This window comes from Pipra filicauda, unplaced genomic scaffold, assembly GCF_003945595.2.
Source record: "Pipra filicauda isolate LSUMZ 115617 unplaced genomic scaffold, ASM394559v2 scaffold281_size1565311_pilon, whole genome shotgun sequence".
Lineage (NCBI taxonomy): Eukaryota > Metazoa > Chordata > Aves > Passeriformes > Pipridae > Pipra > Pipra filicauda.
In genome coordinates, this window is record NW_024104400.1 from 1216702 (window position 1) to 1332788 (window position 116087).

The window sequence follows — 116087 nt, forward strand, 5'->3', positions numbered from 1 at the left end:
CCGTTTGTCTGGAAGCTCCTCTTCCTCACAGTCACCAACTTCCAGCTCTGCCACCTCCCAGTTCCTTCCCAGTGCATACTTCACTGTGGGGATGCAGGGTATGGGAATGCAGCTTTTCCTGACTGCAGTAATTTAGTGCTGTATCATCTCCAAACCACGGTGCACATCTGTAACTGCCTTCAACAGGCTGCTCCTTGCACCCATCTCTGCCAGCCCAGCACAGAGTAAGAGCTTCTTAGAGCAAGAACTACAAGGCCAATAATGGGACAAGGTTAGACCAGAGAGAGGAAAAACCCAAGAGATAAGAACCGAGAACTGGATTTTTGTGAGGAGCTGTCGCTGCACTTCAACTTCAGGCATAGAGAGGTGCAAAGCTGGTGCTGTGGGTTATGTGAAATCATGTCGAGCACTCATCAAGAACAGACCCAGGTTTGTGGGTCAACATCTTGGGGCAAAAACGCTGTGGTAGAGCCTGTCACACACCTGCACAGCCCTCATTTAGCAAGTGGGCCTCAGGATATCAAAGCATATAAATAACCAGCCCTGAAAGCAGCAGGCCTGTCCCTCTGCTCTGCGGGTCACGTTCCTTCTGTACCCTAAGTGAGGCAATGAGAAAATAATGACATGCAATGTAGTTAAAAGTGAATGCCTTCATCCTTTTGTTGTTTATCAGTTAACAAAATGACATTATAGAGATGCTTTATGTATTTATTGAAAGGGTAGAAACATCTATCAAAGCTCATTTCAGCTATTGTTAATGCCACCAGACTTGTTCTCTTCTGCCATGAGCTGGAACAGGACTGTCAGCGAGAGATGACTGATATAGGCAAATGATTTTGCATCATTTGAGATACATCCAGAAATATAATCATACCCAAGGTCAAACATTAGAGAAAGGTTGGGCATTTGGGGCAATGAAAGCAATGCTGTCAGATATTGAAATCTCAGCAGGAGATTCAGCTCCATTAAAACTGAATACACAATTACTTTCAGCTTGCTACTTCCCATGCATGTATAACTAGTTTGTTCAGCTTGGTGCCCCCTGTGTTAGTCAGAAAAGGTAGGATTTGAATATTTTGAGGAATGGGGATGATGCTCCTTTCACAGGAGTCTACAGAAGTGATAAAATGACTGTATAATATACATGCAACTGGTGCATCACTTCAACAATTAATCTGCCTTGAAGAACAGACCTAAGAGATACAAGGGACTGGCTCTGCCCAGGGATCTCGGAATCCTCTGCAAGCATTTGGGTGACTTCACGTGAGTGGCCTTCCAGAAGATGCTCCAGGAGAAGGAAAACTGGGTGTGCCTGCCAAGCAGTGCCACTGGAGGAGCAGGAGGAAAAAGAGAACCAAAAGAAAGAAATGGGGAGAGAAAGTAATGCAGATCGTTTGGAAGATGAAATGGCAAAGGAGAAAGATGATGGGAAGGGCTTCCCTCAGGATGGGGATTGCACAGGGAGAACAGAGAGAAACTGCTGGGCTCACTGGTGTGTGGGAATTTGGCTGTTTTTTGAAGCCTCACTAGTTATCCATAAATTAATTGTACAGGTATGAAGGAAAGTCCATTTGCACTTGGCTACTTGTGCCACTCTCTACCTGTTAATGTGTCCCTGGTGAGACAATTCCAATCTCAGAGATGCCCCACCAGCTGCAAACAACAAATATTTATTTAAAAAAATCCTCCTCTTAAGGGATGTTCCCTCCAAACCTGACCTTTTATCCAAGAAAGCACCAGCTCAACTTATCATTCAGGCATTTCAGACTCTCAGATCAGTGACAGACCAGTATTTTGTGATCTCAGGATCAAGCTAAAGAGATAAATCTCCTGATCTTGCCTGAGAAACTAAATAATTCTTGTAATATTGGGAAGATTTTGAATTTTTATGTGCTGTTTTTATTTCTGAGATGTCAGTACTGGGCCTCAAAAAGTATATTAATATTAAATTCCAAATTTGCCAGAAAAACCAACCCCCCAGTAATTTTCAACTTACATTTCCACATTATTAATGTTAAGAAATTGCAGATAAGATTGAATTATACAGTTATAAAGTTTCTTGTATTGATGGTAGCCACCAAAAATCTCCAGTTTATCTTCTCTATGTACTACATACAATCATTTCCTGATCCATTTAGACTTACAGTACCCGTGGAATATATAATGTCAGGAACATATAAATAATTGCGTTTACTGTGTGACTTTGACACATTACCATGCAGGTTTAGGCAAATTAATTTCTGATGTTACACCCTGATTTTTTAATTCACACAGAATTTTTCAAGAAGTAAACATTATTAATAAATAATATGGATTAATATTAAATAGTTTTGTTATTTATTGATGTTACCATCAATAACAACTACCCATATCGTGCCCTTAAACTCTTCCAGTGTCATGAGTGGTAAGAATACTTGTTTACATTCACTCCAAAAGCCAAAGAATTGTTGGGAACATCATTTCCCATTCCCTGATAATGCATTTGTTCTCCACTCCAAAGACTGAGTGAGGCACTGACTGAACACAAAAACATTAAAAATTTGGGACAAATGGGTAACACTGTTTCTATTTTACAAATTTCTACCCATGGTGACTTTTACTCCCTCTCAGTTACCTGGACCCACAGACCCACTGCAGCCAGATTCACCCCTGGCAGACAGGGAATGTGTCACTGATCCATTCACTCCCAAATTCCCCAACCCCTTCACGTGCAGTTCTTCCACTCAGATGTATTTAAACTTAAGAAACAACATAAAAAAAAGTTTAAGGGTTTTTTTGAAGTGAACTGTGTCCCTCTTATTGCTTTCCCCTGCAAACAACACCATCCTCCCCAGCCAACATACCCCACTTCATATCCTGGTAGCAAAAAATACACCAATTATAGGAATGTTCTAAAGACATGAAGAACCTACACGTGCCCAAGCACCTGGTTTTCTGTTGCAGTTGGTCTAACACAAGTTGTCTCTTTTCTGCTTCTCCCCACCCTCCTCCCCCCTCCCGTGGTACCCAAGCAGACCAGAACCTTTCCTGTTCCCTCATGCTTTAGGAGAAATAAAATGAAAAGTTACTGCCTGTCACAGCTCTGTGGTTCACCCCACCTTTCACATCAGCCTTGGGAGCATCTCTGGGGTCATGGAGCACCAAACATCATCTGTCCCAGGTGGGAACCTGCATCATTTTCCCTGTGGACCACAGTGTGAGGGCTGAGCTTCCCTTACACCCCTCTGCAAACCCTGCTCACACTGACCCACTATTTCTTCTTGCAACATCTGTAATATGTTGTTGTGCATGTTGTGCCTAAAACATGTTATTTTTTAGGCACAAAAATAATCCTGATGCGCAGTTCTGCCTCTTTAAAGGCAAAAATATAATTCTGAGCAACATCTGAAAGACCAAACCAGCTTGGCCATGTCACCCAGCAGCAGCCTAAGAGGTGCTGGTACACATTCATCTCCCTTAACTCCAGGCTGTGTCTCCTGGTGCAGCTCATCCCCTTCTTTCTCTGGGAAGCCTCTCGAGCCAAAATGAGACAGCCATGAAAATATTTAATTCTTCAAGTTGGCCAAACCTTGCTGATTTATGGCAGCTGCTTCCTCTTCTCTTCCCTGGGCACTCAGGTCACGTGTAAGCGCGTGCACGTGTACATGTGTGTGCACATACGTGTGAAGGAGCAAGATCACCCAAAGCACTGGTAGAGCAGCCTCTTTCTATTTTTAATTTCATTTTTCACTGCTCCACATGTCCATGGTGTCTCACACATCTCAGTGGTCTTTGAAGTTCCCATGCTTTCAAGGTCTCACATCTGCCACACTATCAGTACCCTGCCACACATGAAAAGAATATAATTATGGATTTAGTGTAATCATTGATTTCTGGGCTCCAAACCATTCAAAGAAAGGTCACGAGTCCACATGGCTGCCCCTTAGGAACAGGATTTGCATACGACTATTTTATTTAGCTGAAGACACCCCCAATTAAATGTAGACTCTTCTCTTTGGGCTCTGCACCTGAGGCAGCTCGAGGAAGATGGGTCAGTCTTCCCTGTGCCAACTGTGCCTCGTTTGCACCGAGCTGAGGCTGCTCCCACCTGTTAGAGGAGTTTTTCACTCCCCAGCCCCTTTCATTCCCGAGGCAGCAGCTCCCCTTGGAGCAGTGCCACGGCAGGACGTGGAGGACGTGCATCCGAGGAGCTGCACTTTTGGGAAGGTGGCAGGGAGCCAGCAGATTGTGCCTGGAGCAGGGGAGCCGCTGTCACCCCTCCCTGCCTGTAACTCGCTGCAGCTCCCCGAGAGCCGCGGTGCAGATGTAAAGACATCACTTTGCCCACAGTGTTTGGATTAGCAGTAAATCTACTAATCCAACACAATATCCAAGGGGGCATGGCCAGATCTGTGGGTTCATAAATTCACACCACTCCTTTTATTATTCTGGGCCCCAGATGGTTTCCAATGGGCACGGGCATAATGAGATCTTGGAAGACATTATTATATTCTTAGGTCAAAATTCTCAGTCCAATCTCTTTTATCAGGCTCAGAGCCTTTGTGTCCCTGAAGTGCTAATACTTTATGCTGATTGACTATGCAGGCAGCCGTGGGAGTTCACATTATTTTTGATACAATTATTATTGGCAGCAAAAACTGCCCCCCCCCCAAAAAAAAAAAAGAAAAATCCCATTTTATATTACTTATGGTACCGTCTGGAATATACAATGCCCGGGACCTTCATTATGGTTCTGTTTTCATAACAAAACATATGAGAGGGGAAAAAAGAGGGCAGGATAAAAGTATTATTTTAGTAACGGGAAGACAAAGTATGAGCTTGATCATAAAGACTGGTGAGCTTTATAAATGCATCTTTGAACTGAGAGAGGCTTTTTTTTTTTTTTTAAATAAATGGTTCTTTGAACCTGGCAGTTGTAAGGAAGTGAAACAGAGCAAACTTTGAAAAGTGTGCTTGTCTGAGTCTCCTTCCACTGTATCTGGCTGAGAGTACAGGTGGCCAAGCACAGAAAGTTCCTGCCAATTTCTAAAGTTACACTTTTATCCACTAAACAAGCATCCTGATCCGGGTTACCAAACAGGGCACTCAACAGGAGCCTCAAAGTGCCTGGATTAAATATCACTTATTCCACAGCCTGGGCCATCCAGCCTAGTAAAGCTTGATCTAATACCATTTCACCCTTTTCCTGTGCTCGCTGGATTTTGGGTAATGGACCTTCCCAGGAGACTCCTCTCAGAAAGTATCTTCTTGTAGAAGGGTTGATGCACATGCTTCTATTTTAAAAAGCACATGTTCAGCACATTTCACTTTTGTGAAATGGAATATGGTTTAAGTTTGTTTCAATAAAAAAAAAAAAAAGGATTCTGCTGGAAGGACTTATGTCAAAGTGCAAAAGGTTTTGTACACAATGAACAGATTTTTTTTTTTTCTTGAGGGCCAAAGAGGAGACACTAAAATGAAATCTCTCTGCCACAAAAGCAGTTGCTGTTTTACACACAGGGAATCTACAAGGAGGCCTGTTATGAATTCTCCATCTTTGTATTTATTTTGGATTAGCCTGATTTAATCTAAGAGTCACATCAAGAAAGCCAGACCTCATCTTTAATGAGAAACTTAATATGTATTCACAGTAAACACTTTAAATGTCAAAGTTTAATGGACAGTATTCAAAGGCCATTATTATGGTAACTGTGCTTTTATATCAGCATGGCTGATGAGGAGTAATTCTTTTAAAGACATTCTTCAAAAAAAATCAATATAAACTTTAAATAATAACAACAAAAATTCCCTACAGTGCATCTTAATTCAGAGACAGGACAGTAACAAAACCCTACATAAACAGGAGATCCAAACTCAAGCCTTGGCAATGACTATGAGACTGAGGAAAAGCATGAGTTGTACAACTGCAGTGCCCAGTGAGTTCTGTGAGCAGAGCAAATTTATATTCAGCCTCCTTGTCCCCTGAGTTCAAGTCTAAACCCACGTCAGCATCAGCCTCCCTGAGCTCAGCTCTTCCCTCCTCTGCTTTCTTCCTCCGGGTCCTTCTCACCCAGAGACATCCCCACGCTCATCCAGGATATAGAAACACGCACCCCCCCAGGAGTCACTCCTTAGTACAGCATTTAAAAATTCTACAGAGCAAAACTTCAGAGAGGAACCTTATTCTTTGTATAAACATGCCTAGAGTCTCTCATCTGATTAACAGGAGCCTCTTTCCTAGGTTTTCCAACACACTTTCTCCAACTCTCTTCCCTGGCAGCGTGGGGGGTGTTGGGATGGAGAGCTCGACCCAGCAGGCACAGAGTGCTGGCATCATTTTTGCTTGATTTTACTCATCAAAAAAGTCAAATTCTGCTTCCCCCCCCCCCAATTCCCTGCACAATTTGATGCATCCTTTGCCCAAACACATAAAAAGCATCCTGTGTTTCCATACAATGTATGTGCCCATGGACACAAACATTTTCTCAGGAGTGTTTCATAAAGATCCTTACACATATTCCAGCATGATCCTTGTCCACTGAAACAGAAGGTGGAAAAGCTCCTGAGTGAAAATCTGTCTTGATCTAAAGGAGCTGCTTCCTACACCAGTCCCAAAATCTGTGACATCATGATGTTTATCAGAGGGGAAAAAAGCCTATTTAAGCAGCTTCATTTTCATTTGCAGCCATGGATATGTTTACCAATTTATAGATAATTTTCTTTAATTGCATTTAGAATCAATTAAAGCAGTTCATTTATATGGAATGATGTAGCAACCAAAAGCTGCTGTTTACTCATTCCCTCCACTGAGAAACTTTCCCTTCGGCGACGGGGTTGAACTTTCAAAGGAAATGATAATAGTTACATTCATGCAAACTCAGAAAGGCACCAAAATAATTCCTTTTCAAACAGATTCAGAGAGATCAAAAACTCTGGTTTATGTGGATTCAGCCTCTGTAACCAACAAATATGATGTTATTTTATCTGAACATGCAGAAAATACAGAAACGGGGAAGAGAATTTCTTTATCCAAGTCTTCCAATATGGAGTCACTTAAGGAAAACGAGTAATTATTGCATATTTATTTAATCTGCTGACTAATGATTGTGTATTTGCTGCTTCACTGTGGCTACAGCTCTGCTCCACTCTCAGCTACCTATGGTTGACAAGGGAGAAAACACCAGAGATATCCTGCAATCCTGGGTTTTCCAGAACGATCCTTAAGCGATTCTTGGAGGACAGCACACGGTGCAAATGTTAATTGGTTCTGCCTTACTTTACTCCACAGAATGCATCCCTCTTGTGCTGTTGCCAGCCGATAATAAGAGGATATAATCCCTTGGCAGTGAGTAGTGGCAGCACTGGAACAGTGGGAAACCCTCGTTGGAGAGGCAGGACCTGGTTCTCTGCTAATTCCACTCACACCTGGTTCTGCTGGACCCACAGAGTTTGCCCTGATGCGTCTGAAAGGAGCAAACTCTTCCTCTGAAGCAGCCAATGTGTTAAAAAAAAAATGCAAAATAGAAAAGAGAAAGGATAATGACCCTTCAATGAGGCCCATTTTTGCCACCTTGTGTTTGTGGAGTCCTTGAGTCTTCCTACGAAACACTCACCAGCCAAAGGCTGACAATACCCAGACACAGTCAGGATCAGCCTCCTAAAACTTATTACCCTCTTTTTTCCTTTGGAAAGAACATGGGGCTACTACTTTGAAAGGAATTAAAAAAGCATTGATTGATTATAAAGGAGAAACGTGTGAAATCCACAAAAAAATGCAAAAGCAAACAAACCCATAAAAGTTACTGCTGCATTTTAGTATCTGGATTCAAATAAAAAGAGTGCACTTGATGCCACAGCACATGTAAGGATGCTAAGAAGAGATACAGTAGCATCTTCAATATTAAATAGCATATTAAATAAATGCAAGCAAAAATTCTCCAAATAACCTTAAAATATTTCTTAGCAGTTATCTTCCCAAATTACAAACTTGTGTTTTTCTAATTGGCTTTAATTGCCTTGATTGAGCAAAAATAATCCAGGAGTGATTGTCCTTCACCCCTCCCTTTTATTTTTATTCTCAGCAGAAGCCAAATGCCCTTTGGACATCTTGGAGCTGCAGGAACATGCCAGAAGCCTGAAGAGCCCTCGCACCGTCTTGTAATTAGGGAGCAGCCAAAGGGGCATCCCTGGAGCCAAAAGTGGGAAAGGGGAATTCAGTACCTTTTCTTGAACCCCCTTCCTGGGCTTTTTGGGATTCCTGAGTTTCAGTTATTCAGTTTAATAGAGTTAAAAACATGATGAGATAGATCCACATCTTCCGTGTCTGCTTTCCGGGCAGTCAGAAATGAAAGCAACAGGAATGTGGTTTTGTATTTGATATGTTATACCACGTCCTCAGGTTGGTTTTAGATCACGGAGATTACAGGATTATCCCTCTCCAAAACTTTGAATCATCTTCTCACATGTGATATTGTTAAAAATTGCTTTCTGGCCTCTTTTCAAATGGTGGTTGCTGAATGATCTGATCTGAATGCTAAACAAAGTAAAACTTTAAATATCCTGTGCTCTGTTCTGGTAACACTGAGCCTCAGAATGTGCTAATTCTACATTCTCAGAAGACGATAAACTCCTTTTAATTAAGTAGATGAATCAACAATGCTATTGTAAACTTTAAAAAGTTGCTGATGTATAAGAAGGAGCTTTTCTGGGTGCTCCAAACACTGAAGGAATCACATAAACAGAAGGTGTGATAAAGGGGAGCACAAGAAATTGGGCCTTTTTTTGTTTCTAGGATTTACTGTTATGTGGCAAAAGAAATGGATGGAAACCTGTCAACTCAAACACTGAGACTGTGCAAAGCTGACTGATGCACCTGGAAGTAAAATGTACAATGGCCAAAAGGAAAGTTCTGGAAAACAGATTTTCCGATAAAGAAGATGACTAAAAAAATTGGTAATTGAAATCAATCTGAATCTGGATTTTCTCATGAGAATTCCCACTCAGCCCATGGCACTGAAGATGGGTGAACAGCACTAAGGGCTTTTTGTGGCTGGTTGGGTTCTGTTTGTATGTTGGTTGGTTGGTTTCTGGTTTTTTAAGGGTTTTTTTTGCCTAGGATTCCAGCAGAGATGATTGACATCTTCCTTAAAAAAATAGTATTTTTTTCATGATTTCACATTTCAGTTGTTCTTCCTTTAGTCCCAAACTGCTCACGCAAGAAAAGTAGCTCAGAAACAGTTTTCAGTTTGAACAACTAAAAATAACCCAACCTTATTCAGCAAACCCTGAAGTTCTGAGATACTCTAATTTAGGGAACTATTCCCTTGCACAGCCAAAGAGCACCAGGTCACAGCTATAGCAGAGTTCCTGTCCCAGGATTTTGCCTGGGCACTGAGGCAGTTTAGGGATCTTCATCTGGCCAAATTTTGTCCATAAACCTCAGGCTGCCACACCTTCCAAATAACCTGCATTGCCAAAATCAGAGCAAATTCTGATTTCACTGCTGTTTGTCAGGAGGACAACAAAGCAGTAAAGCACTTTTTAATGCACACAGACATTGGGAAACGTGCCCTGCACAATATTCCAGTGTGGGAGATGCTGCAGCCAAACCTGACAAATTAAGCATTTCACCGTTTCATTTTACTGTAAGACATCCAGGTTTTCAAATCCAGCTCATTTAGTGCTCCAAGCCCAAGGAAGTAGATCCTACTTGACTCCCCAAAGCGAATTCCCACTCCAGACATCCTGGATTTGCTTAGAGAGGTTCACATACGGATGATTCAGCCATTATATGCATTTTTTTCTGCTTTGCCTCCAAAATGAATAATACAACTTAAAGTTTGCAGTGACAAGAACCTGCAGTTGTGCCCTGAAACTAAAGACCTGATCATTCAGCTACAGCTGTTCATGTGTCTTCATTTATTCCTGGTGTGTGTGTGTATATGACTTGTAAAATTTACTAAATGTGATTTATTTGTTTATAAAGAACATCATTTTATCTGGAAAGTTCCCTACAAGAGCATCATTGCTTTAGAAGCATTTTTATTCCTTGTTTTTGGTTTTTTTTTTTTTACTTGCTAAAAGACTAAGCATTATCTACTAATAACATGAAGATGCAGAAAAGAAAAGGTCAATTTAATTGGAACTACTATTTCCTGGGGTTTAAAAGGAAAATGTTGAAGCTAAGATGACATTGACAAATTGCTACTATTTATTTAAATTGTGTAATGCAATCTACCAGTAGTTCTATAATCTGCATGTTTGAAGCAGTTGACCCGTCCAACTAATGCAAACAAATTAGCCTCCCGGGTACTCACTCTATCCTATAAGCCATTAAATATCCTAATCTAACATCATTTAATACACAAACTCTCTTAGTTAAAGTGTTACAGTGGATATGTGTTATAAAAATTACAATAGGCGAGGTCCGGAGCAGAGCCCGTGTCAGTAAATTTGTGTTTTCTGTCACTTGGCCCAAAAAAACCACCGTGGGGACACATTTTGGGTTCCCCTGTGCCCTCCCCCCCCCCATGTGCCCAGCAAAAAAATCTTCATTGCCACATAATTAAATTGCCTCCAAAGTCCAGCACCGGTTTAAGTGCTTTAAGTTCGATGGTTCCCACCACTAATACATTGGACAAATTTCTTTCCAATAAGTAAATTGGTCTCGGGGAAGTGTTTGCATTCTAAATGTTTCCAGGAAAATTAAGGCTCTATTATGCCTGTTATACACAGGGTGGGAACAACTCTGGTTTTCTCCCTGATTTATAGAAATGCCAATCCAGAGATTTCACAATTCATGCAAATCAACTCACCTGAAGGGAATGGGATTGTTTGTCTCAATAAAAAATGAATAAAACCTGGTGTAATTAGCAAAGCAATAATTCCCCCAGGGACTCAATCCTGGTGTTGTGTGAAGAGGGAAAATTGCCTGTTCTCCATTATGACAAATACACCAATAAGAAACACATAATTATTATTTTATCATACTGAGAGGTCTGTTCTGGAATTTATCCAGGAGTAAAGTCCACCTCAGGCAGCAGCAAAACCAAGAGACTTCTGGGGGCTCCCATGTCTTCCCCTTGGTTTCTCTTGCCCTTGGATCAGTCTTTTAAGGATCAGGTAGTCAATCGAGTTTCATAAGAGCAAGGAGATAGATAAAGGCAGCATGGAATGATTAAATCAATCAGGAAAGTAACAATCCTATAACCAAAGGAAAGTCAATAGGTTATATATCACTGGCAGGCTATAAAGTCATTACAGGAGCTTATGGGACTGAGTCACACAATTAATTGCTGAAGAAAAATCTCGAGGTTGCAGTAAAAAAATATATTTTGAACATATTGATACAAGGCTGGTACTTTTGATGAACTTTTCCTGGAAGATAACTAAGCAACAACAAAAATAATCCCGCAAAACTGAATCCCCTCAAATTACCAAACCATGTGGAAGAAGCTTTTTCCAAGCTGTTACTGAAACTTCCTTCTTCCAATATTTATTTTAGGGGGGGAAAAAAAAAAGACCTTATGAATTTATGAATTCTATAAGGACCAAGCTGAACCTGGTTTTCACAACGAAAAGAAATGGGTGGAATCAAGAACCCCCTATAGAAACTGCAAAAATGAGGAGAAAAAGCAAGATTCTGCAGAAATTTGGGCAATCTTGCTGCCAGAGTACAGATATTAATAGTTTCACGTGCCTGGTTGTGAAAAGCACAATGGGTTTGAAGAGCTCTCTGAAGAGATTTCAATTCAATGAACGTAAGGGTGAGAAGGAGCTGAGCAAAGGGCTCTGATTCAGAGCCTCTGACCCCTCTCAGGAGAGTCATCAGCGACTGCTCCAGGTCTTATACACAGAAATATAGAAAAGAAACCCCCTCTCAGTTTAAAACCTTGCTCAATCGATCCCAAAACCAAAGAGATTAAAGCAAATCCAACCACGAGACCCCACCTCTGCCTCCCGCTGCAGGGGTGAGGATTTTGCCTCATCCGAGGGGGTTGTTTTTTCCACTACAAAAATTCTCACGTATTTTCCTTTCTCTGAGAAGTGATTAAGTGACTCATGGATGAGCTCTAGAAAATTGATAGTTGTCAGAGGTAAAAACAATGATCAATGCAAAAGGTAAGTTTACCATAGAATTGGGATTTTAGTCTTTTTTCATGTTCCTTGCCTAGTTTGGAACTGTTCTGGTTCATAACAATCAGCTATTGTCAGCTGCTAATTATTAATTTCTCTTGGTTTAACATCTTCTAAGCTGAAATGACATTGAAAGGTGGTTTGAAAAGTAAAGTCATCCAACCTTTTCTGAATTCTGGTTAAAAACATGCTCTTTAGTAGGACTAATGGTTGAATTTCCCTCTCTAAATTGTATTGCAATACTTTGGCCCTCAAGAAATCCAGATTATTTTGCAGGTTAGTTCAACTTTTAAGTTCAGATTTCCAGAGAAACATTTACAGAGAAACAAATCTGCATTAACATGAATGATAACATACGAGGTATTTTAAATGAATAGTAATTAAAATTTAGTAGGATGATAATACGCTAATTAAATATCAATTGTTTGCTCAGGACCACTTATTGAGTTTAATAAGTATGTAAAAGATATTAATCTAGTTGTCATGCAATTACCTCATTGAGGGGGAGTGGGAATATGTGCGTGTGTGTGGGAAGAGCAAATCATGAAATGCAAACTCCGGTTTGAAATCTGCGTTAAGGTTGTGACAGAACTAAAGAAAAAAATTAATAAATTGCTCTTTCTTTCCTCCCTTGGAGCTACTGGGATGTTCAGAGGGGTGAGCTGTGGGTATTAAAAGGGCTGAGGAAGGGATGTGCACGGAGGTGGCAGAATTGTAGGACCATGGAATGGTTTGGGTCGGAAGGGACCTTGAAGCCCATCTCATTCCAACCCCTACCATGGGCAGGGACACCTTCCACTAGACCAGGTTTCTCCAATCCCCATCCAGCCTGGCCAACCACAATAAACCAAGGCAAACACAGCAGTCTAAAGGTTTAATTTTACAATTAATGCACAGATGCTCTTTTAAGACCTCCACATCTTCAGATGTCGACCATCCCTAAAGCCCCTCACTGAGCACTCTAAAGAATTATTTACATTTTTGCTTGCCATGGGCTGCTGTTGCATTAAGTGCCCCATACACAAAAAGGAAATCTTTGGCCATTTCTCTGGGATTTACACATTAATGAAGTTTTCTGTAAGGTTGTTGTGACAATTGTACATGGACTTATCAACTTCACCCCCCTAAATAAAAATAGGCACTTTTTTACCCCCTGGATCATAATTTCAACCTGATGGGTTTTGAAAACAGGAGATGGGATGCTCCCCACATTTTTCTTATAAATTATCCATCCTTTCTGCAGCAACTTGGAAAGCAGTGCCAATTTTTTTATAGCTCAGAGCAGTTATAAAATATTAACCATATCAGACTTTATTTTTCCACAGCCCTGTGTGGAAAAAGGCAAGATTTTTCTGCTCCCATATTTACACAGGCATTAGAAACAGAGAAAAGTGGTAGGAAATTTGAGTTTATTTTCCTGCTAACCAAGGGGAAGGAGTTCACCTACATTATTTCCAGCAGCACTTTGACAAACCTGTTGACAAAAACTCACTGAGGAGAGAAGCCCTCCTTCCTAACAGGGCTGTCTTCATGTTTAACCACCCTTTTTATCCAAACTCTTTGCTGCAAAGGAAGCTAATTCCTTCTTTTCCTAAACTCAACAGAGAGAAAGAGATATTGACTTTTCTGCCAGCAAATCCAGCTCGTTCAGCCCTGTCTCCAACCCACTGTTTCTGAATCTTTCATCAGTTTTGGTCCTTTTCAGGGCTCTGATTCCTGCACAGCATCCTTAAAGATCCCTGTTTAAGCAAGGATGCTGCAGCACCCAGAGCCTGCCCTGCCCCCAGGCTTCAGAAAAACAGCACAGGCAGCTTGGAAAAAATGTTTGAAGCACAAACAGAAACGAATATGAAGAAAAGCTTCAAGATAAATTACAGGGGACAGTGTTTTTTCCACCCCCTCCCAGCACTGCTTTGTGAAGACCCCCAGTTTTAGGAGCAGAGGGCAGAGAATGGGCAGCAGAAAAGTGTTTTTCTCCTTTTAGACACAAACCACTAGATTATCAAAAAGCTTAATATGAAGAGGGAAGGAAAGAAAAGATGAGAGAGGTAAGAATTGGAGTTTGGAGAAGCTCTGTGCAGAAAATTCAACCAAGTGGGTGTGAAGACTGGGATCCCACCAGTGGGGTCAGGGCAGCTCCAGGGAACCTCCCAAGGGAGATTCTCTCAGCCTGGGGTTTTTTTTCTCCCAGTTGTCCCTGCAGCCACACTTCAGCACATCCATGTTCTGAGCCTCTCTAATTAATTAAAAGGAGAGCATAATTAATGCAGCAACTCTTATTCTGGTTTAGGCCATCAGAGGGAGGGTGGGAGGGGAAGCAGGGGGCAGATGCACCTGAAACGGAGCTTTTTGGTGATACAAAACTGCTGCAAACCCAACGAAGAAGTAACTCCAAACAATTCTAATATTGCTCTGCATCCTCACAGGCAGCTGCAGGACATGGGGGAGTCCAACCCAGAGAAAAAACAGAGGTGGAAGCCCTTCTAGCAGAGAAAATACTCCCCCTAAACATCAGCAGCTTCTGCAATAGCAAAGGCTCAAATATGTTGCTGGGTCACCTCACTTTCACAGCTCACCCCACAGATATTTGGAAGCTTTGCTGTGCCATATGTGCATCCTTATTCTCTTTCAAAACCATCAGTTTTCAAGAGATAAAAATCCAGAGTTGTGTTTGGGGGAGAAAAAGCAGCACACACTGAGGCTCCAAAGCAGGGCTGGCGTTTGAAGTGTCACTTTTGGTTTTGATCACCATTTTATCAGCACTAAGGGAAAGTGCTGTGCTGCACCCAGAGAGCTGCCTCAGCCAATAACCCGTTAGGAGCAGCCTCTTTAGTGTGGGGATAGAAGCAAACACGGGGAGAGATGGAGGCAGATGATTAAATGGGCTGAAAATCCAGGCTGACACCCCGGGACCGATGGAACAAAACTGGGGTGGGGGGAAGGGACAAGAGCACGAACAAGAGCTTAAATTATCCAGCTGAAATTCCCACCTTCTACAACACACCACTGGCTGATGGCAGTGGAGCACCTTGAGTTCATGTCTGGCTTGTGCAGATCGGGCAAAACCTCCCAATTACAGGCCTGCAGTTGAGTGTTTCCACAATGACAGGATTATTCAGCAGCACATCACCACAGGGCTATAAAAGTGTGTTGTTGACTCAGCCCACTGGGCCAATCCTCTGAAACGATTTCTTAGGAGATGTTGCTCTCCAATATCTCTAAACCTACTTCCAGATTTTTTTTTTCTTCATTTGAAGATCACTGACCTGGTGCAAGAAAATATTTTCCCTCCGTAGGAGGCAGACCTCTTCCCTTCCTGTGACTTTCAAACCACCAGAACTTTGAAGAATTTACTGTACATCTCTTCCCACTCTCTAGAGCACCCAGTTCCTTACCCAGGCAGACCTCCTGATGTTTTCCAAACATAAATAAACACTATACGCATTCAAATTCTCCATTTGCATTTATACCTGTGTGTGCTTTACGGATTTCTCTCCCAGCCCACTAAACCCATTTATTTTTGCCAACCTTTATAAGCAACAATCTTTTAATTCACAGGATTAAAATGGCCAGAAATATTTTTATCCTTCTGCTGTTCCTTTAATACTGGATCTGTGTGAAGTTCCCACACACTTTTAGCAAATAAAGGCTCATTTCTATATTTGTCACAGAATAGCAGGAAGTTGGAATTTCCAACTGCTCTGACCTGGACTTAGGAATGGCTTTTACATCATTATATAGATATTTAGGACTGTAGTTACATAGAGCTGGGTGGTCCAGGTAAGTCTGGTTATGGTAAAAGGCTGGTGGAGAACTAGAGCTCTACTAGACTGGCTGTTTTGGTGTCAAGGATTTGGGAATTCCATAAAATTCAGGACTGAAGAGGGACTGTGAAGGGGTGAATTCCAAAGTTTAAAGAGCAAATTTTCACTGGACTTGAAATCCAAGTGGTCGAATCAAGTCATGGATGTGGCACATCCAAAAGAACCAGACTTCAGTCAAGCATCCAAGCTGTGGAATACAAAAACCAGCTGGAAAGACCAGCCCTTGTCAAGGCATCACCACCTTTCAACTTGGAAATGTCCTTCCCTTCTGTGGGAATTTCCATGTATAATAATGAAGGGGAAAAAAAAAATCTTTAAAAAAGAGCTGCCAGGAAAACAAATTCGAACTTTGTGGTCATTTTCTATTCTAGTGCCTCTCCCTCCCTCGGGCTCTGCCCACACAGCTTTTTATATAAAATATAACTGTGGGGACACTCTGAGATGGTCATTTCAGCTTCCTGTTGGGTCGTAACAAAAACATTCCTAGAAATAAAGGCTGAGGCTCACAGCATCCCCTGGGTGGACATTGTTGGAACATGGGCTGATGAGGGTCCTCCCTCAGCTGGAGGGGTGGGTCAGGGCTCCAAGGAGCTGCCGTGGAGGGATGGGATCCATGTGACTCCTCCAGCTATTCCCAGCTGGCACAGCCCCTTCTACTCCTGCTCAAGATGGAAGCTAAAACCTGCTCACAGACCAGATTATTCTTTCTTTCACTCACATTTAAAAAATATATAATAAATGTTCTCCAAAATTCCAAAAGGGGCTGATCCTGCTTCATTAATAGCAGTGCCTAAAGCAGCAGATGGACTGTGGCTGCAGCGCTTCAATATATTCATTATTTAGGCCATTAATTTCCTTTGCACCGAAAACATCTGGCTTCTGATGCTCAGGGGGGAAAAACAACATGATCCCAAACTAGTTTTAACTACAGGTTCATCTTCTACGAGGGCAGGGTAAATTCACAACCAAGGAGGAAAAAAAAAGCAAGAAGTTTATTCGCCGTTGGAGAGGACAGAACAAGGTATAAATTTTAAGGGATTTTTGTGTAAGGGGAACTCACTGGATATGATTTTTTAATTGCTGCCTGCAAAACCCACGGGAAGAGCTGCTTCTTTGCCTTTCCTCGGGTGTTTAGCACAGGCAGAGCTGTACAAGTAACTAACGCTGTGGAGAATCCCAGGCTGGGGGCTCAGAGCATCCCTGCTCCCCGACGAGCCTCTCCCTGAAAGATTCCAGCCCTGGCAGGGACTCCCACACGTTCCTGCTTCCCTTGGACCCTTTCCCCACGACACCGAATGTGTTTCTTATAAAACCAGCAAAGCCTGCACCGATGTAGGTTTTTAAAACCAGACTTTTGTCAAGATTACTGTCTTAGGCAGAGATATTTCACACATCAGGGAAGGCAAATCCCACCTAGTGGCACAATAGCCTTGAAATTAAGCAGGATTTTCCTGCAAATAATCTCAAATGGAATGTTATTAAAACACAGCAAAACCAACTATTTTTTCAGGCTCCTCCACAAGGCAATGAACTGCCCCATGGAAACAGAACTAAGGTTTGGTTGTTTAATATACCAACAACCCCAGGGAGGAACTATTAACCCGTTTCCAGATTGTTATCATTTCTTAGACTCTCCAAGTTGCATGATCTCAAGCAGGAAAGACAGGAAAGAGTAATCCAGTGGAATTAAAGAGAACAGGCCTATTGCCTCCTGCTCCTCATCTCCTTCCCTTGCCCAGCTGGCCAGAAGCTTGTTATCAAGTTTTTCTGCTCTCTCATATCAAGATGAGCTTGCTAAACCTTACCTTTTTTACTTTTTACCTCTCAAATGACAGAGGTTGCACAAAAAAAATTGAATTTCAGAGCCAGTGTGTGCTTTTTCCACACACATTCCTAGTTTGTGAGGTAGAAACAAGCCTTTGAAGAGAGGTGACATCTCCAGCCACACACTCTGTGTCAGGGACCCCACAGACTTACTAATAAACCACCTTCCTAAGGACCCACCAGGTTTGGAGAGAAGGGTTCTCAAAGTTTGACCAAAAAAAAAAAAAAAAGAATCACTTCTTTAGATCCCTGGTTTTTTACCTTTTTCATAATTTTTTATGAAATTGCTGTTCATTAAACAACAAGAAAAAAATCCAGATGAAAAAAATTGTGCTTTCAACCCATCGTTTTGCAATGATGGATTTTGCTCTTTCCACATCTGAAAGGTTCCAAACATGGAATGTGAAAAGGTCCTTGAGTGTTTGTGGTTACAGATGAGCTTATTTTTAAGCTGCTCACAAAATGAGAGAACTCCACTAGCCTGTAAAATAATTATTGCTGCAATGAGGTGGATTATGGCTAAGAAATATTTTGAAGGTTAGATTTGACTCCTCCTTAGGAAATACTGCTTTAAATCTGAAGCTGTTCTTCAGCTGCAGCATTGCCCAAACTTTGGTGCTGGCCTAAACAAGAACAGATAATTCTAACAATTTCCTGCCCAAAATGTTTTACCTTTGAATTACCTGAAATTAAATTCATAATGAGAACCTGGGAGAACATGAAATGGAGGATGATGTCCTGAGGGAGAACTTTGAGAGCTCCTCACTTCTGCAGTGGGTAGCCTTTAAAATCTCTTGTAAAGGATTTATTACTGAAGAAACACCAGATGCCAACTTGGTTACTCCTCACATGACGTTAGAATTCAGCTGTAACTGGGACAGAGACAACTCCCCAACAATTCCCTGTGCACCAAGGAAATAGTCAACACTGCTGCACTAACCAAAGAGAACAGCAGCTCTCATTAGATGACTATCTCTGCAGGAATAATGCACTATTACCTGTTCAGGTTTAATTAAATGTAATAGAGAACATTTTCTTGTAATAGCTATAGATGTCCATACACCTCTGTCATACTTGACTTCAGTAATTCATCCATTTTCCTCACATCCCCTCATTTGGACAATTTCTCATATTGCCAGACTACTAATGTAAGTCATTTATGAGAAAAGTTTTTATAATAATTTACAGGCTAAGTAGGAATATCACAGTCACTGGAGATGTTCAACACTCCTGTAAACTTGCACTGAACACAGTAATTCTGATGGATAACTAAGTTGATAAGGAAAAACAGGGACGATCCTGTCACAGTGAAAGTATTTTAGAAGGATTTAAGCTTGAATTCTCCAATTCTCACATCAAGATTGCTGTGCATGATGAAAACCCTGTTTCTTTTCTTTTGCTTCTTCCCAAAACACAACTTTGCCCGGCCTGGGACAAAGAGTAGTTCACACCTGAACTAAAAGTTGGGATTTGCAGTACAGGAAGCTGTAAATTCAACAACCGTACCAAGATTTAAAAGATGTGTGGATGTGGCACTTGGGGACATGGGTTAGAGGTGGCCTCGGCAGTGCAGGGAGAAGGGTTGAACTCACTGACTTAGAGGGCTTTTCCTAAACAATGCTGTGATTTCATAAGACTGTGCTTTGTTCCTTTATTCACTTATTTTTGGTGCACAAGCCCTGCTGACGGATTCCACGCATTTCCAGTCTCTGGGCACTTGGAGATCTGGCTACTCTCAGATTCCTCAGTGTGGAAACTCCCCAGAAGGGCTTTTTTTCCCTTTCACAGGGCTCACCTATTCCTGCAGAAGAGTTTCCTCCATCCCTGTGCTCCTTGTGTTCTCTAAGTCTCCCACCTGCCTTGTTTCGGGAGCCCAGCTGCAGACACAGGTCTGACCCACCCCAGCTCTCACCCCACCTGATTCCTGCCAAACAAACAGAATTCCACCTCCACTCTCCTACTCCCCACACCAGCATCTGCAGATCTGATTTCGCTCTGTAAATAGATGATATCCAATATTTATAAAAAGATTAAGCTAATCTGACATTTAATTAATGGAAACGGCGATGTTTGACTTTTTATTTTAATAAGCAACACCCTTTGTTCCCACAGAAATCATTACTAGCAGGATGTTAAAAAGAAAATAAAATAAAAAGGCAGAAAGATTTAACAAAAGGTTCCATTAAATTAGAGAGCAATAAACAAACACAGCCAATTTATGCGGCGGAGTCATTAAACGTGTATCCTCTCCAACACTTCCCTCACAGACAGTACTTAGGGCTGGTGGGATTGATCTGCAGGGAGCAGTTACCTTAATTATAAAATGAAACATCTCTGCTAATGCAGTCCTGGAGCCTCGGTAGTTTCCACCCCAGCCATGTGGCTCCAAATGCTAATTCCACGAAGGCTCCGAGGGCTCGGAGGTGCCGCGCTCGGCAGCCCGTGACCCTCCCGGGCTCCTCTCCCCTCCCTCCTGCCCTTGGGGTGGAGATAAAATGCAAGAACTCTTTGGTCCAGCTCAGCATGGACTTCTGAATGGTTCATTCATGGGCAGCCATTTGGACAAGAAAGCCCTTTTATCTGATTATCTGCCCTCATCCTTAGAGCTTGTGCCGAGATGTGATGAGCCTTGCAGGAAAAATTAAAGAAGATGTAAACAGTAAATGCAGACATTTTGCAACATAGCTAAAAATAAATTGCACTACAGGCAATTATGCAAGTTTTACTGGATACATTAAAAAGACATTAAATGCACAGCTGTTTTAAGTGTCTTTTAAGCTGATAAATTAACTGTCTAATAAATTGTAAGATTTGTCAGCTAATAATGCTATTTTATCTGCTTTAACATATGCCTTCCTAGTTCATGAAGCATTATTGTAAGTGCCAAAAGGAGATAATGTGCATTTTACAGTGTTATGTCTTAAGTGGAATGGATCATTGGCCATGAAGAAGTGTGTTAATAAATCTCCTAGGCTTTGTTAATTGCACTCAATGAAGTGTCACTGTTAAAACACAAAAGATGTGAGAGAGAAAGCTGAACATAATGTCTTTCAGTTTTACAATTAACAGTTCACTAGGCAAATCGACCAAAAAGACCATAATTTGTTGAAGCCTTATTAACTTACATTTTCCTAGTCAAGGTCATAATTGTGAATGGCTCAAAGCTATCTTTTAATGCTCATCAAGAAGAGTAACCTTGCTAGAGAAAATGAACTTTTCTGTCTTTCGGTAGCACTTCTCACTTGCTTTGCAGGTAAAAGACAAATAAAGCTGAACTTTGTTATGCAGCCACCTCCTTCAGTCTCTCACCACCAATGAGCGCCACTCATAAGGGGGGAAACATGACTTCAAACATCTTTTCTCTGCAGCAAATTAAAGACTGTGAAAAATACAATAATAAAACAATATTTCTGAAGTGTATAAGCCTATCAGAGCTGTCGTAGCGCAGAATGAAAGCTGTTAATTTTCATTTGAAGGATTACTCATCAAGATTTGAGGTTTTCCCCTGGAAACTGAACTCAGGGCAGAAAAGAGAACAAATAACCCACCACGCTTCACAAACAATCATCAAAATCAAATACAATCACTAAATGCCCTTCATGAGGAAGAGCTATTTCCATATTTCTTATTAAATATTGATTACTGAACATATTAACACTTCACAACATCTCATCACATCGGTGCTACTGGGCTTTGTTGCAAAATCTTCCCACTTAAGATCATTTTGTGATGATGTGAAGTATTTTCTCCACCAGGGGAACCAGAGCAAATACTGATGATGATGTCCTGGCACCCAGAAATACAGATATGTGATCACCAGCTTACTAATCCACAGGAAGCCATGAGAGCACATGATAGAAGAATAATGACCAAGCATTAATTGAAGTCTGTCATTTCTTCCTAAAACCCTCAAGATGCAGAACACGATGATTTCATGGAAGTCTCCACGTATTTAAATCTCAGACTACAAATGCCATCACTTGCCATTATTCCAACCATTCCTTTGTGCTGTTCTACTTTAAGTTTGATCCACCTGATGACAGTTGTAACACACTTCTTTGGGTGATAATTTTCACCATTTACCCTGAGAAACAATGAGGTTGAATCGATACCTGCCAGGGATTCCATTCCTGGGCACGAGGTACAACCCAAAACACAAAGCAGAGCTAACAGGCAGCAGCATTAAATAACACCTGCCAACAGCCTGGGAATGCTTCTTTATGTTTTTAATGGCATTGCTTCAGTTGTTCAGACTTTAAATCTGCTTTATTTATGCAGAATCAGAGGGGTCACATCTCTCAAGTGAAGTATCATAGACGAGTATGTCCAAAAAAAGGCAGCTTGGGGTTAGTCTGAGACTGCACTGACACAAGTGTTACAGGAAATAAAACAACTACCAGAAAACAAAGAGAATTCCTTCTTTTCCCATAAGGTTCTGCCTTAATGACAGGATTATTTAAACAATCATGGAATTGTTAGGGTTGGAAGGGACCTTAAAAATCACCCAGTTCCATCCCCTTCCATGGGCAGGGGCACCTTCCACTAGACCAGGTTGGTCCAAGCCCGGTCCAACCTGGCCTTGAACACTTCCAGAGATGAGCTGGACAACCAGCAGTGTATGTTCATAGTAGGGAATACCTACAGAAAGTAATATTTTCAACTAATTTCTCTTGAACATGCACCCTAGAAAGTCCTCCAGAGGGCTGAACTCATCCAACCAGAAAAGTAAAAATGAATATATCATTTGTGTCCAAGTAAAGCAACCTGCATTTCAAACTCCATAGCTCACACTGAGGCCAAAAATCATCCTTAAAAACTGTACCATGAATAAGTCTGCATAATTTTGAATTAATTAATACAAGCAGTGCAAGACTTCAACTATAACTTAATTGAAAATAGTATCTGATATGGAGATGTGCACAAACACATCTATAGAATGAAATAAAAAGGTATACACATAAATACAGTTCAGACTCACAGTTACTCCACAGCTGACAGGAGCAATTTCAAGAGATCACATTGAAACCACTGACACCAAGATAACACAAAATAGCTGAAACGCCGTGTTTTGTAAATAAAGAGATTTATGTTTGCACTACAATAACTCAGCTACATAAGGAGTAAGAGCTGAAGGGAGCCATCCTGGAAAGCTGGGAAACCCTTAAGGATTTGAACATCACACTTGCAGCTGGTTCACTTTCTTCTTCACATGCATATCAACTAAAGCACTGGGACAGGAGGACAGGCAGGAATTCAGACTCTAATCCAGCACAGGGATGTGTTACTCTGCTCCCACTGGATGCATCCCCTCGTACAAGACTTGATATCAAGGCTCAGCCTTGTCCCTGCCCAGGTATAATCCCGTGTTTGATCTGCTAGGAACAGCCAGGGGAATGCTGTCCCCCAGCTACCCCCAGAGAACTCCCACACCTCTTACAAGTTGCTTTCTCACGATTTTAAAAATGGGAGCTATGAGGCCTGTTATTTGTCTTTGTGTGCTGTTTCTAGAAACATGATTAGCAAAAATGCCCTGAGGGTTTGTGATTTGATTCTGTGTGCAAATCTTGCAGGCAGAAAAAGAACTGAAAGCTTTGCTCAGTCTGAGGTTTCCTACCCTGCTTTGAGCCACCTGATCAGGCTGTACAGTCACATTCCAACTCTTTAGGGTGAAACAGTCCAGTTTGAGAGACTGTATTTGCACTTTATGATGATGCAATTCAATGAAGGAGAATCTATTTCTATTCATGGACTCTTGGTATGAAACCACATTAATACAACTAGTTTGGCCTTGGCAAATTGAGATCCCTTGAAATCTCAGTACCAATCAATGCTTTGAGAATACAGTGGGGAGGTCTCAGCCCTCCTCCATCGATCCAAGCCCCGCAAGCATCCTTCAAAAGACATATGGCACAAGTTTTGCAGAACTCAGCTAAACAACCTCCTAGAAAATGTATAATAATTCACTCTTCTGACCTCAAAACATTTATCTTGAGTAGCAGGATTTCCTGAGATAGTTATAAATTGCTATTCTTTAGGTTGAAAGAGAGTTGCAAGACTGGGCATGTTTCCTGGGCCAAGACCACAGACCCTGGAAACTACACTGGAGTGGAAAGGTCCCTGTGATTCCCTGGGAATGACACTGCCTCTGCATCTTGGGAGACACCCATACAAGAGCAAACAAAGCAAATCTCAAGGTGTTTTGCTCTACTTTTTGTTTTTTTTTCTTTAAGTTGGGTTCAGCAGTTCTTAAAGAGTTCTTAAATCACCTTGAATTTAATTTCTCTAAGCCACGTTTAAAGGGAAGAATTACCATCTGTCACAGTTGGTTAATCAGGATCTGTGTGCTACAACTCGTTCACTTTTTATTAAAAAATAACCTCTCAGTTCCTAAACTTTCTGGGATTTTTTCCATGAAGATGCAAGTCATGCTTATCCCATGGGAGCTCCTGACAGCACTCACAGAAGTTACCTCACCTATGAACAAGCACAAGGATGCTGGTTTATATAATGTTGCTACATCATTTTTATTACTTCTGTCTGTACCAGTGGTTCCTTTTTTATTTCTCTAGTCTCTCATGAAGCTCAGAAAACATTAACATATGATTCAGATAAATGTCCACCCCATAGAGAAGGAAATTTTAGAAAGTGGAGTCACCATAACAATATTAAGATTGTAAAAATAAATGTTCTGCTGGTGTCAGTTTGGAAACAAAATACTCCAGGAAAAGCAGTAAAAGGAAAAAAAAAACCAACCCTGCATGCTCCCAGATCAGTGGATGTGAATGAATACAGAGAAACCTGAGCATTGGCTTAACCAAGCATGGCTAAAGCTGGAACAGTAGCAAGAAAAGATTGCAATTTTCTCCAAACTGGGAACAAAAGATCTGAACGGCGGCAAAAAGCAATGAATCCTCTTCATTCACCAAAACCAACTAAGTGGGAACAAATTGGGAGTTTCCAGTTGGAGACAGTCGGGCAGGAATAATGATGTGGGACCTAAAGGCTGGTTTAACCCTTTCTTGCCCCATTTCGGGGGAGCACTGGAGGGAGGACAGGGCTGGACACTGCGGGACCCACAGCACAGTAAAACCCATTTACGGCTCACCCTGCTGAGAGAGCAGGTTCCCAGGGATAAAAGATGGGATCCCAGAAAAAATTAAGGCTATATGGAGCATTCCTGCCTTTTCCTGGTGGCAGGGGGAAGCTGCTCTGACTTAAGCAGATGCCAATCTGAGATATATTAAAGAAATAAGAAAGCTGAAGTTACTTAAGCTCAGAACACTGGAAGGAACAATAGTGGCTGTAGCCTTTTCTTCCTCTAACATTTCAATCCCTCATTATTTAATTTAATAGCAGCTTTGTGAGTAACGCAGTTCTTAGGCAAAAAAAAGGTAAAAAACTAAATGAAAAAGTACCATTTTACTGAGACATGACACAGGATGTTTTCAAAATCTTTTGTTTCAGATCGTACTAAAGCACCGGGGGTTATCCCACAGGTGTTCTGAGATTCTGCTGGATTTCACATTTAAGAAGTTACCTTATCAGCTTCTAATAAACATTTAGCAAGGAGTACCAATAACAAGAGGTTTTTAAAGCACCATTTTCTGAGTCATTTTGTTTACGAGCCGATTGTTTCAGACACATCTGTTTGAAAGCACATTTTGTTTTGATCCACCCTTTGCAGCCTCACAGAGAGGAAGAAATGCTGGAATCATTTGCAAATGAGAATCATCTTCCAGAGACTGTAGAGAAGGCAGAGCAGAAATTGCCAATCTGAACAGGATAGGTATGCAATTAAATTTCTCACTGAAAATAAAAAGAAAAAAATCAAAAACTATCTGAAACATGAGATAGTTGAGCTTAAAATTTTGGCCAAAAGCTACATAAAGTCAGGTCTGATTTTTTGGTGTGGATCCAGAGCTGCAGTGGTTCTGAATTATGGAATCACTGAGGGTGGAAAAGCCCCCCAAGATCATCGAGTTCAATCTGTGCCCAATCCCCACCTTGTCCCTCAGCCCAGAGCAATGAATGCCATGTCCAGTCCTTTCTTGGACACCTTTAGGAATGGGGACTCCACCACCTCCCTGGGCAGCTCCTTCCAGTCCCTGACCACCCTTTCCAGGAAGAAACTCCTCCTGATGTCCAAACTGAACCTTATTTCTTTCTCTTCCATAAGGTCGTGGCTGCCCTCCAACACAACTCAGGCACCTTCTTCTGTCTCTAACTCAGGTAGATTCATTTGCACTTGGATTTAAAAGAAATCTCTAAATCAATCATTGGTGCATTATTGGGTGTAACAATATAATTATTACAAGATAATTATAACAGTGTTATAGCATTATAACAATGCTATAAGAATACTATATAATAATAAAAATATATTAAGATTATATACCTGTGTAATGATACAATAATTCCAAACTAAAATGCCTGCACTGAAAAAACCTTGTCAAAGCATCACACTGCAAACCCTCCCTGCACAGCTAAAAGCCCAGTTATCCCAAAATTCCCACTTCTGGCAGCATTACTTTTTATCATCCTGTAGTAGAGAAGCAGGTGTTATTCACACCTTCAATTCATAGAGGTGATTTATTAAAAGATCTGCTGAAATGCACTTGCCAAGGGAGGATGGGGAATTTACTTTTTCCTGATTATGGCCCATTCTTTAAGAGCTCAGTAAATATTTTCCTCATCCCTTTAACACACATTTGAAGGATAAACAACCCAAAGGAGGGAAATCAGTCAGATGAAAAAAAAAAAAAGGCCATGCAGGTTTCTATCAGACTAAGGATATATTTTGGTAACAAATATAACAGATTGCAAGAAATGCCAGAAGACAAATGCACAAATTTGGGGGAGCTTTGTCTATTAGTCTGCTCACAACACAGGGAAAGCAGCCTCTCAGCAGCCTCCTCACTAGACATCAGGATATATATGTGCACATTTTATGTATAAAGGGCTATAAATAAAAGAAAAGAAGGGGTTTGCTGTTATTTCAGATGAGATAAAACAGAGCCCACCTTTGGTGTTTATATTGTCTCATAGAATTTTATCACTCAACAACTTTTCTCAGCACTGCTGCTCTTGCAGGTGTGCAGGGATGTGAAGCTCAGGGATGTATCCATGGGGGTGGATTGGGAAGACAAAAGCTGGGAACACCTCACTTGGGGGTCCCACAGACCAGGGAAAGGGATTTTCTGGCCAAATGTCAGAAAACAGCCTGTTCCCTGCACTCATCCTCTTTTTCAAGCCCGTATTTGCACACACACACACCAAGGGGAAAACCAGAAAACCACAGCTTCTACCCCCCACCCAAACTTACCCAACCTCAGAAATGTTATTAAGAGAGACTAGCAGCAGTAAAACAAATTCTAGACCAATCTTTTATTGATCTTAACCCCTTCTAAGTCCTTCCTATAGGACTCACACTCGTTATTCTCCATGTTTCTCACCACAAAAGCCAGACCTGCCTCCTTCACGCCCTGCCTGGATCAGCTCACCTGCTCTCTCATCCTTTTCTCAGTTTTTATCCAAGTTTACCATCTTTTGAAGCCAACAGTATTTTGGTCTAAGATGTAAATTAAATGTGAATATCTGTCTTTTAATGCTAATTTAAAAAATAACCAGTGCTGCCTTCACACAGTCTTTAAAAACTGTGGCAAAGCTTCAAAGTGGGGTTTTTTGGTTCCTTACTAATTCCATCAAAGCCAGAAGATTTCTGGTGCCAGGAGTCAGGACTAAAAACACCAAATCACCTGCTTGGTTGCCATCTCCATCAGACCTTTGCACAGGAATATTTTATAACATCCTCAAATCCTGGAAAACTCACTGAAACCCCCCGTCAGCCTCCACGAGCAGTAGCAGCAAGATGCTTAAAATAAGAACTCAGGTTTAAAAAGCAGTTCTTGACCTTTGGGTCTAAGCAGATGAGCAGCATCATCTCTCAATCACTCAAAATTGTTGTCAGCTTTTACTCATGTGTTTTCCATAAATCCCCAGTGAGTCCAGTGCAGCTGTGCTGGAAACGTGAATCTGGAGTAACCACGGTCCCAAATCTGACCCTTTCCTCAGCCACCAGCCTGCTCTCTCCGTCCTTTTGCCCCACTTGTTCCAGATAATCTCCTTTAAACAGCTCGTTGCAGAGGGTTAATGTAGCTCTTGGTACCTTCTGGGGGAATTTCAGCCCCGAAGTGTTTATGAGCTTAAAAAACAAACAGCAAACAAGCCCAACGTTCCAAACAGAGCTTGTAGCAGACAGCAGGATTTACCATGGGTATTAGGGATGCTGTGGTGTGCATATGCCAACCCAGTGGCACACAGTGAGCAGGCAGCCCCCCACTCCCATCCCATCTCCATCCAACCCTCCAGAGCTGGGAACTGCATCTCTGATTCCATTTTAGCAGCCGTACCAAGCAACAAAAAGAAATGCGAGTTCCTAAAATATACATCTATATCTCTCTCTCTCTCTCTTTTTTTTTTCTATATTAGGTTGACATCTCGGTGTCAGGGATAAACCTTCCACTCTCCAGCTGCTCCACCCGCTCGTGCTGCGGAGGGGAGGTGGCAGGGAGCCAGCTGGACCGCTCCTCCTGACAACATATTTTTGCAGATTATGCAAAAGCGGCAACATTTAGCTCTAGAGGAACATCACAGCTGTTCCCCTTCCCCTGTCAATCCCAGGCTCAAACTCGCAACAGGTTTCATTTAGGAAAGGCCAAAAGTGCCCCAAAAGTGGTGTTTTCTGCACGTGCAGCCACGAGGTGAGAAGCTGAAGAGCCACCCTTCAGGGACACAACCAGCTCCAGCAGAGATATCACAGCCTGCCAGGGAAGGGACCAGAACAGAGCATTGATCTGTGTCATCACTTGAGGTGCTTGTGCCAGATTGGCTTCTTGATGAATTATATATATATAAAAAAAAATACAGTATCAGGCAAACTTCATTCATTCATTCTTGCACAAATTCTCAGAGCCCAGAAGGCTCCTGCTTCGACCCACAGGCTGAACTCAATGAGTCCTTCGACCACCTTGGCTCTGCCCAAGCCAAACCGGGCTCCCAAAGAGCACAGGATCACTCCAGAGGGAGAAATCAGGCTGAGACACCCATTAGCAGAGGCAGGGAGACTCAACAGTGCACATTAAGAGGATATTTTCATTTTAAAACAGGAGGGAGCTCTGCACTTGCTAGTGCACAAACTATTACAATGCTCCAGTCATCCATAACCCCTAAACTCTTTGGTTCATGGCTCATTTTGGACCAAGTGCCTTCACGTGATGCTAAGAGCAGATTTTTGCCCATCAGCAGGAGGCTCATCTACTTATTAATGCATTGCTCCTAACAGCAGTACATGATGGTTTTTCTAACATATTTCTAAAGGCCCATATGGGAAAAATAACTTGTGAAAAACTTGAATATTAAGCCCATAAATAAAATTAAACATGACATCTTATTGCATGATAAACCAGCTGGAGGTGACACTGAATGTGTAGGTGTGTTCAAAGGGAGCAGGGATGCAGCAGAACAAGCAGCACTAAAGTCTCAATATATCTCCAAACACCCTTTAAAGGAAGCACAAAAGTTTCTGACCCCGTTGAACCCAGTTCCTGCAGTAACTTTTCACCCTGTGTGGAGCCTGCAGATCTTCCCATGCAGAAAGAAGCTTGATAGTCCCCATAAAACACCAAAAAAATAAGATAATGTGAGAATTGTGGGTAAAAGCGAGGTCCCAGCCTCAGTTTGCTCAGGTGTCAGCCTGTTGTCCCCAGTGTGGCTGCACACCCTGGTTTTATTTACACCAATTCCTGCAGAGGGATGTGGGGTTGGGTCCTGCCGTGCTCCCTCTGCTCAGCTCAGGGTCTCCAGCCCTTCCTGCTGACACAGCTGAGATCTGATGCCTCTCATTGATTATTTTTTATAGCCCATTAATGCCATTTCTAGATTTCTGACAGAAGCCACGAGAGGTCCCAGGTTTATGGGACCTTACAGAGCTCAGCTGTCCTGAGGGACAGGAGCATGGAAAGGGAGAGCACTGCATGGCTAAAATCATTAAACTGAGGAAAGCTCCATTGATCTTTTTATCTTATTTTTGTTATGATCTACCAAGAGTCCTCTGGAAAAAAAATAAGAGCCATCAAAAGGCTAAAAAACATTGAAGGACTTGAAGCTTCATGGCAGAAGTTCTTTCATTGAACTCCAAACCAAGAAGGACAATCACAACCTCCTGTGTCAGTCTAGAAAAAGGTGTGGTCAACTCCAAAGCATCTGAATGGTGGTTTTTTCTCCAATAAGGAGTTTATTCCATGGTTGATTGTTAGTGGCAGCCAGTAGGGAACAGCTGCTCTAAAGTAACTGCTGATAAACCAGAACTAGAGGATTTCTAAGGTCCCTTCCAACCCAAACCACCCCACGAAGAAAAGCCAGTGACCATGTATGAGTTCTTCTCACTTAATCACCACGATGCAGGGCAAGGTTTTACTTCCACAAAGCCCCACATCCTGTTTTAGGTACTTTTTAATTACAGTTTAGGTTTGATTGTATTACTAATGACAAGCCTAGGATTTGGTAGGCTGTACAAAGAATCAGAGGTGTATTTTCTCCTGCATTTCAGATAAATCTGCACTCAACAAAACACATCCATCCTCATTCAGTGGCAGTAGGGCTATCTGAAAACACCAGAAATGTAATAGTTAAGTTAAACTTGGGCAGTTCTTCAGAGGTATTTGAAGAGAGCAGTGGCTGTGAAATGGAGCAACACACAGGAGGGGGGGGGGGCTGCACAAAGGTTTGGTCTCACTTGCAAATTTGCAGGATTATTGATGTCCTCACTCCCTGTACTCGAGGCAGAGAGTTGCCAACAGCTGCATTTGATGGGCAAGGGGAGTAATGAATTTCTTATCGCACAGAAACGTTATTTCTCGGATCTAATCTTCACTGATATTGGCAAGGAATTTTCACAGCCTCTTCATCTACTCAGCTGAAGTCCTAGTCTTAAAATAATACAGGAAGATTTATTTTTAGGAGAAGCTGGGAGCAGGCAGGTTGTCAGCTCCGGTTTGCCCGGCGATGGACATCCAGGAAAGGTGGAGTTCAGAGCTGAACCTCAGCAGTGATACCCCAAGCAGGTGCTGTCAAATACCTCCTGTGAGGCACAAAAAGGCACCAGGCTGGAAATCTTGTGCTAAATAAACCCGTGATCCCAACAGCAGCGAGCATGAAACACCAGCCTGACCACTGCACGCTTCTAATACATGTCAAGGTGTGTAGGAGGTCTCAGTGCAACGATTTTCCAGGGGCTGATATTCAGGATAAAAAAAATCTCTTCCCTTTCTCTGCTAAAACCCAGCCAGGACTGACACAACCCATAAGGGGATTTGAGGGGTTAAACAGTTATTTCTGCTCAAATGTGTTGCAGAGGTATTTGAAGGGGCTGCTGAAAAGAATGGAGGTGGTCTTTTTTTTTTTTTTTTTCTTCTTCTTCTTATTGAGAGTTGTTAAAACTAAAAATTCCCATATACTCTCACTTCCCTTTCGAGGTCTACTGGGGTTGGCTTATTCCTCTGCTTTGATATGCAAATGGGCAGCTTGCTTTCCTGCAGGGGACGCTGGCTGGGGGCCAAGGAACACAGAGGAGATGTCCTGTCAGGAGAGCAGGGAACGCTCCTTGGGCAGCCCCGAGAGCCAGGCCTGGGCTTTGGCTTAAAAATAAAATACCTTTGTTAATAGTTTCTCCTTCCAATATAAATGTTTGTGTATTTACCCTTCTAGTCATCTCTGCTGGCCAATAGCAGGAGCACAAGGGTTGAGCTGTTCCTTTCGGGCCAGCGCTCTGCTAAACTCGTGTCCCTCTTTGAAGACATTATTTAAGCTGCCCTTCATTTAAGTCATAGAATAGGGGTTATTTCAGTAACATTTAAACCACCCCACTGCAGTGAACAGCCATATTTTTATAGAAACGTGACAAATTTATTTCTACTGGGCAGTTTTCTCCTCACTCTTCTATCCAGCCCATATTTGGGCAAGATTCAAGAGAAAGGACATTCCAGTTTCCGTTTCCTGGTCCCTTTAAGTTCCACTTTCTCACTTTCTTGTTTTTCTGCCTTTTCTTTTCCCTGACATAATGGAGTACCTATAAAAAAAGATTAAATGGGACCATAAAGTTTTATTAATGCCTTACATCATTGATATCGTCTCTGTATTGATAGTTCCACTTCCATTATTGCTACTTAGGCATTTAATTAGTGATTCATACAGTATGTTGTAAACTACAGTATTAGCGTTAACCATCTATATAAAAGCCCTCATTATGTAAAAACTCTTCCCAATATCATAATTGGAGTATAGTTATCCACTTTAACTGACTTGAATTAGATTATTATAGATTAATTTATAAAAAGTTACTTGTAAAGGACATTGAAGATCATGGAATATTAAGAGTGAAACTTCATTACAATAAAATGGACTTCAAGAACAATGGCACTGTCTGAGTTTTATATAAATCCATTACAATCTCCTAGTAATATGAACAATAACTGTGTTATCTGGCAACTCACTGGTACTTAAGGATGGAAAGACAGACTTAAAAAAAGAAGTGTGCAGAATTAAAGGAGGATGGGCACTTAAATCCTGCATAAAGCAGCAGAGAGAAAAATTGTTCTTTGCAGAGGAAATCTGGGTAAGAGTAGAAGATATAACAGATGTCTAACATGGAAGAAGTGCATGGAAAACCATATTGTCCAGAGCATAAAGGTTAAATATTAGAATCAGTTAAGATTAATATGAAATCTGAGGAAACCTTTGATCCAAATGGAGTTATTCCCTATTCATGTCACAGTAAAAAGGAGCAGAATTTGGGCCACCTCCCCAAAAATCTATTTATATTTTTATCTTTCTTCTCTCTGCTGTCACCACCCACGTTGTTCCACTCACCTCCTGAAACGACATGGTCTGGAGCCCAACTTTGCTGGCTTGGGAAAGGAAATCCTGAGCTCAGGCACAGTTTGACCCCAGTATCAGGGAAGGTGTTGAAATTCCCACAAATGGAGGAACCTCCACTTGCCACTGAACCCCTTCCAGTCAGCAGGAAGATGCAGAACCTGCTTTTATGCCCCAGCTTTGTACTTTACCCTTTACATCCAAGCCACCCACCCTTGGAAAAGCCAAGAGAATACCAGGCTGCTCTTTGCTTCTGAGGGATATCTCAGAAAATCACCTCTACTGGCTTTATAGAGGCTTGGCACCTTTAAGCCCCGTGGAAGTATTCCAAGAGGCTCTTGGTTTTTGGGGCTGCTTTTGTCTGTAACCACCCCAGGCTCTGGGATGTGCAGAGTCACTTCTCGGCAGTTTTGCCCTTTTCAGAGCAATATCACTTTTTCTGACAGATACCACGCACAAGAACGTTCTCTCAAGTTTCCCACGCCAGTTTTTATGTGGCTGAGCATTTCCCTGCCTTCCAAAGAGAGGGTTCTCCCCATCTTTCAGCTTTAATATGCACAATATGCCTTAGGTAGCAAACGTGGTATTGCTCTCCCATGTATTTGCAGAGTCCCTGAAGGGCCACACTGCATTTCAGCTGGGAGGCAGGAGCTCCAGAAATCATTTCCCTGAGTTAATCAACCAACCTTTCCAGCCTTACCACCACCTCTTGGATACTATTTCACAGGCGGCATCACCGAGAATGGTACAATAATAGGGAGGGGAATGATGTTTAGAAATGGCAAAGAGCTGGAAAATGCCAGAGCTCCAGGGGGATGAACTGCTCACCCCAAGGGCAAGCTCAGGAGAACATCCCATGGTGGCAGAAGCAATAGTGTGCAAGCAGGGTCTCCAACTAGTCTTTGACACATTCAAGTCCTCATTTGTTGCATATCTCTCACTTTTCTAAGGTTTTGCCACAGAACTGTTTCCTTCAGGGTTTTGGGGTCTTACCCACAACTCACTTTAGGTTGCGCACCATTTGGATTCCCTCTAGAGAGTCCAACTCATCTGTTTGAATTCAATCCTTTATGATTTCTCCTCTGATTATCACTCCTGCACAGACAAAGGGGTGAAGCTGCTGGTCAGTGGGAAATATCCTTCAGCACACAACTTGTCCCAAATGCACCAAGAGAAGCCTGTCAAAGCTTACCTCAACTCTCTGCACTTCCATAAAACACAGACTCAAGTCAGAGCCTTGAACTACAGCTTTTATCTGGCTTTGGACCACCATGCACCAGAAAAAAAAGATTAATATATAAAGGCTGCCCAGTAAGTCCTTTCCCTGGCTCAGTGAGACTTTCTAGGTGTATCCCTGTGGGACACGGCTTCCTTGGGAGCTGCTGGAGGATGAGAGGTCATGGGTAAAAGCTCCAAAACAGAAAATAAACCACAAGAATCACCACTTCACAGGCATAGAATCAGATCCACATGTTCTTCAGCACCAACCTGCCCCCTCTGCACAAAGAGGGAACCCCCCGGGTCAGACCTGTGGGCTGTTTGTGCAGCTCTCGCTGCAGGAACCACCTCAGAGAAACAAAACCTGCAGTATTTGGGGTGGTGGTTATGGAGGTTAATGCCCAGCTTGAACAGGACCCAAAATGGTGCTAACAAGGACAGTGAGGAGAAGGGACTGGGCTGGAAGGGCACTAAGAGCACTCCAGAGCTCTAATTAACACCATCCACTGTCCCACCGCTCACTGCCCTGCCCAACACCCTCCTCTCTCCTCCTGCCTTGGTCCAGGCTGACCAAAGGCACTTCCATTGCATCCCACTGTTAAAATCACTTTATTAAAGCTCTTTTAAGCCACTTTTTTTCTGTCTCTGATGCATCTCAAACCCCGAAGCTTTGTTTTAATGCAACTGATCTGGCATCCTTCCCCAGTTGCCTCTTTGCTCTGTATTTCCCTGCCCTTCAACTCTTCCCAACCCCTATATTTTTAAAAAATCTGAGTGCAGTACAGAGAATACAACTGGCTGCCCACACTGTTCTTGCAGTCTCTCTCTGGCCATAAATTTTGTAGGAGAGCAGTAGAATGCAAAGCACATTAGCAGTAACACGCCGAGATCCCTGTGCTACAGGGGAAATAGGAAATGGAACAGCACATTTACAATTTTGGCCAGCAAAGTACCAGCACTATTCATTGATCTCATTAAAGACCAATCTACATTCAGGGAAGAATAAGATTGATGAGCTGTTAGACTCTTTAAACACAAAAAAAGTTCCCAGCTACACACATGTGTAAATAGCCCAAAGAGAGGACAAGGGTCTCTCTGCCCCTTCAGACTAATGGAAATAATCACTGTGTGATGGAAGTGGAGCCTCCTGCCATTCCAAAAATTGCATGTGAACCTGCTCTGCCACTTTAGAGTAAGCAGTGCACAGAAAATAGCAATATATTTAAATTTAATTGATCTTGGAAATTTAATGCTTCATTTAATTCTTATTTTAGCACAAAGGGAAAAGAGAAAAATATTTTTCTTTAGATCTTTCACTAAGCATAAACAGGTCTCAACTGCAGCATCTTCACCCACACATCTCAGACACTACAGGTACTTCTTTGCAGAGACCTGAATCTTTATCTCAGCCTTTGCTCCCCTTGGAAAATGATTTCTTTTCTTTCTAATCCCAAGTTTCCCCAACTGAAAAACGGGAATGTGACTACTTGCACAGCTTTGGAGCCCAGAGATGGAAAGCACTCCATTGGTGCAAGGTATTACTGTGTTGATGATGATGAAATAAGCTTTCATACATCTCTAAATTATTCAGGAGCAGCTACTGTGGTTTCACCCCTGGCAGTCCCAGAATGCACCTCAGTGCCATTACTCCGCAGGGAACAGCGGTGGTGAGTAAATGGCTCTGAAACTCATATATTAACCTCACTTGGTGGTTGGAATATTCATTTCTTTTGGAGTCATTTGAAGCAAGAAAAGAAAATCTTCGCTCGTAGAAATCATCTTTAGCTGACACTTTAAGGAGCAGAGCTGAACAAATAATTTCCAATGAGTAATGTGATGAATTTATTTTCCTTTCCTCTGTCCCCAAGCAGACTGGGATTTCCTCAAATGTATTTGTTATTCAAATGTATTCAACAACTATTCTTTGCAGTGTTTTTCTGCCGTGTTTATTGTGCCTGAATGTGTTTAATGCCCTTCTTTTCTTTTGCTTTCAGCTGTGGGGTTTGTCTGGGAGTTTTAGGGGGTAGGAGGTGGGGAATTGTTTTCATTAATCACCCAGATGTATTTAAGGGATGAGAAAACAGCAAATTTGTGGTGTCTTGATCATAGGCACAGTTCTGAAGTACAGTGGATGTGAGTGCCCATGGCAAACCCCCTGCCCAGACCTCGCTGGGGTGTTGGGGGTGTTTTTGGGATTTTGCAGTGCCCTGTGTCTGGCATCTCAAGGAGCAGGTGAGGCACTGCACGTTCAAAGAGCTACCCCTGAGCTGTTCCTCCTGGATCACCTGCCATGCAGCATCCCAGTGGAGCCCTGCAACTTCCACCACCACCAAGGCACAGACTCTGTGACAGAAGGAGAGGAACTGCTGAGGATTTTTTTCGCAGTTTGGACAGCCTCCTAATGTGTTAAGAGAGACATCTTGTCAAGGATATTTTCAGTTTTGTCGTTTTCTTTATCCCAAGCCCTGGAGTTGGCACATTTCGGAGCCATCCTAATGTATTAGCAAAAAATATGGCCTTGGCTGTTATCCTTAACTCTGCTGTAAACCTGGCACAGGACACTTCCCTCTTCCTGCTCTAAATTTTCCTCTATAAAAGGTGGATTATAACACTTATATTGGAGAGAACTTTCAGGACCCCCTGACTCAGGTATTATGGTCATTTATAGGTAAAGGAGAGACTTCCCAGCAATGAGTGCCCAGAGATGTATTTCTGGAGTTCAGTGAGTAAATCAAAGCTGTAGCTTGTGCTTAAAAAAAAAGTCTGAGCCCATACTGCATATTTTAGCTGATTTTACTACCCCCTGATATGTCCCATGGTAGCTCCTTTCTGTACCAGAAGATATTTGAAGCACAGTCTTACCTATTCCCTTTTACCATGACTTTGCCACTGAAGAGGCTGGCCGTACAAAGGGGAATATAGCAGATAATCAATACACTGAGATTGTGATATATTAACAGGCATCCCCAACCATTAGCAGAGAATTACCCATTATCAGATTAATAAGCAAAGACCAGCTGGGAAAAAGACGTTGTTGTTGCTTGTAAAGCAGTGCTTTTTCCCCTTACAGCTCAATTCAAAACAAGCAGCCAAATTTCAACACAAACTTAGAGGTCACTTCTCCCAGAAAGCTTCTTCTGCCTTTAATTAAATCAGCAGATTCTCAAGAGCCACTCCTACCAGAACCAGTCATTGACAAAAGTTGCCTCCTTGGCAACTGAAATTAAAATAATTCAATTATTTCATTGAAATAACAATATTTCAGGCAGTTGCTGGCCTGTGCTTAATGCAATCTCCCTTCTCCAAGTGCTGCCAGAGTGTCCAGACCCGGATCTGTGAGGAGAACTGGCGCTTTGTACCAACCATGACAATATTTTATTTCTTTTTCTGACCCTCCTATTAATTCCTTTACAATTATATGCCATCGAGCTTAACCACTTGGTTTTGACTTTCATCAAGGCACTTATAACCAGGAATCCACCCAGGGGGATTTGGGGGTTCCAAAGCTGCCCCATCGCCACGTTCCCCATCCTTGAGGGCCGCCCAACACCCGCGGGAGCGGCTGAGAAATACCGTTTTTGTGAGAGGTTTTTCTGAAATATTTTCCTTATTGAAATAAACAGAAGCTTCAGTGCCTCTTTTCTGCCTTCCTTCCCAGCCTCCACAGCTCCCGAAGCCTGGGGAGTGGGAAGGAAACGTTTCTTTCAGCGCGATGCCTGTTCCCCCCCTCGCCTTTGAATTCTTAAAAGAAGAATATTGTTTCATACTCTTCCAACTCTGCTCTCCCTTCCCCGACTCTCACCTTACCTTCTCTTCCTCCCTCTTCTTGATGACTATTTTCTTTCTTCCTCACTGTTTTTCTTTCCCCTCGTCTTCTCCGAGCTCTGCTGCTCCTGTTTCACCATCTGGTTCTGTTCTCCTTATCGCTCTCCTTCCCTCGGACACAACCCTCATTTTCCCCCTCTCGCACCTTCCCCATCTCTGTTTCTCCTCGCCTTTCCTGTCTTATTTCCCCCAAGGTTTTCAAAGGGAAGCACAGCCAGGGCCAGCTTTCCCTTCCTGCCTGCTCCTTAATTGAGCATTTCAGGAATCCTCACTTCTGGTGGTGGCTTTGCAACTTCCCAGCTCGCCCTTCAACAAGACGGGGACGGCACCAGAAAATTCCCAACCAGAAAATTATCCCGGAGGATCAAAGCCACAGTTCCCACTGGGTTCTATTTTATTTTATTTTATTTTAGCACTTGCCTTTTTTAATTTCTTTACCATTTTCTCTGCTTCTCGAAGAGGCAGGTTGGACTTTAATATGCAGTTAAAAAAATCTTATCAAGAACCTTTATACATATTCAATGCTGAAGCAACAAGTAACTAAATTGGGAGCCTTTTTGTTTCCTTATCGAGCAAATCTACTCCTGAATGCTGACAAGCAGGTCTTTATATACTTTGTCCACTTGATAATAGACTAATAATCTTATCATGATGTTTTCTTGAACTTGAACTAGGTGTACAAAGTTAAGGCTGGAAATATGGGAAATTACTAAATTATATAACGTGGCAGAGACATTACAAGGAATTTCTTATATTGCACAGCGAAATATTGCCAATTATTGTAGCTGTCAATTTAACAATGGGCTTATTCACTATGGTGTTTGATTAATGTGAAATTATTCAGTTGGCTACCTTGTAGTTGGCCTATTTTTGTGTCCAATTAGTATGCTAATAATGGTAATTATGTTCTATACTGCATGTCTCATCACCTAGAGGGTTTTTAAAATGATAAAATAATGAGAATAAACAAGCTGATGCTGACATTCACTGGGCCATTCTAATTACTTACTGAGAGCACACTGGGGAATCAACACTCAACCAAAGAAAATGATTCTTGCTTACTTTGTTAAAACTACTCTTTTCAAAGAGCATTAATAGTTTGCTGCTGTTTTCTTTATTACAAGGGACTGCACTATTTTCCCTTTTATTTGCCCTGTTAATATCCAGTACCAGGAAAGAGGAAAAAAAAAAAAAAGATAATTTGATTATGTTTGACTGAAGCGATAACTGTTTGCGGGGGGTGTCAGTAAAAAACAAATAACTGTAATTGCTGAATTATACACCTTTGTAATGGCTCCCATTTGTTTCTTGGCTGCATGATAAACATACCAGCACCCTTCTCACCAAGGGAACGGGGCATTTTTCCAGTGCCACGGGATGGAGAAGTGCCAGGGACAGACCCGAGGGCGGGATGCCCGTGGCATCCAGACCCGCTGCCTCTGCTTATCCTCCCACCCACTTCCCCACACTCACAGACCCCTCAGGGCTTGTTTTTATATATATATTTGTAAAGATTGTGCCCTACAGTTTTTTTTCCTGATAAAAGCTTTTGTGATGCATGAGGGGTATGCTCAATAAATAAGAGCACATCCACTTGTTTTTAGGAACAGCTTTTAAACAGTGCTGAGTGTAAACACAACACCTCAAATCCACACTCGGGCTTTGAAAAGCCCTGTGTTACTTAGTCCTGCCTTATCCAGCAGCAACAGCGTCTCTGCTCACTGGCTGCTTCAGCAAAGTCTACCGAGGATGGGCTCAAACATCTGTTGCACTGACACCGGAATAAACAGTCGGGATTTTCCAGCTCCAGCACAAAAGAAAACTGAGTCGGGCACAGAGGGTAAAGCTGAGCAGGGCATGTGGGAATTCTGAATCCTTTATAGATCAGTTTGGGGTTTATGCACAGCTCTATTTTTATTTTAAATGAAAATTCAAGTGATAAATTATGCAAAAGAAACAAACACTATAAAAGGAAAAATATTCTTTGAGAAGTTACCAACCCAGGTACGAGGGAAGCTGTACAAAAATTCAGGATACTGGGAGGGACGAAAGGAAGCTGCAGACCCGAGGCAGACAGAGAGCAGTTGGTCAGGTATGCCCTCAAATTAATTGATTGTGCAGGAGACGGATGCTGAGATACCTCCAAGGTTTGGAATCTGGGCTGCCTTGGGAAGCCTATTTAAAACTAGCTGTGATTAAAAAGGTTGTTTGAATGGAAATCCCTACAAAGGCAAAAATAAAAATTTAAATTTAAGAATATTTTACTCCACATACTACTAAGCTTTAAGACAATCCATCACAAAGCTGAACTGGGGGAAGGCTGGAAATGCTGTTTGCCAACACAGAGCAGGGGCTGGTTTTAATAAAGGATGTAATACGTGACATGTTAACAGGCACTCATTTGTGCCCCGTGGATTGGTTACTCCTGTCCTGTCATTTTGAATTATGTCTCAATTTATCTCACTTGCTAAAGCAACTAACTACCAGCAAACAGAAAGTTACTATAATCCAGGAAAAGTAACAAAAAATGATGGAGAGATAAGGCATTGCAAAATACATTTTCTTTGCAAGATAACATATATCCAATAGAGAAATCGGGTTGCAGTGCTGAACAGAAAATCTGTGGATATTCACCTTAGAAATAAGGTTGCAGTGCTGAACAGAAAATTTGTGGATATTCACCTTAGAAACAGAGTTGCAGTGCTGAACAGAAAGTCTCTGGATGTGCCGGATCTCCCTCCCTGACAGCAAAATGACACCCTCATCTCCTTAAATATGAGCTTAAATTTCTGTTTGGTGAATAATCTCAAGTGTTTGTTTTCCACCTCACTGTACTGGTGTTTGTGCAGTCAGACAGTGTTTGAAGAGGCTCAGGAATATTTGGAATTGCTGTTTGGATTCTGCAGCGTTTTGCACCGACCTGGGAAATCTCCCTGAGAGTCACTGATTATTTTGGGCAGGATTTTTTATTTCAGAAGGGCAAGCTAATGAAAAAAGTGGGGAAATCTGCAAGTTGGTTTGAAATCAGTGATTATTTGTGTCTTTTTGTCCGTAAGGGAAATCACCAGCGGTGTTTACGCCCCAAACTGCTAAAGAATTATCTCTTTAATCAGAGCCACAGTTTCAGTCTGAGGTGTCTTAGAAGAGTTGAACGTGGAGTTTGAGTCAACAGTGCCCAAGATAAATTCAACAGCCTCATGGCAAATATATTCCATAACCTTAAGCTGTTTTTAAAAGCAAGACTGAAGCAGCAAGGAGGTAATTTCCAAATGAAAGCTGGGAGTGCAGGAGCTAATAATTAACTGCTGTACAAAGGTGATCTGGATCAACTCATCTGTAAATCCTGGAACTTTTAGTAAGAGTAGAGTTGTTATAAATGACAAATTATGCCAAGCTGCAGATACCTTCTACTTGGTAATCTCAGCAATTACCACCTCTCAGCAAATTCTAGGGTGATATCTTTGATTTAGTGTGGAGTTTAATGCAATATTCATCATTACCTTTGTGAGTTTTCCCAAATTAATTTGCCATTAGGAAGCACAAATAAGTACATTCAAGTAATAATAAATATGTGCATTTGTATGTAATGATTATACAGGCATTATTTATAGAAATATTCTTGTGTGCACATCTTTGAGGAACAGGGGGAAGGTCATAAGTGAGGAAGATCCTTCACCTGACTTGTTCAAATCTCCAGGTTTCACTGTAAAGGTGAACTACTAATGATTTGTAGGTTCACTGGATTATATTGTTCAATAGGCACAGTGTTAGAAAGCTGGTTACTTTTATAGATTCCAGTCAGGCTGGAATCTGATAAAGAAAAATACAGAAAATGTGAATTTAGTGGGTCTGATACTTCAGATCTCACCAACTACAGGAGATTGATCTGTAAAATCCAGATTCCTATCTGGGTTTGGCTGCTGCTGTAAATTAGGGATTTTCAAATACTGACTAGAAAACGTAGCTGCTATTTCTCAGAGCTGCACTGCTAATCACTTGTTGTTGAAATTTTGTAGGGGGGAGAGAAATTGCTTTTTTTTTTTCCTTGTATCATGAGAGATTTAGGGGAAAAAAACGTATTTTTCTCTTGCTGTTTGCTGAGCACTGCCTGATGAATTATCTCAGGGGCAGATTTTCCTTTTGTCACCCAAGGGTGAGGTTTGGTTGTTTGTGTTTTTTTTTTTTTTAATTCCTTATTTAAATTTGGATTGCTATTATCAGTTGAATTTCTGACTATTACAGCTGAGATAAGCCCCTCCATATCTTCCTGCAAGTTTGCTCCCTGTTAACAATTTCTCTTAAGTAAAAACTTAACAGATTCCAAAGGGAAAAAGTTAAACGACATGATTTAATTCATTCTTTCCAAAATAAAGTATCCACACGTTTTAAATCCCTCATTCCCTTCAGGAGGGATATTTTGGGTTGAATTAGCCTTTCTCCCTGGTAGTGAATACCTCTGTTGGAGATATAAGGAAACACCTGAATTTCACACCCTCTCAGCTTCTCTAAATTGGGCAGGGGTGTTGCAACAGAGATGAGCAAGGAGGAGACTGTATTTCCTCTGGATCTTCCACTCACCAAAGTCAAAGGCAGAGATAAAAATAAAAAAAAAAAAATCCAATTTATCAGAATCTGGATAGAGAAGGACAATAAAGTACAAAAGAAAGGATGTGACCCTCACCCTAAAACCACCTTATGAACTGCAGTCACTCACTGAGACATTTATGTTTTATGCCATTTTAAGCCTGGCCTCTCATGTATTTTTGCACTCTAACATCTGATTTCCCAGCACATGACATCAGCAAGAAGTGGAATAGATAAGTATCTTCCACCAAAACATAGTTCAGTGACCTAAATTACATATTCAGCAATGGGAACGCTGCGAGTCCTAAATCTCACAACCAGCTCTCTGGGATCAAAGGCTCTTTCTGCTACGGCAGCACTTTTGGGATGAGGAGCAATTCCTTCCTCAACTCAGTCTCTCCTCCACTTCCCAAGATCAGCCATAGCAGCACAGTGGAAAAGGCAGTCCACACACAAATAAATTACACATATTCCATTAATTAATGTAAGTTATAGGCAAACTTTGGATGTTTTCTTGTGCAAGAGTAGTGCAAACATGGGGGTGTTCTGTTCCTTCCCTGGGTTGGTTCTCTTAGAATGAAATCAAAATACTCTTGTGTATGTATTAATGTATAAATTCACTCCTGATTCATCTGCACCTATAGTGCTCACTTCAAAATGTGCAGCATATTATTACAGTTAATCACTTAATTATTAGCTACTGTTGGGTTTTTCTCCTTTCAAGCCTGAAGGGGTAATGCATTAAAAGTACCATTTTCAGTGGATGTGAAAGGCTTCAGCTCCTGGCCTTCATTGGCATCCCTGATATTAAGATACTGAATTTATCCAAGAGGTTTTGGACACATTTAGTGCTGTCCCAACCAAGTCACTGTGCTTGTCACCACTGCACCACACCAGCAGTACAGGAGGCTCTGATTTATATTGTTTAATCCCCCTACCCTGGTGATGGGGTTGAAAGACGCATCTTTGGGCCACCGTGTCAGTAAAACAGAGCAAGGAACATTGGTCACTGCCAACCTTAAGTCACAGAACCTGTATTAAAGTTTATCACAGTACAGACCTGTTTCACCCCACCTCAGACAACCCCCCTCTGCTCCACCAAACATCTCATGTGCACGTTTACAGCTGGGTAAACCACTCCAAAAATGGTAAAAGCTAAATTCTGAGAGATTGACCCTCTAATAATCAATGCTCTACCCACAGGTAGGGCAAAAACCATGACAAGGACACTAGACAGAGCAATTTCAGTTTTATTTTCGTTTTAGAGCTTATTTGTTTTTAAGATCCTTCTGTTTCCCTGTTCCATCTTGGTTTCATCTTGCAGCAAATATTTGTTCAGTTAGGAAGTCTCCCATCCTTCTCCTCAGCCCTGAAACCCAAACACTCTCCTCTGTCCCCCTCCAAACCCATGGTAATTAGTTACACAATTAAAAACACAACTGCTCTTCCTTTGCTGGAGTCAGGCTGTGATTTCTGCTACTCATAGACATCACTTCAGTGCCAAGAGCTCCAACCTATTCTTGGCTGGGAATCTGCTGCTGGGGAAGCTCCTATCCCTGCAGCATCCCAAGCATCCCTGCCAAAGCAATTTGGGCCAGGGAGTACCCAGGCAATGGGAAACCTGGGGCTGCACAAGCCACTGGAAAGAGAAAATCAAGTCTTGCAGCCATTAGTGAGTTGTTGTTAATTGTTCTCCTGGTGAACGAACGAATGAGGGTCTTGGAGGGAAGAATTCCCATCTTCTCCCAGTAATAATTATTCCTGCCTGCCTGACATCTCAAACCAGGAAATTCACACAGAAGGAAACAAATCCCTGGTTTATTCTGAGGGTTGTTTAGGCTTTCATGGCACTTCAAGTATGTGCTGTGGAAGTGGGTTAAGAGGGAACTGCCAGCAGTTTTATTCCCTGACAATTATTCCTCATGCACAGCCCTTCCAACACATCATAAACAATCGGATAAAGACTCTTCTGCATTATAAAAATCCCATTTCTCACCACTGACAGCCCTCAGATCCCTACAAACTCCCTGTTCAGTCCAAAGAACTGAACCAGAGACAGCAACATAGACAAAAATTCCCATACGCAGCACTTTAACCCTAATTTTAATAACCAAATACAAATTTTCCCCTTAAGTTATGTATGGAAGGGATTTGTAATCAACACAGAGGCAAAATAAAGACCTTTTTGGGGGTTGGGAGAACTCTCCTCCCAAAGACTTGGCATTATTGCAGTTTATTGAGTGGGAATATTCAGACTTTGGATAACTTCTTGAAAGATGCCAATTAACAGACTGATGCCTTGGCCCCAGCTGACCTTGCTCTCTGGTTATCCATGGGCTTTCTCAACCAACAAAGCAAAGAGATCTACAAGTAGCACTTTGTTTGACTTTTTCCTCCAACAAACTGAAAACACCAATTCCCAATAAATGCCAGCAATGAAAAAACTCTATAAAGTGTAGCGGAAAAACTCTCCCCTACCCTAAATATTTCACATTTAAAAAAAAAAAAAAATCAAATAGGAGGTGGCTCAGAAGTGCAAAAATCTCACCTCTGAGCATCTGTTTGAACAAACCCTGAGCTGGGGCAAGCAGAGAGATGATGGTTTATTATTTCTGGGCTGCTGTAAATGGTGTTTCAGGAGCTGCTGGCCAGGCTGCCCCAGCAAAGGGCATCCAGCACGTGTGTGAAGGACGTGTGTTTGCAGCTATATTGAATATTGATCTATGCAGACTCCGCTGGCAATAAACTCCATAATATGTACTTGAAAATTCCAACTCATACATCCTTTCTGTGAAGGCTCAAGGGCAGGGGGAGGCCTGATTGCCTCTGTTTATGGGAGATTTCTGCATGTGTTTCTCGGAGTTAAACAGGGCTCGATATGTGATCTGCCCACAGGAGGGGAAAGCAAAGAGCAATTCTGCAGGTTTTTAAAAGATATAATAGGAACTGTTGTGTGTTGTGCTGTGTATTCCTAAAATTTAAAGTGAATGCACAAATGCAAGTGTTTAAATTCACCACTTATACTGAAAATGCTTTAACAGCTACTTCAAGAAAAATAATTTTAAAAAATAAACCTACCAAAAATAAAGAAATATCATGTGTTTTGACTTGGAAGCATATGAAGAGCCCACCACAGCTTTATATTGATGTACAGGAAGCCAGAAGCAAATCCAGGAGTCTTTAATACCAGCTCTGCTCCTAAAGCTCAGAAGTTACTGGATAACAAACCCTTCCTGCCATTCGTCCACCCTGTGAATCAGCACAAATAAATGACAAAACCAGGACTGACCAACTTCCATCTCTTATCAAAGGAAATGGATGTGGTGCCTCAGGTGTCACTTTGATGCTATTTTTCATCAAAAATTGTAAATTATGTAAAATAATGTTTTTATCCCCTTTAGTGCTGGGGATGTTACACCTGGAAAAGATCCTGAAGTCTTGCATGCAAAGTAAGACATTTGTTTCCATCCTGACAAACTCCAATCACATTTTACATACTTCTCCAGTAAAAGGAAGGGGGAAAAATATGCTTATTTTCTTTCTAGTCCCCGCTGCAGCATCTCTTGTACCTTGACACCAATGTCACATCCACAAAAGCACAAAGTGGGAATCAGACACCCAGGTCTGGTATATTAATATTAAACTTCTACTAGAAAAAAAAAAACCAACCAACAATAAAATATGAAAATCCTTCATTTTGTAGTACTTTTATGGCACTGCAAAAGGTTTAAGCTCCAACAATGCCTTGGTCCTTCAGCATTTGTGATGAACATCCTACAAGTCACAGGAATAGTGCAGTGAAGGAGCCAAGGAAGAGGAGCTGGACATCCCCAGGAGCCACATGGCCACTCTGTTCTTATGCTCATGGACAGCTCTTGGACTCATTTAATATTCCCTGTCTTCCCCAGTTATTATTCTTGCACAGCCCTTCACTGCTTTAAGCACAACTCACAAACAGACTTCTTGGTATTTTGACTTTTGGTCAGTCACAGCTGACACAGCCACTGCAGTGCTGGGAGGTTTTGTGTCAAAAATACGACTTTAGAGGGAGCAGAAACCATTCCTGGGAGTCACATTCTCCTGCCTTTTCTGAGAAACTACCAAAAATCAGGAGGAAACAAATGGTGGGAAAAGCATGCAGAAAAACAGGATGTCTAATCCTTCCCTTAAACCTCATGTTTAGGTCCAGGTCAGCCTCCAATGGCAGAACATGATGATGGAACAAGTTGACCTTCTCTGGCATAGACATGATTTCTCAAGCAAATTAACCTTTTTCTCACCTACAGACAGAACAACAAAAACAAAACAAACAACCCATAAATCAACCAGTAAACCTGTTATTTTGGAAAAGACAGAGTAGTGAAGTAAATTCTTCCAATATGCCCTTACATCATTCATACAGACAGAAAAACAATTACAAAGCAAATCAGATCCTTTCTTTAATTGATTGCACTCAAGTTCTTTCCACAAGAAGAAAAGTTGCCAAAAAAATAAAATAAAAATCAAACAGCATTTCAATTCCAGGCATCAGGGAAAACATAACAGCCTCTGGATTGCTGGCTGGCTCTGCAGCACTTTCTATGCTACAGGAAAGATTAAAACAGTCCTTCTTAATCCCTTCCAAAAATGAAGCTTCTAAATGTTGCCTTGGATTATTACACAAACATAAGAAATCACAAAAATTGCCATGTGTAGTTTTGGAGGGGGTGTTGTGGGTGGTTTTTGTTATTTTGGGGTTTAGGAGTTCTCTTTTAGCAACAAGAGGAATAGAAAAATTAGAGGAAAATAGTAGGTTAAAAAAAAAAAAAAAAGAAAAAAAAAATTAAAGCCCTCTTGTCACCTCCAATTCCAACCATGACCATGCCCTGCTGACACTGAGCTTCAGCAGGAGCTGGGGAGAAGATCCTCCTCCCCAGCAGTGACAGCTCAGAAACCCAGGTGGACACAGGCTGGCTGAAGCAAAACCCAGTTAAAGCCATAGGAAGCCTGGGTTTTCCATATTTAGCACAAAAAGCCGAGTCAAGCCATGCTGCTGCAGAGTCTTGCACTTGTTCAGTTATTAAAGATGTATTAATTCAAAGTTTTTGCCCTTAAACTTTTGTTTGGGGAGTCCAGGTCCAGCTTCCAGCTCACTGAGCAGCTGTCACTGTCCCAGAACTTCAGTCCAAACATCTCTGAAAATATCCTCAGACATTCTTTGAAAAAAAAAATACATACTTGGACCTGCACAACAGTCCTCTCTGTTCCTCCTGCAGAATTTTCTGGGGGAACCTTCACCCCTTTAATACAAACAGCCTGTCACACCACCCACCCCATGCTAGAAAGGCATCGGAGATGGATTGTAACGTTGCTGTGCCACTGTTGACACCTTGTAGGACTGCACTAGGAGGGCACTGGGAAGAAGGAAAACAGGTTGAAGTCAGATTTCTTCATCATTTGAGATTCTCTGAGTGTAAAAAGAAGCTACAGCAAGCTTGCAGTCCTAATTAAGAGTTCTTCTCTGAGATACAGCTCCAGTGCCCAGAAAAGCAAAAGATTTTTCTCCTGAGAAAAATAACCTCTTCCCCTCTTGGCCCTTCACTGTATTTCAAAATAAAATTCTTCTCCTGATCTGTCCAGTCTCTTCCCATAACTTGCTCAAGAACTTGTTTTCCTTCACTATTTTGTCTCTTCCCCAGGTGCAGCTCCCAGCCCCTCGTCTCACACGCTGCCTCTCCAGGTCTGCCTTCAATTGCTTGCTCTTATCTTCTAATTAAAAAGAGGCAATGGTTTGGATTGAAATCCTATTGAATTACCTGACACAAAGTGGTCTGATGGAAAGTGCAGCCAAACCCAGAAATACTTATGCTGTGTCAAGTCCCTGATTGTGGATCACAAAGTGCTTTGGCCAAGCTGGATGTTGAACTAATGACTGAACAAATACCCAGGCAAAAGCCCCCAGAAAGTGCTAATCCTTTTCCTGGAGCTAGTTCATCATGCTGGGGTGAGGTTAGAGCATAGCAGAGATACCAGATAAATCCTTTTAAATTATATTCCACTAAATGATTATCCATTAAGTGGAAGAGGTATCTCCTGCACTAAAAGCCTTAGTACTCAATAGAACTAATGATAAATGAAAGCTGACCGTGTAAATAAGCAAGATCTGGGCTGATCTGATTTTGCATTTTACTGAAAAAAAAAAAAAGTGACAGGTGAATCAATTCAAATTCACTACAGAAATATTTATTGTGAAATGCAACATTTGCATTGCTCCCCCTCCAAACAAATACTTATTTGTGAGGATACTTTTCCAATTTGAATGGAAAGCACGTGTTCTGAATGCCAGTTTTCACCTGAGATTAAATGCCAAATAAATAAAAAGATGTTTAAGTTGTTTTCATTTAACACAAGAAATATTCCTTCTTATTTTTGTCTGCTGCCTTTCAGAGGGAAAAAGCAGTAGGTGGGAGATAGAAAAAGCAATGAAGGTAAAGACATGTTTTCATGTTGCACTTTATAAAAATTTAACTACACCCAGACACATCTTTTTACTGCTCTTGAAAATGTTTTTTTCAACAGCACTTGGCATTTCAGTCTTATTTTCCAAAATATATGTACTCAGAATTTATGATAAACAAATGTATGCGATCATTCAACAGAGAGGAAAAGGAAGCATTACATGATAAAAAACTTAATAAGCCGTGACATTGATGAGGTCAATAAAGTCAATATTAAATGTGTTAATTACATATAACTTCAGTATTAGACAAAGATTTGGAAGAACAAGACAAACACATTTAGAAAGTTTCAATGCTGAAAGCATTTTATATGCATTGGGAATTGATTTTACGTGGGCATAAAGAAATACTTTTACTGGAAGTGGCCACTGAGAATTTCCAAAAGATAGTTTTGCAAGTCTAGAAAAGTCCAGAGCACATCAGGAGTCTGTTGCAAGACTTTTGTCGATTAACATATTTATTAACATGAAGAGTTTGTGCTTATCAACCCAAGTTGGTTCTTTTTTAAGGAAGTCGATGGAAGTGCCAGAACTGCAGTACTCGTGTTGAGACCCACATCCCAGTTGCTTAAAATTAGGCAGAAGCTTAAACATTCAGCTGAGACCACATCAGAGGGAAAGGCTAAAATTTGGAGAGGGGGAGAAGATGTGAGCAACACTTGTGGATGTCAGGAAAAGCTATTTCTTTAACGTGCAGGGGGTTCCAGCTGCAGATGTTATTTCCATCATCTGAAGTATGGCTGGGAAGTGGATGGGTTTCTGTAAGCAGTAATTCCTTCAGCAGCAATTAAAGTGGGATGTGAGTGTGGGGGAGACTCAGGGCTGCAGCCTTGAAGGATTTCACTGGGATTAATGTTCAACCAGAAGTTAGTAAACAGTAGATTAGATTTTAGGAAAGTTGGGAGCCCAAGTGCAGGGTGACATTCGGCATGATAAAGCTGGGGAGAGAAAGGACCCAGAGGAAATAGCAAATGTTCAAAGATAAATGAATATATGCCCGAGGGTTACGTGGGCCACCTCCCAGTAATTGCACAGGGAATGTTCAAGTTGGTTTTGCTATTTTTTTTTTCCATAAAGCCAGTGTGAAGGAACATCATAATGTAAAATAATCAACAGTGGAAGAAAAGGCAGCCACGAGTTATAAAACATCAAGTACAGAGCAGGGTTGGAACAATTGCATAATGAAGTTGAGAGCATAAAAAGCGATAAGAAAAGCAAACGCACTGAATGAAAAGAAACTTTACAGGGAGGTAAAATAAAATTAGAATTATGTTTTCAGGTATGGTACAGAAACAAGAGGCTGGAAAAGCAGCCCAGGTATCTACCACAGTGAGGGCAAGGTGTTATCCAAAGGAGAGGCAGTGTTAAAAGCCTAAAATATTGATTTATGATTTGGAAAGTAACTAATATTTAAGCCATCTCGTAGAAGATGACATGGAAGAAATAAGTCCCAATGAGTTTTCTGTACTGCTGGTGATCAGTGCCCTTAGGAACCTTCCAGCACAGTGGTGGCTCCTGGGCAAACTCTGGAATGAGCTGAGCTGGTCCTGAGGACCAGCTGACAGGAAAACACAACCCTTTGCCGGGAGGTCTCCCAACCTCAGTGAGCTCAGACAGCCACCACCATCCATCAGGCACACACAGCCCCGCCAGAATCCAGACTTCTCATGGTAAGTCCTCTCCTCCAAGTCCTAACACAAAACAGGTCCCAGAGCAACAGCCTGCAGAAAGGGCACAGGAAATATAGGTAGTTTTTACAGAAAGCAGCTGGAATTAGGCTGCCTTGGTAATTCTCAACCCCAGCTGGAAGAAACAGAGTTTGCATTTCACTCTGAAGTCACCAAGTTCCTCCCTGGCTGAAGACTTTGCAATTCATGGACTAACGCACATGACCTCACAGGTCAGGGGATGTTTCCTGTGTCCCAGGGGACTCCATGCATGGAATAAGGTGCCCTACAGACTCTGGCCATATTTTACTCCTTGGGACTTCCCAAGGCAGAGCTCTTCACTCCCAGAGCCCAGCTGGAGCTGCCCAAGGACACAGACAAACTTAAACACATGGACTTGTGTTATCACTGCACATCAAAGGAAACCTGAGCTGCACCCCAGCCATACTGGGGTTGGGGGTGTCTTACTGGATTTTCTGTTTATAGTAGCTGAACATCCTTTGCTGAACAGTATTTTCAGCATTAGAGCTTGAAGGACACATACTCCCCGAATTTAAGGTTTAGTCATTGAGAACACGTGTGGGGTTGCATGTTATATGTCAGAGGAACACAGTGGCCTCACATAGGATTCAAATGCCCACAAAGACAATTCTCTGAATATCCCCATCCCTCCACAAGTTACCCAATGTCAGGCATTATTTGCAGGGAGGGGTGCTGAGCTAGTTCCAGCAGTTATTCCTAAGTGCAGTGTCTGCTCCATGGTTCTGCCAACAGGACAGAGCAGGACACCGAAGTCATCATAATTTTTGTTTATCAACTTGTCTCTGTTGTACTTTGAGCCTGGAGGCCTTTTAAAAAATTAAACACCCTTGTTTCAGTATCTGGTTTTACAAGTATTTCCATGACTAAGGAGAACCACGAGGCAGCTGCAGATATTTTGTGCCATATGAATATTTCTTTGAAGCTGTAAAAAACCAGCAGCTTCTACCTCATGTGATTTTCTCAAAAAAAAAAATAAAATAAAAATAAAAAAAGAATGTGTCTACCTGATCCAAGAGCTCTGTATCTCCCTTTCTGCTGCCACTAGAGGGAGAAACCTATTCCTGGGATCTCATGGCTTCCAGGCTGTTTTTTTTGGAATAGAATCAGAATTATTTCCGTTAGATGGGAAAACGTTGGTCCCTGTGTGATAAGCACGGGGAACACAAATAGAGAACCTCTAAAAATGAAGTGGCATAAACATTTCCTCCCCCCACCCTCAAATAAACTCCAATTACAATCCTCAAACCTTGTGAATTTAAACACTGCTGCAATTGTTCTTCTTTGCTGGTAATACAAATCCTTCCACTGTGTTTACTCCCGTTGCATCCAGGGCAGAGGAGGCCAAACAGGAAGAAAGGAGAATACTGGGTTTCTATCAATATAGGAACAAAGGATGTTTTCTAGTGGCTTAAACTAATTCTGATCAAAAACCCATAAAATTTCCTATTAGCTGTAAGAAACAGTAGAAATTCATTGGGGACTGAAAAAACTCCTAAAGTAGCATTTAAGTAAACCAGAAATCCTAGAATTCCAGGTTGGCACTCCCCTCATCCTAATTCAACTTAAAGAATCTTATGTTGTTGAATAATTCTTATGTCACTGTATTTTAAGCATTTGAACTAATATTGATTAGTTTTGATAAGTGTTTATAGCAGTGACAAGGTCGTTCCCCTGGTTTAGAAAATGTCAACACAAAACATTCTCAAATGTGGGTGCAAACAACTTTACCAATGAAATCCACCCTCCCTAAGTATGAGATGTCTCAGCCTCAGACACGCTGAGTAACCCCCAAAATGTGCTTTCAAACACAGGCTGCTGGTGGCCAACAATGAGCAACCAGACCTGGCTTCAGGACATGAACATGACAGTCTTGGAGGAGGAAAAAGGTCATTTTCCCAGACAACGAGGCGGTTTACAGGCTCAAGGCTTGACCATGTTCTTTCTGGGATACTCACTGTCCTTGTTCTCTCCAAAAATGAGCTGCAACACTGATCCTTAAGGTCTTCAAGAATAAATTATTGCAGATCTTAGACTTAACTAAACTGCAAGTGCCAACACCACCATAGTCCTGGAGAAAAACTTACCCCAAACCATTCCTTCCTATCCTTTAGAGGGCCTCAGGGCTGACTAAACCCACACAAATAGGAAAAGGTTTTCATGGTTCATCTGTCCCAAATTCCTACTGCAGTGGCCAAGGTTATCCCTCCTACATCCACAGTGTTTCATCCAAAATATTTATAAGTATGATGCCTATGGTTTTGAGTGGAAGCCCTTTGTGAGCCTGTCCTATAGCCCAGAATCAATTATCTTGGATATTGTTCCTCACCAACACACTCAGCCAAGCTAAACAAGGAAAACGTGGTTATTCCCATTGTTCTTCCAATTCTCTTACAATTAATAGTAAAATAAATAAGAGTGAGATGAGCAAGACAATGGAAGGCTCCCAGCTCAGTGCAGAGGCTGCCACTGAGGCCTGGGGAGAAGCACATCCTCTGCCATCAGCTGCACACCTGGGGAGCCAAAGCATCAAGTACAAGCAGCTTTTCTTTTCCTGGTGCTTTACTTGATGTTTTCTCAGACCAGCTGCAATCCCTCCCTCACTGAATGGGAGGTCACTTCAGCACTGTTTCTCTAAGAGAGCCTGGACTCTAAAATTGGTGTTAAAAGTTCAAACTCCTGACCCACCACATCTCCAGTGTTTTGTTGTCGTTGTTGTGAGAGGGGCAGGGTTTGGGATTTAAAACCTGCAGCTATATTTGCTTGATCCAAGTGATTTTCTTCTCCTGTGATGATTTCATAGCCGAAAGCTTAAGCCAGCATTCCAGATTTTCCACCCTTTGCTGTGCATGTGTCTATGTACACGCACACTTATATATAAAATAGAAAACATTCCACAGTAAGTTTTCCCTTCTGAGAGGATTTTCAGCAGCCTTCCAGAGTAACAGCATATGCAATATGTGTGTCACTCAAACATTTCCTTTCACTGCAAAGTTTGTGTCAAAATCTGTTCTGGAACAACTCCACAACGTGCACTTCATATAACCCTGAATTACAGGTTAGGCTGCGTTTTAAGTATGAAATATTAAGTGAGATCATAATATCTAAATCACTCCACTGTCACTGCACCACTAACCCAGGTTGGCAGAGCTCAAGCTCGATGATGTCACCATTTCTACCTTGCTGCAGTTGCCAGCAGAGCCCAGTTTGCATAAATTAGCTTTGATCGATGCAAAGTGTTAACGTTTTTTATTTTTACCTTGGAGCGCACTTGGAATTATCGGTTCCTTTTCAGTGTTTTAAAAATGCATATGGGCAAGTTTAGTGGCAGGTTAGAATATATCTGCAGTGACAACCACGGGAGAATGGTCAGTGTGTTGGAAACTGGAGGGACTGGGACAACAAACACCCCTGGCCATCAGCAACACCTCGAGAGTGTCCAAGAAACCCCATCCCATTTGCAGGTTAGAAAGACTTTCAAAGCCAGCCCTGAATAACAAGGACAGCTGTAGGATGGATTTCACCATCCCTCCACACATTAAAACCCATCCCACTTTGCATCAGCTCCCACTGAAATAAATAACTCAAGAACCACACAACATAAATAACAGCAGAATGGTTTGGGGGGGGGAAAACCATGTCTCCATCTTCTAAAAATAGCTTCCTTTTGGCTATGCTGCTCCTTCATGTCTTTCCTTGAGAAAGCAGGGATGAACAGAATACTGATTGGGATTCACTGACAGGGGCTGCCTCAGGAGCATCATTAAGAGGCACATTTCTCCCACAGCCTCCCAGTTTTCAGAAGGAGAGGGTATTTTCCATCTCCTTTTTCTTAAGGTTGGAGCTGTGACTGCAAATTCCCCACTCATATTCATCCATTTGGCTCCCAAAGCTTTCTCTACCCAAGATGTGCCTCTGCTCAGTGCCTCTTGGGTTGGGAGGCTGGACAAGCTTCTGAACTCCCATGGAAAACCCAGCACAGCCCCAGCACTTGCTCTGGTCTTGCAGGGAACTTCCAACAGGACCTACAGACATGTGTGGAATGGAAGCTGCATCAAAGGGTCTTCCAGAGCCCTTCACTGGGTCATCTCTTGTCTGTGTCTCATCAGTTCTTATATTTATAAATGCAGTGCTTAAATCCTGACCAGGGTTAAGCTGAGGAACACTCAGCCTTCCTCCCTTCCATTTCCAAATCTTCACGGGTCAAGTGAAACTTTCCTCACATCCACGAGGTTGAAGTCAGGGATGGTCACACTGACTTCACACAAATCATAGAATTATGGAATGGTTGGAGTTGGGCAGGAACACCTTCCACTAGCCCAGGTTGCTCCAAGCCCCGTCCAAGCTGTCCTTGGACACTCCCAGGGATGGAGCAGCCACAGCTTCTCCGGTCAACCTGTGCCAGGGCCTCCCCACCCTCAAAATAAGCTCTACTCCACTGCTCCAACAGCTTTCCATGGTTTGCCCCAAAGCAGAAGAGATTGGAAAATAATGTTTCATTTTTCTCTTTTTTAACATGTACCTGATTTCAAAGGCATTTGGAGGGAGACAACACCCCCCTCTCCCTCCATGGGCTGAAGCCATGGAGAGCTGTGATGCTGCTGGGACTTCACCCAGGTTTGCTTTTCAATCCAACCCCACGAGCTCCTCTGCAGGAAGACCTTGGGCAACCAAAATGCCTTGTTGTCCCACACTGCCATGCTTTTTAAATTCCCTGAAACATTCTGAGATGGAGGGAAAATATCTGTGGTGCTGGAGCTGCACAGGCTGAAGGCAGTGACAGGAGTCAAACACTGCACTGAGCACACACTTACAGCCAAATAAATGCAGGAAAGGTCAAATCAAAGACTATCCCCATTCGAGGTTTATTTCAGGACCCCTTCTAACACTACTAGGGGAGCCACAACCCTTTCAGAAACAAGCTGTTCCTGCTATTGCTGGCTTTGGACAAAAAGCACACTGCTGCTAACCTCTTACATAAAGTGAGCACACAAACAGCTGAAACACTGACCCCACATGGCCTTTTCCCTGGGATTTGTGGGTTTGCACAAAGAAGCCAACATTTTACATGCAGCCCTCGATGGAGTCTGGAATTGTGCAGAAACACTGCTTGGAGTGCACACTCTTAACCCAGTTGTTTGTGTACCATGTTCCTCCTCTCTGATGCCAAACACTGTGGGTCTCTGGGTTATTTTCTATTTTTATTTTGTTGTGGTTTTTTTTTTTTTTAAGCTGCTTGGTCATGCACAACTTTGAATCCCTGCATATACCTTCACTGCCACTATTATTGCAATATAATACAAGCCTGCACTCAGGGATGATTCTCTTTGTTAGGATCTTTTTTTTTCCCTCAGCTGAGCACTCAGAGCTCACTAGATACGAGCTCCAAAATTATGAAACACTTCTTGGCTGTGATTTTTCTGTGCAGGCAGAGATATATATCAGGTTTATTTTATGAGTGGGAGATATTTAGCAAGAGCAGTTGACTCAATCTGCGTTGTGAGTAAACAATTCTCTTCATCCTTACTTGCAAATTGGTTGATTTAAGACTTTTGTCAATTGGCAACAGATATAAAACACCCATAAGGAAGTGCCACTTGCTTTTGAATGGAGAAAAACCTCAGGCACGAGGTGAAGCAGCACTTTTCCATTAAGGCAGAGGCTACACTGACTTACACTGGGATTTGCTGGGCAGGGTATCCAGCCCTGCCTCCATGAGATCCATGAAAACCACTCGAACACCACAGGAAAAGCTGGAGCAGAGTATTCAAGGACCACCCACCCCCTGCTACCAACACATGGACGTTTAAATCATCCCCAAGTAACCGAGTCTTGCATCTCTGAGGACGAGAAAGTGCAAGTGATCCAACAGCCCAAGTGATGTCTGTGCACAAGGGAAGGATGAAACACTACAATACTCGAATTCAACAGCAACAAAACAGCATTGAGGCACCACAGCCAGCACAAAAATCACCATTGTACACTGGGGTTCCAGCCATTCCAGCCCTGAGCTGCTAAAAACTCCAGTCTATCCCACTCCCTACTCCTCAGCTGGGCTAAATCCAACCGTTGCATTCTTGGTGGAATTCAAAGACATATTAATTGTTGTGAAGGCACAAAGTATTACCTGGAATAACACTTGAAATGCAAATTAAGGGCTGTGTAAAATTATTGCAGCACAAGAGGACCGTGGTTTATTAGCAGCAGATTTGCAAGGTTAATTTTCAATTATGTATTTCTTATTAGTTTTCTAGCTGTCTTGCTATTATTAAATTTAAAGAGGAAGATACTTCCAGTGTGTCCAGCTTCTGTGGCATTATTACTGATAATTATTCCTATTTTCCAATTTGTGTTACTCTCATGTCTTGCAAAATTTGTAATTAATGAGCAAATAATTACAGCAGCACTTACTAGAGCTGCTTTGGTTAAAGCTGTGTCAGCTTTTGTATTAGGATCCCCATTTTTCAAGGGTTTATAACTCAAGCATAAAAATTCACTCTGGGCAGAGCCTTGTCATAAGAGCTGTCTGCTGAGCATGATTTTTTGTTTTTAAATGTTCCTAAGCAGCATTATCTCTTTTTATTTTCCTTTTTCCAAAGTTATGGACATATTAAAACATCTTAAAGCTTCCAGGGGCATTAAGTTTACAGCGCTGCATTTTTCTATGCTCCGACGTCTCCAAAATAAAGACATTTTCTTTTAAGGTGAAGGCATTCACCTTTACAAATATGAAACAAGATGCCTCAGCATCTCCAAAGAGCAGAACAGGGGTTTTTAATGCCTGCTGGTCATTAGCTTTACAAAATAGCACAGAAGAGAGCTTGACATTCAGGGATGTTTGTGCTGCTCCCACCCAGCTGAGCATTCATGCACAGCCCCAATTAAGGCACATGAGTGGTCCTTAGGAGTCAACAGGCCTGGCCAGGCTCTCTGGGATGCACAAACATTCACTGCCCCGATTCAGCACAACAAAGAGTTGCTTTTGACTCGAGTTTGAGGCTGTCCCTGCTCCCTGCAAGCTGCTGTCCACACTCTGGGGAAAGCTGAGCATCACAGGGATCAGTTCTCCAGAGTGCTGAGGACCTGGAGGGCTTAAACAGCTCAGCACCTTCTCAATGAGGGGCTCAGCATCACACGTGGTCCTGTCTGGTGCCAGCATAAAATTTAGCACAAAACTGGTGCTTCTTTTGTTGTCTGGAAGAGGAAACCCAAAGGGGAAAAGCAGCAGATCCCAAGTCACCAAGTGATTGTGGCTGGTGCCACAAAATAAAATGGGAGTGACAGTTCTAGAACAGGCATTCTGCAAAATTTAGGCTCGACCCAAGAGCTCATCACAGCTGACTCCTCTAAACATCCAGAAAACACGGGACACATCCCATCATCACTGCCTGGCCTTCTGCATCCCTTCTCCTGCAAAAAGCCTTGGAGCAGCCACACAGTCACTGTCAGAATTCTAAAGGTTAGAAGAGACCTCCAAGATCATCAGGTCACTCTTGGAACTGCTTGACCTTAACACTAAGCTTAATTAAAGCAAGACCCCTGTAACTCAGCAAACAGGGAATAGCAACAAGTCAGCAGGGCTGTGCATATCAGCTTTTCTCATTCTAGCTTTGAAGAGTAGGGTGGATTAAGACACTTCCAGCAGCAAACTAACAGCAAAAATTCACACCAAACCCCCAGTTTTACTGGGAAACGCAGTCAGAGATGAGATAAAACCAGAGAATGATGAGGCCTACCTGCATCAGCCACAGTCAGTCATGGAAAACGAGGATAATCCTCTTCAAAATCCAGGGAACTTGTTCCTTAGAGCTCCTCATGGGGAAAGGAACCTGTTGCCTCACTGCACCTTTTATTTGCCTTGCTTTGACTACCATCAGCTGAGGTTTTTCACACCCTCATTTGCCCTAATTATCTCCACCTGTCTGAGTTCATTGCTAATGAGGGGAACCCATTTTTTAATCTATTATTCAGCCCCAGGCCATGGCACTGGAACCTTTTACCACAGTGACTGAGGGGACACCAATGTCCCTTCTCTGGTGCCACCCTCATGGCCAAGTCATATTTTGTAAGCCCAAACATCATCAGCAAACCCACCAAACATTTGCAAACCTCACTTCTGTGTTCCAGGAATGCTGATATCTTTATTTTTGCACATATGCAGAGCCTGGCCCAACTGTGGCTGATATTACATAAACAATATAATAAATATAATAAACCCCTGCCATAGAAATGAACTGTTCCTTCTCATTTTAGGGGCCTGTTTATCCTTCAGGTAAATATTTTCTCTCATATGAATTTTCCCAGTCAAGATTGGTTTGCAAAATGGACCCAGAGGAATCTATATGTGCTGATATTCCTTGGTTTCTCATGGCTTCCCAGTTTGGCTGTAACCATGGTACTGCTGGATTTCTCATGGCTGCATGGCACAATGTGTATCTCATTATTCCTGGCAGCTTTGGATAGCTTTTATGTAGCTGTAAAAATAATTTACATTTCTTGAGCATCTGAAATAAAGATAAAATAGAACTATGACATCGCGAGCTGGAGGTTTGATGCAAATTTATTTATAAATATGAATCACATTTAGAATGCAAAATTACACGGACGTCTTCTACAAATTGCCCATATCATAAAGAAATTATTTCTTTCCTTTTTTTGAGGATAATACCTTGACATATTATCTATATATTAATGATGTAAATGGAAACTCAGGAGAAAATCCAAAGTGACATTTGGGTGCCCTGGGCTACTGATGAGATCAGTTATATGACAAAGAATTTTTTCAGTTCTACATCACTGACTTGAAGCTGCTCCACCTCACCTCCATCAGCTGCTCCTGGCCTGGGATGAAATTCCAGCCCTTCTGAAGTCCCTTTGGTGCCAAAGGATGTCCAGGAATCACAGTGACATCACAAGTCCACCTTGCAGTGCTCCTGTGAGTTATATGTGCCCATATAACACACACACCCCAAACACCTGGGCCAGAAGTTCTATTATTCAAATATTCCAGAATAACATCCCGGGGAAAGCCCAACTACTTGTATTAATTCCAATAATCCCAAGCATCACAAATCCAAGGGTTTTCACTGTCTTTGGGGATTTCAGAATGGTATAAAGTGTTTTTTTAAAAGTGGGATACAAGTGTTGGGTGTTTCCTGGCTATAAAGTTCCTTTGAGCAAATAATGTAACTAACAGTAGTTCTTTGCATTTCAAAACAAGCACAGATTTTGAACACAAACAAGGCTTCATCAAATCACTTTTACAGATTCTGATAATTTCTCTCTGCTCTAATCTCAGGTTTTTCCTTTTAGTCCCTTCTGGGGCTTGGTTATTTTAACACTGTCTCCTCTAACACAAGATCTCTGCTCTGGGAAAAAAACTCAGTAGTTGTTTTCTGGATTTTCCAATATATAATCCATATGATGTCTCAGTTTTGATGAAATATTTTAGTATAATATTTCTTCTACTTCATGAAAGTGATGTCCAAACCATCTCAGAAATCTCCATACTGCCCATTCTGCTGCCACATGGAATTCTCCACTGAACAGTCCTACTTCCATTGCACTTTATCCCCTCAAAAAGGGGGATAATTGTTTCCTAAGGGGGAAAAAAAAAGGTGTAAAAATATTACCTGCCAAAACCCTACTCTTTTTTCAATTCTCCTTCCACATTGAGGTTAAATACAACTCTGAAATCAAAAGTAATACAGAAAATGACTTTTCCTTCAGTCAGAGCAGTTCCACGAGGTGTTTGCTCCCCTGAGCCTCTGTAATTCACACCATAAAATCACAGAATTATTAAGTTTGAAAAGATCTCCAAGATCATCAAATCCAACTTTCAGTTGAATGTCCACTAAACCCTATCACCCACATTTCTGAGCCTCTGCTCATTGCTTTACCTATAAAAGCATCCAGCTGCATTTTGTTATGTCATTTTTGTTTTTAATTCCACCTTCTGAGAAACTGCAGAGGGAAGAAATTCCAGGATTACAATTAAAAATTTCATAAAAATGATCCTCTGGAATTCACCAGGTTAAAAACTTTCTGTCAGTGTTTTCGACCACCCCAAAAATTCCTTAGAAAACACATAATTTTTGATTCAGTATCATGAACAACCTATAACACAAGTAAAGTGCATATTCTAGTGGATGAACACTGAGGACATGTTTCTAATTTTATACATTTAGTTTATCAGAAAGGCAGGACATTTTCTAGCCAAGTATTTATTCATCAACATACTCAGAAGGTGCCACGGTGTTGTGGGCAGAAAAAAAGTCATATTCCCTGAAATCACATTAATTTGGGCATTTGGAGGGCACAAACATCTACTCCAAAGAGTGATGGCTGTGGATGCTCAGCTTTGCATCCTGGATGGGACTGGACCAATCCCATCCATCAGGGCATTGGAATGATGGAGAAATTAAAAAGGAAAAGGAAAAAAGGAAGGTGTACGGATGAGAAAAGCCCTAATTAAGAAGAGCCAAGTTAACTGGAGACTGGTTTAATGAATGTAGAATAGTTTTACACATCAGGAGGGAATTGTGCTGTTACAACCTCAGGCAGGGCCTGAGCATTTAAGTGCTCCAGTCCCACGGCAGACAATTGGATTTAAGCCCCTGTTTAAGGACAAGGCCGGGCAGGGATGGTTTGCAAGATCTCTATAAAAGCACAACCTTCCATTCTCCCAAACCATATGGGTTTGACTTCCCATATGGAGTGACAAAATAAAAATATAGGCTAAAAATAGCTCTCAAAAAAATGCACTGGCTGAAGGCTGTTTCCTGTGCCACAATTTGATTAGCCTTGTGTTTTATTTCTTCGGCAGCGATTTCAATTTATCTCTGATTTGGAGCATGAAAAGCTGCTTTTATAGTCGCGAGCAGAGGAGAAAAAGGCATCCGGGAAGCAAATATAGAGAGCTCTTCTGGCTTTATAGGAGCTGCAGGAACAAGTGGAATGATTTTAGAGCAGCAGCAAACAAAGTGGTGCTGGGAGATGATCTATCTTTGCAATCTGTATTTAAGTTCGCTGTCAGCCCCTGCGAGAGTGCAGAGCATTAAAAATTCCGTGCAGCTCCGAAGTAACCTAAAGGAGCCAAAAATTGTCAGAGCAGAAATCCCCTGTGCAGAGGGATCCGTGCCAGCATGGCTCCCACCCCGCCCGGCGCCGCGGCCGAGTGGCTCCCTGACAGCTCCTTCTGGCCACCAAAGAGGAGCTGGAGGAGCCGCTCCCGCGGCGTTGACGGATGGTATGGAACACAAACATTCCCATTTGGGCTCTGCTGGAAGGTGCCTTCGTAAAAAATCATGGATTTATACAGGGGTTTTTTTTGAGGGGAAAAAAAATCCCAGCCACGCCTCAAATGCTGTGTTCGGTGTTGGGCTCCTCACGACAAGGATGACTTTGAGGGGTTGGAATGTGCCCAGGGAAGGGAACGGAGCTGGGGAAAGGGCTGGAGAACCAGGAGCAGCTGAGGGAGCTGGAGAGGCTCAGCCTGGGGAAAAGGAGGCTCAGGGGGGGCCTTCTCACTCTTTGCAACTCCCTGACAGGAGGGTGTATTTAGCTGGGGGTCAGTCCCTTCTCCCCAATAACAAGTGACAGGACGAGATAAAATGGCCTCAAGTTGACCAAGGGAGGTTTAGATTGTACATTAGGGGAAATTTCATCACAGAAAGGGTTGTCAAGGCCTGGCACAGGCTGCCCAGGGCAGTAGTGGAATCACCACCCCTGAAAGTGCTCAAAAACTGTGTGGATGTGACCCCTGGGGACATGGTTTAGTGGTGAACATGTGGGTGGTGCTGGTTGACGGTTGGACCCAATGATCTTAAGGGTCCTTTCCAACCTTCATGATTCTGTGATTCTAAATTCTTTCCCACCTCAGCTGGGGAAGGGAACAAATAATCAGCCAAGCACCTGATCTGCTGATGGCATCCAAGACCTGAAACCTCTGGCTTTGGAGAAGGAGAGAAGATCAGTCTTGGTGGAGCCTTCTGCTACCAAGGAAGATGTTTGTTACGATTTGAAGACTCAAGAAGTAAATGCCACAGCTGCCTTTCCCAGGAACTACCTTCCCCCCCTGTTGGCAATGGACAACAGCTGGGGAATGGCAGCATGGCATGAACACATCAACATTCCTCAACAGCAGCTGGACCTGGACCAGACACCCCATGGGATTTTGTGTGCTGGGTTTGAGACTGACACAAGGCAGCTCAACAAGGATCCTTCCTTTGGGATCTGCTCTGAAGCTCCTGCCACTCCAGAAGTTACCTCGGGTTCCTGGGCTTTTCTGCTCCCTGCTTTATGTTGCTGCCTGAGGTTGGAGACCAGGATTTAACCCCCACCCATGCTCCAATGGCAGCATGAGCACAGGCAGCTGTCATTTATTTCTCTGGTCTTGCAGCTCTGCCCAGACATCAACTGCTAGACCCCATGGGGGGTAACTGTCCATTACAGACAGATATTTCTCATTATTTGTGTGTTTTGCCAAAACGAGTGAAGAAATAGATAGATAGCAGATAGACAAAGGAAAAAAATCGTGTTCAACTTGCAAGGATGATTGAGAAAGTCACGTCTTGCTTTTCCAGCATTTCAGTTTTCCCACATCTGTGAGTCTGCCTGGCTTTATGCAAATAAGTGTGGATTTCCTGCAGGCTCTGACCTTACTTTAATAGCACACACTCTGGGACAGTTTGTGTCCTGTTTCTGCATTAATATTTGTTGCTGTGGGTGAAAAAGTGGAATAAAACTAAGAAATAATGCTGTTAGCAAGCAAAGAGTGCCCCTCTGTTTGGCACCGGAGGAGACAGCGAGCCCTGGTGGGGTAGGGAAGAGTAAGTCCTGGCTCTGGTTCAGCCCGGAAGGAATGAAGAACTAGCAAAGGGCTAATCCCTCTATTGAGCAGGAATCTGGAGTGAGAAAAAACAGCCAGATCAACGGACAGGACCCCGCTCTGGGCGCTGGTCAGGCTTTGGACACACATCTCCACACCACAGAACAACATCTGCCAGAGTCTGGCAAAAAGTTCTTCTATTTGATAATTTTCTCTCTTTCACCACTTTGTTAAAGCTCTAAGAACGACTTTTCCAATCTGAGCAAAAGCTCTGCATTTCCCCTTAAAAGTGATTTTTGTAATCTAACAAATATTAAAATCCAAAGAGGGAAAATAAAAGATATCTAGAGTGGGAAGGGGCTGAGCTTCAGAAGCTTTGGAAGAGAAAGGATTAGAAACCAGCAAACCAGCTTTTCTCTAAAGAATTTATAGAGAGAAAAAAAAAAGAAAACACTTTGGAAACAATTATTTACAAAGTTCGAAGTACTTGGTACCCTTTGCTTTGGTAAGATAAGGGGCAACAAACAGCATCCATAGTCATGAGGAGTCGGCCCAATTACTTCTGTCAGCAAATCTAATTTTACAAAACATATTTCTGCTAGGAAGAACACTTTCCTTGCTTCACGTTCCTTTTTACATTGCTAATAAGTCTCTTAGCAGTAGATTAGAAGAGCCTCTTCAGCCAGGAACAGGCGGATGGCCCTGAGCGCAGCCAGAGGTCTCTTCTCCGGAAAAACGTGATTGAAGCCGAGGAGAATTTCGCCTGAGGAGGTTCCCTGCAGGTGTTTGGTCCCGTGTCTGTAACCTGTGTTGTTACAGAAACTGCTAATGATTAGGATTATTGCACTTACAGCCTTCAGAAACATGATCTAGGGCTGTTCTGACCCTTTTCCCTCTCCTGACCTGTGGAAATCAAGAGGGGTTTTTCAGGGCTCCGTGCCCAGAGAGCAGAGCAGAGCCCACCTGCCTGACAACCTGTGCAAGGCTCACAAACCTTCCAAAGGTGGCCAAAATGATCCCAAACCTGTGTGAAACCCTGCCACCTGCCGAGCCAGGTAAACCTTTTAAGGCAATGTAAGTTCAGAAGGATTTAACTTCAGTAAAAAAACGATGGATGAGAGATGAAGATGACCAAGGACAGCCCTCTCCGGGTGGCACCGATGGGTCCCACTTTCCCCAGCTCCAGATGTTTCCCGAGGAGATGCTGAAAAGCCCATGGCTGTGCTCTCTGGAGGGGAACAGCAGGAGCTGCACTGAGGCAGGAAGATGAGCAGTGGGTACAGGAGACAAACAGAGAATTAAAACTTTTTGACACATCACAAGAACAATCTGGAAAAAAAAATTGTAGTCTTTCTGTGGACAAATGCAATTTTATCAACTCTGCTGAAGGCAGTGAGAAGCCTCAGGCTGCTTTTGGCACCTCACCTGCACCTGGAAAATAAATGCAGTGTCTTGATTCCCCCAGAGAAATGGTCACTTATGCAAAGAAAACAATGGAGAAAAGGATCAGCTTCCAGCTTTTCTGGGCAACTCTGATTTGTGCCTGGGCACCTCGCTGAAGAACAGAGATTGGAGGTGTCCTTGGCCATCCCAGACATTATAAAAAAGCATCTGAATCTAATTCCTGCACACAGAAAATGGGCTAAATTCATTAAATCAAATTATTCCATTTCAGTTCCTCGCTTTCCACAATTTTTTTGTTTCAAAGGCTTTGTGGCAATTAATGTCAAAGAGCTAAGTAAATATTTTCTTGTGTTATGTGGAAGATGATGTCAGGCAGTGATGGGAGCAAAACACTGACTTTGTACAACTGTTTGTACCTCTGATAGGACTGACTCATATTGGGAGATTATAGAAAATGCATTCTGTGATTATATGCCCCCCTAGAGGCCCCATGGAGGTGAGATTATGCAACTCACACTGTTATTTTACCAGGAAAAAAATGGACTAAGTAAATAAAAAAGCTGCAGGATGTGACTTCATCGTGCACTGTTGACACCTGCTTATATGATTTAAAGGATGTTACTAAGAATATCAGAGTGGCTAATGTAAATGATGAAGAAATCAGAGGTCAATAATATAATAATAAATATTAGCATAGGTTTCCCAAGGCCAGGAGTGCCTGAAATGGTAATTGGAATTATGATTTTGCTCTTGAATTATGTGCTACTGAAAATACTTTGGTCGCTGCTGCTTTCCTGGAACTGCTCCATTAAAGCCAAACAGAGACACTCTCCGATCCTTCTTAATCCAATAAATAGTATCAGCTTTTCCTAAGGATGCTTTTTCTTTCATGTGGGCACCCACCTCACCCTGTGCATTAGGTTGTTGTGTTCGAGGGAGGTGTTGGGCTGCAGGGACATGGTTCCTACAGCTCCAGGTGCTGCTCTGAGGATGCAGCATCTCAACTCTGTCATCCGTGTTGGATATCCCAGGGTAAGGTAGAAAACCAGGAAAAATTCCTCATAACTGCACTGCAGGCACAAAGGAAGCTTCTAAACCTTCCTCAACCACAAGCCACTTCCCTATGGGACACCAGAATAAAGTGCTCTCAAAATGCATTAATGCAATAGGCAATAGATTAAATTTGATGAAAGACTGGTCCAAACAATGTGGTTTCAATTGACAAAATACCTGCAGCTCACAGTACTATTTACAGCACCACTGAATTACCCTGGACACACAGAAGACACACAAAAAAATGTGGCTACAGCTTTAGAATAATTCATTTAGGGGTTATCTGGCAACACCTTGTGCAGCAAAAAATCAGCCCAGCAGCCAGGCTGGCGCTGAGGAGAAATTCCAGAGGGTGAGGGGCTGGCAGTGGCTTTAAAATCATTCTTCACCTGCTTTCTCCAGCCCTCCCTACAACGAGTTTATCCCAGAGGGGTCTGAAAGTCAGAAATTGGAGTTGCTGGGTGCTGACTGCAGTACCTGGGGATTCCTGGTGGCCGCTGCGCACGGCTTGGGAAGTGCTGCTAAATCAGATTTTTACAGGGAAAAAACCCCCACCATCTAATCCTGTAATGCTGTCTGAATATTGTTGGGCTGTTTGCCTTTAATGCCTCTAACTCCTTGCTGATGGGCAGCTCACAGGAGTCATGTTTGAGCTGGTGTCTGATGCTGGAACGCTCCGTGCAGAGAAATCCGGATCCGCCACGAGTGTTTCAACGCGGTTACGCAAAAGTCTAAAATTAGGTCATAAATTATATAATCCTGCAAGGAAACAACGAATTTAATGACTATGCCAAACCAGAGATAAAAGCTGAGGAAGGAAATAGCATCTTGCTCATTAAATATTAAGGATCAGATCCTTCAAACATTTTTCCAGTGATGAACTCTGTGGGAGTTTGGCATCTGTATTTGTGTGTGTTCTATAGAATGTGCTTATACATCATATACAAGTGCTGGATGTGATTTATGGAGCACACACACATAGTAAGTATATTTATAATGCATAAATACACTCCATCAAGAGCAGAGAAGGTGATTAGTGAGAGTTTCCTAAGAGGTTTAATCAGATATTTTGATGGCTTGTTTCCAGTGTTCCTCCAAAGGCATTTTTCATCACAGGGCGCTGGGAAGGAGCAGGTAGAGGCACCTCCTTTCACACTTACAGCAGCAGCAGATATCACAGAGCAGCTCTGCATCCTCTTTGGGATTGAAAAACCCTGGGAAATAAGAAAGATTACCAAGATATAACAATGGATTTGAAAATTCCCTGCAACCTGTGAATCCCTCCCCTAATGCTGCTGTGCCCCAGCCTTTCTCCAAACCTTTCACAAGGCACATCTGGTTTGATCTGTTTGAAATAACACAGGGCCAGGTCTTGTGCATATTCCCTGAGAAGTTTGAGGTGATTCCCCTGGGACTGATGGCTGTGCTGATGTCCTGAGTATGTTAATGAGAGGGAATGGGAATCTCTGATGGAAAAAGGTAGATTGTGCTCCAGTCCTTGCTGTCGTCAAAGCCTCTCTGATAACCATGTCCCTTTCTTCAAAGATTGGAGTCATTTGTGGATTGACTATATAATCCTTGTGCTGAAGCCTGGGAAAACTGCTGTTGATGCCCTTGGCAAATTCTTAGCCTAAAAAAGCATGAAAAAGAGGACCAAGTAATTTCAATTCCATAAAATACATTAAATGCAGCACACAGGTATGTAAATGGGAAACTCCATAACTGTAATTTGCCCATTTAGAGCCTGATCTAAAGGCTATAAAAGTTAATTTGAAATCTTTTCATTGATTTTAATGGCCTTTAGATCAGGCCCATATTATTCACTGCATATCATGTTTGTTTCAGTGCAGTACTGTATTTATGTAAAATGTGAATTATGCGGATTATAACACCCACAGAGCCACTGCTTATTGTGCAAGGGCAAAGCTTGTGAAGTTATTGCCTTCAACAACCCCCCCAAAATATTAAAAAAATCCAAATAAAGTCCCAAATAATGATTAGACTTTTTAAAAGCGAGATCTAAAAAAAATGAGGAGGCCTTCTTTTCGTTAGATACTAATACAACCTAAATGTATTTTAAGCATCATGAAATCCAAATGGAATTTCACACAATTCCTCATTTCCGACTGCAGCGGCGCAACAAAAAAATTACACGTAAATGATTCAAAACCTCTTGAAGAAAGAGCACTTTTTTTTTTTTTTCCAATTTGGGGAGAGAAAAAAAAAAAAAAGGTTTCAACCCAAGCTCAGCAAGGGATAACAGCATTACAGTCTGTGCACGGAGAATTTAGCCCCTCATAATTCTAAATCCTTCTCAAACGCTTTATTGCTATAAGGTGGCTCATACCAGTCTCTACACAACAGGACTCCCATAGCATTAACCATGAGAGATAGGCTTCCAGAAAGAAACTATAGCAAAGTAATTGTAAATCTCTAATGATGCATAAAACCAAGCTGAATTGGTCCTGAATTCTCAGCATAAAAGAAATGAACCATCAGAAGAACCAATTCTGGTGGCAGTATAACACAGCCCAGTGTGGGAACTGTTTATGGGGTTTGCTGCAGTGGAAATATTCCTGCTAATATGCAAGTGATAGGAATTCATTAAAAATGCCCCAATGCTGCAAGATCTTGTGATGCCACGTGTGACATTAAAAACAACTCGTTAGCCAAAAAGAAAACCTCCTCTGTACCAGAAGAGTTCCCTGCCCATCCCAGTCACTGCCAGGTTTCTGTACCATGAACTCAGTGGGTTCTGCAGGGTTTTAAACCCACCTTGCAAGATTTCCAGGTTTTGTGCACCGGGGTGGGTTCAGCTGCACCAGGCTGGGCTTTGTTGGAACTGTGCCTACCAAGACATGCCCAGGGGCTGCGTGGACAGGGCAAACTGAAGCCTCATCCCCCTCCCCTGCTGTGCCTGAGAGGACACCTGGGATGGGACTTCCAGTGATGGCCTTCAAGGGGACATGACCACAGACAGTCAGGACAGGGCTGTCCCTGCTGGTGTGGCAACAGAAACCCAAAACCTCCTGTTTCCTCAGACAGTTTAGTCAATTCCTGCTGGATAAGCACCCAAGAAAATATTTAAATTATACCATTTAATTAATTAATTATGCAATCCACAAACTCCAGCAATGAACCAGGTGCACTCCAAAGCCCTCAATGCACAAATCTGGATCATCACCCATTAATCCAAGACAACTTGCTCCAGAAGCAGATCAGATGGACAATCTGAGAGACCAGAAATCCCTTCCTCATGCCCAAACCAGAGGTCCCACACGTGTCCCCACACAGCCTCACCCAGGAGCTCCAGTGGGGCCACAAACCTGATTTTTTGAGCTGAGAATCCGGTCGTACTTCGTGTCTGGGACATCTCTGGCTCTTTTTCCACACTGCCAAGAGGTGTTGCAGGGCATGCTGCTTTTCCAGCACCAGGGCATCTGTCCACTGAGAACTAGATTGACAAGGCTGAAATGGTTGGGTTTGTCTGCTTGATCATTTCACAACTCTTCGAGCCAGACATCTGAGAGCTCGGCTGCATCATTGCACCGTGTCAACACTGGTGGAGGCACAGATTTGAAATCTGCATACGTGGACAAAAAAAGGGTGGATCTGAAATTAATTAACATTACCAGGCACTACCTAGAGAAATATTTACCATAATAATAAGCATGCATCAAGGAATGTCACATTCACTGCGTGGTTTTTAGTGAAGCTGCAGTTTTCGAGGCTGGTAGGTGGGACTCCAAGGTTTAGCAATAACTTCTCGATTTATAAAAGCATTTTATAGAACTCTCTTACCAAAAAAAGAGAAAATATCACTGATTTAAAGTCAGATTAAAATGAAATGAAACGCAAGTGACACACTGGGGTTTTCTATGCTTGCAGTTGGCATCTCTCTGCACCACACAGTACATGTGAGTTATAAAACATCTCTTAACTATGTGTAGGTGCTGCAGCCTTATCTATAATCCCCATGGAAATTGTGGGAAGAAAAGGTAAACAATTTCACAAGGGATTAAAAAATAATAGTAAGAAGTGCATTGGTCTCACTCTGTTTTGACTGTGGTTTATGGAAAAAAAGGGGAGAAATGAAGTTTTTTGTTAAATATCCTCCTTGTACACATATATAATAATAAAGGAATGGGGAAATCAAGGCAAGAGGGATGAAAGAAATTACCTAATTCCCACTTTTGAAAACTTCCTTCACACTGGCGAGGTGCTGGCACTGTGACCATCTCTTACTTCCCTGTGATTTAGGGCTCCTACCCTGTGAGCAATTCATAGATGCTCATTTTGGAGATAAAAGTCCAACCTACTGGACCCATTGCCCCAAGGAACTCACAGCAGGAAATGCTCTCCAAGGTGCTCCATCCGACAGTTCTATATTCCAAGGTTCCCCCATTTTTCCCAATCAAAACCAGAACAACTCTAATTAAATATAAACAAGAAGCTAAAGTGAGATGAATGGTTTATAGGTGCTTCATCCTTCCCTGCATTGATTAATAGATAAAGAATTCCCCCCTCCACCAACTCAGCTGACAAACCCCGCTGTAATTATTCCTTGCACACGATGATGTGGAAGCACAGTCACTCCAGCAGGAACACTCCAGCTCCCTCTACATACATTTTGTGCTGGTTGGCTGCACCCACCAGGTATTTACATTCCATTAGTCCTGTCTTTGTATTCAGAGTTTCTCAACACGGGTTTTCACTCAAAATCAAAGCAGCAGTGGTCACCCTTGCATGCAATGCCATTATTTGTGAGCCAGGTTTGCAGTGTGGGCAGTGTCCCCGGGCTCTGCTAATTCCTGGTGCCCAAAGAACTGCTCTGTGAGTTTTATTTTTCCTTTTGTTTTCCCTGACGTTGTCACTCTGCTCCGTAAGTGAGCAGCAAATACAATTTTCTTTCACATATGGATGAAACTTTGCTGAAACTGTGCCTTTGCCACCACAAAATCAATGCCAAAATTGCTCCAGAAGATGCCTGACCACTTGTGAAGCAGAGCACTACAAGAGGACACTGCAGGGGCTGCACCAGATATTTTCTGGCCACCCTGGACCAGATAGAGCCACCCAGAGATGGGCTCCAACTTTTGGAGAATGCAGTGATTGAGCTTATTTTCAAGGAGTTTACTCTTAGAATAATGCAGTTATTAAAGTATGAACCAGCAGCAGGCAAGAGATGCATCTTAGTCTCATCCATTGATTACTCTACAGCTGAAGTTTTGCAAGGGGCATCCAGCCCTTGAGATGGATATCCCTGGGCTGGAAAAACGGAAATCAATAAATCTATTCGGAAAAACATAATTTCATTTTGCTTCTTAACCAGAAATTGAGATACACACATTTCTCTGACTTAAATATATCCTGTGTTACATAAGTAATTGTTTTGAACCCACTCTAGGACACAGTCAGAGACATGACTCCAATAACACATTATCAGTAAAACAAAGCAAAACAGTTTCATGTCCCTGCTGGGTTTGTATATACACTCTTAAATGAGCAGATTGTCTCGTTATCCACCCTGATCTGGTCATTGGATGCTGAGGCACAGCTGTCACAACAGGTGCCCGAGCGTCTCCCCCTTCATGGCACCGCGGTTGCTCTCTGGAGTTTGTTGTCAAATTCCTCTGGTGGCTTTGCTGTTCCCTGTCCTGCTCTTCCCAGGTTTATAATTACTTCTGAAATCACCCAGAGCTGGCTGACTCTGCATGTGATAAACCTTCATCTCAGGCATCAGTGCTTCTTCACAGGTTCCTGTTCCACGCCCCACCACACGACACCAGATTATCCATTAGTTTTGGCCATGGGTTTCTTACCTGGACCTTTCTCCATCTTTTTTGGTGCCTCCAGTGACCATTTCTACTGAATGAAATGCCCAACACTGTGTTGCAGGAGGTACTTTGGGACTATGCAGGGCTAGAGGCTGATTCCTCCACTAGATCAGATCATCTCCCCCCATGCCAAGTGACAGCAGGAGTCTCCAGGGACTTGAGAATTTCCATGGGCTCTTGTCCAACATTATATTTAATGAGAAAATTCTTTGAAAAATAACTCTTGTGCCCAAAAGATATCACCTCCTCACTTTTGTTTCTCTTTAACCTCCTTCACTGGTGGTTTGGAGTTCCCAAAATTGAGTGCAGAACTCTCCCCTCCTGTTCCTCTCCTCTCACTGCAGATTTATACATCCCATTTTCCCACTGAGCTCAGCACTCACTGGGGATATTTTACTGCCCAAAATCCTGAGAGTTCTTCAATTATCAGCTCTGTGCCACTGTGCACTAACAAAGTTTATCTGATACTGCAGCATATCAAACATTTGTAGTTCTGGAACAAATGTTTTCTTAGCTGGAAGCAAATCCCCTCTGATGTTAAAGTACCTCCAAATAAAGAGACAATTTTATGTGATTTTTTTCCTTTTGTCTTCAAGGAATATATTGTAGATTGAGGGCAAAATATACACACTCCAACCTCTTTTATGTTTTGTAGACATCAGAATATAGAGTTTGATTTCCAAAGTGCTATAATCCATCAGTCTCACTGAATTCCAAAGGCTGGTGAGGGAGACAGATAGACAAAAAGCCAGCTGGGTAACCTGTATCAATGCCTTGAAGCACTGAAAGGATTGGACGAGTAAAAGCCAAAGATTTCTATAATTTTCCTTCAATAAAATTACAAAGGAGCGAGGAAAACATCCAGCTTTTGATTTTCAGAACAAATAGACTCAGTACACTACTAATACCAATTTTTTCTCTCTAAAACCCCATAGTTAGGGGTTAAAACATGTATTTCTATTTCAAGTTTCATCCATTTGGGACTGAAATATATTTCCCCCCCTAACTTACCCTTCCAGTTCTGCCTTCCCTGTCTTACAACACAGTCCAACATCTACAGAAACAACACCTCCTTGAACTTGAGCACAAAGTATTACAAAAACCTTCAATGCATTGCCACCATTTTAATGCAATTTATCACTGAAAAGCAAAACTAAAGGCAGTGTCATGGGTTCATCCATATTTCTGTGGGTCAATTACACTTTAAGGAATTCATCCTCGATGTTGTTACACTTAACAGCTCTTTGGGTAGATTAATTATCATGAGGAGCTAAACTGACTGAAATTCTTGCTGCCTTAAAACTGAATAAACAATTCATCCTTCTCTTCCTTATTCTCCCACTTTTCCCATATTACTTTAATGTGAAGTAGTTATTGCTGGTGTGTGTGTCCCAGGCTGGCGTTTGATCCCTCGCTAAACCAAAATGGGAGCAGCTCATTTGCTCTGCTGGGGTGAAAATATTCCTGAGTTCAGGTACAGACTGATTTTAAAGAAAATATAAATCTACAACACGTGCAAAGAAACTCAGAGAGGCGAAAATTGATTTGGGGAGAACCAACCAGAACAGAAAATCAACGTGCACAAAACCAGGAATGCAAAGGATGTCAAAGAGAGGAGCTTTGCCACAGCTTTTTTTGTCTTTATTGGTTTTTGGTTTTTTTGTTAGTGGTGGTGATCTCTTGTTTTGGGTTTTTTGTTTGTTTGTTTGTTTTTTCCTATATCTTGTTCTAATCCCTTTATTTTATGGCTTTACTTAACACACTCTCTCCAAAAATGATTGAGCAGCAGAAAAGAAACCTCCATTTCTGCCCACCATTGCTGAAGGTAATGGAACACAATCCCTCCCATGGTTCAAAAAGCAGGAGTTTCAAACCCACTCTCAGTTTCAGCTTTTGTATAGCTATAAAACCTCCAGGTTCCATATTATTAACCTCTGTCTATTCAAGCACCCCAAAAAGGTGGCTGTGTCACCTGCTCAACCTGAAGTTCAAGACCTTTCTGGGTGAGGAGACATTTTAGAGCATAATAACTACAGAAAATCCTTATCAAAGCTTGGGGGAGGGTTGGAATTACCAGTGGTTATCAGTCAATAATTGTTAGAGTAACTGATGGACAAGGGGTAACCCTTCCCATGCAATTCTGCTGTGGGAATGAGAAAAGCAGCTGGAAGGAATTCATAACAAGAACCTTGCAGAGCTCAGAGAAATGTGGTGTATAAACAGATTATTTATTCCTGTGGATATTGATGAGGAATGAACTGGATTTGGCATGTCTGGGAAACATCCCCACACTCTAAGCCATCCCAGCTCCCTGGGGCTCAAGGTAAAAACCTCCCCTGTAACTTAGGAGAACTTGGGAAAAAGAAAGCACTAAATATCTGGCTGGCTAGAAATACAGAGGTTGAACATTCCTCTTGCACATTTTTCATTTAATTAGTATTTCCTGCGGGTTTTCAGTGTAATGAGTCATTGATTATTGCAAGGAGTGCTTTGTAGGGTAAATTAATTCATTTAAGAGAAACAGTAAGAAGCGTTAAGTAGCCAGATAAATAAATAAAAGGCAAAGTGTGTGGGTTGCAAGTCAGGCCCAGGGGAGCCCCATTTCTATAAATCAGCTCCTCAGTGAGTACACCAATACCTGCTCTCCTCTTTACCTGCACCTACACCTTCTATAAAATATGAAAAATCCCTATAGATAAAGCAAATATAACCAAAACTCAGTTCCTCTGTTGAAAATTACATTCACTGAGACAAGATGATAGTTAATTACATGAGAAAATATATGCCAAAAATGGATTTTCCATTTAATTTAGAGAAAACTTCTATCTGGTGCAGGTTCATTTAGACTAATAAATGGCCTTTTTAAAAAGAAAACAAAGAAGGAAGAGTAAAATAACTACATTTATGGTTAAAAAGAAAAAACTTGATGTTTGGAGGAGCTGGTTGCACCTGTGAAATTAATCTTAAAATATGGGCATGGGACAAGACTGAAGATATTTAAGGATATATTACCTGGCTTTTCCCAGTGTTTCCAAAAAGATTAAATTCTCATGAAAAAGTCATTGAAACAAGAAACACGTTCAATGCAAACAAAGGTGGAAAAGGAGTCACCTTCCTCCTTGGGACAGCTCTGATTCTTCTTCAGCTGAAGTTATATCAGGTATTTATCAATGTATTTATGCAGGATGTGGTTTATCCAACAAGTCAGCAAAGAGTAAACGTGCAGCTCGATTTTGAGAATTACACACAGGGCAAAACTACACTAAAGCAACAATATAATCCCTCCTGACCTTGCTCTGAGACCAGTCCCACTGCCAACCAACTGGGATCCGAAAGGATTTTGCACTAAAATACCTTAGAGGTGGTGAGGTTATAGTTCATGGAGATCCCAAACTCCCTGCAGTGTTAAACTGTATAAATCCAGAGTAAACGTTGCCTCACATTTGGACTGCACACGGAGCTGCAGCATCCATGCCTATCTTGATGGTTTTTAATGCTGAGCAGGGTTCCCATCGTGCTGTGAAGTCTCATTTTGGCTCTGCAAGACCTGCCCTTTAGCCTTGGAAACTGAATTTTAGACGGCCAAAAACACGGCGCGAACATCCAAGTGCACAAAGGTAACAACCCCCTCAGTTTCCAAATATTTCTTCGATTCAAACCACAAAGAAAGAGATAAGAAGTACCTTTATATAGGAAATTATTCATAGAAATCACACTCTAAGCGGGAGGAAACGCTAAATTCAAGAAATAAATTAGTCATTTATAATATGCACTCAGATCTAGCCTGAGATGTGCTATTAACTCATTTTAAGCTGCAAAACTCCAGGGACAAAAGCCACGTTTTCCATGCTGGGACCTGCACAGGTAGATTTAAAGCCCATTAATGGTGTTCACCAAGCACCAGCACTGCGAGATGGCCTCACTGAGCCAAGTCTGAGCCTTGACAGAGCACATTCCATCTGTCTGAGGTCCTGCTTACAGCAGGGAGCAGTTACCAGGCTACAGAACAGCTGACTTAAAAGCTTAATTTAAAATAGGGGGTGTGAAAAGTAGCGAGGAGTCCTTTCCCTGCCCGGAGATCCCTGTTTTCCCAAGAGACGAGTTCTAAGGAGCCACTGTGTATTATTTTCTGCTGGTCAATGAGCTGCCTGCAGTGGGACACAGCCTGGGGGCAGATCTGCAGAGGAGTAACTCAGCCCTGCTCACCGTGTCCAAGAGCATCTCCAAGGGAGCATCTCCCAGGGAACACAGGATGTTCAGGAAGTTTCATTTCCTTGGCATGAAAAAAACAAATAATGACAAGAAACCTGCCTTTCCAACGTCAGCAAACAGGTGAGTGGGAACAGATCTACAAACTTTGGGGTCATTTCAATGACACAAATCTGCTTATTTGACGACACAAAGCTGGGGGGTGTCTCTGAGGAGAATGTAGAGGTGGGAAGGCACTGGAACAAGTTGCTCCAGAGGAGCTGTGGATGCCCCATCCCTGGAAGTGTTGCTTGGAGCAGCTTTGTCTAGTGGAAGGTGTCTCTGCCCATGGCAGGGGGTGGAAGAAGACGATTTTTAAGGTCCTTTCCAACACAAACCATCCTGTGATTCCATGATTTACATTTTTGACCTTGGACTGGCTACGGGATGAAGTTGAAATGACAACTACAAGATGAAGTTGAAATGGTTGTTTACATTGAGCCTTTTTTTTCCAGATCTGTTTGATTATTAAAAGTAATCATAGAACCATAGAATGGTTTGGGTGTGAAGGGACCTTAAAGATCATCTGATATCAGTATGCAGTGGGAATATTCACAAAAAGAGCTGAGTTCTGCCCTATTATTATCTTGGTAAAATATTTTTTTATTTTCTTAAAGCTGCATATGTTGATCCTCGCAATACCTTACAAATAATGCATTTATCTATCATTTAAATCACACATTATAATTTATAGGTTAGTTATTTTATTTTGGTGTCAATCAAAACGGGAAGCTGTATGAAAGAGCTTAGATTTGGAGAAAGATTTTTCATGGTAAGCTTTAATAAACTCATGATGACATTATAAGAGCTATCACAGAAAAACCTGCCATCTAATAATAAGCTTGTTCCTGTTTATTTAAATGTTCCACCTTGTACATGTTTGTAAGAAATTAATCATTACAGCAGAGTTAAACCTACAGAAATAGGTGAGTGTGCTCTGGCTGAAACCAGCAGCACTGAGCTCTGCCTAACCTGTGAGAAGTGGGTTTGGGGTTTCAGCCCTTTTTATGGCAGAATCCAACATCCTTCTGCAGATGTGTGTGATGTTTTGCCCAAATAACTCCTGTGTGAGGCAGGGTGGAGATGACCATCCAAGCCCTGTCCTCCCACAGCCCTGTCCAACCTGACCTGGAATGTTCCCAGGGATGGGCCATCCAACAGCTCTCTGGGCAGCCTGTTCTGGTGTTTTATCACCCTCACTGTAAAGTAATTTCCTCCTAAGCCTGTCTTGCCCTTACCCCACCAGGTTGGAAGCTCTGGTGGCTTCCAGCAGTCCCTGGAACACCCCCATGAGATGGTGGAGGTCCTGCAAGGCATCCACCTGCTCCCTTGCATTCCACAAACTAAATTGCATTCAAAATGTATTCATCAAAGCCATTCCTGAGGAAGCAGCTCTGCCAACACCACGAACCCCAAAACCCACCCATGTTCTCTGATCCCAGGGGAGCACAGCCATCCTGGCTGCTCCTCTCGCAGAGGCCAGGACAGAGCACGAGCCATCGACTCCCGGAGGTCGCACAAACACAACAACCACCCTCTGCCCGCTGTCTGTGCCACGGTGGTCAAACACTGACACTCCTTCCTGCCTCCCAAGCACATGGCAGAGCTCTGGGGCTGTTGATAAATGAGATTTCAGGACGGGTCGTGTTAGATCCCAGATATTTGTGCTGGTAGCGCCGTGTCCCGCTGTGCTCCAGCCAACCACGGCCATATGGACCAGTGGGAGCACCACTGGCTACATGTGCTGGTGGCCCTCGGGTCAGAACTGGCAGCAGCACTGCCCGGCCTCCCTCCACGTGCCCAGAGCCACCCCCATAAATCACACACTGCAACACGTCTCCAGCAGTCTGGAATCCATCCAGCTGGACCATGGGCACGGATCATCCACCTCTTGGCACTGTGGTGGAGGGCAAAGGCAGCACGAGGTGCCAAATGCTCTCCATGGGAAACGGATGTTCCCAGTGGGAATGGGATGTTCCCTTGGAGCAGTGTAGGGCACCAGCCCAAATCACCTCAAGACCTAAACAACCCCTGGTCTTTCTGCCACACTGTAGAGAAATGAGTCCACCTCAACTGGCATCAGCATTTCTGCATAGAGGTGGAAAGCAAAATTTCCTCTTTCAAAGAAGAAACCCCCTCTCACACCCACCTCTTCCAGCATTTTTTCCCCATCCAGAGCAAATTGGTGTTGTTTTCCTGCAGAAAGGAGCAGGTCAGCCCATCTGAATCAGAAATATCATTTGCCTCCTTCCCCCAACATGGCAAACTCTTCAGTTTCTGCCACCACTAAACATACAAATAAATCAAGATATGATCTGCTAACATATTCAAAAGGATGTTTGGCCAGAATATATTTTTTTTAGCTTCAAACATCAATTTCATTCCGTAATGAATACATATTCCGTCTCATAACATTTCATTTTTCATACATTTAGTAAAATTGCTTAACTGATACTATTTCCCCCCCCCAAACAGCTTTATTCCTACACTAAAAACATGCAAATCAAAGCCTTGCACTCTTATATAATGTGCAGAATTCCCTACTGTTGGTTCAATCGCTAAATTATAAAATATTCATAATAACAGTATTTTTTTACAATATTAATTTGGTATCTTGCCTGTTTTACGAAAATCACATGAAGATACAAGGATAGGATTTTACAGGCCCCTATATTTCCATTTTGCTTTGCTCCCCTCTCCAGAGGGGACCCTCCCCAGCACCCACCACGTACTCCACACGCCGAGAGCCTTATCGGAGACGCGAGGCACATCCAGCCTCACTTCCTAAGCTTAATGCCCTTTGCAATTCTTGTCTGAGCAGTTGTTAGCTGAAGACAAGACGACTTATTTCTATTCATTCCCTGCATAATCCACCTCATGAATTCACACCTCACCTACCGCACATTCAAGGGCCCAGAAACACACAATATTTCCTACTGTGTGTTTTAAACCCACATCCTCCTGGAGACACGATAAGAGCTTAATAGCTTTGACACTGCTCTGTTTTCATATTCATGCATAAGTTATGGATACAGCAACAGATCAGCACTTCTTTGTGCTTGGCAGTGGCTCTGCTTCGCTGCCTTAAACTGTCTGAGTCAAGGCCACGTTTTAATGCCATAGACGCCCCATTCAATACCAGTGTGACCACATTTTAAAAGCCACCCTGTACCACTTCATTGCCGCAGATGTCCTTTACATCTGGCAAAGGGCCGTTTCTCTGCATGTCAACAGTAATTCAGTTTAACAGCTGTCTCTTTTGACAAGCTTAGTGTCAGACTCTAAAATGACAGGGTGACAGTTTTCCTTTTCTTTAACAGAACGTAGTGCAAATTAACCGTTTGAGTGCGGGATCACCCGGCGCCTCCCCAGTGCGGTTTTCAGAGTCAACGGAACAGGATTAGGAATTGTTGGTATTAACAACCGAAAAGGAAAACCTTTAGGGCCTAACACTGCACTGGACCTCAGAATTTTTACCTGAAGTCTGGGTTTCAGCACCCAGAAAAGCTTAAATTCAGTTGAAATCGATGTCGGAGGCAAACGCTGGGAATCTGCAAACTGAAATGGGAAGTGATTTTCCTGAATTGCATAAAGACACAGGAGAATTTTCCACACAGTTACAGAATCACAGAACATGCTGAGTTGGAAGGGACCTGTAGGATCACTGAGTCCAACCCCACAGGACCATCCCCAAGAGTCACACCATGTGTCGAGAGCATCAGCATTTGTTAGTGCAGCAACTACAGGAACCCTGAGTCTCAGCTTTCCAACAGCACTTAGTACACAAAGGTTTTCCCACAAATTTCAGGCACCCAAAAGCACCTCAGCATAATTTCTGTAGGACTACAACTATGCCTGAGATAATACTGTACATCCTAATGATTGAAACCTTTAGCACAAAAACCAGCTTGTGGACAGGAACAAAGTGCCACCGTGATTTATGAACCACAGCAAATGCTACAAAGACACTGCTTTCATCTGGTGCAAGAGTGAGCTTCATGAGGCTGTATTAGGCTCACATAAAAATGAATTTAAAAATATAAACCTTACACTACATGTATTTAAACCACGTGCTGATATAAGGTATAAACTGAGCCACCTCCTTGTGTCCGTGTTCTACCAGGGATAAGCAGTAAGGACAAAGGTTGCCTCCCTGATTCAGTTCTTGGCCAACCTCAAAGTAATTGCAGTGGGACTTTACTCCAGTTCACATAATTTATATTATTTTAAAGAATTTTGAAAGCCTTTCTGTTGTTTGTTCCTGGATAAACAGTTACAGCTGAAGCACTAAAAAAAAAAAAAAAAAAAAAGGTTGAAAGGAGGGTACAGACAATTTAAATACCTTTAGTAATTGCTTTTGTTTGCTTAGTTATACGCTGTCAGAAGGATAAAATTTTCTACACAAAACACTGGCACAGGTTGCCCAGAGAGGTGGTAGATGTCCAATCCCTGGACACATTCAAGGTCAGGTTGGATGAGTCTCTGAGCAACCTGATCTAGTGGAAGGTGTCCCATGTGGTTGGATCAGATGGCCTTTAGAGGTCCTTTCCAATCCAAACCACTGTGTGATAAATATTTGTATGTGCTGTCCCTCACTGTAACATCTGGGCACCTCATGACATTTAGAAAGACTCACACTCAGATGCCTGTGACTGACAGCCATGCTCACCTAGAGCGGCTGAAATGGAGACTTGTAATTTCTCAGTCTCAAAATACAGCCAAGCTCTTCCTCTTTTATTCAGCCTTTTCACCACAGAATTGGTCATGTCCTCAGAATCCTTCCCTGTGAGGGTGGGGAGGCCCTGGCACGGGCTGCCCAGAGAAGCTGTGGCTGCCCCTGGATCCCTGCAAGTGTCCAAGGCCAGGTTGGACGGGGCTTGGAGCAACCTGGGCTAGTGGAAGGTGTCCCTGCCCATGGCAGGGGGTGGCACTGGATGGGTTTTAAGATCCCTTCTAACCCAAACCATTCTGGGATTCTAAGCTGTCACTTATTCTCCACCACGTCTCTCATATAGCAAAACTTGTGTGTCCCTGTGCTGCAGGAGCTGGGACAGAGAAGCTGAAGGTGCCACCTTCCTCCTGACTCCTTTCTTACCCACAGTCCCCATCTGCTCATTTCCATATCCTGGGAATTCATACTTCCATAGCCAGAGGTGAGTCTCTGCAAAGGGAACATATCGCTGGTGTTTTATTAATATCTCATGAAGCTCAGTTAAGCTGCAGACACATTTTTAGCACAACACCAGCCCCAAGGGAGCATTCAGGTCCCTGGGTTTGGGAGGGTAGGTCGCTGTTATCGCACTTACAGCTCAGCTCCACAAAACACATAGAATAATTTAAGATATTTAACCATCATAAAATGTATCACAGACCTGAAACACTAATAATTCTATAAAGTTAAGCTGAACAGAGTACTATTCAGCTGTAAATTTTATGGCTACCCTCTCCACCTCTTATGAAGTGTGAAAAGAGGCTTCATATCTGTCAGTCTTTGCTCAGAAATGACTTTCGCTGATTACTTAAACTTTCGTTAAATAAGCTTTGCACAAGCTGTAAAAACAGAACACAGTAGGGAAAAAATTGGCTTTCTTTTAAAAGTGCTGTAAAGTCTCTTTTTGAATGAGTAATTAGAAATGTGTAAACTCTTTTATGGATATGTGAGAAGCACACACAAAAAAAATTTGACATTCCATGCAAGTATTTCTGTGTGCTATCAAATTTCATTGTATTTCACAGAGACCCAAACTATACAGGCCCAAAATACACATACATTAGTGGACACGGGTTATTTGCCAAGAAGGAATTTACATACAGTACAAGTAAAACATCCTAATTTAAATCTACGACAATGGATACTCACATTCTTAAAGAGAAATCAGAGCTGTTTGTCTTTCCACTCGTATTTATACAGATTGCAAAGCTGTTGACAGAGCACGATTCGAGCTGGGCCTTTCCAACTGCTTACTGTTGTTTTCATTGCCATTGTCAGATATCTTTTCTGTATCAGTAACTGAGCTGAGATGAGGAGGTTCTGATATCCCAAAGCCGTGCAGGAACACAAAGCCCGGGTGGTCAGGCAGGGAGTGGGCACTGAGGGATCCCGAGTCCCTCATTCACTTGAAAACTCCCCAAACCCCCTGGTTAAACCAACACACTTTGCCATCTTCATTTCAAACACACACCCAAACTGTCCATCCCCAAACCACGCTCTGCAGGTGCTCTGCAACCCCCTCACACCTTCATTTTCTGGGTTCCTCTCCCTCCCCTTAAAACTCCCACTATTTGTGCTGAAAACTTGCTTTGACTTGGAGCCTCATGATGAGCTCCACGGCAGGGGGGGAGAGCATCTCATCTCGAAAGAAGTGAAAGCAAGCTGGAGATGGGGGGAGATGGTGGTACCCTGTGTGATTTCCCACCTCCCTGGGAGAGGGGACAGGGCATCTCGGGGACACGGGGCTGGGAGGTGTTCCCCCTCCAAACTGGTAGGATGTTTGCTGGCAGAGCCGGGGGATGTCCCGCTGTGCACACGTACTGTGCACTATAAATAGTAATGTCTTCCATGCTCCTCTCCACGGAAAAAATCCACAGGAGGGGAAATAGTCTCAAATCTGTGTCGTTTTCCAGGCAAACAGAGCCAGGCTCATTCCCTCCTCGGCGGGGAAGCCGTAGGTGGGGGGTACTCACCCCCAGCCCTGTGGAGTCAGGAAAAAGCAGGTCCCAGTTGATGATTCTGGGGGGAAGAGCTGCCCCATCACCCACTCCCCAAACCTCTGGTGCCAGCATGTCCCGTAGCCCTTTGCCTTCCCCCTCCATGAGCAAACTCAGCCCCTCTCTGAGGAAGATGATGGTCACTGAGAAAGGCTCGGGGGGTGACATGAGCAGGTGGCATTAACTGCTCCCCAAAGCGCTGTGGTGGTCCCTGTGAAAGGTTTAGGTGATGACACTGATGGTCACTGTGAAAGGTTTGGGGGGTGACATAAGCAGGTGGCATTAACTGCTCCCCAAAGCATCCCAGTCAGCTGCTGCTCCCCCTCTGAATCCCACAGATTTCCAGCATGGAAATGCTGCTGAGGACTCCCAAGGAGAGCAAAGAGTCCCTCGGTGTGCTCTCCCTTAAAAGATATTAGCAAAATACCTCCGCAGTGAAGTTTCTACTGCCATTGTTATTATTATTATTATTTTAATCACCCAGAGAGTGATTCAGAGCCCACCTGCAAAGTGCAACAATCCTGAGGATAGCAGAGATGCCACCCCTCCTGCTCCCCACCACACTGCTCCGAGCCAGTTCCCTGGCACAGCATTCCCAGGCAGGATTTGGTGCCAAGGCTGTTACAAAACCAACCACGGCGCGAATGTTTCCGAGGAGAGGAACAAAAGTACGAGAAAGGAAAAGGCTTCACACATCTTTAGTGTGGAGAATGTACTTAGTGCTCCCAGAATCTATTAGATGGGGTGATCCAGGCAATTTATTGTTTTGTCAATACCTTTTATTTTGATTTAATAACTTACGAACCCTCCGGTCTATCTGTAGCACAGCCTCAACTTTCTTTACACAACCCCACTTAACTCCCAAACACTTTCACTTTCAGGTCAAATCTCTGTCATATTGATAAATGGGTCTATTTAAATTTTTATCACCCAAGAATTCTCTCTGGTGTCTCTTTCACTATCAGATTTCACGCCCAAAATAACAGGACACTTATTATTTTTTGTTATCCACCGCACAAACGAACAGAGCGGCTGCAGAAAGCACAGATGTGGGGAAACATCTGTAATTTGCCTCATTCCTACAGACATTTCATACAGAGGGAGGTACAACATTTTCAAGAATAATGTGTGAAAATAAGGAGGGAAAAGCCCAGTATAGGATATATCCACTAACTGCAGTCTGCCCTGTGCTAACAAATAAACAGCTCCAAGTATTTTACCCTCCTGAGTCATTAAACTGGGCATGATATAGAGGCCCTGAGCAGCTTAATCTGATTTGGCTGACTGTTGCTTCATTAAGCAAACTAAGAAAAACTGCTGCAAAGTCAACAAATTTTTAGGTGTTATTATTATTATAAATAATCACCTGGTTTTCCTGGCAATAGTCAGGATCAAAAAATATAATCCTTATAGCCCTAAGTAGGCTATGGATATGTTTAACCTCTCCTTTAAATGGTATTAAACGCTGAACGCTGTGGCTACTGTAAAGATAGTAAAAACAGATACTGCAAGAACAGAGCAGTGTTTAACGACAAGTTACAAAGAGTTCTACTGAAAGAAAAGCAAGAGCAAAAAGGTTAAATAAACAGAAACCACAGTGCCTCCCATCTTTCTTACATTAACGTTCTATAAAGGAAAATTTCCGCTCTCCGTGATTTGATTTCCCCGATCTGTGCATTAAATATTTACTTCTAACTATAAACTTATAGGAGACGCAAACAAAAACTAATTTGCATTATTAATGATGCAAGAAATGTGATGCTTAGTCCCCTAAGATTCGTAATAAAGGAGGAAATGTTAGAGATTTACTTTCTTTTTCATTTTAAAAGGCAAGTTAAAAAGATAAAACTTATTTAATTAACAGAGAGTCTATTTATGAATTAGTTGTTTCTGCCAGCAAGAATGTTTAAAAAAAAAAAACTGTCTGAAATGAGTCTGAGACTACAAAGAGTCCATTTTCAGCTTGGGAGTCTCAAGGGAAAAATCAAAGGGTTTCTTTCTTTCAACAGTTTGGGTGAGATGATATTTTGAGATGTTGACAGCTGCCAAACTGCAGCACCACTGAAGAACTACCAAATTGAAATCATTTTTATCTTTTTGAATTTTCCTCAATATTCAGCTCAACTTCCTTTCACAGTTCACCACTGACATTTCTACTTGGTTAAAAGGGGGTTTTCCCTCCTCCTTCAATGCTCATGTTGACTGCTCATGGACCCTCTCTCTTCTAAAATCAACCATAGACAATAGAGAACCATTATTACTACTTTTAGCAGTGCTTCCATCACAGTAATGCATTAATTGGAATCCTTTTCTTCCATATGTGCCCAATGCTGAACCAAATTTTAATGGTTCATCATCTTAATCATCTCTATCACACAGAATGTTCTCACTCTGTTTGCTTACAAGATACTAATAAAACAGAATTAACAGTCTTTAATAACCAAAGCAGAATTAAAAATCAACATTTAAAAATTGTTTTCTACTTTTCTGACAGAAGCTGCTTATAAGATTCAAAGCAAGCCAGCCTTTAGTTAATATAATAATAATTATAGTAATGATAATTAATAGTAATAACAATAAACAATGCTTTCCAGACAGCTCCTAATGGTCTTCATTTTCCATTTTCTTGGTAATTCCTGTTTCCACTGCTAAAGCCACCCCTTCTTTTCTAACCCCTTCTTCTCTATTGGTCCCATGACCTGCCCTGTGGTGGTTTCTCCTCTGCTTCAGACACCTGCCCATGTGTCCTCTTAAAGCCTCTTCCCTCCCAGACAATCAATCTGGGTTTTTTTGTCTTCATCACATGTTCACTGAACAAATCAAAGTTGAACAAACCCTTTCCTCTTATTACTCAGGCTTTCAGCCTCAGCAACAGTCTTTCTTTGTCTTCCTTGCCTGCTTCTACCTCCCCCAGCCTCCCCTCTCGCTGTCACATCCGTGTCTTGAAGGAGACACCTCTTTAATCTTCCTCCAAGCCACCATTTCTTTCCAAACTTGTCCTCTATGGTCTGTCCCAAGTGTCCCTCTGTCCTGTCTCCTGCTTTCCCCAAGGAATGGGGGCCATTCCTTGGTGGATCTCTGGTGGTTCCCGTCTCATTTGGGTTTGCTCCCACCAAAACCAGCTCAGGCAACACCAGAGTAAGCAAGTCAAGAGACACTTCCTTATAAGACAAAAACTCCCAACTTTATGTTAGATTAAAAAACAATTCAAGAACAGAGATTCAAATATTGGTTGCTGCAGACACTGATCTTTGAAAACAGAAGTATTCTTATGAATTATCATGAGATCTTAATGTCCTGCAAAGATAGTAGTGAGAGAGAGAATAATATCCCCTGCTGTACTCACAGACCTCTTCCAATCAGTGACCCAAGGACTAATTCACAGTTACATGATGAATTAGAATGGATCTATATCATTTTTTTTAAGTTTGTTAGTGCAGGAGGCAGCACATAACTATTTTGGGAGACTTCCTGTCAACACTGAAAGAAAAATATTCTCCCCTTTCAAGGAGACCTTTCCCCACCTTTAGGCTCCTCAACTAAGACACAATGCACAAAGTCTTCCTTAACTCTGAAAATAAGACATATATATATATATATATATATATATATACACAAAGATTACTAATTCAGTGCTTTTAGGATTAATAAAATGATGTAGAAGCCCTGCCATGGCCAGCACAGGGCAGAGCATGGCCATCAGGTCCCAACACTCAACGTCAGTGGGACTCAAAGAAGAGTTGTGTCACCTCCTGTTAATCCCCTGCCCCAACTCTGGACATTTGCATTTGAAAACAGTATCTGTCACTCCCACAAACCAGGTATTGGTATTTTTTTTTTTCTGTTTGAACCTGAATGAAAAAAAAAAACCTGAATCCCCGGGTGTCTGACATCAAAGCCTGGGAGAAGGGAACTACTGGGATGGTGTTCTGGCATTAACACAGCACTAGAAAGGAAGAGCAGATGGGCAGTGGGGAAGCAAATCCTGTTGAAATATGATTAAGTGACACTGAAGATAAGGAAAACCATGAAAACTAAAGGGCAGGTAAGGAGATTTTAAGTGCAATATAAAAGGGGATTTGTGGCATGTGTAATTCTTCCTTTAAGTGTTTATTAAACACGGAATTTTTTGCCTCTCAATTATAGTTACAGATCATTTTGGTTTCTGTCCCTTCTCTCTCCGAAGATCAGTGAAAGCTGAAGGTGTTTGACACTTTTGTATCTACTATATGTTTATGTTTTATTCTCACTCACAAAATGCATTTCCAACCAAAGAGGAAAACAGGAGGCATAAAGGGAAGAACGTGCCATAAATATCTCCAGCATTCCGAGAAAATAAGCTCAGGATTTCATTGCAACCACACTCCAAATCAAGCTTTATCCATCACTATTTATGACCAGGCAAGCCTGGCTTCTGATCATCTTGTTTCTTCCCTGTCGTTTGCCAAAGTAGAAAGCCTTCTGTAAGTATTATGGGATTGAGAAACCTTAATTTTATATCCTTTTAAATTATTTGTGCTGATGCAATCGTTGCATATTTCAATAAATTACTAATTGTGGGCGAATCCTCATTCTTAGCACTAACAGAAATAGGTTTTATTCTCACATCTCTGCACATGCCCACGTCCACCAAACCCAGCCCTCACTGTGCCGGGTTCCTTTGAAGCTCCTTTACAGACCTAAGCTGGAACATCCAGCTCTCCTGCTTCCCAGTGGGACAACCTGCTCCAGAGGTGGCCTTTCATCTCGTGTGCTGGTGTTTCAGCTCAGCATTTCACTATTTGTTGTGCCTCCCAGAGAAGAAGATTTAACTGAGTCTTTAAATTCAACAGGATCCCTGGTGAAGGGGGAAGACAGGGAAGGAGCAAGCAAGGGATGGATGGAGAGAGAGAGGAAATGCCTCCTGTCTGTTTTATGGCCAATCCTATGTATTTTACTGTAATTCTCCACAATCCTAAATCCAATGGGCTCCTCAAACCCCTCTGAGATGTGCTGCTCCCTCTGCTCCAGCACAAACCTGGGATGAAGAGGGAGAGGGAAAGGCAGGTGTGAGCAGACCCGGCACTCCAGAGGAGACCTTCGTACCAGCCCTGCCAAACTGCCATTGCTCCCAGATAAATATGCATCATCCTCTGGATAGAAAATCTGCATTTATTTTTACTTTGCATTGGAAATCCTGGCTCATGCCTGTGGCTGGGACTGGGCACGTGTGGTGTGTGCTCATCTAGTATTGCTTGTGGCCAGTTAGAAAAATCATATAATCCACCGCAGGTTTAAAACATAATTTAAACCTGCCAAGTCTCATAACTTCCAAGAAGGCAAATTCGCCCTAAAGAGGATGGTTTCCACTTACTAGGGTTTATATTCAGATCGCTGGCACATGGGCTTGCCACCAAAGAAGCCTTTTATGCAAGCACATAATCAACGGAAGCCTTCCCTTTCACTGCGGTTGGGTTTAATGTGATAATGAATATTCCAGTGTCAGCTCTGGGTAAACGGATGGGGTTTCACCTCAGATTCCCTCCTTTGAATCTCTCACGCAGGCACACACTTGCTGAGCAGTAAATAATTCAGCAGCACCAGCAGAAGGACACCTGAGCTGCGTTCCCCAGGCGGGCGGATCTGCCTCGCTCGTGTTCTGCCCCGTGTCCCTGCTCTTGTAAACACCATCCCTGGAAAGGCTTTATTACCTATTTATATCTGTGCCTTGCAGAGGAGAACACGTGGAAAAATGCATGGCTTCAGCAGGCTGGCTGTGGAAAAACCTCCCTTGGGTCATGGTCACCACGAAGGTCCAAGGTCCACCAGGCAGGGGAGTTTGGTGGGGTGTCCTGGATTCCAGCGCCAGGAGGAATGCATGTTCCCTAATTAGCAGCACTTATTTTCATTATAAAATTAGCAGAACTACACCTGATATTTCACATTAATTTGAGAGCCTCTCTGCAGCTTGCAAACATTCCCCCAGCCCATGTGAGGTGAATTTTTTCCTGCTCATTTTGCAGCCATGGAACACAAATTAATGTTCCTGTGAAACCCTTCTCTGCCAGATTCCCCTGCCTGTGTCCCCACATTTAACCCTCATTACCCCACCAGGGCTGCCTGGGGGAGCAGCTTTCCAACATAATTGTTGGGGGATCTGCTATTTCTCTGGGCTTTTCACCCATTTTCCAGTCATTGGTTGATGTTTTTCCTCTCCTTTTTGCCCATTTCAAGTTTCCACTCCGACACCAAACGCTTTCCCCTTTTCCTACCGCTGTTAACACGAGGCAGATCAAACAAACACAAAAGTGTTTTCTCAAAAAATAATCATTAAGCAGATCATGGAGTTTAGTTCCAGTGACAGCTGAATATTTGTTTCATTAATAAGTCATTTGCAATTAATTCCTGGAGTCATTTCTAAAAGAACATTGTGATGTTTCCATGGTTTTAAAGCGGCAAGGCACGAGTCATTCTTTGACAAAATTTCTGTACAAAGTGCTCGTAGGCATCCACTGGAAAAATCCAGCCTCCAAGGAGGAGTGTCCCTGTGAGGTGGGAATGTGGCTCCCAGTAGTGGGGAGGCACCTCCACACAATATGCAAATAACTGCAGCATTTAGGGGTTGAATTTTAGGTGCATTGGTGCTCCATTCAAATTATTAGCACGGAAATTACTATATTAAGGGTTTTTATTCCATTTAAGGCTCATAAACAACTCTCCTCTATGCTGGAAAAATAAAATAAATCTCCAATATGAACAGTCCAATTTATCTCTTTTCAGTCAAAAAGCTGGATAAATAAGTGATTGCTATCCTGCCATCTAAAAGCAAAGATGCTCCAGCTCTAAAAATCACACCAGGAATTAAGGGCCAACCCTCCACTGGCTAAGCATCTTTCCCTGGATATCCAAGGGGCTCCATCCTCAAGCCTACCAAGGTCACCTTCTGTTTGGGATGGAGCAGGCACCATCTGCATTGGTGTTTTATTAAGAGTTAAATAACAATTTACCACCTTTCACAATGTTCTTTCTAACCTTAAAACTGGCACAATTTGGGCATAAATAACCCAGGAAAGTGTCTCTAATCCTGGGCACCACTTCCACTCAAAGTCCCAAGTCCTGATACGTGGCCAGCAAAGACTAAGGACATTTCTAAGCTATAGAAACAATTACAATTGTTGCCATATCACCTTCTCAATAACCTTCCCCCAAAATTACAGGTTACAGAGTTGTCTGTGATCATTAACTGCCTGGAGGAGAAGCACATCACCAAAGCAACAAACCTCTAATCAAGGGAGTGGGAGCAGAGCAGAAGAGCAAAATAACTCTTTAAAAAGCAAGTTGCAAGAGGCTTTTTTTTTTTAAAAAATCAAAATCTTATTTGGCACATATAGTTACCACCCCACAGCAGCAAAATTAAAACGCTGGAAAAAGTGAACATCATAAATTTCTGCCTACTTGGGAACATAATTTGCTGGAATTACACTTTTAGAGGGAAGTGCTTACAGGTTTTCATATTCAGCAGCAAGAGGAGTAATTATACTAATGAACTGACACAGTTCTGAAGTGACACAACAGAGAGCTGGTAAAAAAACAAAAAGTCAAATGTTTAGTTTTCAATTTAAAACGAAGACAAAATATTTTTTAAAACTTAAAAATGCCCAATTTCCAGGTATTCTAATAGAGATGAATAGATAGTTAAATTGAGGTCTGCTTATAAAAATCTTCACGTGGAAAGGTTTTCAAGTTTTCAGAAAAATCAGGATAAAAATAATCTTTTAAATATTACAGCAATATCATAACTTATTAATAAAGTTGAGTAGGAGAACCTATAAATTATCTGGTAAGAAAAAAATTAGAAATAATCAGCTATTTTGCACCTTCCATCAAAACACTGTGAGTTACACAACTATTTCCACGAGAAGATGGGACTTTGCCTTGAATGCAATTTGTGACCTATTGGTTTGATCCAGTTTCCACTGAAGTAAGTGAAAAGATTACCATTAAATTCAGTGAAAGCTGGGTTAGGCTCCGTTCAGATTCACAGTGGGGAAAAAAAAAACCCTTAATGATTATTTATGCCAGAAATTCCAGTGTAAAAAGCAAAATCGGCACAAATGTGTTGAAGAATTTGAAGAGAAAAATGAGCACAGTTGATATAAAATATGACTCCACTAAAAATTAGAGGATTACTAATTACTCTGAATACGTTTATAGAGAAGCTATAGATGTAATTTAATGGCACAAATATACTTGGAAATCCAATTATAGCAACAGAGCAGTGATTATAGAGTTGCATGAAGAGTTAAAATAAAATATGATACCAGATAAATGGGTATATTAGAAAGGCACTATTAGATTTTCTTGCATTTATCCACTGAGTGCCACCAGGCCTCTGAGCCAGGAACAAATAGGAGGAAAAAATAGCAGAGAAAGATAGAGTTTTCTTGCTAAATATAGTCAAAAACAACTGAGATATTTCTACTAAAAAAGATATAAATTTAGAGATACCAGCTACCAATATGTGATTTATACAGCAGATCAAAATAGTGAGTCTTATTCACAGTCCTGCTGTTCCAGATTCTCAACTTTTGTAAGCACTAAACCAGCAAAGAAGGAAAACTTGAAAAGGATTTACTGCAGAAAGTTGAAAGATCTCAGAGAAAACACAATATACCAATAAAAGGCCAATTATTGCAACCATCAATATCCAGCAGTGGGCTATCAGGGAAAAAGATATGCAGATTCCATTAGGAAAAAATACGGCCATGTCTGTCCTCTGGCATAACAACATTACTTATAAATGGGAAGATGGACTCTCACTTTATTTGCAGGTTTAAATAATAATTTGATACTTTACCCATTGTGTCAAGAAATTAAGATTTAGAGGAAACAAATAAATGTCCCTTTCTGATTTAAACCTAAAATAAGCCACTTCTTGCTCTGCTTTCTCTTGTCCTTGAAATCCACATTGACTTAAAACATATATATTTATAGTACATACCAGGTTTGCCAACTTTTGAAACCCAAGGAAAACATTCACCAATTGCCAGCAACTTGTTTAAATCTCTTCCAATCTTACCTGGTTTTGACATTCAAACTTAAACCAGGCACAACTTGCAAGAGATTTTGGTGAGAATTCCTCTCTGGTGAATTAGGAAATGCTTCTTTGGGAGGTTCCCCATTAATAAACACCTGCATTTAGCCCTATTTCACAGTTTGTCCCTATTTTCCAATCACAGGGAGAGGGCTGGTAAAGGTTTCAATTTGTAAGGTCACACAGACCTGGGTTATTAGCATAAGAAAAAGAGGAAGGGGGAAGAATGAAAATAACCCCTAAAATCATCTTTTATTCTGCTTTTGCTGCAGTACTACAAAGACAAACAGAAACATTCACATCCTCAGCTCTGCCTTGGCCAAGCAAATCTCATAAATGTCTGAATTTCCCATTATGGCCATGATTTCTAGAGGGAGATGAAATCTTTACCTCTCTCTAAATTGATGGGAGTCTCCCTCCTCCCTTCAGATGCCAGAATATGGAAGTAGAAGACTCTCCCTCTGAAGGCTGTATTTTATAATACTCTGATGAGATGCCTTTTGATTTAGGGTTGGCATGAAGGGAGAAAAAAACCCCGTTGTAGTCTGCCAGCTCATCTAACCCAACTTTAATCACTGACTGTGGAGACAGCTCTATCTGAGCCAGTCATCTAAAATCCCTTTAAAGTCAATGGGGAGAAATAGATGTTTTTAGGATGCAATTAATTGATTGGAAGGAAGAGGGATCTATCACATATGGAAAAGAATTATGGCCCAGAGGGTTCTGCTTTTCCTCATTTACTTCAGAGGAGTTCACACATCTGCATTTTCACAGTCATCCAGGACAGGTGAGAAGAATGTCCCCCAATTACTATCAACAAATCTCTCTTGTTTTGTTTTGTTTTTGGTTTTTTTTCATCTGTTTTACTGTTTCTTTTCCATTCTATTCCTACACTGAGTCTCTCCCGGGACATCAGTTCAATTTTTGCACTACAAGCCCATTAACCCCCTCAAGGAAATTGGTTCAATCATCTGATGGAAATGAAAACTTTTGGATCTTACACGAGCACTCACCTGGGCCAGAAGAACGGATCCATCAGGTTTAAAAAACACATTGATGGATAGTTTAGTGTCAATTGTCACTGAAATATTCAGAATAGGATAGATAACAAAACACTTCCTATAGTTGTACCACTCTCCCAAGGACCTCTGGGCCCTTCAGCTCCCAGGGCTCTACATCATGTCCCAAATGTACCAGAAAATTATGATTACACACAGCCTGTGGAGCTGGGGTGATGATTTTCATGGAGACAAAGAAGAATATTCCCCCTCAAGAAGACATGGCATATCCGTCCCCTTGAACACGCAGCAAACGTTAAGGGGGAGGAAAACTGATAACTGCAGATTTGCCTTCATCAGTGAGATCCAAAGAAGTCGAGTTGAAATAAGTTTGGCCAGACTTGAACATTGCAGAGCCCCCCAAAATCCCCTTTCTTTTCCCGAGGCGCGGCCCTGTGCAATTTTGTTCTGCTCTCACAAGCGGGTGAACCTATTTCCTCTCACCCACCAAAGAGCCACCATTGTGCTGGAGGACTTTGAGGAATCTGCTGCTCACTCTGACATAAGGGAGTAGGTTTTGTTTCATGTTTGCCTTGTGCTGGGACATTCATCTTCAAAGGGCCCCGCTCGCAACCGGGGAGCCTTAGAAGCGGATCAGGGGCAATTCAAAGAGCTGTGCACGGAGCAGGAGGGGGCTCCTGTTCAAAGCTGCAGCCTTGAATCTGCCACAGAAGAGCAGATTCAAACCCAAAGAGGTCACTTCACCTACCTGTAGTGGGATCTCGTATTCAGAAGACTCCAGCTAAAAATAAGGGGTATTTAGGCAGCGTGACAAGTGAAACCCTCGAGCGATGCTCTTCCTCTCTCTCCCTCACACACAGACAGGGACAGAGCAATGGCTCCTTTAGAAAAAAAAAAAACCCAAAACTGTAGGAGACATAATGGCCTCCAGAAACTTACTCACAGATCAGCTCCATCTGTAGCATCCTCCTGGCCTGAGCACAGAAGTTCCCAACGAGCTGGAGCACCACAGACCTCTGTTCAAACTGCCTGGAACAGGGAAACTGCAATCAGCAGTTGCTCAACACATGATAAAGTGGTAAAAACACTGATTTCTTTCAATTACCCAGGTTAATGCAATCTAGAGGAAATATTCTGTTTGGCTCAGAAATTACCTGTTCTCTGGTCAGATCTGGGAGCCCTTGGACAACAAAAGGATTCTGCTTGGGTGGGCACTGTCTAAACACAGAGCAATACCGAGCTGTTTTCCCCAGAATTCAGCCTTTACACAGGAAATACAGAGAAGTACAGATGAAAATACTCTTCTCTTCAATTTATACATGGAGAACTGAGACAAGGGGAGATGCAGATTCATGTACAAGCAGATTTACAAATGTTTAATGTCTTTGATGAGGTAAAGAAAATCAGAAAAGGATTTTTAAGAGAAGCAGAAGCATAATAAATAGTCTTGCAGATTATCTGCAGAGCCTTTGTATCAGGCACCTGACGTTTTTAAGAACAATTTAGATTAAATTTTTGTAACATCTGATTTTTTGTAAGATGTATCAGCTCTGCATCTGCAAGGGAGTCTCATTTTGCTACTGGGAGAGGGCAGTTGCATCTCTGGGATTTGATCCCTTTTCCCTGGGTTAGCAGAGGTTCTCCCTGCTCCCACTGCCATCACACACCTGATGTGGCCACTTCCCTCCTCCTTCAAACCTCCACTGCCACAGATACAAATCTCTGGACACAGTTTCTACCTCCTGAATCAGTTCTTCAGTCTCAACTGTCTTCAAGGACTTTTTTTTTTTCTTTTTTTTTTTTTTTTTAAATACTAGATTAAAATGCACACGATCCTGCATTGCTTTGTCAGACTCCTCTTATTCATATTTTATTTTTATTAAAAGCTTTAAAGCCTTTGGGCCAGTCTGTGACTGAATGGCAGTTCACAGGTACAGTTGCATTACTCCCCATATCATTATTATTTTGGTTTTTATTAGAAGTACTTGGGTTTGTTTTTCTTTTAACCTCAATTTAAACATCCCCTCCATTGCCATGTTCATTTTGCTGCAGTGCTGACTGAGGTGTTTCAGGTTCGTGGTGCTCCCTCCAAGTTTGATTTATAACAGCAGGATCTGATTCCACTTCTTATGTAACATTTGTGTTTTTTTCACATTTTCCTACTTAGCAAATATATTATTCCTTTAAAGCACCTGATCAAATATACTGGGATGGGAGAGACAATGCTAAAATTTAATTTAATTGTAAAATTATGCTTGTCCTGCATAAACACAGGTACAGCCTCCTTTGGACAAGGCATCTCCCAGGAAAAGCCAAGCATTTTGAGACCCTTCCATACAAGACAGGTGGAACACACACTGTGCTGTATAACCTGCTCTCAGATGGTTTCAAACCCTGTTTTTGCACTGTGTTTCCTTTTGTCCATATTTTATTCTCCCTTCTGCTGCCCTGGCAGTGACCTCACCCGGAGCAAGAGGCTGCAAGGCCCCGTAGCTCTTCACAGAAAGAGCAATTGGTTTGTTCCCCAAATGTTTCCCAGGTTGTAAAACAGCATAAAAGTACAAATGAGGAGCCTCATGATATTTTTCTTCCTGCTGTGTGCAATCAAGCCAGAAAGTATCCCTGACTCCCACAGAACCTGCAAATTACCTCGGCATACCTGACCCACCAGCAAACACAGCATTAGGACTATTTTCCCCCACTGATTCTTCTCCTGCTGAGCTCCTCCACGGGTCTGGGATGCTCCCTGCTTGCACAGTGCCTGGTTTGAAACAAAAATCCAAAACGTGAGTGAAATACTAAACCTTTGCCAGCAAAATATGGGAATTATTTCCAAAGAACTTCACGTCACTTTACATATTGCACAATTGACCCCATATATCTGCAAAGTCTGAAACTGAAGTAGATTCAACACAGCCAAGAAATAATCACAGAGAGCATTTTGGATTCAGCCAAGGATGAAGTAAGGCACTCTATTTTCAACAAAGCAAGCTGAGGCCACTGTTCGCTACGTTCAACTACATCAATTATACAGAGCTTTACTGGAAAAGGATTAAAAAGTACAAAGGTAAAACAAACAGCATTGCTGCAGTGTCCAGTAGGATGAAACCACTCCCTTCCATGGTAGGTATGATTACAGAAATGCTAAAAAGAGAAGGGAAGGAGGAATGGAAGGAAGGATTTCATGGACCTTGAGCAGACTCACTGCGACAGTGACACAAAGCCAGGGCACTGCAGCAACACACAGTTTGGAATTCAGCCCCCACGTCCCTCGTGTCACTGCCAGCACTCACGTCTGAACTCCCTATTTCTGTATTTCCTCTTTGCCTCTAGCCAGGGAATTCCATTATTTCACCAATGCAAAGTTTTAGATAATGTTGTGTTTCCTGAAGTCTCTTCCAGTTGTGTCCCTCCCGCCTCAGATCGTTGCAAACTATTTGCTTCACTCCACTTCTATCCACACTGTCATTTCCAGGATCTGCTCCGTTCAGCTCCATGTTCCTTAAAACTTTGATATTGAGTTCTTCATATGCCTAATTTGGGCTTAATTCCAGGCTGGGGTAAATCGTTACAACTCGGATGGAGTCAATAGGAGCACAGTGACTTACATCAGCTTTGTGTCAGTAAATACTGACAAGATTGATCTCAAACTTTTTCAGAACAAAAGATTTTCGAAGATGGATTAAACAACATAAATGCTGAGCTGTTTTGCTAGACTGCAAATGGCATAACACAAGCTTTGTGTGACATCTCTGAATTATCCCTTCGTGGTAATGTTGACATTACATGGTATTGACTCATGGAAGAAGCTTAAATACCCTTTTAAGTTTTCAAGACTCTTTGACAAAGCACTATTTCATTAACAAAATGTTAATGGAATCCAGGAAGCTTGACTCTACAGTACAGCCTGCTGCTTTCAAGAAGCTCTGACCGAGGGATGTGACTGCACAGAGCAATGTAATTCTTATTTTTAGGACAACAGAAAAGGAAGCAGGGCACTCATTGGTTGAGGGAGGAGGACCCAAGGGTACTTCCACAGTGCTCCACTGAAGGGCTACCACACCTTCTGCTGGAGAAGGTCAAAATAGCACAGATTAGAAAATACATCACTCAGTGTAAACTGGGAGAGACAGCAGTGTTGGTGTTTGCTTGGAGATAAGGCTTCTTGCTTGTGAAAAGGAGAAAGACCTGGAGAGCATTCCAGAGGGAATACCTGAACTGGGGTGAGATTTGGGAAAGGATAATTATGTATTTCCAGCTAAAATGATTGGTTCTAAGTACCCTGCTAATCAAAGAATCATAGGATCATTTAGGTCTGAAAAGACCTCTGAGATCATTGAGTCCAACTGTTAATGACACAAATGGCTCTCAGATAAGTACAGGGTTTATAATTGATGGGTTTACTGCTAGGAACAGAGCTTGGCTTTCAGGTTCTCGATCTGACCCAGAGAAGGGACTTGATGGAGAGCAAGGGGCAGCACAGGTGGCCCAGGTGGCCCTTGTCACCACCAGGACGACGGGGGGATACCCCTCTGTGGGGAGACAGCAGCACACAAGAGATTGGTTTGCACCCCAGGACCTGTGCAGAGCAGAGAGCAGGTTCCCCTCCCTCCTCTGGAGAGCAATAGATTGTTTGTGAACAACCACCCACAAATCTTTTCCCCAGTAACTCACAAATATTTATAACACTCCCTGCTCAGGACTGTGACATGGCCCCAGCACCTTTCCAGAGAGACACCACTTGTAAGTCAAATGAAAGGTGACAGACCTTCTCAAGAGGGAAGTTTTATCACACCTTGAATAGTCAAATTTTCAAACTTAAGTTTTTCTGCTGATTTCTAGATCTGCAGTTGCTTTATGTAATAAGGAAAGTTGTTATTAACCAAAGAGATTGGAAGGGATGGGCAGGGAAATACTAAACCTCTGTCCATTTGCCTGCTTTCTGCCTTTGACAGCATTTTGTGGGCCAACAACTTCCACATTTCCTCCTCTGTAGGTCATTTCATCTGTTCTGTGCACTCACATAAAGCAACAAGTGGAAGAAAATAATGTAAAAAAAAAGGAATGAAAAATTCAGCACTTAAAAGCAACACTTGACTGAGGTGCTCAAGGGCCACTTTGCTGCCTGAAACCCCTCCTTTTCTTTTTTAATTGTTTACATTTTGAATTGATAAAATCCACAGCAGTATAGATAACTTTGCCTGACTGCCCAGTAGAAGACTTGATGAGAAGCTGTCTGGAAGGGGGGAAAGTCACCAAGATACATTTTTATGCAACCATAAAATATAAATAAATAAACAAGAGAGCTACATACATAAATAAGAGACTCAATCAAACATGGCAGAGCTGTGAAACACATCTGCACTTGGGCACTGGTGATTGGATTAAAGGGTGGAGTGACCAGGTGTTAATGAGTCAGGAGTGAGGGAGCCCCATGGCATTGCCCTCCACCCTGTCATCACCTCCAGCACTGATGGGATCAGGACCAAGGGCTAAAAAGGGAGATGAAGATCCTCTGACATGTCTGAATGATGGACAAAAGGCTTGTTCCCTGGCTGAAAACAGGCATTTTGGTGCAATAGCAAAACTTCACACATCCACCCAACTCCTACATAACCAAGAAGTGATGCTGATGTCACTACTGTCACCAAGTTAATGCTCTTCTTAACAGCCCTTTGTCCTCTTGGGTTTGTTTGCTTTAATTCCCTGTGCCTTGAGAGGTGAACAACAGCCACAGTTTTAATTGCAGGCTGATCCCCCAAAGAGAAGACAAACACCCCTGTAGAAAGGGATGAAAGATTTTGTGCCAGCAGATGATTCATCTTTCCAAATACCTGGCTGCTTTCAAAAGGAGAGGAGGAAAACTGCACTGCCTCAAGGGTCTTGGCTGCCAAGGAGCTGCCAAGGAGCTGCAAATCCTCTGCTCAGGGGATTTGCTCCAGCACAAGGCAATCCCACCTCTCTGTTTCCCACTGAAACACCAGAGGAAAGTGCCTGGAGCACACACTTGACAGGCAGACCAGGGCCTTGTCTGTCCTCCAGAATCCTTCTGCTGAGAGAGTTTCCTCAAAAACTTGCTGTAACTGAACTGAAAATCAAAGACTGAGGCTCTTCAAGGATAACCAAATAAAGTCCTGAAGTTTTTCTGGGGTACTAATGGCCATACCAGAGCTCAACCTCCACACAGGATGAGTGCAACTATGAGCAGAGGATCCAGGTGAGATTTCAGGGCTCCATCTTCCTAAGGGTATGGAGATTCAATAACCTAACAAAAGAGAAAGGGAGAACACACGGATCATTCCTCAATAATCCGTTCCTGAATAATACTGTAGGTTTCAGTATAAAACAATTTGAAGGACTTACAGAAAAATCCAAATTCAAGGGAACTCTGGGAAGAAAGACATTTTGATCTTGACTGCAAAGTGTGGCCCTCACTCAAGGACACTGAACTTTGTGGTCTCCCTGGGGTCACGAATTTTCCACATGAATTAACAGACACCCATTGAGCTGCAGGACCAAGCAGGATTTTTCTCCTGGCTGAAGATCTGCCCCACGACATCCACATCCCACTGCCGGGAAAGCATCTCCCACCCTCCAGATAGCGCTGGTCAGAGCCCTCTGTGAATAACCACTTTATAATGTGAGACACTTACTATGCACTGGGTCACTGGTAGCAGGGTTGAGAAAGGGACATTCACATCTAAAATCACAAATCTCTATAGTCAACGCTGGAAAAATGAGCTCTGTCTCAAAGGCTCTTACAGACCCAGGAGGAGGAACACGCTCAAAGAACAGATTGCTGCAGTTTGTTAGCAAAGGTTAGGGAAAGCTGGAAACCTTAAGGTCTTGCAAATCAATCTGTGCATTGCACAGCTTCTCCCCTTCCAAAGCTGAGACAAATGCAGATTGTGTTTGTCGTGCTTGCAGAACAACCTGCAATCAAAAATCTCTCGCTCTCGCTGGAACGAGGCGACAACACTCCGGAGACACAAAGACAACTGGAAGGCAGAAGTTCTGCAGAAGGAGCATTTTGCTTCTAAAACTCCACTTCATCCCCCTCACGATCACACAGATTTCTGTCGATTCTTTACACTTTTACCTGTTATTTGTCTTCAGCTGCCACATTGAACCACGAGTTCTGTGACCATGAATTAAAAAAAAAAAAACCACTTTAAAAAAGGCCCAAACAAACTCAACAACATTTGCAACCGCATTTACATAAAATTCACTGGACACAACTGGCACTGCACAGTAGGATTTTTCTTTCCCACTCCTAGGAAGGAGCTGAGTTGAGCCAAGCTTAGCTGAGCTGAGCCCTCACCTACCCTCCTTCCTGCCCCTGAGGTGCCTCTCCCCAGCTCAAGGAGGACATTCCTTGCTCCAAAAGAAAAACACCTGTGTAGTACCAGGCACTGCTGATTTTCTTGAGGTAAGAGGGTATTTACTGTCTCTGGGGGACAATTCTAGGAATCAGCCCTTTTTTTATCTCTGGATGGGTCTTTAAATCAAAGATTAAAGAACTGAGAAAAGATACACAAAAACTGATAATCCCAACCCAGAGACCTTCCAATCATAAATACTTGTCATTCTCAGCATAATATGCAACCTTCAATACACTGTTGTGTTTCAGGCACATTTAGGTACCCTACAGAAATGACTTTAGGCTGCTATTATTCCTAAAGAACTTCAGATGAGTTTGGATCCATCATCATTCATCATGTCAGCCCCTCTACGGATAGTTACCCACACTTTGTCTGCTCGGGTTTATCTAATAGCTAGCCCTGGGTTTTATTAATTTCCACTGGTTTGCAGAAATCACAGAGTTCCTACTCTTTTTTATAACTTGTATCTTAACTTATGTCCATTTTTCATGAAAACCAAGCAGTGCTTCAAAGGCACATGACCTCTTCTGGGGCTCCTACTCCCTTAAGAAGGGATCCCAAATCTTGCCTTGTTGTGGTTTGGATTTCTCTGATGTTCGTTTCCTGGGATTTTTTTTAATGCTGCTGATAAATAGATTCCCAAGGGCAAACAACCCATTTTTATGGGGGGGGTCTTTCTCTTCTTGGATGTTCAGCAGCCTGAGTTGACTTAAAACCTTTTACTCTTCAAACCATTTTACATGTATGGGATTAGTGAGCATTCCTATGTAAGCAGAGATAGAGGAAAGCTGAATTTCCCTTGTCATTATTCCCTTGGCCAGAGAAGCTGTGGCTGCCCCATTCCTGGAAGTGTTCAAAGCCAGGCTGGATGGGGCTTGGAGCCATCTGGGCTAGTGGAAGGTGTCCCTGCCCATGGCAGGGGGTGCAATGGGATGGTCTTTCAGGTCCCTTCCAACCCAAACCATTCTATTCTGATTTTATGATGACTGAGGAAATAAATTGCCTTTTGTACTATTGATATATACGTGAAGGTATACACAATATCTACTTATCCAGCAGGCAGGAATCAGATTTTAAATATACATTTATGTGCTAAATCACTGTGATTTTAGTTTTTGTACTTTCAGTGAAAACCTCCACAGATCATTGTCAAAGCCACAATTGTTAATTTAACAGTTCTTCTGCAAAGAAAGAAAAGGAAAAGCAGAACATACACTTAGTGTGTATATATATATATATGTATATATATATACACACATAATATTGTATATGTTTCCTCTAGAATGTTACTATACTGTATTTTATAGAGGACTCCTCTCCTCCTCGATGACTTTTTGCTCTTAAAAGCTATGTAAGAGGCACAGTGGAGGTGAGAGCAAGCCCTGGTGCAGGGCAGAAAGGCTGCCCTGGCACCCAGAGCCCTGGCCATGAGGCACAGCCACCGCCCTGAGGCCACACAAGCCCCGTGTGACATCCACAGCCCCAGTCCCACAAGCCAGTGGTTCCAAGAAACAGCAGCACCTGCTCAGGATTTGGACACCACTGGGGTATCTGGGGGTCTGTGACTCCCCAAACCCTCCCTGACCCATGGACATCCCTTGGCTCACCTTGGATATCCCTGGAGCTGGAGCTCCTCTCCCCCCTGGCAGCTTCACGGGTATGGAGAGTCCCGGAGGTGATTCCCATCTTCAAACTCTTCCCTTTGGAGCACTTCAGCCACCTGTTCAGCACAGCAAAATATCCAACCCATTTAATGAGGCTTCTGGTAAAATCCTTCCTTTGAAGTCCCTCAGACCGTGACAGCAATTAACTCCAGCCCCATCTTCACTGCTGTTGTTTTACCTCATATCACTCGAGATCAACAACACCACTGATGGTGCAAATTATTTCCCCGCATAAGCAGTGAGGGAATGTGTCACATCCAGCACTTACTGTCAGCTGGCAAAGTGACCTGGCTGCAATTACAGCCATGATGTTGGGGTGTCCTCAGTGTCCCTGGGCTCCTCCAGGATTTTTAGTAATTTTTGCAGATTTAAGACTGTGAGGAAATTCATTGCATTTACAGCTGGCAGCGTTTAGAGATGAACCTACTGTAGGTACAGGGGAGGTGGGTAAGGAGGGCATCACAGCAGAACAAAGCACACAGATGGGGTCAGGAACTGTGGCTCCTCTTAACAGAACTGTCCCCAGGCTCATCCCATCCTGTATCACGTGTACATGTGGATATTCAGAAACTTTTCCCCGAATGTACACAATGGGGATTATTTTCATTGCAAATGGTTTGTAACAATGCACATTAAAAAGCCAATATGACATCGAGTGGACTATAAATAATATCAGTTTAAAAGGCAAAATGATCTGAAATATTAATTTCTCCACATTAGAAATGAGAGAAATAAGAAATGAGGAAGATCACGAGCAATAGACACACAACCAAAGGTAGCTATTTAAAATTGCCCTTGGAAGAAACTTTTTCAAGGTTTTCTGTTTGTTTTATTTCTGTTTCTGGGTTGGGGGTTTTTTTTCCTCTCTTTTTTTTTTTTTTTTATTATTATTTGCTTTGGGTTTTGTTTTTAAAGCGAGCAAGAATAAGGATAAAAGGAAACTAATTCCCCACTAAAGGGCCTCCTGCGGCCGGAGCGGGATGACCTGCTGGCTCCATAACCTCTGCCAGGGGAGGGGTGTCAGCACACACAGCCCCTCCAACCAGCTCCAGACAACAATGGCAACACAGGGAAAACAAAACAGGATCCCAGTCCTTCCCCTGATCTGTCTGAGGACATCACCTACACCTTAATCCGTTGGCCAAGGTTGCATTTCCCAAGCCCCGAGGGCAGAACACACCACTCCACAGCCACAACCCAGAATTCCTGCTCCGTGAGAAATTCCAATGTTTTCCCCAGCTCAGAAGGCTAAAGATCCTTAAAGGATCTGTAAGATACTTGAAAACATTTTGACGAAACTGAATTTGTGCAAACATTTTATGAAAACGTTGTGTTTTAATGATACGCCGTCGGCTGGCTGCAAATGGTAAAAAAAAAAACAAGACAAAGCATATGGGAAACACAAAAAGGATTAATTAATTAATTAAAATGAACCCTGAACAAATTAAACCATCCCAGCATCGCCAAAATGAAACACTTCAACGTTGTACCAACAGAGGTGAAAGTCAGATGACGCGTCAGAACATGTTTTCTCTCAAAAATTATTATAATCAATAAAATTCCAGTTCCAAATTTCATTTTTGTTCTGACTGGATTTTGGATTCCGAGCTGTTTGCACACGTTTTGACCCCCCTATACCCAAGCAAATTGCTGCCATCCCGACCTCTTCTGCAAGTGTGGTGCAGGTAAATGGAAGAACGTCACTGATCCTTACGGAAGGAAAGCCTAAAACCTGTGTTTTCTATAAAATTGGTGGGTTTGGCTTATTTCTCAGCAAAAAAATGCCTTAAGGAGAGGTAAAGCAAAGCTATTGTTACCAAGACTTTCTTACTGTAAGAACCCATCCTACAGTGCATTTCCTGGTACGCTCTGAAATACCATAAATCATTCTGACAATGTGATACTTGTCAAAATAAAGGCAGAAAATACATCTCGGAATAAAACATCCTCAATCATATTTATTTGTTTGCTCACTCGTGCCATTTGGCTTCTCTCAGTGGGTTTCCCAATCGTTAGGGTGAATTAGTGAGATTCTGCTGGAAAAACAGCCCCATGTGCATATTCACAGGCTCACACACACGGAATATCTGCCCGTGGCACTGAACACTCGGGCAGGAGAACTGAAAATAATAAAGCTTGCAAAGGACACTTCAGTTTTCCTGCTTGTTTTTTTTTTTCTCCCCCTTTTCCAGCTTTTTTTTTTTTTTTTTTTCCCCATCCCCCTCACCAAATATTTCACTAATGCTCAGTGGTGGCTTGGTTTAAGGGAGTCCTGCCTGGAAAGCTCCTTCAGCTGCTCAGCCCAACAGCATAAATTTGATCTCGTAATTAGTATTCAGCTCAGCATCTTGGATAGAAACCAATGTTACAGCCAAGAGGTGGTTTAAATCACATAAATCATAGATCAATGACAGAACTCTAAGCACTGGATAGATTACAAAAGTAAGCTTTAGTTAAAAATAGATTAACCATTTCCCTGCAGGAATTCCTTCAAAAAAGCCCTGAATATAAAACAAATAAAATTAAATTTGATAATTTTTTTTCCTAATGCATGCATATACTAGATGAATTGTTCTTTCCCTTGACAGTTACACACTGATTAAAGAAATGTGTTAACATGCTATTTCAATGGAAAATATTGTAAATTGTGGGGACTTTAATTTTTTTAATGAGCCTCTAATAGCCAAAAAGCAATGTTGTGTACAGATAGCTTTATAGCACCTCACAGCAGCTAACAGATACTTCTGCAGTTGCTGTTTTTATAAAAAAGGGCAAAAATCATTCCCCAAGCCAAGAAAAATGTTTTTGAGGAGTGTTTTTTAAAGTATTTTGTGTTTTAAATTTTAGCTAATGAAGCTCCCAGTCGTAAGGAGCACCACGAGCCCTCAGTTATCCTGATTTAAGCACCCATGGGGGTAGTCAGCATCTTGAAGGATTGAGCCCCAAGATCCCCAAATTGTTAAAAGTTCAGGGGAGGAGGAAATATGAGGCTGAATCTCTTCCCCCTGACTAAGGGATGAAGGAGGGTTTGGCTCCTGCAAGGAAATTCTCTGTTGCTGTAGACCAGTTACACCAAATTGGGGTGCACCAGAGGACACAGAGTGTGTCAGCCAGGAATCTGCTCTGCAACCTGAGACTCTAAATTAAAAATATAAAGTATGAGCTTGCTCCTGTACATTGTACTGTGATAGCCTCCCATGAGGTCGCCCATAACTCAAAAGAAGAAAAAAAGGAAGAAAAAAAACCTAAAAAAACCCAACTTTTCAGCATCTGAAGGACAATTTGCATGTCTGTTTTCTGAGCTGAAGAACTGAAAGCCAGAAATGCCTGAGCAGCACCTCAGCCTCTCCTCAGGCCAGGGAAGTGCAGATTCCAAGCCATCGTGGCTGGAATAAGGGGCTCGGATTCCCCCCCGGGCACACGCAGGGACTGAGGCAGCTCCAGCCACAGCAAAGAGAGGAGAAGCAGCCTGAGCATCAGGCACAAATCCTGCCACCTCATCCACCCTTTCACAACCTTCAAATCCACCTTCAAATTAGTGAGTAAATAATCAAAGTGAGAGAAACCCCACATTGCCTATCCCCGGACCCACAAATTATGATCAAATGAAGAACTGAAAATACAGTGATTCACCCCAATAAAACGTTGCACAATTCTTGAACTGGTAAATAACTGTTACAGCCACAATACAATGAATTCAAACTTCCTGAACACCGGCATCTGCTTGTATATTTAACTTTCTACAGATGACAACAACATGAGTATAATTGCCGTTGCCACATCTAGAATTTTAAAAAGTAAGTAATACTGTTCCTAGAGATGTTCCCATTTGTTTTCAAACACTCCAGCTCCATCAAAAAGAACATCTTTAAACTTTTAGTGCTTAATGGAAATGACTACTTTCAATTTCCAAGGATTTTTTTTTTCCCCGTCACAAGAAATAAAACAGCGAGCTGCTCCATGGCTATTTGAGGAACAACATTGAGATTTCCAAAGTGCCTCCCTGTGTGATAGAAGACTGCAATATATGCAATCAAGAGATAGATTCAAACAATAATAACTAGCAGAGGCTCCAGGCATTGCAGAACGTGTCATTTACTTCAGACCCGTTCCTTGAAACATCAGTCCTGCGAGTAGTTCAGTGGAAAATAGATGGGACTGCTCCTGCAAGTACAGGCTGTTCGTACAGGGAACTTTTCAAAGGCTCTGCATTTTCTAAAGTGCTGAAAAATGCATATCAAGTTTAGTAAAACTAAAGAAGAGAAAAAAAAAAAAAGAAGGAAGGGGAAAAAAGGATCTCTTGTAAAACACCGAATTGTCAGAGAGATGTCAGGGTTAATTTTTAAAGGCATATTTCCCTCCAGCAACAATTCTCTTTAATTATTTCAATGTGAAACACATTATCAGACATGTTCCTTCCCTGTTCTCAGCTCCCTGACACAAGATAGGTACAAGATGTTAAATCTCTGCCAACGCTCACACACGTTGGCTGGGCAGCTCCTGCTGCACCTACAGCCTCCAGCTTCCTCTACCAAACTTTTGGGGTCACCTGTCCCTGGTCACAGCATCAAAACAGGGTTGAGGTGGCTGAGGAAGAGCCCCAGGATTTCAGAGGGTGGCCCTCGACACCTACAGGGGCACCAAGAGCCGCACGGAGCAGACACACCGGTTTAAAAGTTACAACCATAACACACATGGCAGCCTTCCAGCATGTTTGAGTGGGAATTCATCCAGATTTGGGTTGGGTTTTTTTTTTTACTTAGAGGTCTAACAGTCATATAGAATAGATGGTACAGAACAGGCAAAGTCCAGCGAGGAAGCTCCTGGAGTGTCACAGCACAAGGAGCTGCTGCAGGACACGGTCACGTCAGACACTTCTTCAGGAATTTGTGAGAAACACTTTATGTTCCTCCCAAGTGCTAAAGGACAGTGCCCAGAGACCCACAGTAAAATATCAGCTCAAAATCACGAGTGACAGCAGTTTCACATTTAGATCTGGAGAAGAAACCTTGATCTAATGCATCGGTTCGGTGTCGCAAAACACCAAGTTTGGTCAAATATTTCAGCTGCTGAGGGAGGTTTGTGTTTTCCCACATAACTTCCAACTGGACACATATGTATTCAGGAGTCACATCTATCTATTCAACCCTTGTTTTGGTGCAAGGAAAGTCTAATCCTTTTCTGGGGCAGGAAGAGGCTTCAGACCAGCTCTACCAGATCAGCTGTACCCTAATGGACTTTTTTATACCACCCCCAGTAAAACTCACCATACAGCCAGTCGTGAGATTAAAAGCTTTTTAAGTTGCTATCTTGGGAAATTTCTTTCAAGGAAATTACTACAAAGCCTTGTTTTAGTGTGTTCCCCTACTGTGAGTCCTACTGTGTTTTTTTAATAAGGAAAACTATCCATCCATGGAGGTGTATCCTGTTCTCCATGCTTGAGTGTCTAACAGCAGGCACATACAGTAGACACTCTGATGTTTTGCCTCTTTAATTTTCACTCCATAATGTTGGTGCCTGGTTTTCCTGACTGCACCTTTCAGAGCAGTTTAATTATGGGCGTGCACAGAATTCCGAGAGGGGATTTTCAGTGATAATATTCAGATGTTAGGGACAAGTTTAATACATAAAGATATTCAGAATTCTTTCTTTTAACCATAAAATAAAACCCTGCTATGCATTTATCACAGGATGGAAAGTGAGATAATATTACCAAGAGGAAAAAAATACAAATACTTCAAGGCTAAAACAGAAAGGGGTATAGAGATGCCTCCTTTAGTCTTTAAAGGATGCTTCATATAGATATAGAGATGCTTCATGCAGATATAGAGATGCTTCATATAGATATGGAGATGTTTCATACAGATATAGAGATGTTTCATACAGATATAAACATGCTTCATTTTGGTCTTTAAGAAGACAACCTTATGCTAAATATGAAAGTATGGCAGATCTATCACTGCTTTCAAGCAAATAGGACACAGCCAGAGGTTTCCATCCACGCTCAAGCTCCCACCCAAATGAAAACAGCTCATGCCACTGAATTCATAAACCCAAGGATTTTACCACAGATTTTGATACATATTTTTAAATCAAGCCAAGCAGCTCCCTGATAAAAGGTTACTGTACCACTCAGATATCAGGCTTGAAATGTGGGGGTTTTTTTTCCAATAACAGGCCAGGTAGTGGGTTATAAACGAGCCCTGCTCCATTGACTGCAGACAGGGTATGAAAATTGATTCAATGGAGCACCATCAGCCCTCGCCAGCTGAGTATCTGTCCCTCTAATCACAACTAAAAAGATTTTCCTAGTCAATTAAAGGCTCCAAGCCTTTACTCACTCGCACAAAATCCCTGCTAACAATGCATTCATTTAAATCTTAACAAACTGAGCACAAGCCCTGCCTGGTGCCACAGTTGGTGCTGGAGATTGAAATCCCCGCTCCCGCCATCCGGAGGCACCAGCCCTTCCACACTGTCTCACGTGGCCCAGGATAATCCCTGAGTCCCCTCCGATCCTGACACGCTTCTGGAGGATCTGACAAAAAAATTAGCACATTCATTATTTTTCGCTAACAGGAGTACGAGCCCCACGAAGAAAACATGTACCTGTGCTGACAGAGTGGGAGTGCTTTAATTTCCAAATTACATACATAAATAAATCAAACCGTAGCACCTGATAAATGAAAGATTATGAAAATAGTAATATCCTGGAAAATCTTGAAAGGCATCATAATTCCTCCAACAATTATCTTCTGTCATATTTGCGAGTAGCCCATGTAGTTCAAGAAGAGAAAATACAAATGTGCTCCTTTAAAATTCATGAAACCACTCATTCTGTCATAAAAGCAGGCATCTTTCATGGCTACTTATTTCACACAGTCTCATAACTAATACTGACAGATACTTGGAATGCAAAAAAAAAAAAAAAAAAAAAAAAGAGCACCGGACAAAGAACACGAGCTGCTCAATTCTTACATTTTAATGCTTAGAATGGAAAATAAAATCATATATTATATAGCACTGCCGAATTTCTGCTGTAATTAAATCAAAATTTGTAGATAAAAATGAGATTGTACAAAGACTGGTGGTATAGTGCTCCCAGGATTGGGCTGTGCTGCATCCATGACAACAGGATGGAAGGTTGCTTTTAATACTATTATCTTACATACCCACAGCTGAATGCTAATGCAGCTATACTGAGGAAATCAAGTTTCAGATCTGTAGCCACTGAACTTACAGCCACTAGGCAGGGAGTTTAAAAGCCAGGCTAGCACACAAAGACTAATATTATAGCTCTGTCAACTCCCCAAAGGTCAGCTATCTCAAAAGGCATACACAAATATTAATTGTCAGGTAGTTCTGTACCAGAGACCAGAACTGAGGCAGAAATCAGGTTTTGTGGCCATAATTTTCTTCCAATTTTATTTATAAAATGGAGGTGAGGAAGGAAGCAGAGATTAACTCAGTTCATGTTCTGTGCAGTGACAGAGGGTGATGTGGTTCCTTATGGGCAGTGTGTCAGAAAGGGTTTTACCTGTTTTTCTCAAGGAAGGAGACAGAAAACGTGTGGGAAAGCAGTTGGGAAGCCTTGTTTTCCAGTGGATACCAACAGTCCAATCGACCCAACCCTTTGGGTTGTTGACTCCCCATCCCTGGAGGTGTCCAAGGCCAGGTTGGATGGGGCTTGGAGGAACCTGGGATAGTGGAAGGTGTCCCTGCCCATAGCAAGGGGTGGGACTGGATGAGCTTTAAGGTCCCTTCCAACCCAAACCAGTCTGGGATTCTATGATTCTGTCCTGGCTGGGGGACAGACAGATCCCTCAGTCCCAGCCTGTCCTGTGCCCACACAAGGACTTTCTGTTCTCCCACAGGCAACTCTATATCTGCCCAAGCTCCTTCTACAGACATCACCTCTAACTTCCCAATCCATCTTCTGGATTTAATAATATTTTGTTATAAAATCACAAAAAAAAATCTATATTAGCTATATACATATATTTTGCTATAAAATCATAAAACCATAAAAAATACGAATCTAGCTGGGGGCAACTAGATAAGTGTTTCCCAAATTACAGAATTCTGAGCTGCCCTGTGAAGTCACTGCATCCTTCCTCCTTGGAGCCAACAAAATCCAGAGGGTTCAGCAAGTCCCCAGGATGAAGAAGCCTCTCAAGCCTTGTTCTACCAGAAGTGATATCGTGTGACTGGCAACTCTGACCCAACTTCCCAAAGGGGAAAACAGCCTCACCAACACTTTTAGCCTCTTCTTAGCACTCAGGGAATTTTCAGACCTCTTACACTATTTTTATTCTCCAACCCTCTACACTTCAAGGTGGAGAACTCCAAACTGTTTGAGCTGCTGACCACTCTCCTGTAATAGCCTGTAACCTGTAGTTACCCAAATCCAACTTATTTATAAACCCTTGGCTCATGTGCTGTCATACCCTGAATAATTCATTTTTAGGAGCAGTATAAGGAAATTCTGGCTCTGTGGTGCTCTGGCTCTATCTCACATAGTCAAGAGTGTGGACATTTTGGCACATTTGCACCCTGGGGTTTTTTTCTGAATGCATTCTTACTATGCATGAAATAAAGACAGTAAAATAAATAATATGGAAATAAATCTAATGAAATATAGATAATAAAGTAAACTGAACCAACTCAACTAAAATAATGAGAAGAGGCACTTGTGGTGAAGGTTTCTCAAGCCCATCAGGACTTGCAGATCAAGCATTTGATCCTCATGGAAATGAGGATTCACTACAAACCACTGCAGAAGTGCAGTTCCCAGGGTCTTTTCCCAGCTGTGTAAAGAAGCCTTTCTCCACAAAAACATGACTTCAGTAGGGCAGCAAAACGATGCTTCATTAGAGAAAAATAAAAGGGGGCAACAACGTTCACAGTGATGAAAACTTTGGCCTCTAAGTGGCAGGATGTCAAAAAAAGTTGTAGCATTTTATGATATTGTAATTGAAAAAAGTATTACGTTGTTAGTGGAAGTGTATTTAAGAAAAGCCCCCCACGTGGATATAATAGAAAATTAATCCTCAGAGCTCAGAAAGTCCCTGAGGATGCAGAATCCATCATGAAGTTACCTCCTGTCCCAGATTTTCCTGTTGCTTGCCTCTGCTGACAAGAGTTGTCTTTTCCTTCGAGTATTTGATATCAATTTACTCAGGCACCAGGGGCAGAAAAGGATTTCACTTTCTTCATCTGAAAGACACTGATCCACAGAATTAGTACTTTGAACAGGTGCCAGAGTAAAATAGTGACACATTCTCTAAACCAAGAACCACAGGTGGGCACAGCAGATTGCCCAAAGCCTCTCAGGGCTGCCCAGGAGGCAACCCTCCCGAATTTCTGATGGTTCTGGGATGGACAACATTCCTGATTGCAAAGGTGTCTCCTTCCAGCTCTTGCTGTGGATCATGTTTCTAAACCAACCCCTCAAAGGAATGTCCCTGTTGTCAATGCCCTCCTCCAGATAATCAGAATGATGGGTAAGTTGGAAGGGACCACTGGTGGGATCATCTGGTCCAACCTCCCTGCTCAAGCAAGGTCTCCCTAGAGCTCATGGAGCAGGATTGTGCCCAGATGGTTCTGGAATGCCCATCCTTCAGCAGCAGAGGGGGCAGGGAGGGGCTGCTCTCAGTGCATTTGCAGGTTAAAATCCCTCAGAAGAAGTTTGCCTCCATTTTGGCACATATTAAGCATTAAATTAACTTTAGATGATACAACAAATAACCTCAGGAAGGGCGTCTACCTCCCCTCATTTGACAACAGAGTTGCTGCCTTTTCCTCCTCCCTGCTTCCAGCGTTGCAAGAGCCAGTGGTGCAGAACACCAGGAGAAGGGATGGCCCAGCTGGAAGAAGGTTATCAAGGAGCTTATTCCCAACTGACTGGGCACCTGGTGAAAACTGTGCTTCACCCCAGAGAAAGTTTCCAGTGGGAAACTTTGCCCACTTCATGTTTTCAAAGCCTTTGGCTCCTTTCTTTTTCAAACCTTGCTCATATCGAGGATTTATCACAGAAACCCTTAGAAAAAAAATGAACTGCCCTGAAATGACTTGTTCTGCCCCAACGTGGGATGTGGTCTGGGTGCTCAGGTGAGAGCCCAGTGGCCTGGTGGGAGCCCTGGCAGGGGAAGAGCCCTGTCTGAGGTGTGGAGCTGTGCTCCTCGCTGTGCTTTCTGCTCACCCAGCGCTGGGCTCGAGCAAGGAGCTGACTCTGCAAACGAAGCCCAACTCTGGACCTGCAGCAAGCAGAGCTCGTGTTTTGTTACAGCCAGAAGCAACCTAAACTGGATATCTAAAATTAGACAGCGGGAACTTTCTCCTAAGCATCACTGCATCCTGGTGGAAGAGTGGAAAATGGAGGTGGAAGCCTGAGAGCAGCAGAAACGAACCCTCTGTTTGTCAGCAGGACACTTGTGCCACAGGCACAGGAGCCTCTGTACTCAGCACATCCCTGACCTGCAGTGATCCTGCACACACAGCAAAGGTCTGCCAGGGTTTGGACTCAACAAGGCTCCTAATAAGGTATAAAAACATGTTACTTTTTTTCAGAAGGCTCAGGGATCAAACTGAGACAAGCAATTTATTCCAGCAGAAACCAAGACATCACCTCAGAACTCTCACAAAGAAGGTTTCTCTCCAAAAACAGAGAGCAAAAGGAAATGCAAAAGCATCAGTTCCTCCACCATGTTTTATCATATTCCTTTGATGCTCAAATGAGGTTCCTCACCCTGAACCCCTTCTTTAAGGGCAGGTGTGCTGGTAATTAGGCAGAAGATGTGAAAATCAGCCTCAAAATTGTGAGTCAGTGAGCAGAGCTTCCCCTCAGCTCAGCTACTTCACTGCCTTCAGCTCAGCTTCAGCAGAGACCCCATTTGCTGCCCTCAGACCCCACTCTCTGCCCACAGGGAAACTCTACATACTCATATTTTATCCCACAGTCATTTTCCAACATGAAGACTCCCCAAATCATGAATCCACCCACATTCCCATGAGAACCTCTTGTCCCCACAGGAATCCCTGATGTGGGATGAGCCCCATGGGCAGGAGAGGGAGTGATGATCCCAGTTGTCCTCCCAGCCCTTGGGCACAGGATGATCCAAGGGTGCAGGGCTGAATCCACTCCCAGCCCCCATTATTTTGACCACCGGCCCAGGCAGGAAAAATGTACAATTCAATGTGCTCAGACACCACACTTGGGAGATTTCATTTCAGTCTCAATTTCTTCCACTGAACATTAGATTTGGTAGTTTTCCCAGTCAACTCTGCTTCGTTGGAAAAAAACCAAACCAAAACAAAACACTAAAGAAATTCAGCCACTTTTAAAAAGAAACCTTGAAAGAAAATTATGAGTTCTGTTTTGGAACCTGGTCCAAATGGCTGGAATAAAAATGCTCAAACCAACTTAATATTTCCTGTACTTGAAAAATTTGGGTATTCAGTCTATATAATAGACTGAATATATAATAGACTGAATATTTTTATTGGATGTTTTAAAAATAGAGATATGATTTGGCTATTTTCCTTTAGTATTTATTTCAGTAAAATTCTGAGGTCATGTTGTTTGCGAAAAAAAAAATCTAGAATGGTTTGGTTTGGAAAGGACATTAAAGCTCATCCAGTTTCAACTCCCCTGCCATGGGCAGGGACACCTTCCACCAAACCAGGTGGAAAAATCATATTCTCTAAGTCCAATAGTTTTCCAGTTGTCAGGAAGTAACTCTGCCTTCACCTCAGGTATTCAGTTTTCATTTCAAATGGCCTCTCTCACATTTTACTCTTCTTTTTCTTAACCAGAAATTCCTGTGTTGCCAAAGACACACCAAAAATTATTTGGATTTCTATCAATAGGGCAGAAGTTTTACAAGATGGGGGAGTTACAGGTGAGAGGAGCTGCTGCTTAGGCTGATGCTCAGCACTGTTGAAAATGCCCCCCATAAACACAACGTTGGCATTGTTACAGATCATAAAATCACAGCTTAACCCTGTAAGCAGGAAAACCCTGGAGTTATTCATCTGGCTGTGTCTGCAGAGCCAGGCACTTGTTGCTGGGAGGTTCTGCACTCCCAGCAGTGGATCCCAGCCTTCCCCACCGTGTTTCTCTTCCCTTCCCCGGAGGAGAGCTCAGCCCAACCTCCACCCAACAACTTGGCTTTCTCATTTTTGACCAATTCCTACCAATAATTCCCTGACAGGCTTTTCCTCAGCAGTGCTTGCAGGGTGGACAGGGCTTTTCCTCCTCCTCCTCCTCCTCCTCCTCCCTGGCAAACAGCCCATCTGGCATCCACGTGGCAGCGTTGGCTGTGTGGGATCTGCTGGAAAAGTGCCACATTTCCAGTAGCAGTCGCTGGCCACACCAGCACAACACCCAGGGAAATGACTTCCAGACTATTTATCTTTTTCCCCCGAGGTGTGGAGCATCTCATGTGTATAAAAATGCCTTTTTTTTTTTTTTTTTGGCTACAGCTTACAGTGGTGAGACTCAAACAGGGGGGGCTGCAGAGACAACTTTTCTTTAAGCCACACGTTCCTCTCTGAAGGCTCAAGGTCTTGCCTAAGCTCAGCTCTAACTGCATCATTCCAGGAGCTCAAGGCTGCTCTAAAGAACAGGGAGAACACAGTTGCAACACCAAGTTACCTCAGTAAAGAGCTTTTTGGGTTTAACCCCCACCCTTTAGGATCCTCTGCTTTATGGGCGGAAGGGAACTATAAAAACAGACTTGGAAAAAAAAAAGTGCATTGCTGACATTTTTTAAAAGTTGCCTTAGGCTGTTATAAGTTACATAAAGTTGCTCCTGTTCCTGTTGTAGTTATGGCAAAGTTATCTGAGGTGAATGGCACAAAGTGACAACTCCAAACTTGGAAAAGTTCCCAATCGGGACCTTTTCACATAAAGAAAATCAGAACATAACCAACAGTCTGCAAATTAAGACACGACTCCAAAATTTCATTGGAATCACGAAGATTACTCTAATATTTTTTTTAAAAATATACAAACCATCTATACTTAAAAACAGAATAATAACTTGTCAATTAACAGAGTGTGAAAAAAACTGTTCTTGTTTCCAGTAGTTGCAATCGTGGACTTCATTTAACCTGACACTTGAGTAATAATGGGAATATTTAGCTTTTCTGAATATTTATTCCCTAAACTCATGACTTCTAGAAATCCTTCAAAATCCATCACTTCAGAAGGAGAAGTTAAAAGGAGAGATATTCTGGGGAAAATTACTCCCTTTTCTTAACATTCTTCTTCCCCCCACACACACATTCCCTATTTCCCACACACATTTTTAAGGCACTGCAAAGCAAGTTTTCAGGAGCTAAAACTACAAGAGAAATTGAAAAGAAAGGATATTTTAAAACAATCAAGACAAAAATAAAAGCCATCCCTAACTAAACACAATGGCAAAAAGTTGGACATCTTTCGTGTCTTTTATGAGCCAGAGAGAGGAATGATTAAAAACGTACCCAGAGCTCTGAATGCCATTTTACTGTCATTTCCTTTGATTAACCTTCACCTGACCTCAATCCCTGAGGCAATTCCAGCTTCTTTTTGTTCTTCCCTTTAAATTCTTCGCTACACCAGGTGAGTACATCCCTCACTGCAGAGCAGGTTGGTTTTGGGGAGGATTTCACAGAAAATGCTGATTTTTCTAGAGAATCGTCTGCAAAAACCTTAACAGGGACAATAATAGGTCACGTTTTCTCCAAATCTGGGATTTTTTACAACCCTGTAAAATCATATCATTTTTTTTTTTTTCTATTTTTTCAGGGCCTTGCTCCTGTTGGCTGGTACAGAATTACCAGTCCCATCAGTTCCAACATCTCTCTGCATCTGGAATATCTGCTTCCACGTGATTTATAAATGTAACATGCCCACTGGAATTGGGGGGGGGGGAAAGACAGCACGAATTAAAACTTAAAAAATAAATTATAAACTCTTGGAAGAATGAATAGATCCATCCTTCAATATTTGCACAAAAATACTAAAGTGCAGTTCTTTCTTATTTTAAAACTCACTATTTTTCAACAAGTCTCATGATCTTGGGGGTTGAGTAGAAATCATGGAATGCTGCATATATAGACTCTGTTCTTCGAACTTTAGTGGGATAATTTAAAAAAGGACAAACTGGGATAGGGCAAAAAACAGACTTAATGATCTTAAAGGTCTTTTTCAACCTAAATGGTTCTATGATTCTAATTAGAAAAATCATAGGAGATCTATAAATTGTGCCTGATGATGAAATGATGAGGAATTCTGACCTATTTGCTTCATCAGAGACTGATTTAAGGGATGAGTCCATCCTCATCCAGAGGAACTGATGTGA

The 116087-nt window shown here is 42.3% G+C and overlaps 1 long non-coding RNA gene across 4 annotated transcripts; it reads right to left on the minus strand.

The window, feature by feature from the left end:
- Positions 1-59064: 59064 nt before the first annotated feature.
- On the minus strand, positions 59065-101795 carry LOC113990279. Of its 4 annotated transcripts, none has more exons than XR_005564058.1 (5): positions 101683-101795; positions 95353-95454; positions 93633-93722; positions 66286-69391; positions 59065-60120 (listed from the first exon to the last, which is right to left on the minus strand). It is a non-coding gene; the product is annotated as an uncharacterized LOC113990279 (long non-coding RNA). The 4 variants fall into 4 exon arrangements; XR_005564055.1 differs by lacking the exon at positions 59065-60120 and having other exon boundaries at positions 66569-67438; positions 69135-69391; XR_005564057.1 differs by lacking the exon at positions 59065-60120 and having other exon boundaries at positions 66569-67022; positions 67128-69391.
- Between the last annotated feature and the right edge of the window lie 14292 nt (positions 101796-116087).